Source organism: Bubalus kerabau, chromosome 2 (assembly GCF_029407905.1).
Source record: "Bubalus kerabau isolate K-KA32 ecotype Philippines breed swamp buffalo chromosome 2, PCC_UOA_SB_1v2, whole genome shotgun sequence".
Taxonomy (NCBI): domain Eukaryota; kingdom Metazoa; phylum Chordata; class Mammalia; order Artiodactyla; family Bovidae; genus Bubalus; species Bubalus kerabau.
Window position 1 is genome coordinate 127,018,934 of NC_073625.1, and position 143,414 is coordinate 127,162,347.

The following is a 143,414-nucleotide window of genomic DNA, read 5'->3' on the forward strand; positions in this document are numbered from 1 at the left end:
AGAGGGGGATGAAAAGTTAGAGAACAGAGGATTTTTAAGGCCGTGAAAATATTAATATTCTGTATGATACTATAATAGTGTGTGTGCTGGGTGTGCTCTGTCGCTCAGCTGTGTCTGATTCTTTGCGACTCCTTGAACTGTAGCCCACCTGTCTCCTCTGTCCATGGAATTTTTCAGGCAGGAATACTGGAGGGGGTTGCCATTTCCTACTCCAGAGGATCTTCCTGACCCGGGGATCAAACTCATGTCTTTTGCATTTCCTGCATTGGCAGGTGGATATTTTTTTTTACCACTGCACCACCTGGGAAGCCCCACTATAATGGTAGACATATGTTATTGAATATTTGTCCAAGCCCACAGAATGAACAACTTCACTCAAAGGGTTAACGGTTAGGTAAGCCTCAGTCAGGAGGCCATGGGTCCCCAAGCGACAGGAGGAAATAAACTGCAAGTGGCAGGCATCTTTTTCCCCTTTTCTACACAAGATTAAATTCCCTGGTGGCTCAGATAGTAAAGAATCTGCCTGCAATGCGGAAGACTGGGATTCAACCCCTGGGTCAGGAAGATCCCCTGGAGAAGGGAATGCAACCCACTCCAGTATTCTTGCCGGGAGAACCCCATGGACAGAGGAGCCTGGTGGGCTACAGTCCATGGGGTCATAAAAAGTCAGACACGATTGAATGACTACACTTTCACTTTCACACAAGATTAATGGAGGCTCCTTTTAATCCTGTGTGGCCATGATGGAACTTGGTTCCGCCTGAACCTAACTTTTTCTCAAACCTTGAGCTGCTAATGGCTCAGCAAACCAAGACGTTTTTCTCATGGAAGTGTTTTTCTTAAGCTATGTTAATGAAACTATGTCTTTTCTTGGAAACCTGCCTTTCTTCAAGATTCATGTCAATTGTTTTATGTCCAGAGATGACTTCTCTTGCACCATTCTATCTCAAAATGCATGTTGTGGGAGCCTGGTGCAGCTCTCTCAGTCTTGAGGTATTTCTTTTATCTATGATTATCAGCTTGCTAACAGGTGTATACTGCCTTGCTAAAAACTAGCAAGCGGGCACTTTTCTGTCCCCTTCTGATGTCTATGTCAGAAGCTTTCTCTACCCCTTTTATACTGTAATAAAACTTTGTTATACAAAAGATCTGAGTGATCCAGCCTCGTCTCTGGCCCTGGATTGAAATCTTCTCTTCCAGAAGCCAAGAATACCAGATCTGGTCACAGCTCACAGGCATAACCTTTCACCACAAATGAACTCTAATATGTGAACTCTAATATGGACTTTGGAGGATAATAATGCGTCAATGTAGGTTCATCGATATAGTTACCACCTTTTCCTTGTAACTAACTTTTAAACCAGGCACCCCCATCATCTCTGGACCAAGCAAATCACACAATACCTTGCCTAACTTGCCAGTTCTTTCCATAGGTCAAATAAGCAGAAATGAAGAGTAAGGAATTAACAGATGACCAGATCTCTTCTCTAGCTTCTTCTTCCATAATCTCTCAAATTTTGTGAACAAGATAACGCCTAAGAAAAGATGACAAGAAGCCTGTGAGCCTGCACACAGTGAGGGATGGCAACAACTCTGGCCCACCATCTGAATGATTAGCTGGGTTTACTTCCCTCCTTCCCTTTAAAGCTTTCATGGCTGAGCAGAATCTTTGGAGGTGGTTTTTTTGGGGGCACTGAATCCACTATCTCCCCAGGTTACCAGCACTCTGATTAAAGACAACTTTCCTTTCTATCAACATTTGTGAATTTGATTTTGCAACTGGTGAGCCCTAACTCAATACATAATTTTGAGTCTTGCAAATTTTAAATAGTGAGATATTAAAATAGCAATGAAGTCTCACCCTATATACAAAATTTGAGACAACTTGAATCTCCTAAACTTTTAAAAATTAGCCGAAGATTGAGTATTTTTAAAGCAAGGACATTTTTAAAAATTCAAGTGTTAAATATTTATTGAACAACTATTACATATTGTGAACATATAAGAAGTGCTAGGGCCACATGAACTGATAAATTAGGCGTGATTGACTACGTATTATTTTTAAAATGTTACACCTCAAACTGACCAAATACATCAGGTGATTTTGCACCAGTGCAATGTTCAATGGGATATTGATCTGACTGTACACTTAGAGAGACAGACAAATAAAGCAATAGATTTGGGAGTTGGGGAGCTATTTATTCAATGTTGGGTCATTTATTTCCATAGGGAAAATTCTTTTTGCAACATTTTTAGAGAGATCTTTGTTCAGTTTTCACAGAGTTACTCTGAAGCAGTATGAATTTAAGAAACCACTATAAGCCTCTTGAAGGAAGTATACTTTGCAAAGACTAAAGAAGTTTACTACTAACAAAAGACATTTTAATGAACTTATTTATAAAATCACCCTTATCCGAATATATTGCATAGTGTCCTATTTAAGAACAGACTTAATTTTTAGTACTTTATCAGGTCAAATATCTTCCTCCATCTTTAAAAACAGATTAGCAATGATTAGTGCAAGAAATGAACATTAAATGACATTTTTATAAGCACCTTTTGACCTTAATTTCAACAGGCAACTGACTCATAGTTGATTACAGTTTCAAGATTTCAAGTATATAGTAAATTAAAATATAATCTTATGTCATTTGTGTTGAATCTAAAATATGACACAAATAAACTTATCTACAAACCAGAAACAGACTCACAAACATAGAGAACAGACTTGTAGTTGCCAAGAGAGAGTGAATTGAGATTAGCAGATGCAAACTATTATATATAGAATTGATAGCAACACACTCCAGTATTCTTGCCTGGGAAATCCCATTGACAGAGGAGCCTGGCGGACCACAGTTCATGGGGTCACAAAGAGTCGGGCACAACCGAACTGAACAACAACAACAAACACGCAATCAGGCAGATTGTGATTTTGGGAAATACCTCTTGATGGAAATGTGGCATAAAATGGAGAGTGTAGTGACTTAGCAATATGGAATGTAGAGTTTTGTAAGAAATTAAAACTTGTGTATAGAGTCATATTTGCAAATATTCAAACAATAAAGTCTTTGGCTAAAAGAAAAAAAGCTAAAGGATATGACAGCTGGACCATAAAGAAGACTGAGCACCAAAGAATTGATGCTTTTGAACTGTGGTGTTGGAGAAGACTCTTGAGAGTCCCTTGGACTGCAAGGAGATCCAACCAGTCCATCCTAAAGGAAATCAGTCCTGAATATTCATTGGAAGGACTGATGCTGAAGCTGAAGTTCCAGTACTTTGGCCACCTGATGTGAAGAACTGACTCATTGGAAAAGACCCTGGTGCTGGGAAAGATTGAAGGCAGGAGAAGGGGATGACAGAGGATGAGACGGTTGGATGGCATCACCAAATGGACATGAGTTTGAGCAAGCTCCAGGAGTTGGTAATGGAGAGGGAAGCCTAGCATGCTGCAGTCCATAGGTCGCAAAGAGTCGGACACCAAAGGAAAAAAGAATTGATAAATACCAAGGTCCTTCTGTGTGTGTATATATATATACACATATATATATAGTACAGGGAATTATATTCAATATCCTGTCATAAGCCATAATGAAAAAGAATATGGAAAAGAATGTTTACATATGTATAACTGAATCACTTTGCCATATAGCAGAAATTAACACAGCATTGCAAATCAACTATACTTCAATAAAATACATTTAAAAAATAAAATATAATCTTATATTTGACCCTAGCTTTAATATTCACACTTAGAATTCCCCAAACAGATGTTAGTTTGGAGGGCTGTCTAACCCAGTCACTTTATTATTGTTTTTACAACCAATTCCTATAAGCCTCCAAAAAAGATAACAGTTATACTGTAAGTCTAGTTTCCTGCTGCCATAGCTAATGACTCTAGGATGCAAAACCCTTGAGTCAGGTTGCAATTACAGACAGAAGAAAACCACTACAAATAAAGAATAGACAGAACTTTTCAACAACTCCAATGAAATCTGACAATGATTTGATTTTAAAAAGAACATTGAGAAAATACTTGCTTTTCATGTCACACATACACACACCCATCTGTCTTTAGCTTGAAGCAGAAAAGCAAAATGTTAATTACAAGCTACTCTTGGTGCTATGCAGTAGATATAAACCAGAAAGCAGCGAACAATTATAGAGACATCTACTGTAATCGTCATTTGGAGATTAATGCACAGTAAAAACTGTTACATGAGCAGCTTTTACCATACCAAGTACTTGAACTTCTAAACAACTCCTTAAGGTACACAAAATTATTAACTTCAGAATAATTCTATGACCTCTGAAAACAAGTATGACAAACAAACATAAATTTAGGAAGCAAATGCCTTTCATGTAAACGCCTATGTTTTTTCTAGCCTTTTGAAACATTTTCATTATTCTCTGATTAAAATTTTGTCTCAACCATTCTGAAACACACTGAAAATTTTGTCTCATCCACTCTGAAACACTCTGATGAGTAGGCAGTTAAAAAGTGCTAGAAGAGCAAAAGAATTCTTCTAAGGTTCTGATATTCTTCAAATTTCAGAAGTCTTAATAAAACTACATTGCTGCTGGGGAAATGGCACTCATCGCACTGAAAAGAATTGTTTGAGGCGGAGATGCCACAAACCTTCAATTCGTAGAAAACACAGTATTTGTGAAGGGCAATACAGCAAGGCACAACAAAACAATGTGTGCCTATAAGCCTGGACACGTCTGCCACAATCAGCTCCTCAGGGACAAGCCAGAGAGCTTCTTTCGCCAACCAACTCAAAGCTGGCATTGTACAGGCTCTGGGTTCAGGTTGGCTGCTGTATCCCAAAAGGACTAGTACATGTTTTAAGGAACACAAAGCGAGTCATTTTCTCTTTCGCAGTTATGCCACTGGCACCTCAGTAAGAGATTTCCTATGTCTCTCAAATCTCTATTTCTTTGGTGGTTGTGTTGTAGTGAAGAGGAAAAAAGAGGAATGAGTTTTTCTCTTTCCCTTTCCTGAGAACAAAGAAGATAAAGATAACAGTGAGCAGGCCTGAACATTCCTAGTTTTTTTACTTTGTGCTGTGTTTCGTTGCTCAGTCATGTCTGACTCTTTGAGACTCCGTGGACTATAGCCCTCCAGGCTCCTCTGTCCATGGGGATTCTTCAGGCAAGAATACTGGAGTGGGTTGCTATGCCCTCCTCCAGAGGATCTTCTCAACCCAGGGATTGAACCCAGGTCTCCCACATTGCAGGCAGATTCTTTACCATCTGAGCCACCAGGGAAGCCCAAGAATACTGGAGTGGGTAGCCTATCTGTTCTCCAGGGGAACTTCCCAACCCAGGGATCAAACCAGGGTCTCGTGCATTGCAGGTGGATTCTTTACCATCTGCGCTACCCAGGAAGCCTTTTTTTTTTTTTTTTTTTTTTTAACTTTAACTGCTCCTAACTCTTGCATGTCTGTAATTAAGTTTGCTTCTGCCCCCTAACTCTGCAGGAGCTAAAATTCACATTTTCTCCTTTGACTCTATGCTAAATACATCCCCTGTCTGGTGTTTACCCTTAAAACACCCTTCTCCTTGTAGACTCATATCAGAAAAGGCCACAGAGCCACTGAACCACCACCAGTCTCAATCCCTGGGTTACTGACGGCAGTTTATGACTGCCTTTGAAGCAATGCGAGAGGAAGAAATCAACCTCGTCACTGACTCCCGACTGCGAGCCTTGCCTTATACAAGCCCCTAGACTCCTCATGGAGGGGGAGCACAATTCTTCAGGCATAAACCTACTGGGATCCTCTCTCCACCACTTGAGAATAAAAGCCACCTTTCTATTTCCTCCAAACTCTGTCTCTGTGTATTTTTCGTTCGGCTTCAGTGGGCAGAGAAGGGTAGACTTTGGCTGGCCACAGTTGTTGGGCTGTATCCTAGAGGTCTGCAAGTCCTGTGCTTGCCCAGCTTCGAGACTGAAGAAAGCCCAGAGTTAGTGACAGAGACATCAATGGTGTAATGGATGGGGGAACTTACTATACATCTGGAGCAAGGTCCTGGAGTGACACCCCACAATGTGCAGTGGATGGTGGGCAGAATGTGCCAGCAGGCTTCACTCTGGGTGGGGGGAATAGGAAGGCTATCAGTTATGGGGGAACTGGCTTCAGCTTGGCTCATCAGTTACCAGGGAAACCAGCAGAGTAGCTGAGCCCTCTAAAACCCCCTTAGCCCCTAGGGGAGTAAGTACCTTCCTGCAGCAGAGGTTTTCACTTTGTTAAACTATTAAGGAGAAGCCACTCTGAGCTAAAGATTAGAACAGTACCTCAGATGGGATGAGGAGGAGAGTGTATAGTTATTTTCTAATTAGACTCTATGATTTAAGAGGATGATTTAGGGAGAGTCAGGTAAGTAAGGTGTAGGTGAAGCAGGAACTGGTCAAGCAGGGGATGTACAGAGAGCTTTTTAGCAAGTACTTTGTAAACCTTGTTTACAACATTGCCATATGATTGTTACATGGAAGAGAAATACCCATCACCCTTTGTCAGTATCATTGGAACCACTTTTTTTATTTTCTTGTGCAGCAAATTTCCATGAGTGGTTTTGATGAATACTATTCTATTATTCTTGGGCTTCCCTGATGGCTCAGCAGTAAAGAATCTGTCTGCCAATGCAGGAAATGCAGGTTCAGTCTCTGGGTGGTCGGGAAGATGCCCTGGGTAGTGGTGGGAGAAGGCAATGGCAACCCATTGCCATTGCCACTCCAGTATTCTTGCCTGGGAAATCCCATGGACAGAGGAGCCTTGTGGGCTACAGTCCATGGCATCACAAAAGAGTCAGGGACACGACTTAGTGACTCAAAAACAGCATTCTCTAATTCTAATATTCACTGTTATTATCACTGTTGTAAGTACTTCTATTATCCTGACTCCCACCAAATATTGTTGATTGGTGTGGTGATACAATATTGAAAAATATACCTGAAATTCAGTAACTTTGGAAGATGAAGCAGATATGATTTTAAAAAACCATTAAGAAGGCAAGTAAATGAGACCCACACAATGCTATTAATTTAGGACAGCGCACTCTGCAAAATATTAAAGATGATGTTGAGAAAATATAGGGCTGCATTAGATGCAAAAATGTGCTGGAAGCATAGTAGATTTAACAGCTCCGTAACTCATTCTCTCTAATTTATGTTTATTCTTAAGAAGAAATTTTTCTAGAATATGTACATTTCAAATATTACTAAGTCTTTATGTATGCATTCTTTTCTTATATCAAATAAATCACATAGGAAACTGTTCTAGGTAAATTCAAGTGAGGAAATCTTAGAGACATTTAGCATGCAATGTTAGAATCTGAAAAAAAAAATGCCCAAGCTAGAGTTATAAAGTTGGAAGTTATCTGTATAAGATCGAGAGTTTCAATCATAAGAAAGAACAGACTTCCCAAGCTTAGAGTACACATTTAGGAGAAGGTCAAGGACATAATCTTCAGAAGCCACCAAATTCAGAGTACAGGAAGAGGAAGCAGCTAGGGAGGACCCTGACTGAGTACCTAGAATGTGTCATGAAGGTTCCAAGCATGTACTTCTAGCACGGAATTTAATCCTCCCTACAGTCCTGGCAGGCTGTTGCATACACCTGGTTGTATAATGGAGGCCAGAATAAATCAAAAGGTGAGTTGTCTTAGCCCAGACAGCACAAGTCTGTCAGATCAAGGCATGGGTTGGGCTGACAGAAAAATCAACGGCACAATTATAAGACAGAGAGGAGAGAAACTGGGGTAACTCAGATGAAATGAACCAACTCCCTCTGCCTCAGTAAAAGACACCAGCCTCTACCCAGTTTGCAAAGCCACAAATCAGGAGTTATCCTTCACCTCTCTTTTTCTTACATTAAATCCATTGGTAGGTCCTCTCTTTTTCTTACATTAAATCCATTGGTAGGTCCTAGGGGTTCTACCTGAAGTTACGTTCCCATTTTTAAACCATATCTTCTGCTCACAACCTTAGACTAAGGTACACATCTCTCCCCTAGAAAGCTCCAGTCACTTCCTATCCCATGGCTACTCTTTCCCAGATACAACCCATTTTTCCTATAGCAAATAACAATGTAACATGAATGCTATTGGCTTCGGGGAGCATTAATTAATCATTGCTCATTGTTAGGACTTCATTGTTGGGAATGTCCTGTCCATTTCAAAATGTTTAGCATCCCTAGTCTCTGTCCAGTACCATCCCAAGTAAGTGTCTCCAGTTACTTCCAAATGTCCCCAGGTGGGGGGCATGGGAGGGAATAATACTGCTTCACCCTGCCTTTCCTCATTCCAGGTCTAGAACCATGATGCCTGGTTGATCTCTTAAGGTAAATCAGATTATGCCACTTTCCTGCTTAAAACCTTTAGTGGTTTCCCATTGCACTGATTTTTCTCAATGCACTCCTAATTCCTTCCGGGGGACTTCAAGGCTGTTCACGACCTGCCCTCACCTACTTCTTCATTCTCATCTTCTATAGCCGTCCTCTTTCTCCTCTTAGCTGCTTCAGTCCAGCTTCCTTTCTCACTCTTAGCTACATCAACATATTTTCTGCCTTTAGGCCTTCATGCCTGCTCTTCCCCTGGAAGCTTCTCCATTTTCTCCTCTAGATTAGCCCTTCTCTTTCTCTGCAGGGTTAGACAATAATACTTATGAAGGTGTGAGGCTGCCAGTGGCTATCCTGGCTAAGACTGAAGACCAGCACTGATGACAGAAAGAGAGAAGGAAGGAGGGAGGGAGGGGAGGAGTAAAGGAGAGGGGGAGAGGGAAAGGATTCCTGCATTCTATGGTGCCCTAGGTAAGACTCACCCATTTCAATTCCCAGCACATCAGGGAGTGACATTTTTCTTTTTACTTAAGCTGCTTTGGATTGGGTATCTACCATCTGCCAAGGAAAACACTCTAATACTCTGTGTTCCCTCACAGCCACACCTGAGTATAGCAAGGGTAGAAAGTGAATAAGTCTCTTTTAATACTGGGTGAAAGGTGAAATTTTCAGAATTCCCTTGCAAACTCCCTCAAAGAAGGACTAGTCTCTTTGGCAGAGTTGCCCAAACCATTTCCAGTTCTTCACTAAATATTGCCTCTGCCCCGTTATATCCTTTCTCTCTTTTTTCTTCCATCTCTTCCTATCTTTTGCCCTAAGGACACTCAAAGCTCTTCTCTCCTGGAAAAGAAATCTTCCCTCTACCCTCTAATCTATCCTGAAGCGGGAGAACAGATGAGTTCCAGGCTAGACATTTTTGCAACCAGCCTCCTGTTTATACTTCCAGATAGAAATAACAAGTTCAGTTCAGTTCAGTCACTCAGTCATGTCTGACTCTTTGCAGCCCCATGGACTGCAGCATGACAGGCCTCCCTGTCCATCACCAACTCCCGGAGCTTGCTCAAACTCACATCCATTGAGTTGGTGATGCCATCCAACCAACTCATCCTCTGTTGTCCCCTTCTCCTCCCACCTTCAATCTTTCCCAGCATCAGGGTCTTTCCAAATGAGTCAGTTCTTTGCATCAGGTGGCCAAAGTATTGGAGTTTCAGCTTCAGCATCAGTCCTTTCAACGAATATTCAGGACTGATTTCCTTTGGGATGGACTGGTTGGATCTCCTTGCAGTCCAAGGGACTCTCAAGAGTCTTTTCAAACCCATAGTTCAAAAGCATCAATTCTTTGGTGCTCAGCTTTCTTTATAGTTCAACTCTCACATCCATACATGAACTGCTGGAAAAACCATAGCTTTGACTAGAAGGACCTTTGTTGGCAAACTAATGTCCCTGCTTTTTAATATGCTATCTAGGTTGGTCATAACTTTTCTTCCAAGGAGCAAGCGTATTTTAATTTCATGGCTGCAATCACCATCTGCCGTGATTTTGGAGCCCCAAAAAAATAAAGTCTGACACTGTTTCCACTGTTCGCCCATCTATTGGCTATGAAGTGATGGGACCAGATGCCATGATCTTCGTTTTCTGAATGTTGAGCTTTAAGCCAACTTTTTGACTCTCCTCTTTCACTTTCATCAAGAGGCTCTTTAGTTCTTCTTTGCTTTCTGCCATAAGAGTGGTGTCATCTATATATCTGGGGTTATTGATATTTCTCCCAGCAATCTTGATTCCAGCTTGTGCTTCTTACAGCCCAGCGTTTCTCATGATGTACTCTGCATATAAGTTAAATAAACAGGGTGACAATATATAGCCTTGACGTACTCCTTTTCCTATTTGGAACCAGTCTGTTGTTCCATGTTCAGTTCTAACTGTTGCTTCCTGACCTGCACACAGATTTCTCAAGAGGCAGGTCAGGCGGTCTGGTATCCCCATCTCTCTAAGAATTTTCCACAGTTTGTGGTGATCCACACAGTCAAAGACTTTGGCAAAGTCAATAAAGCAGAAATAGATGTTTTTCTAGAACTCTCTTGCTTTTATGATGATCCAGCAGACGCTGGCAATTTGATCTCTGGTTCCTCTGACTTTTCTAAAACAGCTTGAACATCTGGAAGTTCACGGTTCATGTACTGTTGAAGCCTGGCTTGGAGAATTTTTAGCATTACTTTACTAGTATGTGAGATGAGTGCAATTGTGTGGTAGTTTGAGCATACTTTGGCATTGCCTTTCTTTGGGATTGGAATGAAAACTCACCTTTTCCAATCCTGTGGCCACTGCTGAGTTTTCCAAATTTGCTGGCATATTGAGTGCAGTACTTTCACAGCATCATCTTTCAGGATTTGAAATAGCTCAACTGGAATTCCATCACCTCCACTAGCTTTGTTCATAGTGATGCTTCCTAAGGCCCACTTGACTTCGAATCCCAGGATGTCCAGAAATAACAAGAGGAACAGGGTAAATAGTCGGACTTTGTCTCCTATGGACACTTTAAGATAATAGTCCAGCAATGGCAGGGGCAGAGAGGGACTAAGCCCTGCTTGGGTAAGAGATCAGGAGCTCACATATTTCCCATCCTTGGAATCAGAAGGACCTCAATTGAACATGCACAGAAAGGCTCCTTGGGGGTCAAAAAGGGAGAGGATGCCAGATTGTATGTTTTGCTAACTTCCCAGGGACTCTCGTGCTGAATTCCATCTTGGCTAAAGGATGCACGTGCACATAGGGAGGACCCTGAGATAAATCGGCTGTAGGGTCAGAGCAAGACAACTGGCCAGAGGAAAACAAAGACCAGGAGACTGCCCCCTGGTAAATGATCTAAACTTCCCAAGGTGCGACTCTCTGAACTCACCTGTGAGTCTCTCTGCGTGTGTTCTGCTTTTCTAGTACATGCCTTACTTTCCTTTCTACCTTCTGTCTCCTTGGCAATTTTTTTTTCTAGGCAGACAAGAACTGGGGCCCAGAGTCTTAGCCCCAGTCCCTCCTGGTCTAGTGCTGAGGACTTTGTGCTCTCACTGCTGAAACCAAGTTTTCATCCCTGGTCAGGGAATGAAGGTCTCGCTGCAAGATGCTGCTCTCCACTGTGCCTGTGCAAAATCAGTCCTTTAAGACTACTTCCTCTGCTCCCACCCTTCACCATCAAACTGCTTGAAAGATATTACACATTCCTCTCCATTTTCTCATCATCTTCCACCAGGCATCTTCAACCCTGCCACCAGGCTTTCATACTCACCCTTCTTGAAACTGTATCTGCCAGTGGTCACCGCCACCTCCAAGTCAGTCAACTAACCCATGGCCTTTTCTTAGTCCTCATGTTTATTGCTCTTTCTACAGCATTTAGCTCAGCTGGTCATGCCCGCCTCATCTTCCCTGGCTTCTGAGGCACCTAATAGTTTTCCTACCTTCCTGGCCATTCTTTCTGGTTACTGGAATGTTGGCAAAACCTCTAGGCAAGACTGATAAGGTGAGTGTCAATGGCTTGATTCAGTCTTCCTGGGTCAAGTGAAACCACTCAATTGGTTATTAGTTCCAATCCTTTAAAATTTCATAAGAAAGGGCCCACCACTTAGGCTGCTCAGAACAACCTAATGCTAGTGGATAAACATTGAAATTGTCTAGGCGCCACTCTATAATGGGAACTATTTATTTCTTTATGCTCTCTGAGCACTTGGATAGTATCTACAAATGTCCACTGGATTTACCACTAGAGGTATCCCTCTTCTATTCATACTATAAACCAGAGCTTAAACTTGAGGTCTTAAAATGGATTGGCTAGAATCCATTTTAGTATATAACTCTGGGAGTTGGTGATGGACAGGGAGGCCTGGTGTGCTGCAATTCATGGGGTCGCAAAGAGTCGGACATGACTGAGCGACTAAACGGAACTGAACTGGTGGCTCAGAGGGTAAAGCGTCTCCCTGCAATGTGGGAGACCTGGGTTCGATCTCTGGGTCGGAGAAGGAAATGGCAATCCACTCCAGTATTCTTGCCTGGAGAATCCCATGGACAGAGGAGCCTAGTAGGCTATAGTCCACGGGGTTGCAAAGAATCAGACACGACTGAGCAACTTCACTTTGTTCCTTTCTTACTATATACACATATAGTACAATCAACAGGTATAATTAAAGTGAGGCTCCTGTGTTGATTACTAATGTTCCCTTACCTGGGAATTGGGGAAAACCTATTTTTGGGGGCTCCAAAATCACTGCAGATGGTGACTGCAGCCATGAAATTAAAAGACGCTTACTCCTTGGAAGAAAAGTTATGACCAACCTAGATAGCATATTCAAAAGCAGAGACATTACTTTGCCAACTAAGGTCCGTCTAGTCAAGGCTATGGTTTTTCCAGTGGTCATGTATGGATGTGAGAGTTGGACTGTGAAGAAGGCTGAGCACTGAAGAATTGATGCTTTTGAACTGTGGTGTTGGAGAAGACTCTTGAGAGTCCCTTGGACTGCAAGGAGATCCAACCAGTCCATTCTGAAGGAGATCAGCCCTGGGATTTCTTTGGAAGGAATGATGCTAAAGCTGAAACTTCCAGTACTTTGGCCACCTCATGCGAAGAGTTGACTCATTGGAAAAGACTCTGATGCTGGGAGGGATTGGGGGCAGGAGGAAAAGGGGACGACAGAGGATGAGATGGCTGGATGGCATCACCAACTTGATGGATGTGAGTCTCAGTGAACTCTGGGAGTTGGTGATGGACAGAGAGACCTGGCATGCTGCAATTCATGGGGTTGCAAAGAGTTGGACACGACTGAGCGACTGAACTGAACTGAACTGAATGGTTGGTTTGTCTGTAGAAAGTTTAAGCACTTGGTCCTAATTTATTAATATTTTCTGACCATTATGAAATGAAAGAGTTATTTTCTTATAAGGAAATTATCAGATCATATAGGTTGTGAGCAGATCCTGGTCTCACTTTTTCCTATGTATATAGGAGGTTTTGTTCTATTTTATTCCTATTTTCAATTTGATTTTGATTAGGGACACTTATATCGTTGCTGGAAAGCCACACACGTGAGATTGGACAAAGTAGGCAACAACCATGATGACATTTCAGCTTAGAACCTTCTTTATTAGAGCATTTTTAATGACAAGTAGATAAACTTGGCAAGAGCACCTTTCAAAGTCACAGTTCCAATTATTTTTGTGAGGTCAAGAGAAGGTAGAGAACACAGTGGTGGTGGCTTACACAAAGCCATGACAATCAAGCTGCTGACTTTATGTTCCATCAAACATCACTAGCACCTCCTCTGCTCCTGTCCTTGGAAGAATGAGAAGTTGGGACTCAAGACCTGACATTAATCTAGACCATAGGCAGCACTTGCTTCCAGAGCAGACAAAGCCCCTACCCATACCCATGACTTGGACAAAATGATAGCTGTATTCTCTGTGCCAAACCATCTCATCTCCGACCATCTTCTAGATCTTGAAGTATCTGATTCTCCCTGGGCAAAGGCGGACTGGACCTCCAGGAACGCTAGGCTGCCCCACTATGGGTGTTTTGCCCACGTGGAACGCTTCTCCCGAGGCTGACTCCACTGAGGCCACACCGGAGAAAGTGTGGCGCAAGTCGTAGTGTGCTCGGTGCAGCGGCAGGGGAACTGCTACCACGCTTGGCCCCACCACCACGGAGGCCACGGGCGGGCCGGCTGCAGAAGGCGCAGGCCCAGCTGCGTCTGGCACAGCGCTTGGGGCTCCAGCTTCGGCGCCGTCGGGCTGGGGCTGCAGAATCACAGGCTGGAGGAGAGAGGACCGTTTCTTTGGGTTAGCTGCCTTTCTCCTCTTTCCAGGGGAAATCCCCACCCAATTCTCTCACAGTAATAATTTTTATTTGTAAGGAATCTGGCAAAGAAGCACTACCTAAGTACAAAGGATAGTCATCAGGGTTCCAGGGGAGGGGTAACTGGCTTGTGCCATTCCCTTTCTCACCAGCTGTTTTGGGGTTGGTAGACTTATACTCACATTTCACGAGCAAAAGAACCCCACCTTATGGCTAACTTTCACCAGCAGCATCACCCTCTTTTTCATCTACACCTGCAGTTACAGGGAGCTAGCAGGCACATCTACCCACCTAGTCTCTGCAACTCAGAAAACCACTCCCACACACCCCCTCACTCCCTGGGTCGGCAACTAGAAACATGACCTTGCCAACTGCACCTGGGGGTGGTTCTGCCCTATAAGTACCAGTTCCTGGAAGGGGAGGGCATGACTGAAACCTTTCATTTACTGATGATTTCACATTCCTGGCACTATCTATGTTGTGGGGCTCAGAAGAAAGGCAGCTAATGCCCTAAGTACTACTGCATGGCAGAAATCCAAAGGGGTCACTGGATTCTGAAAAGCAGGGCGAGTACATCTGTGGGGCCCTTACCTGCGTTTGGAACAACGTGCAAGTCACTGCGACGTCTTCCCCACCAAGAGCTTTCTGAATGACTGACCCCTTACAGAAGCCATATTGCTGCGCACAGAAAGAGAGGAGTTATTTGAACAGGTTCAAAAAGTGGACTTCTCACCCAGTTTCACTTACACTCAATACATCCAGGGTAAAACGCTTTAATTCTTAATTCCTGTCTTTTTTTTTAAAAAAAAAACTTTTTTCCTGAAGTTTATGCTTTCTGCTTATATTTTATATAGAATGTAGAAAATACAGAAATGTTTTGGGAGTGAGAGAGCTCACCCATAATCTCAGAAATTGTGGTGACCCAGAAGAACTTCTGTTAACATCTATGGATTTCTTTATTTTTAAATACTATTAGATATCATTTGAAAGTTGACATGATTGTGACTATACCATTTGGAGACTGTGTTTTTCACATTCTAGAATGACAGCATTCTCTTATATCATTCATTATTCTTTGAAAACATAATTTATCTGTCTATAATTTTCTATTTACTAACATGTCATATTTTATTCAACGAGTCCCTCCTGTTGGACATTCAGATGTTTGGGGTCATTTTGAATCTGTCATAAATCATCTTTATAGATATATTTTGTCAAACATGCTGATCTCTTTAGGCTAAATTCCTAGAAGTAGACATTACTGGCTTAAGGACTTAGGTTGCATACCTGAGGTATATCTAGAAAATCTACACTTTATACTGCCAGCAGCCTGACATGACTCATATTAGTTAGGAAATGGCCTCTCTAACTCCAGAGGCCTCCAGCAGATGAGAAGATCTGGTGATAGCTCTTAAGCAGGGGAGATGACACCCCAAGGGGTGACCTGGCATGACCCAGCCTCACAGGGCATGGGTATTTTGCATTATCTCTTTCCACAGCCCCAAGATATAAACTTGCTCTAAGAATGCTCTGTTCCATGACCAGCTTTGCCTGGCCTGCTCACCTTTTCTGCCAGTAGGTTGCATTTGGTTGGATCTACGACGTCTTTAGCAATACAGTCAGTAGCAGCCACTGCAAACTCCACAGAGACAGAAGCTGGAAGAGGCTGATGAAGATATATGAAAATCTTCATGAAGCAACATGACAGTATGAGAAATGCAGGGAAGGGGAGCCCAGAGGGAGGTAGTGAGGGCCATGGTACTACGTAGTCCAGGGAGCACCATTCACGTAGACTGCACCGTGTGGCCAGGAAACATGCCCCTGGTGGCTTACACAGGGCTCACATGGGGGCATTGGGTTTTAAGGGCTTGCACACAGAAGCTGGGGTTTGGGTGTTCCCTGAAGTAGGTGCAGGTATCCACTGCCCATCCTTCCAGAGTAGAGGCGAGTTTTCAGGTAGAAAGCAGGAACCCAGGGGGCTGACCTGACACTGATCTGGGGAGGAACCCTGCCTCCTGCCAGTTTCCGTATTGGGGTTGCACTTTCAGACCCAAGGTTCAGGTTATTCCAAGATGGGATGGAAAAGTAATTAATTTCTCTCCCACATATTTTAGATAGCAGGAGCAAATGAAAAAGATAACTGAAGTGCAGAAGATATTTATGCTTTTCTATCTCATTGTTCTTGGAGCATAAGGACACTTAAAATAATAAAATATTTCTTATTTGTTATAGTCTGGGGTGGCGGTTCTAGAATCACATATTCTGGTTAACAGAATTACTACCTACAGTGTGTTTCCAAGTATGCCATGGCTGGCACCCAGAATATCAGTTTTTTTTTTTTTAATATTAGAATTATATTGTGTTCAAATGTGCTAACCTAACCACAGGACAATTAGTTGTTGTTTTTCAGTGATTCCATGGCATTTTAAGATTCTGCCATTATATATAAGTATGCCTATGTCTTTGTAAGTATCAATTACAAGAGTTGATACTTACAAGAGCAGATGTTAGCGGTGATAGGTGATGGTGATGTGGAGACCCATGAATTTACGGTGTGTGCTTCTGGATAAAACGGGAACTCCCACCCTTGTGTTAACTAACCGAGGAACACAGCCTGAACACACACGCAGACTCTGACTATTTTATGTTGAAGTGGCTTAGATGGGGGGTGCGGTGAGGGTCCTCTGGGTCCAGGACACTCAGGACCCTTTCTTTCCCTTTTCTCCCACCACCCTCCTTGACTTCCGGGGGCTGCCCCTGCTCCCTCTCTCACACTCACTTCACCACGTTCACACCCCAAAGTGCCACCAACCTGCCCAACCTGTCAGCAGGGTCTCAGTCTTACCACAAATTGAGCCCGAGAAATTTCCACCAGCTGTAAGTAGGAGCCGTTGCTCTGGGCATTGAAGGTAGCCAGCGCGACCTCCACTGCGTGCACCACCCGGCTGTCGTTGAGCGGCGCCAGCAGGGGGCAGTCTGGGCACAACTTGCGCACGTCCTCGGCGGAATCTGCGCACAGACGTAACCTGGTTCGGGCCTGGAATTCTCAGCGGCATTTGTCCCCGCTCTGCTTATTTGAGAGGGCTAAGACAGGCTCCAAACAGTTACAGGCTGATTCTCAGCATCTTACTTAAACCCTCGGGTGGCCCCTGGCGTGCTGGCATTTTTGCAGGAGCTCCTCTCACCAAGGGGCGATTTTCAACCTCCGAGCTGAACAATTCGTTAAAAAACAGTTTTAAAATCCCCAAACTCAGAGAAATTTGGCTTCCCCTTTTCATCACCAATAAAGTGGCTAGATCTGCTTCTGTTGAAACCAATTCAGATCCCTTCCTCACTCTCTCTACCGGGTAACCGTAATAAGAATAGTCAACTCTACCTGGACTGGAATCACATTTTGTAAACAGCACGGAAAACTGGCCATCTTGTTTCAGCACGTGGATATCGCAGTCTCCTTCCACCGCCTGGAGAAATAAACCCACGGTGAGGGCTCCAGAGGGCTGACCTTCACTTCTCAAGGTGGAAGATGGGAGGAGGGGGGAAGAGGGCGTGGTCTCTCAGGCGTGGATGTCAAAGGTGAGCCTCACAAAATCTCCTTCACTTGGTGATATTGAAACAGGACACTGGTTTTACAGAGGTTGCGGGGGAGGCGTGGGGGGCGGGGTACAACAAAAAGGGGAATTGTAAAAATTCGGCGCTAGGGAGGGCGCCATTGACTGGCAGTTTTAGTTGGGGCACCACCCCACCCCACCCCCGCAGTTGCCCTGAGAGGGCCACTCACGTGCTCCGTCTGCTGCCTCACGCTGCAGTTCGCCAGGGGCGTGGGGTCCAGTACGTGGCAGGTGGTTTCCAGGGTATCTATTTCAATGTCATACACCTCTCCTGTGGGCCTCTGTGGAGACAGAGGATGAAGAGGTGAGCCTAAGCCTGCTAAAGGGGTCCATGGGTGAGCCCCCACTGGGTGCCAACACACCCATTGTTGGAAGGGTAAGAAAGAAGTGGGCATGGGCTTGGACAGGTTGATGGAACCACAGTCATCACTCTCAAAGGTATTTGGAAGGCAAAAATGAGTGTTGGTACTACCCTTCAAGCGGTACTTTGAAAAAGTCAGTTTGGGATTTTTCTCAGTCAAGCAGCAAAGTAAGGTGGTGTAGGATAATAATTTACTGTCTCTCCTTTATCTTCTCCATCCCTCCCTCTACTTCTTCCTTCCTTCCTTCTCAACATCTACTTTCCTTCCTTCCCCATTTTCTTTTCCTTCCTCAAGGAAAAGTTGTCGTCTGTGGCTTTTTGTCTTGTAGATGCCTGGATGCAAAGTTGCTGTTCCCTACTGTCCCCAGCTGGTAGTAAGGGGGAAGCGTGATCCTTCCTCTGCTGGAGGACGCAGTGTGTCTGTTCTTCACTTGCACAGAGGAAAGGAGTAGTGGGTAAGGCAGTGACAGGGAAGCTTGGATGATTCCTTGGAGTTTTCCCTGCCAGTTCACCTGTTTCTGCATCCTTCCTTCAAAGACTGAAAAAATCCAGAAGGTATGCATATGCCTATTTTTTTCTTTCAGCCCAACTCTGCTTGCCTCTCATTTCTGTTATGCCTGTTTCACTAGTACCTGAAACCTCAGAATCTCCTTTCCTGTTTTATATTGTGCAGATGTGCCCAAATTAACTTCCTGAAAACACTCAGAGCTAGTGAATAGGAGCCGGGCACTGGGTTCTGAAACCCTGCTGTAAGTGAAAATCGCAACATTGTTCTTTCTCTCCTTCAAATATGCAGGTTGTGTGTTATCTCCCCTGAACTGATCATTGCTTCCTCTGAACCACCACTGTACTTCACTATTGCAGAACTCCTAAACTCCATCCGGGACAATCCTGATTTCAATTATTTTGTCCCATTGTAAGATCAGAGGTCTGTGAGTCAGTCCAGATGTCCTGAGGTTTGCCTTATTTTCCTTCCTAGATTGTGAATCTTCTGTGGCACTAATTATGTCTTTCTCATCTTTGTGTTAGGTTGAATCATTAAAATGCCAATATCTGACTGCTTTTAATATCCAAAGCTGGCTATTTCATATGATTCAACTTAGCATGTCCCATAGCACCTGACACTGGTTCTTGTCCTGAAAGACTTGTAATTAGCATTGGCTGAAAATATTATCCTTCATCAGCTATAAAATCTAATTTCAAAATAGGCAATAGATGGGTCTTTTCCCCACCTCTCCAAATCACTTGGCTGACCTCCGAGGCACATTTCCCAGTTTGATCATTGTCACCAGCTTCAGACTGCATTGCTTTCTCCTCCAGCATATGAGGAGGTGAATCCTTTCATGCCAAGATTTCTCACTGGGACGTGGGTACCTTTCTTGGGAAAGAAGCTTGTGTAGAGGAAGGAATACAGTACTGAAATAGAATCCTTGCCTGATGCTTACTATTTTATGACCTTGGGTAAAAAAAAATGCCCTAAATATGTCAGAGCCTTGGTTATCTCTTACGTAAGACAAGGACAGTACCCCCCCCCCCCCCCACACACACACACACACACACACAGAACTGGGGACACAGCGGGGAAGGGATTACAGAGATGAACTATATGAAAGGGCCTGGCACATAGTAGACACTTAAAAAATGTGCACTTCATTCACACTCAGTCTTTATGCAGAGAAACAGAAACAAAGAAAAAGAAATGTTTTCCGGCCAGTGGTAGTTTGGCAGCCAGAATCCTTTCTCTGGTGCTAGTTTTTCTAGAAGGTCACACTTTCTACTTGTGACCTTCAAAATACCACTTGAAGCCTTGTCCTCTCCTCACACTTCCTGCTCCCATCCAGCACCCTCCTGGAGATCCTATCCACAGTACAGAATGTCTCCTCTCTTCCTTCAGCCTGCCCTCTCCCTCCCTCCTTGGAGGAATCGGGGCATTTTCGCTATGCAATTTCCTTTGTTCTGGGAGGCAGGCTCTCAGAGACACCCAGCTGAGCCTCCCAGACGCCAGCCTGTCCCACCAGGCAGGGCAGGTTCACTTACCCTCGGCCACACCTTCACACTGTCAATCTGGTTCAAGGTGTGCTTGTAGCCCCGAGGAAGGTGCTTGTTGATGTAGTCCACGGCAGCCAAGGCTGCTTGCTCTGTGTCTGGGTCATCACAGGCCGGTTCTTTATAACCTGCAACCGGGTCAAGCGGGATCGAGTGGCAGCCCCAGAACTGAGCCAGGCAAAAGAGCAGAACGAAGGATTTCATGGTGGCTTCAGAGAGGCCCCGGTGTGTCAGCAGGCAGGCAGCTGGAGGCTTCTGGACCAACCCAGGTGCTCTGCCTGGTGGAGTGTCGAAAGGCTTTATTTATATGTTGGAGCCTGCGGAAGGATTGCGTAAGGATATGGGATGATTTCTGTTCTGTTCCAAAAAAAAGCCCCTCGCAAACATCAGTCCTGGAAAAGCAAACAGGTTATGACATCGCTGGCCCCCAAGAAATCTGCCAAAGTCAATGCTTCTTGGGGGCCAGTGTGGGCAGGTTGGGGGGTGGGCTGGGGAGATGCTCCAGAGTTGGCCTGGAACATGGTAACAGCAGCAAAGAGGGGAGGCGGCTGAGAGGACGAGGTGAGCACCAAGGTGACGAGGGGCTGGCATAGTCGGCCCTGGAGCGCTGATTCTGGCAGCAGAGAGAGAGCCCTCCATTGGGAGCTGAGGGCAACATGGGGTCCATGTTGGGGAAAGTAGGGATGCTCAGCAATTTACTAAAATCTTCACATGTCAGGGACAATTGCCTTCTTCTAGAGGGAAAACAAGGCCCACAGATGTAGCAAAGGTACCAATGATTTGGAGTGAAGAGGGAGAGTTACGGGATCTTGGATAAGAGCTTGGATAAGATCCTTAGAGAAAAGAAGAAAGGAAGGGAGAGATTTCTGCCTGGAGTGGGGAATGGGGAGAGAGCCCTTCCTCCCTTCCTGTAGCAGGGCCTGGAGGGCTATGGCCCACAGGGCTTCCCCACTGCCACTTCCCCTTCTCTCCAGACCGGACTGCCAACACACTGCAAAGATGCACCCTGACCTGGGTTTCCTGGGTGGCTGAGTGTGATTGGCACCAGTGACCAAGTGTCCCCAGTGACCCTGTGCTCCCGTGGCCTGTGCCCTCAGCCAGTAGACGAGTGCAGCAGAGAGGAGCCCTGGTCCAACAGCCACTCACTTGGCAGAGCTCTGGCTTTGAATCCTGCACTGCAGGCTGAGACTCTGTGAGGACATTAAGAACACAGATGCCTCCTTAGGGCCCTTTGGAGCATTAGCAGAACTAGAGTGAGTCTTGGTGGCCAGAGCACGCGGTCACAATATTGGCTCAGACACTGCCTCTCAGTTGTGGCCCATGATGATCTCATGTGTGACCTCCAAGGAGAGGTGGTCAGGATAGCGAGAGCCTTGGAAAATATCATCCGAGGTTTAGTTTGGTTTAGCTTGGAGTAAAGAAGCCCAAAACGTGGAAACCAACACGTTTTCCAAATATTTAGACGTTATCATTGTGTGGGGGTGGACTTGCTCTGTTGTTTGCTATTGCTTCAGAGAACAAAACTTGGTTTAAAAGTGGGGGTGTGTGTTCTATAGAGAAGCTTAATAATATTGACTTCCTGTAAGGAGGGAGATAAGCAGGGGGGGAGCCTGTGATGGGTAGAGAAGGTAGTAGGCAGTGTAAGCTTGGTTTTCACATTTGCTCCCAGCTGTTCACAAACAGACCCTTAATTCCAGAGGCTCAGAAGGTGTGGTCAGGACCCCATCCTCTGGTCATCCATCAGGATAAGCCTCGGAACTGGGGGGACTTTCCATCAGCCTTGTGCCCCATTGCCTCCAGGGCCTTGACTCATGAAAAACTTTTTGCAGATGCTCTGCTTTTCTTTTAAAATACAAAATATGGTCATTACTAAAAATTTGAAAATCACAAAAAATATATGCAGTGAGTACATGTTTCATATATCATAAGCTCAAGTGTCTACAATGTAATTTTATTTTCCATAACACAATTGGATTTCTGACTCTGAGCTTTCTTTCATGAAAATGGAATCTACTCACTTCCAGGCAACCCAGCTTTCCAGGTACTTGGATTGACACCCGGTCCAATTTAGGTTTGCCATTATGCTTCTTCTCCTAATGAGGTTAGAAGAAAGCCTGAAGTGCAGAGGGGGAGATTTATGCAAATACTGATTTTGTCAAGGTCAAGAGGTATCTACTTTTGCCTTGGCATCTTCTGCCAGGTAGCCTGTCTCATGTGGTCCTCAGACAAATGCACTCTTGAGCTAATGGCCTGCTTTCCTCCATCTAATCCATAGAAAGACAGTCCTCCCACATCCTATGATCAGGGGTCATATTATCAAAGCTGTGGCACCCTTTCTAGCCCACAGGCCTTTTCTTAGCTGGGGGCTACCCCCCTCTTTTTATTTTTTTGGCCACACCTCACAACATGCGGAACTTCCCAGATCAGGGATAGAATCCACGCCCCAAGCAATGGAACCACAGAAGTCCCAGAGCTACCTGCCTCTTTAAGCTTGGGAGAATTTGTCTGCTTGCCCTCCCAGGCTGTGGGGGCTTCCTGAGGCTGCCTTCAAACTTGTCTGTTTAGACTTTGCTGTCATGGCCCGCCGGCCCCCACCCCCAGCTGCTCTAGGGCGGCCCTGCTACTCAGGGGGCTTCTCCTTACCATGTTATATCTCACTGTGCTACCCGTGTGTCCCCTCCCCTCCCTATCCCTGCAGTGAGGTTCCAGGCTCTTCTGGAGGCTCTTCTCCAGGACTCCCACACTGTTCTGGGGGTGGTTCTATTGCCATCCCAACCTGAGGGTCAGTTCAGTTGAGTTCAGTTCAGTCGCTCAGTTGTGTCCGACTCTTTGCGACCCCATGAATCGCAGCACGCCAGGCCTCCCCGTCCATCACCAACTCCCAGAGTTCACTCACACTCGTGTCCATCGAGTCAGTGATGTCATCCAGCCATCTCATCCTCTGTCGTCCCCTTCTCCTCCTGCCCCCCCAGAGGGAGAAAAAAAAAAGTTCTCTCTGATCATCCTGTCTGACCATTTCTGTCTTACACTTGGCACATTTCTTTTGATATCTTTGTTCTTGGATCTTTCATGGGTGACAATTTCTAAAGCCCCAGGTATTGTCCTGTTTTGCTGATGCTAGAAAAACAAAGCATGTAGTAAAGAGCGATTAATATCTCAGCTGTCATCCTAACACAGATAAACACCGAAACAAAACTCACCCACAGTCTCATCACCCAGAGATCAACAGTGTTAATGTTTTGGTGCATTTCATCTTATTTTAATATAATTCGCTGTAATATAATCATACTTATGTACAGCTTAGTATTCTTTTTTCATTTAACATTATAACTTGAATATTTCTTCATGTTATTAAATACTTTAAATCTGCTTATAATGACTGCCTATGATTCTGTTGTATCATAATCTATTTTACCATTCTCTTATTGTTGTGTATTTAGTTTGTTTTTCATTGAGCACTCTCATATACAAAGACGTAATGAACTTTTAATTCAGGAATCTTTGACTTTCTAGTTATTTTTATTCAGGATAGAGATTTATTAGTGAATCATTGATTTTAAAACATCTTAATTTATGTGGCCAAATTGCCTGTCAGAAATTTCTACATTAATTTCTACCCCTGCCATTTAACTGGTATATTATGGCAGGTCAACTGTTGTCTCTTTTCCTCTGCTACTGCTTCCGTGCTGACTTTTGGGGGAACTTAGATATGGGAAAATCATCAGAACTCTTTTTTAATGTATTTTATGAATATCTTTGGGTTTAGCTCAACTATTCCATATGTCTAATGCTTATAAACTAAAATAGCTTTGATGTCAAGCTGAATAAAATGGTCTCAATTTTTTTCAGTTGGAAAACAGAAGATTACCATTTACTTACTGAAAATGAAGGAGACACTAGAGGATCTTTTGATATGTTTTCCAAGAAAACTGTGACAAAGGATGCCCAAGGAAGGCTCTAAGTATTTCACCATGCCTGATGACATCACTTTCAAACTTTGAAAGATTTTCACACACCAAATGCATATATCCTTGAGTGATCTTGGGTAAGTTTCATCCACCTAGCTCTAGCATATCAAGAGGAGATAAGCATTTACTCCATTTTCTGGTCATTCGTCTCATTACTTTAATGACTTCTCTTTGCATTTTTCTTTGAGGCCCAGGTCTGCAATAAAACAATGTCTAGTAGCACATTGAGGATATCAGGAACTTGTTAGAGCTGGTTGGGAAGAGCAGTCCCAAAGATCCAAGGAGCAGAAGAGGACCAACAACCACCAGGAGATGGCAGCAGGGTGCTAAGCAGTGCTTGGTGTGTGGAGCTCACGCGGCTGATGGCGGAATTCCAAGATGGCAGCTAGGGTTGGCATCAGCAGCTCTGCGTTTGTGAGTAGGGCTGTCCACTAGGGCGGTGATGCATTCAAATTTCTCCAAAGCAGAATTCAGCCTTGAGAGTTGTTAGCTGGGAGTCAGATAAGGATGGTGGCAAGTGCAGAATCAGAGTTGCTGGGGGTTGGTTCTGTTTGGGCCCTGCCAGCAGACAGGAACTCGGAGGGTAAAGACAGAGCTAGAAGGGGGTGAAATATCAAGTCAGGCAGTGAGGGCTCAGGTGAGAGCTAGAAACCCAGCCTCTCGCAAAATAGGATATGAACAAGTGCACGTCAGCAAAAGCCAGAGGAACCATTGGTTTTCACAGGGAGGAAGTGGCAGTGGTTGGTGTTTAAATTGTTGGACCAGATTCTTGGCTCTGCCCTTTCTGGTACTTAAAGGGCCTAGGCCCTAAGAAGCCCAGTAGTGATTTCTGATAAGCCGGGTGTTTCTTCATCCTTATGGGTATTTATTGAACACCTATCTGTGATGTCAAGTGCCTGTATGCAGAGTGATGAGAAAACAGTCTGCACTAAAGGAGCTTACCTTGACTCCCTTGGTCCAGCAACATCTGATCAGCCAAGAGCTGTAAGTTATATGAGATGATTGTGTTGTATGTTCTAGGGAGATGGTTGGGGTTTATATCTCCAGTATAAAACCCTTGATCAATGGAATGCAAATTGCCCTTCTCCAAGGACCCACCAGGCTTCTTTTCTTTTAAAAAAATTTTTATTTATTTATTTTTTTGCCACAGCGCATGGCATGTGGGATCTTAATTCCCCAACCAAGGATCTAACCTGTACCCCTTGGCGCTGGAAGTATGGAGCCTCAACCTCAGGACCACCAGGGAAGTCCCCCAAGAGGTTTCTTGTGAAGGTAACGGAGCCCTAGTTGCCCTGAAAGTTATTTAGAAGAGCCTTTTGCTTTCAGGGCCAATGCACCAAAGTTGGGAGACACTGGCTTGAGCACAATGTGGCAAAATAGATTAAACCCCAATGACCACAGGTGATTACTTCCTTCTTTAGGTGGAGAAAGGGCTCAGCAAGTCCCCTCCCCCTGCCCCCCCTCCCCCCGACACCAATCCTGCTCATAACCCTGATCTGGCTCAAAAATCTAATCCATGGAAAGAAATGCTTGCTTTGAGGGTCACACCTCCTTAAATTAAGTGCCTTCATCCTGTACTTTGCTGGATCCTAGTCCTGGCCCTGGGGAAGAGGCAGAATCTAAACCCAGGATAGAAAAAATGTTTGTATTTCATCAAGTCTTTCTATTCTTTCAAGTATAGTGTTTTCCTTTCTATTTAGCTATTGATATTCTGTGTGAAACCAGCCTCAAGAACTCAGTGACACTTGTCCTCAGCTTTCATTATCGTATAGGAAGCTATGGGGAGCCTTCTAGTCTCTTCTGTTTGGAAGAAGACTTAATATCATACACTGCTTAGTGTGGCCTTGATACCCAATCCAATGTTCTGTCTCACGAAAGAGAATCATTTAGGGTTAAAGAAAGGATGGGGAGATTTGGACTTTCTGAAGCTGTTACAGCTTCTCCTCAGAAAAACAACATCATCATCAGAGCAAATGATATTGATTCCTTATTCTGTAAAAGGCTTTGTGCTTTTTTTTTTTTCATAACTGTCTGAGAGTTGTACTGTTCTCATCTTCCTTTATAGAGTAACAGAGGTTTGGAGATGTTCTGGAACCTGCCCATATCACACAGTAGTGGACCCTGGCTTTACTCCAATTGCTTTGTTTCTATTAACCTCAAACCAAAAGAATATAGGGCCCCCAAAAAACTGAGGAGGTTGGCCCCTAAACATTGCCTAAAAGTGAATAAATCATTATTCTTAGCAATAGGAAACATGGCTGTATGCCATATTTGAAGAAATGCAAAAGATATAGAAAAATGTATTGTGTGGTTAACAATTAAAAGAAGGGAAAAAAATTCATTTATCCACCTCATTTCAGTCAGTGGAAAATAGCTAAAAATCGATTTTGCAGAAGAGACTTTCACCTCTTGACTTCAGTTGTTTTTGAAACTATCTCTAACTCCAGTTTAGGAGGTAAATAAAAGGTAAATGATTACATTATTTCTGGTTAAATGTTTTCCAGAGGAAGGCTAGTCAAGGCAGAGAATTACATCCCTCCTTCCTGCTGGGTTTGTCATCAACATTTGATATCTTCCAAATAAGTGAGTGAGTGGCTCTCTTCAGACCGGAAGGAAGATGAGAGTTGAAACCATTGTCTTCTAATGAGCACCTTGGGGAGCCATCTTCGGCCATTGGACATGGAGGTGTTCAGAGGAGCTGTGGCCTTGGGTCGTATGGTTATACTGAGGCCACTGAAATCAGCCAACTCATTGCTCCTTAGTAAATCTGGGCCCTTCTTTATCCAGCATGTAGATGACTAGGGTTGGAATGCGTCCTTTTGGACAGTGACTCAGTATTGGAAGTTTGATGGGATCCATTTATTGACTTGTATTGAGTTATTCTCTGGACACACATTAACTCCAAACTGTTTCTTGGACACTTACATTGTGCCCAGTGCTAAGGATGCACAGGTGGAAGGCGACATTCCTGTCCTCGATGCTCACTGTTGAGTCTAGCTCCACAGCACTCTGCTAGTTCTTGTGCACAAACTAGAGGAGTATAGGCTGTGGGTCCTGCCCTCAGCCTGCATTAAATCCAGAGGAACACAAGCCTGAGTTGGAAGGTTCTTGGAGCACAGCAGGGTCTATGTCATTTTCAATTTTATGTGCTCAGCACCTGCCTCCTGCCCAACCCTGTAAGCCTAAGCCCCATACATGATCACTGAGGGGCTCTTGGCCAGTCTCCTACTCAATTCAGAGCCTCCTTCCAATGTCTGGAGTCTTCCTGAGGACATCCAGATACAGACTTCTCTCTACCACTGTGGCAGCCCATCTGTTATTGAATCCCTCTAGTAACCAGGAAGTTACTAGTTTCCTACACGCTGAGTCAACACCAGCCTAACTTGCTGTCTCACCAATGGATGCAGATTCTCCCTTCAGGAATTACATAAACTAAGTCGATTTCTGGATGCAGTGTTGGGCTTCAGGAATTTACAGACATCCTAAGGCAGTGGGAGGATAAATGCTAGCAGGAAGGCAGGGCGAGTAAGATGGAGAGGGCCAGATGGGTGGCAGGGAAGGGCTCGGGAGCAGCTTAGCTTGATCAGGAGCCCTGCATTTAGAGTTAGGGGCCGCCCTTTACTAGCTGTTTGATCTAACTAGAGATTTAATCAAGGTAAGCCATAGTTTCTTCATCTGTTAGGTAGTGGTAGTGGTTTAATCGCTGTGTCTGATTCTTGCAATCCAATGGACTATAGCCCACCAAGCTTCTCTGTCCATGGAATTTTCCAGGCAAGAATACTGAAGTGGGTAGCCATTCCCTTCTCCAGGGGATCTTCCTGACCCAAGGATTGAACTCACGTTCCCTACATTGCAGGCGGTCTCCTGTATTTCAGGCAGATTCTTTAGTACTGAGCCAGCTGGGAAGCCCTCTTCATCCATTCACTAGGGCAGTAAAACCTGACTAGTAAAAATGTTCTGAGAATTTAATGAGATAACATTTGCAAATACTCAGCCTAGGGCATGGCACACTTTGAGCTATCAATAAATGGGAGCTCTGAATAGCCCCAACAGCACTCTAGTATAGAAAGCAAAGAAAGGTATCACAGGGCAAGGGGAATACAATGTGACTAAGATATGGTCTTTGCCTTCAGTTAACAGTGACTAACGATGACAACATCCTATTCAGATGCAATATAGGCCAATGGCTAAGAATGAGGGATCCTCAACTTTATCACTTTTGACAAGTTCCTTAACCCATCTGAGTTGGTTTACTCATCTATGAAAAGGCATACCAATAGCAGTGCGTACGTCAGAGGATTGCAGAGAACATTACGTGAGATAGTACACTTAATATTCCTAGCATCAAGTAAGTATCTGCACTGCCACATAGAGAGAAGAACTTGAACATGTGTAAGAATGTGACTGCATTTTTTGCACCAACAAGCTGGCAAAGAGTCATGTGTGTGTAACTTTTAGCAACAGGAAGGAGCAGAAGGAGAAAGGGGGTAGTGGGATTGTGGAACGCTGTGTATAGGTTCTTCCCTGTTCCTTGTGCTAGTGGCATCAATAAGGCAGGACTCAGGGATAAGGGATGGTAGGCATAGATCAGTGGCTGGCAGGGCTGGGGAAGGCGAGCCCTCAGCTAAGTGCCTGTGAGGTGGGGAGCCAGGCAGGCAGGTGCTGGAGTGCTCAGGTAGGTGGGCAACTCAGGAGATTCCCTGGGAGGTGATTTGAAGGAGCATTTAAACAGCTATGTCTGCCCAGTGGGCCTCTCAGTTTCCCCCGGAGGGTTCCAGTGTAGTCTCCTGGCTTCTGACTGTGTTCCAGACAGTGATCCAGGTACTTCCAGACAGTGCAAGCATTTAGCAGTGCTCTGCACTTGGTGTTACACTCTGCTGTCACCAAACTGAAATTCCTAATAACTTTTGAACAAGGAGCCCTGTGTTTTCATTTTGCATTGAGCCATGAAATCATATAGCCAGCTCTGTTAATCATGAAAGGAACCAAGCCTTCAGGCATTCATGGGAGGAGGGGAGAATCATTCCCCACTGAGGGTGGGCAGCAGAAAGGAAAGAAGACATCACAGATGGGGGTGCATTTTGAATGTGACCCTGAAAATGGGCAGGGTTTGGATAGGTAGAAATCAGAGTATGGCTGTCTGGTTGCAAGAAATACACTGACAAAGTCAAGAGGTGGAGGAGAAAGGGCTGTGTTTGGGCAATGGTAAGAAACCCTGTGAATTCAGAGTCCCCACTCCTGAGCTGCTCACACGGGCTCTCCCGGGACAGCACTGTGCTCAGCTGGACTTTGTCAGGGCAGCCTTTTCCCCAAGACTTCTCTTAGACCTCCTTTCCTCCAGATCCATTCTGCTAGATGCCTGTCAAACTCATGCATTAAATTTAGCCATGTTATTCATAGAAACCACAAAGCAAGGCAGCAGGCAGGAGAGATAGATATAACAAAGAATCAAGTAGAAAATTTTCATTGAAAAGTGTGGTTATTGAAATAAAAATGAAAAATACTTCAATAGGTCAAGTAATAGATCAAATGCAGACCAATAAAAAATTCAATCAGGAATCCCCATCATCTAACTTGCTCTCTCTTGGTTTTTGGAATTCAAGGTCTGTGTGGGGGTTTGCACAGCAGGCACGTGGTGTAAAGGTGGAATTCTGACAAGAGTCCACATCCTATCCTCTGTCCACTACCCCACACTGCCATGGCCCTCATTTCACTCCATAATGGTGGGTTTCCCCAAACGGACTCCTGGAGTGATCTAGAAAGCATTGCCAGCATTGGTACTTATAAATTTAGCTATAGTCATACCCTGGCCATTCAGAGGAGAGACAACATGAAAGATATTTTCTTCTAAAACATCTCACAATCTCTATCCCCAACCTTACTACCTTAAAATTTATGTTTAGAGTTTTATTTCAAACTTCCCTAGCGGTCCAGTGATTAAGGCTTTGCACTTCCAGTGCACAGGTATGGGTTCAATCCCTGGTCTGGGAACGAAGATCCCACATGACCTAAGATCTCACATGCCCCACGGCATGGCCAAGAAATTAAAATAAATAAATTATTTGAAAGAAATAAAGTTTAGTTCAATGAACAAAGTGGATCATGAATGGCACTCCAACATACATTTGATGATATTTCCATTTGATTTGCATAAACATTGAACTTTGTCATTCAATCAACATGCCTTGATTTTCCCTTTCCAATATAAGCATGCCATGGCTTCTGAAAGTTGGAGCTCCCATTTCTAAATTAAGTGAGACAGAGTTATAGAGATAGCTAGTTGGTTTTTTGTGGTCCCAGAGCCTCAGCCCCCTTCTAGGCCATGTTGCTGTGTGTCTCGGGATTGGTGAAACAGACCACCAAGACACCATCTGCTGGAGGGGCGGGGCGCCTTCTGGGGCAGCACCCACCTCCTTGGATAGAGTCAGGGCCGACAGGCCTGCCTGGTACGGAGGCCTCCTCCACAGTCAAAGCGAACAACACAGCAGTGTCTGTCACTCAGATTTGTCTCCTGGCCTGACACTGCTTTGAACTCATTATCTGAATTCTATTATAAGAAAGAACTGAAGAGGGCTGTCCCCAGAGGACCTCAGGAAAATTTCAGCATTTATGTTTTGTTGCCTGTTGACAGCCTATAATGCAGAACAGCAAAGAGACCTTCTCCCACAGACTCTACAGAACTCAATATGGCCCTGGGTGCTCCAGGGCCTCCGCTGGGGTGGGAGAAGCCAGGGTCCAGCAGCAGGAGTGGTGCCCAGGACAAGGGCCAGTGGAGCCTGGAGGCAGGCAGCAGTGTCCAGGGGCAGGCAGTGTGCCCTGCAGAAGACAGTGGTGCTCTCAAAGTCCCCGTGGCATTTGATTGCTGTTAGACAACAATGTCCACTCGTTGTAAATAGCTATTATACAATGTATCTCTAGCGATAAGCATTTAACCTAAAGAAATTTGGAAGCCTTGTGTTTAAGAGGGAATAGTAAATGGTTATCCAGGGAAGTTTAAACCAAGGGAGACCAGATTATGGAGGGAGAGAGGATGGCAGCATTATCTCATTGTGAAAATTCCAAAACTAACAGTTCAAGGTTGATTTACTTTCTGATGTAATAGAAGTCAAATTCCGTTTGTTATTCCTGTGTCCTTTGTCCAGGAGCTTAAAGATAAGTCCATGGAAAAGTATTGACCAGAGAGCCTGAGGCAGGGGGCGGGAGGGCCTTTAGTGGAGTGGATGGGGGTGAGGTTTGTGCCCTAGTTTCCATCAGCACTGCCTTGCCTTTGATGTGAATGATTGATGTTTCATCCAGTCTAACATGAAATGTTATAGGAGTGCCACTTCATGGTATGTCAGCTGCTCTCCCTCCAACCCCAGCTAGGTTACCCTGAGCCCCACTGCTGAATAGGAATCTAACCCCCAGTGCCTACAGGCTTCAGTTCCACCTCTGCTCTGCCACTCTGATGATGTTACAAACACACTGAGGCCAATTTTCCTACCAAGGTCAGGAAAACAGCCATGACTCTTAGGAGATCACTGAACAAGCCTGCCTCCCCACTCACACTGGCTGGCTCCCCCATGCATAAGCTGGCCTTTGGGCATTGTTGGTTCCCCAGGGTCTACAAAGTTCTTGTACATTGAGGCTGCTTGATAAATGTATAATGAATCAACAGAATATATTGTTTTCTTCTTGTTTCCCTTTGAAAAAGTCTGCAATTGTTTCTAATTGTTTTTTATACCAAATTAAGCCTGGAAGGAGCTTCCCAGGTGGCACCAGTGATAAAGAACTCACCTGTCAATGCAGGAGACATAAGAAATGTGGGTTCCATCCCTGAGTCAGGAAGATCCCCTGGAGGAGGGCATGGCAACCCACCCCAGTATTCTTGCTGGGATAATCCCATGGACAGAGGAGCCTGGCAGGCTGTCCACAGGGTCGCTAAGAGTCAGACACAACCGAAGCGGCTTAGCACACACACTGGCAAGCCCGAAAAGTCTTCCACAGTCAAGTTCTCTCTTCTTCCTTGGTATAACTCTGCCCACTCCCTCTCTGCCCCACAGACACTGGACTTTTCCCTAGCTGAAGGGAGGACATGGAGCCCCTGCCTGAGTCATAGGGAGAGGGACTGGCATTCATGGCCAATCAGTAGGAGGAACTAAAATGACTCTAGAACAAACTGGAAATCTGGCAACTGTCAGTCAAAGTCTCCATGTGAGTGTATGTGCTCAGTTGCTCAGTCGTGTCTGACTCTTTGCGACGCCATAGACTGTAGCCTGACAGGCTCCTCTGTCCATGGGATTCTCTAGGCAAGAATACTGGAGTGGTTGCCATTTACTTCACAAAGTTTCCATACCAGACTCCTTAGTCAGTAGGATGTATATTATATCAGCCTATCCCCTCCATAGTCAAAGCTATACCATAGTCAAAGTTTTACCAGTAGTCATGTATGGAAGTGAGAGTTGGACCATAAAGAAGGCTGAGCATCGAAAAATTGATGCTTTTGAACTGTGGTGCATAAGAAGACTCTTGAGTCCCTTGGACAGTATGGAGATCAAACCCGTCAATCCTAAAGGAAATCAACCCTGAATATTCATTGGAAGGACTGATGCTGAAACTGAAGCTCCAATACTTGGGCCACCTGATGTAAAGAGCCGATTCATTGGAAAAGACCCTGATCCTGGGAAAGATAGAAGGCAGGAGGAGAAGGGGCAATGGAGAATGAGATGGTTGGATGGCATCACCAACTCAATGGATATGAGTTTGAGCAGACTCCAGGAGATAGTGAAAGATAGGGAAGCCTGGCATGCTGCAGTCCATGGGGTCACAAAGAGTTGGACTGGACTGAGGGACTAAACAACAACCCCCTCCATGGTAGACAGCAACCTCTCGTGGAAATAAAGAAACCGTCTCAAAAATGTTTCCTGTGAGCCTGGGCTTTCCCTCTGGAGGGTTTTTGCAATCTGTGCCTGCAGGCTTAGGCTGTGACAGGGACTCTGAGGTCAGCCAGCTGGCCATTGCCTACTGTCTGTCGTCAGGGAAGGCTGGAATTCTGAAATGGAATAATACCATTGTTCACAGAAACTAATGTGTTTTATTAATATTATATAAAATGAAAGCCCTTAATATGGGTTTTAAGAAAATGCTTGGCACAAAACAAATAATCACACGACAAAAAAATAAAGAGACAAAACAAATAAAAAGTGAGAAAATTTTGCCAACATATAGTCAGAAAAATAATTTTAAAGATATTTTTAGGGAATTTAAGCCCAGAACCACATAAGTAGCTTGTACTCTTAGGAAGTATGAGTGAATAAAGTTATTCATTAAAATAAATGGAAATGTGTGAAAGACAATCAAGTTTACATTTTAACCATATTGTCAGTACATGTAATAGTTTCTACAGCTGCAATATAAAGGATGAGGTGCATGTATAAAGAAAATCCTTGCCTCTCTGTTCCCCTGCATAAATGTCCAAAGTGGCGTGCTGTTTTCGATGCATGCCAATCCATGAACCAGTCCAGGAAGGCCTCACCAGGGTCTGGCCTGTGACTGCACACACTCATCCATCAACAGTCATGTCTTGGCCCTGCTCTTCTAGGTTTCCATGCACATTTCTCACAGATTCCTCCTTCATGGAACATTCTCAGGACTCAGCCTGGCTCTGCCCATCCAGTCCCTTCAGCCATTGCTCTTGCCCGTGGCAATTACGAACAACAAGCATCTTCCATGAAAACTGCCCCTTTAATGCTGGACCTTAGGCGTGACCAATCATCCTGGCTTGACTAAGGGGTCCATGGGGTCGCAAAGAGTTGGACATGACCAACAAACCCCTCCAGAGTGGACAGCACCTTCTCATGGAAATAAAGAAACCGTCTCAAAAATGTTTCTTATGGGCCTGGGCTTTCCCTCTGGAGGTTTTTTTGCAATCTGTGGCTGCAGGCTCAGGCACACAACCCATGGACCCCAAGTTTCATTCTGGAGTTTGAAACTTCTAATGCTAAAACCAGAAATTAACAAGGATGAGTTGGTCACCCTAGCGTTGGTACAGGTCACACCAAGTACCGTGAATCTTGACTTTCAGAATTCCAGCAGCACAGGCCCAAGAAATTTAAGGCTTCCTGCTATAGTAACACCGTGACAGATGGTACACCACAGGTCAATTCTGGAGACACCTGTGTTTATTTCTTAGAAGACTCTGTGGTTGGTTTGCTTTTCCCCCTTTTAACCGTCAGTACTGTTGACCTGAAACAAATGAACTACCAGATATTTCTCCAGCAAAGATGGATTGCTGGATTAGCAAAGAATTGGAGTTTGGAGCTTGAAACCAAGGTGAGGTACATACAAGTCCCAGCATGGCTAGGGAAGGAGAACACTTTTATAGAGAGGAAAAGGAATTTGGGAGGGCTGTGGTAAACAAGTAGTCCATGACTTTTCATCGGCTGAGTCCTTGCTAGGAAAGAAGAGGAGTCTTTCTTCTTCCAGTTGCTCTGTGCTGTCATCTCAGGGCATGAGAACTTCAAACAGTCTGATTTTAAGATCACACCAAAGTTCCAAACAGTAACTCACATAGAGAATAAAGCTTTAACCAGCAGGATGAAACCTTTAAATAGATCCTAAATAAAGGAGAGCTTTAAGCACAAGGGAGTGTGAGGTTAGATCCAGGAGAAAGATGTACCTTTAGACTCCAGGTTCGTGAGAAAAGCAGTAAGCCACTCTGGGCTCAATTGTGGATAACATACCTATTTGTTTAGCAGTCCTGGAACCACTGAAAGTCTTTTTTGGTCCCTGTTTAGGCCACCAAAATATTGACCTGAAACAAATAGACTGCTAGATATTTCTCCAGCAAAGATGGGTTTATTCTGACCAACAGAGTATTACATTTCAGTGTCTGCAACCATGGTGAGCCGTAGGCTAGTCCCAAACAGCAAGGGAAGGAGAACGCTTTCATAAAGAGTGAAAGGAAGTTGGAAGGGCTGTAGTAGACAATAAGTCCATGGTTTCCCACTGACTGAGTCCTTGATAGGAAAGAGAAGTCTTGCTTACTCAGGGGTTCTGCTGTCCTCCCAGAGCGTGAGAGTGCCCCCTTCTGGTCTCCTAACTCTATTTGCAGTTTCTCTATTAATGTTTTATAGTACACCCCCTGGGAGAAGGCAATGGTACCCCACTCCAGTACTCTTGCCTGGAAAATCCCATGGACGGAGGAGCCTGGTAGGCTGCAGTCCATGGGGTCGCTAAGAGTCGGACATGACTGAACGACTTCACTTTGACTTTTCACTCATGCATTGGAGGAGGAAATGGCAACCCACTCCAGTGTTCTTGCCTGGAGAATCCCAGGGACGGCGGGGCCTGGTGGGCTGCCGTCTATGGGGTCTCACAGAGTCCGACATGACTGAAGCACTTAGCAGCAGCAGTACACCCCCTCCTAGCAGTTCCTGTCTTTCTGGGCCTGGAGCCTACTGAGAACGTAGGGTCAGTTTCCATCTGCTCTTCGCAGAAATCCTTCAGCAGGGACATTTCTGTTTTTTTTCAGAGTGGGGAGTACTACAGGGTCAGAAATCCACACATAAGCAAGTCAATGAATGTTTTACACTGGTTGACACTGGGGGAAGATAACCTGTTAAGGTTTCAACAATGTGATGCTTTACCAGAAGTGCAAATTTCTTCAAAAACAGTTTAATTGCATTTATTTCATAATAGTAAATAATAACTGTCTTCACTCAGGCTGCTATAACAAATTACCATAAATTGGGTGGCTTAAACAGCAGACGTTTATTTCTCACAGTTCCAGAGGTTGAGAAGTCCAAGATCAAGGTGTTGGCAGATCCAGTGTCCGGTGAGGGCAAGCTTCCTGGTTTGCAGATGGCTGTCTTCTTATTGTGTCCTCACATGGTGGAAAGAGAGATCTTCTCTCACATCTCTATAAGGCACTAATCCCATTTATAAGGGCTCCATCCTCATGACCTTGTTACCTTCTGAAAACTCTACTTCGGAATACCATCACTAGGCATTGGGGCTGAAATCTGTGAATTCGGTGGTTGGAGGAGAATTAAGGACCACAAACATCCAGTCCACACTGATAACTAACATTTAAAGAGTATTTGCTGCACACCAGGTACTTTACCAAGTACTTTTAAGTACACCATGTTGTGTATCTTCAGAATATGATGTAGGTGAGGAGACTGAGGCTCAGAGAGGTTCAGATACTTCTCCGAGGTCACATTGCTGATAATGGGAAGATCTGGGCTTTGAATTCAGACAGTCTTGCTGCAGAGTCAGCACTTGGATTCAGAACCACAGACCTGGAGCTAAGCATGATCACACTCAAGCAAATTGAGAACATTGCAATTTCATAGACTGTTCTGGGCAATTGTGGAGCGAGCATATCAGTCAGGGTGTAGCTCCTTCCTGAACCTATGTCTTCCTGAACCTGCATCTGTATCACTGATGGGGCTCTCAGTTTCTACAGCAAGAGTTAAGTAAAAAATAAACATATCTGTACGTTGAATGAATCCAAGAATTGCCCAGAGTTTAGCCAGTCTGAGATTCCACGGTCATTCTGGATTTATATGCTGTCACCAAAATTCCAGGAACCACACACCCATAGTTCAGCCAGTTTCTCTAGAAAGTGAGCCACGCTGACTAGATCTAGGCTTGAAACTTTAAAGAAATGTAAAACAAAGACCATCAGAGAAATGTAAAGACAACTCATAGTGTGGTACTTCATAACAGTTTGAGTTTGCATCTCCTTTTTGATCAAATTCTCGGCATGCACACACATCTTGGAGTAACTGTGTTTTGAGTTCTTCCCTAGAGTTTTAGGTCCAAATGTGACATTTTGCATGTGTTTTCCAAGTTTTCTGCATTGAACATGAATTATATGGGGCCGGGGTCAGTGTGGGAACCCACTGCACTAGATTGTGAGGCCCCCAGTGCTGAGAAGCATATTTGAGCACCTTACACACACCTATCCTCGGCACCTTGCACAGCACCTGGCAGCCGGTGGGGATGAATTCAGTGATCACACTATGGCAAGTCCTGAGGGCTACCAGAAGATGCAATTGACTTTAAGGACTTTCCTTGTGCTATTTGGTTTAAAACACAACTGTGCTATGCTTAGTTGCTCAGTTGTGTCCAATTCTCTGTGACCCCATGGACTGTAGCCAGCCAGGCTCCTCCCTGTTCATGGGGATTCTCCAGGCAAGAACACTGGAGTGGGTTGCCATGTCCTCCTCCAGGGAAACACAACTGGTAGTCCTCTTTTCCCAGAACCAGGTTCTGAGAGGTTTCAGCTATGGTAATGAAAGGAACCAGACGTGTCCTCTTGACAATGGTCTCAGGTTTGAGTGTCCATGGCTCTAATCAGCATTCTTCATGTTCTCGTGGAAGGTCACTGATGTGTAGCCCACATTTTTCAGGCTCCCCCAGCAGAGAAGGGGATAACCCCATGGACTAGAATGGTGCTACCTTTGGCTCAGGTCCCATTTCCAAGACTCCTGCTCCCAGAATCCTTCCCTTCCTGGGTGGCAGGGACAGGGAGGTGCTCATGATGTGCAGATAGTCCCTTCATTCTTCTTGAGTTTCACTGCCCTCTTTCATGCTGCAAGAGCACCATGAGGCTTCTCCATTGCTGCTCTAACATCCCTGGATCATGGTTACTGCTCTTATGTTTACCTCATGTGATCTCCTGGGACAAATTGTATTTTCCTAAACAAAAAAAATTAAAAAAAAAGGGATGAGGCGCAGCAATATATGCAGGTCTGTGTACTCTTTCAGAACCTGAAGAGTCTTTCATCAAAAGGTTGAGTCTAATTTCTCTCCCCTGGAATACGGGTGAGCCTTTGTGGATGCCATGAATAGAAAGAATATGGAGAAAAGATGCTGCGTGACTTAGGAGGCTAGGTCATACAAAGAAATAAAGCTTTTCCTTTCTTCTATCTTTTGAAACATGTGTTTTGGAAGCCCTGAACTAACATAGAGAAAGGTCAGCTATGCTAAAGCTGCCATGCAGTGGAGGTTACATGGGGATAAAAATTCCCAAGAAGCCTCACTGTTCCAGCCACTAGCTGCTTGAATCCTCCCAGGGTCAACTGTTAGAAATGTGAATAGAGCTTTCAGAGAACTCCAGTCCCTAGGTTTTGAGCTGTCCCTGTAGACACCACATGCACAAAGGAGCTGTCTTCATCAAGTCCATCGCATACTGCAGGCTTGCAATAAAAATAATTGTTGCTGTTTTAAGCTGCTCAGTTTGGGGTAATTTGATACCCGGCAATAGTAAATGGGGTATCACCATTAACAGCATCATCAGGCTGCTCACCTGGCTTCCTTCTTGTTGCAGTTGGTGAACTGAATTAGGGGAAGTTTCTTGCTCCCACCAGTGTCAAAATTCCTTTATCAAACCTCAAAATATGGAGACATTTAACTCATACCATTTGGAGACTTACAGCTTCATATAGTGGTCCTGATGGTATAAAACTTTGAATCAACTGATTCTTTAGATGGTTACAGTTTTGTGTGCTCAATAGTTTCAGTTGTGTTCGACACTTTGCAACCCCATGGACTGTAGCCCACCAGGATTCTCTGTCCATGGGTATTCTCCAGGCAAGAATACTGGAGTGTGTTGCCATGCCCTCCTCTAGGGGATCTTCCCGACAGGGATCAAACCCACATCTCCTGTGTTGCACACGGGTTCTTTATCACTGAGCCACCAGGGAAGCCATTGTTAGTTACTTGCCCTCAAAATTTAGTGCAAGTCCCCTTGTAATTGTGTTGTGCTGTGCTTCCCCCATCCAGAGCATTGTGCAGGAGTCAAAGCGTGTCTGGTCAGCTTTAATGTGTCCTCCTTCTCTCCTAGGACTTTTGGACCTACAAGCACATAAGGGCTATGAAACTGTCACACACATACTAGGCACTTGGCATTTTAAACTCTTTCTGAACGCTCACCACTAATAAAAGTACTGAATAGATGAAGACTGAGAGGACATAGCTCTGTTTTGTGCCAGCAGAGACCAGCTCCCTTCCAGGTTGACACTGATTCATTAATCAACAGCACGTTCAGCCACAGTTAGCGAGTTATGAATCCAATTATATGTCTCTAATTCTGCCCCCCAAAGATATAAAGATATGGATCATAAAATGCCTTGCTGAAAACCTTGTCTATCAGTTTTCTGTTGTCCTAGGTTAGTGACCTGTTATAAGAGGCTGTGATGGACAGGGAGGCCTGGCGTGCTGCAATTCATGGGGTTGCAAAGAGTCGGACACAAATGAGCAACTGAACTGAACTGAACTGATAAGAGACAGAGGCTTTAATTACCTGACTTGTTTTTAATCATCTAGTCTGGCTCCTCACTATGTTTTCCACAACTGATACTAGTTCTCAGAAGCCATCTTTTATTTATTTTTGTTTTTTGGCAGAATTGATCTCTAAATCAAAATCCAGCCCCTGTGGAATCTACATTAGGATTAAGTGAGGCTAAGAGAGGAGGGCAGAGACAGTCAAGGTACATTATTTATTTGAATTTGCATTGAAAGTTATCATTCTTGTCATTTTAATGAATAACTCATTTTTTTTTTTTAAGTGATAATAGCCAGAAAATGGCTTTTTAAAAAAGTCTGGAGTTTCAGGGCTGATTTTAACACTAGCATGGCACTATTTTAGTGCCACCTGGAGGCAAACCTCATGCATTGCAGAGGGGGGGAAATTTAAAAAAAAAAAAAATCATAAACCTTAACAAACCTTAGTTAAGCAACATAAAAATACTAACTTGCTCCTTTTTGCCTATCTGCCCCAAACCAGGGATTCCAGTTGGAATTGTCCAATGACCCTGTGAAATAGGTGCTATTATTATTACCATTTTGCAGATGGAAAAACTGAGGCATAGCTTGTAAGTGGTGGCACTGGAGTTTGATTCTGAGCAGTTTGATTCTAGACCATATACATTTTAATCACTATGGTGTATAAAACCTCCAATTTTGCATCTGTACTCTGTCAGGAAGAACGTTTGAAATGTAAAGGGCAGAATGAACATCAGTAAGAGGAAATGGAAGCCCAAGAGGGAAGAGCTGATGACAAGAAACACTTTTACCACTTGAAAGGAAATCATGTCTTCTGGGCTAGACAAAATCTAAGTACTTAAAGGAATATAGAGGAGGTTGTTAAACATGGCTGTGATGTGGAGGGACTGTGGAGGAGTGAGAGGCTGACAGACTGAAGATGAGTGATTTTTCCAAAAGCTAAGAACATGATAGTCAACTTAGGCATCATTTGTAAGCATGTAAGTTAGAAAGTATTGATCCCTAGGGCGCAAATATGGGCTTGACCCAAATATCTGTCAAGTCAGACCCACCTCATTTCCTAATAAGCTGTTGTATAAATGGATTTCAACAAGGCCTCTCAGCACATCCTTGTGGACATGATAAGAAATATGGCTACATGCAAAACAGCTATTTTCATGGAGGCTGATATGACTATATGCTGATGTTTTGATGACAACCTGGAGCAAGGCTTTCAATGGCAAAATTCAAGAGCTGGCCTTCAATTCTTTTCTTCACTATTTGGTTAAAAAATCTTGATGTCTCAGCCAATACAGAGGACAGATAACATCAAGTGGAGAAGCACAGAATATCGGATGACTGAGTTGAAATCCCAAAACATCTTAACCATCTGGACCACTGGACTGAATTGAATGAGATGTAATTGAATAACAGTGAACATGAGGCCCTTCATCCCAAAGTATTAAGTCAATTTGCCTCATATTGAGAAGTAACCTGGCAGCCTCGCTATCAGTAAAGTGAGCTACACACGTAATTTAAAATTTTCTAGAATCCACATTTTGAAAAGTAAAAAACCAAAACTAAGGTAAGGTGAATTTTATAATGTATTTTATTTATAATTTTAATAATATATTTTACCAAATATACCCAGAATACTATCATTTCAACATGTAACCAATATATAAAATTATTGCATTACTTTACATTCTTTTTTGGTACCAAGTCTTCAAAATCTACTGTGTACTTTACATGTATAGCATCTCTCAGTTTGCACCAGCCACATTTCAGGTGCTCAGAAGTGGACACATAGGACATATGTCCCATTTGGACTGAGCAGCTCTAGCGCGTTCTCACTGACACTTAGCTCTGTGATGACGCTGCACTCATCATGGCATTCTCAGGCTGGCTGCATCAGTAGAGATACCATACTTAAAAGCTGTACCACTGATAAGTATTGATTTCATTTAGTGGAAAGAGAAAGGGTCTGGGCTCTTTGACATAAATCATGGTGGAAGCTGTACCGGTGCCCACTATCTGTGACCTCTAGTCAACCCTTCATCATGAGTTCTGGTACCATGCCAGTGACTGGAAGTCTAGAATTTCAAAAAAGTCAACACTCCTCAAACTTTTTTCCTCTCTGCTTATCTCCCGGAGTCTTTGTTCAGGATAGATGTTTTTACTGAAACTAATTGCAGCTTAACTTTTTTCAAAGACTACAGTAAAATCTTCCTTCCATTTTTAAGACCAACCAATGCAACTTTTACAATTGGTTTTAAGTTTACATATCCTGTTCCCTTTTCCAACAACAGTGATTTCTGAGCACTAACACCCATCTAGGATTCAGGAATCTGGCAATATAACCAATAGTGAATGTAGCTGAAGAGCAGAAACTAAACTTACATAAATGTATAGCCAAAATATGTTAGAAATGTGCAAAAACTCTCCTTAAAATATATCACCCATCATCATTTCCAACTGGCTTGCCCAGTGTCACAGAACTGAGTCTGATCCCAGGCCAACCACCCTTTCTGCTGCAGGGACATTTTTCCCTGCAGGGCTGAAGACACTATTATTTATCCTCCCACCATCACTACCTAGAATATTTCTCCACACCACCTGTTTTGAGTGGAAATCATGAGTTCCTGGTAGTTGAAGATACATTCTCTGGAGAAGACTGCTTGGCTTCAAATGTTGGATCCATTGCTTGTAAGCTGTGAGATGTAATTCAATTTCCTCATCTGTAGATTGAGGATAACAGTCTCTCTTCCATATAAACAACCTCATCCATAAAAACACTTGAACAGAAACTGGCCCATAGTAAGGACTCAATAAATATTTTCTACTCAATGAATAAGAGGACAAGTTTTCAGTTCTTCGCATGGTAACTTTGTAACTCATAGAAACTTTTTTTTTTTTTTGGTACACAGAAACTTTTGGCTTGAGGGGAGCTTACATATTGACCACTATGACCTCCCAAGCTCATTCCGTAGGAAGCTTGCTGCCTTGGGGATTTCTGCTCCACTTCGGGGCAGCATTAACTTCTGGGAAGGCAGCTGTACCCTAGTGCAAAAAGCCTGGACTTTAAAGCCTGGTTTTACAATCTTCATGTCATCTCCACCACATCATCCAGTTACTATGCTTTATTACAAGAAAACCTATGGGGCTCTGATACAAGTCTTTCCATATTACAGTGTGTTTCAGAGAAAGCACTTAAATAGTGACAAAGCCCCATGAACATTCTTATTTGCAGCAAAAAAATTATATCTGGGGTCTTCCTAGCTAAGAACAGTTCTAGTTTAGTATGTGACTGATTCTTGCAAAAATCTTGGAAAAAATCAATAGGTGCAAATCATGATCGAGAGCTCTCCTGGGCTAAGATATAGAAGATAAATGTTTATAATTATTCTTCAGATATTAACTACAGAATCTTAGTTCATAATGAATATTAAATTTACAAAAAGTCCATGAAACATACATATCTATGTGGTGCATTTACTTTCTAAGATTTTTAGCATTTTAAATATTCCTCAGTTTTCTTTCTCTTTACAAGTAAATGCAAAGTTGGATCACTCAAATCCAAATAGTGTCTGATCAAGGTTAAATGATGTGCTTGTTAACTGTTCTAAATGGATGAAATTTCTTCCCCTCTTCCCTTAACAGGGCAAAATAAAAAAAAAGGCAACAGCAGCATTGGCTGTTATATAGACAAAGACGGGAATGTTGCTGGAACCGTACTGATGGCTAGATGGCAGCTCCATAAACCCTCTGCAACAGTTATTGAACATTGAAACATTCACTAGCTAAAGTAAAGAAGAGTAGAGTGTGATCTGACCATGTAATGAAGAAAAAGGAAAGAGGTTCCAAATTCACATATATTGAAGTCACATACCACCTGAATTAGGTGCTACTGACAGAAGAAAATGTAAATTTGTTACTCTAGTACTTGAAATTTCATTTTCTAGGGACAACAACAATCCTAGTTCCCAACACAAGCCAAAGACTTGTTAAACATGTCAACTGAGATTGGACACATGACAAGTGCTTTCTAAACAATAAAGTTCCCATGTCAGATTTTACTATTCCCTAATTAAAATGAGAAGGAATATACTTTCTCAAGGATAATTAAGTCCTTGTTTCATCCACTCCCATCTCTAATTTCTTCAGGCTCCTCTCTAGAAAGTGCCATGTGTGTTTAACTGGGTATGGGGGCTTGATCTTCACCACTCTCTCACAGGTTTGTGCGTTCATCTTGCTTCATGGGAGGAAAATCCAACTAGCACACAGGTCCCAGGGAGGGAAATGAAGCTGATTAAGGAAAAATGACAAGGAAAAAAGATGGAGATGGGAGAGACAACAGGGGAGCTAAACCAACAAGAAACAGGAGTCAAGAAAAAAATTAACAACAGAATGTATTTAAAAACAGACTTCTCCAGTTGGCATTTCAAATGAAACAGCTAACAGTTAACTCCAACCCTTTGTACGGTGTCTTCTGGAGTCCTCTTGCAGCTTTAATTCTTGAAACTCGGGCGGCAGCACCAGACATAAATCCCAAAGGGAGAGGTATTGTTAAACCTTTTGCTGGTCATTCTTTTCTCAACACAAATGGACAAATTCTTAAGCCTGCTTACACATTTCATGACGGTCATTAGAAGAAAAAAAATTAAACCGAACTTGCATATTGAAAATGAAAACAAAAATACACACACAAAAAAAACCCCTGCAGATAATAAATATCGCTGATTCGCTTATTTTAAAACAAAGTCCAATTTTATTCATTCTTAATATCCTTGCAGTCCATTGTAAACCTTCTGCACTGATCCTTGTTTCAGTAGCTGTTTGATACCTGGGGAAAGAAGGAACAAATGACTCCATTAACAAAAATGCAGCTTAAAGAGCATGTTTCAAAAAAAAAAATCAACAAAAACAAACAAACAAACAAACAAAAAAGAGCATGTTTCACAGGGAGGCTCCTCAAAAGGCCCTAGGACAAGCATGGATCTGAATTAAACAAGTAACTACCCATGTCCAACTTCATCACGTGTGGATACCCATACACGCACGTCCAAGGTGATCCCTTGTCTTTGTGTCTCAGGCAGACACACAACACACACATCCCACAAAATCCCATGAGAAAAGGCAATTGGAATGGACAGAAAGTTCTTCAGCTGTCTTCCATCCCTTCTTCTTTGTCCTCTTTCCACTTTTGACCTCTTTCCTTTTTCCTTTACCTTTTCCTTTTTACTTACAACCCACCACCTAGGCCCTCTTCTCAAGCAACCATTGCAGCCTTCACCCTCCAAGCCTCTGATCCTTCTAAAGCAGACCTCATCTTTCCCTGAACAGTAAACATTATACCCTCACCTTCTCTTGCTTCCTCTGACAACTGTTCTTTTGGAAAATCCACATCGAAAGTGATTATCAAAGAGCCCTTGATGTTGTTGTTGTCAAAGTTGGGGAGCCCTTCCCCTTTCTTCCATAGCTTGGCTCCAGGTCTGGTGATCTTATCGCGGGAAATATGTACCTGGAAAGCAAAAGGGGATGCTAGAGAAGGACTGTACTCTCGGAGCACAACACAGCTTCTGGTGAGCACTGATTGATACCCAGAGCTCATGTCACAGCTCAGCAGAGCATCAGGATGAAGGGGCAAGCAAAACATGTCTCCGTGGCTGCAAAGGACTGAAGTAACCTCAACATCAGCCACAAGAAGGCTTTAAAAGGACAGAGTTTTAAAAGAACTAGTTTGCTTACCTTGTGACCATCCAAGTGAGTAATGTCCATATCAAAGCCCACCAGGGACTCTACGAGGGAGATTGTCACATTTGTGTATAAGTCATCTCCTCGCCTTTCAAATATTGAGTGCCTGGAAGAGAACAAGGTAAACATCAGTAACTTTCAAAGTCTTTTTTTGGGAGAGTTCAAAAAGTTTTTAGAAAAGTCACGGAAAAGGATGGATACCACTCTTTCAAACAATAAGCATCTCTTAAGACAGTCCTTTGTGTACAGTATTAATAGAGACTATAAAGTTAGTAGGATTTATTAAACCCTCATCTTCAGGAGCTTATGATCAGCAACAGCAAAAGCATATAATTAAAATACAAGTAATCAGATTATGGAAAAAAGAGGACAACTTCTGGCCGTGGAATTGGGGGAGAAGGGCATCAGAGATCGGTGGGGATCCCAGAGCTGGGTTTATAAGGCCCAATCAGCTCTGAAGCTATAGATAAGGAGGGTGCATGGGAGGCTGGGGACAGGACAAGAGGGAATTCTGGCAGATATGGACTTGAGAAGGGACTAGGTTTATTCAGGGAACAGAACATATCCCAGTTTCCCGGGAAGTGATCAGAAAGACAAGGCAGATGAAGAACACTAGGGAAAGATCACTGAGATTAAGGAGTGCTATGAGAGAGATAAAAGTCTTTGGCACTGGGGGCCCATTTCCCCATATTTGGGTGGGAATCCTGTTTCAATGAATCCTTAGAAGTAGAGGTATCACTGGTCTCCAAAGTGGTAAACAAGAAAGCCTGAGTTCTAGGCAAAATTCTTATGTAAGGGGCACTGCATGTTGAAGAGAGGCAACCAGGGAAGCTGCCCAGCAGCTGCAGATGACGTCACAGTAGGTCGTTTCTATGGAAAAGTCTCCCATTATTGCATAGGGCGCATTTCCTCAGTTAATATCTCTGACCTCCTTGTCTGCTTCTCTTTCACAGCTCCTTACTTGTCTTATCAATGCTCTCCTCCCAACATCTTTCAGAATCTTAAGTCCTGAGTAAATAAATATTTAGACTCAATAAGAGGCTCCAACCCAAAGCAAGCTTCCAAACTGAGATGACTTACTTGACAACTTTGATTCGGAACCGCAGGTCTCCTGGCTCTCCATCCACATGAGGCTCACCTACACAGAAAAGATTACCACACATTGTAAGTGGAACACTGCAAATCTGTTTGGTAGCTGAAAAAAGTTTTTAAAGCCACTAACTTGGGCTTTGATTGTTAAGCCTATCTGTGAGCACAGTCTCTCTACCTGGTTATATCAAATTTCAGATTAGTGAGGCTCACCTGTGCCTCAGGCACAGAAGTAAATAAGTTGACCTATTTCCTAAACAAAGGATGATTCACTGATTTCTGAACCTTATATTTTAAAGCTATTTTTTCTTCTAGAGTTTTAAATTTAACCCCAAAATGAGGTCTGAGAGCATCTTATTAATGCCAATTAGAGTTACATCTCTTCTTTTATTGCAGAGTTCAAATTAATCCATTAAGTTCTGAACATCTTAAACCTGGATATAATTTAGGCTGTGTGTGCATTCTAAGTCGCTCAGTCGTGTCTGATTCTTTGCAACCCCATGGACCATAGTCCTCCAGGCTCCTCTGTCCATGGGATTCTCTCGGCAAGAATACCGAAGTGGGTTGCTATGCCTTCCTCCATGGGATCTTCCTGATCTAGGGATCAAACCTACATTTCTTATGCCTCCTGCACTGGCAAGCAGGTTCTTTATCACTAGTGCCACCTGGGAAGCCCAGTTTAGGCTACTGGACAGTAACTTTTGGCCACTGTATTCAGAGGATAAACAGTAATGCTAGAGCTTAAAGATGGTCACAAAAGGCTTCCTGTGTCCTAAAAAACGATGGAAGTGTGTTGGAAATGATGCATGCATTTACTATGTGGCCATGAAGTATGGGGTGAGGTGGGAGATATTCATAAGCAATCAGAGAGCAGAAAGTTACGGTAATAAAACATCAATGTCAATATTTCACCTTCTCCAATAAAGGGGTACTCCATGCCGTCTCTCACCCCAGGTTCAATTTCTACCTCCAGTGTTCGTTCTTCATTCACTAGTCTGAGACAAAGAGAATTTAAAAGGAAAAACAAATGAAAATATAAACCAAATCCCAGACAGATAATTCAATTTTATCTACTCAATCTACTTTTTCTTGGAAGACTAGCCTGTATCTCTAGATGACAAAGCCACTTGATATCCATTTACACCTTACACCTGCCAAATGCCAGGGCAAAGCTTCTATATATCAAGTAATCACACAACCACTGATTCCAAAAGGGCCTACAGTTGGCTGGCTGCTTTAACACGAGGATCAATAACAGAGAAAACCACTTTCACTTACATAAATGTCCACCTGAAAGGACAGTGTCATGTTTATCAGAAAATCTAACAGGTGAGTTTACCCTATTTGATTTTTTCCCCTGATCCCACAAATAAATGAGCTGGATTTAATATATACAATTGAAGGTTCAATTAAATAGTTGTGTTCATAATATAATCAGCAAACAGTATGTCTCTAATCTGAAATTTAGCTGGACATGTAAGATTGCTCTAAATATTCCAAGTAGAAAAAAATGGAATACCAACAGCTTTAAGAATATTCAGAAATAAAGCTGATTAGTTTATAGACATAAAAGAAGATATTCAGAAGAGATACTTTAAGAAGAAACAAAAATGTTAATTTCTTTCCTCTGTCCTCTGGCACGGCAGGAGGAAGAGAGGGAAGGAAAAAAAATCTAGGTATGGACCATTGGCATTTTATTAGACCAATGAGATGATTAAAGTGTCCCTTGGCAGATGGAACAAGGTGCTTCTACTCACTTGACATTCGGGCACTCGTCGCAGACCACCTCCTGGGTCATCTGGAAGCGCCCGGGGCCCAGCTGGGTGGTCCGCATCTCCTGCCTGCAGTTGCACTTCCGTTTGCCAGGGGCCTGCCTCGCCACGGGTTTGTTTCTAACCACCTAGGAAGTGCACACACAGCATAAGCTTCTCTTTTGCATCCCCCAGATTTCAGTTTCCTCACTGGATCTGGGCTGGAACCTTCCCTTCTCTCCCAAGCCATCCTTCAGAGAGACCTACAGCTGAGAGAAGTCCTGGAGGAGTTACAAGTCAGCCCCCACACAGGACCGTACTAAATGGATCTTTAATGGACTCAAATTCTAAAGCTGGAGGAGAGAGAGGAGGGTAAGAAAGAAGAGAACTAGAAGATAGTATGTATAGGATCACCTTCTCTAAGCCACAAAGAAATACTACTGAGTTAACATAGTCCACAGAATTACTATTTCTTGAGAAATCTGAGCTGTGTAAAGCAGGAGCCCTGAAGAACAACCACAGCCTTCAAAAGCTGGCATGTGGCTCCCACTCCAAGATTAGCCATGATTAACCTCATGAAAACACTTCCTTGTTTCAGGCAACTCAATCTGGCCGTGTTTTCCAATGCTGCCTCAGTCTAGATACTCAGCCTGTAAGAAGAGACACAATGAGCATCTCCTTGTAGCTGACTGCAATCGAACATTCTGATCCCTCCAAATCAAAGGAAACTAAAATATATGAAGAAACGCATGTCTATGCCGCTGAATGAGGCAAATGCTTGGAGAACAATCCCTCAAAGCCTACGAATGTATGAAGCCCAGTTGAACAGAATAAACAATAAAAGTAATTAGAGCTAACAGTTATGGCACTTACTGTGTGCCAAGCAAGGCCCTAATCACATATATTTACAAACTCTTTATGACATAGATGCCGCTATCGTCTCCATTTTACAGAGAATGGAATGAGAGTACAGCAAGGCTCGGTAACATGACCAGGGTCACACAACCAATGTACGGCAGAGCCAGGACTCTCAATCTGGCAGGCTAGCTCCAAAGTCTGTACTTCTAACCACTATGCTCTTTTAGAGTAATTATTTTTCTTAAAAAGAATCGACCGTGGGGGCATTTAAATAGCAAGGTCACATACATACATTCTTTACAATAATTAGATTAACAAGGAATTTGTTTAGGAGCATGCTAACTACAAGAAAGTGATGTGTACTTTATGTATAGCCAATGACTACAGACAACAGGCCTGCAAGGGAACATGGGAAATTAATCTCTGTACCTGAACATAGGTATAAGGCTTCCTAAAAGTGCTGTTTGGAATTGGAAAAAAACTGGAAACAACCTACATGCTTATTGATCCAATGTGGTTGCAGTGAGATTCTATTCAGTAGAATTATAGCTGTAAGCAACAACATGGGTGAATCCTGACAATATTAAGAGTAAGTAAAAAAAGGGCAGTCTCAGAAGATAATGTACAGTCTGATGATGTTTTCAAAAAGTCAGAAACAATGTGAGTGAACGAAATACTATCCAGGTATACATACACATATAATAGAACAAATAAACAAAGAGTGGCAACAGAGACGAAACTCAGGATACGACGTAGTCACCTTGGAAGGGAGGTGGGGGGATGGAATAGGGAAGTAGCATGTAGGTAGCTATAAGTCATGGTTTATTGTTTTATTAAGTTCTGGGGCTGAGAGATGAGTTCATGAAACAATTACAGTGTATCATGAACCAAGGATTATGATTAATTCAATTCTATGCACTGCTCCCCTTCCTAAAAGACAGAGAAGGTACCCAAAAACCTCTTAGTTTTAGTCATAAGAACACATTATAGAGAATATGAAGAGCTGAATAATTTGGACTTACTTCTACAAAATTTCCTGCATACACTTCTTCCAAAGTGACTTCTAGATCTACAATAATATCACTTCCTCTTGGAATATTTCTGTCTTGCTGACGAGGGGTTCCTCCGAACATGAAACCAAAATCTCCAAAGAAGCTGTTGGTAAGTGTAAAATCATCAGGAAAAGAAATCAGAATTCACCTCTTACAATTTTAGTTTTCTTCACACTGATAAAATATTGTGACCTACCAATGAGCAAACTGAAAGACATTTTTAATACACTGAAGTAATAACATCATCTATAACTTATATAGTATTTATAGTATAAATATACAGCACATATATATTGCCCCAACACAAAAAAACTTTTTAATATTGTCTAGACTGCAGCCATGAAATTAAAAGACGCTTACTCCTTGGAAAGAAAGTTATGACCAACCTAGATAGCATATTGAAAAGCAGAGACATTACTTTGCCAACAAAGGTCCATCTAGTCAAGGCTATGATTTTTCCAGTGGTCATGTATGGATGTGAGAGTTGGACTGTGAAGAAAGCTGAGCCCCGAAGAATTGATGCTTTTGAACTGTGGTGTTGGAGAAGACTCTTGAGAGTCCCTTGGACTGCAAGGAGATCCAACCAGTCCATTCTGAAGGAGATCAGCCCTGGGATTTCTTTGGAAGGAATGATGCTAAAGCTGAAACTCCAGTACTTTGGCCACCTCATGCGAAGAGTTGACTCATTGGAAAAGACTCTGATGCTGGGAGGGATTGGGGGCAGGAGGAGAAGGGGACGACAGAGGATGAGATGGTTGGATGGCATCACTGACTCGATGGATGTGAGTCTGAGTGAACTTCGGGAGTTGGTGATGGACAGGGAGGCCTGGCGTGCTGTGATTCATGGGGTCGCAAAGAGTCGGACACGACTGAGCGACTGAACTGAACTGAAGACATACAGTACAGTGTATAAAGTATGCCAATGAATTCTTAATCAATGAAAAAAATCTCTTTAATACTGACAAATATCAGAATATAATGGAGATATTGAGAAAGGGTATAGTATATATAAGCCCATGTATTGCTGAACCCAGTGGTAATTTTGGACTCTTGTAGTGCTCACCTTTATATGCTTTTTAGATACTAACTTTGGTGAAAGAAGCTACTGCTTTGTACAAAAATCTTGGATACGTAATTAAACTAAAAAAGCATCAGCCTCAGTAAAACTCTGGATCTGACAGAAAAGGAAGTTCTGGTCTCATATGATCAAAATTAACTTGTGTTAAATAACAGAAGCATCACTTTAAATATTTAAAGCATCACTTTAAGGTTAATATAAACAGTGACCTTTAACTTCATAGGAGTTCTAATCATAATCTTAAATTTTGGTTAAGAAGTCTCAGGTGTCGGCATAGTGATGACAACCATACAACCCCTCAACCCCTCCCTCCAGGAAAAAAAAAAAAGACAAAAAGACCCCCAGTCTCGGTGAATAGACTCCCTGAATCTTGAATAAAAGCAGAGGGGGAGGATTTTGGTGCAGGAGGGGCATGGGCAGAGCCTTTTCTCTTTCTGGCATCTCTGGCTATCACTTCTAACTGCCAAGAGGTTCGAACAGAACACTTCCCTGGTAGGCTAAAGCAGCCAAATCAATCCTGCACAAGAGGAGATTTCCTAACCGTATTACTCACACATCTTCACAGGTCCTGAAAATCTACCGTCACCCCCAAACACTAAACATAGCAACTGTGATTCTTCCTTTTTTTGAGTTCACAAAACTCTTTAAGAATCTGAAGAAAGCACTGCATCCTCCCCACAGAAATGCATATTCAAATATCTGTTTATTTATAATTTGACTCAAAACCCCCAATCGGGACCTCCTGTTTATGCATCATCAGAGCACATGAAAATTCAAATGTTCAATAAAGTGGGCCTCAAAGAGTGGGAAGGTAAGGTGTTTATCATCCAGCCACTCAGCCTTCTCAGAAAGCTGGGAGCAGCAAGAGACGGAGAGTCTCTGCCCTGACTCCTTCCACCAATGCTGATGATCACAATCATCCCTTTCTTGCTGCCAGGATGAAGAGGCAGCTCTGGGTATAGGAGCAGGAATTTCTCTCTCTTACAAGAATCACCTTGCTCAGTTAAGTGGTTTGCAGATTTGAAGAGAGCGAGGAGACAAATGGAACTGGTTCCCAACATATATCACCCACAACAGAGTCGGGATTGATTCAACTGATATGGTTGGCTAGGAGGACATCCCTGTAAGTACTACCTGTCTTTGCTGGAGCTTTGTGAAAATAGAGAAGTATATTCCCATACAAAGGATGATGAATGACCTTCTGGTCAAGGATCAGTTGAGTTGTACTCTTCATCAAAAGATTCTGAACAAGGGAGCAAGGATAAATCTTTAATAATCACTAAGTGATCCACTCTCAGACACTAATACCTTGCAGATGGATAAATTACTTACTGTGAGAAAATGTCTCCATGGGAGCTCTGATGCCCATCTTTCAAGCCCTCTTCACCATATGTATCATACTGTTTCCGTTTCTCACTATCCGATAAAACCTGGGGGCAAAAGCCAGTGGAGGAAACGATTATGAATTGGTAATGGTTTGGTAAGGTGCATTCACATTTATGTTTTAAAATTTTTAAACTCTGATACTGTGTGTAAAATTTTAGTGGATTGTGGCTTTTATTATGTATGGTATTAAGGCATGTTTAAGAGTTAATAAATTCTTTGATCAGCATTCATTTTGTAACTTTTCACAATGCTCAACTCATGTTTTTAATTTAAATTGATCAGAACTCACCTAGCTGCATAAACATCATGCAGATTAGCACTAACAAGATTAGCGACATGGCTATGAATGTGAGGGCAGTAACAGGAAAGAGTGAGATGAATTCCTCAGGTTCACTTCCCATGTAGTTTGACTCCCATACTTAGGCTGCTAACCACTATGCTGTATTATCTCTCTAAACTATAAACCCGGGACATGACAGACAAGACTGTCATTAGTCACAGAAGCAGTAAATAAGGCCAGCCTTCAACTTTGCTCAGCCTCATGTATCTATACCATAAGCTCTACCCGACACTACCCCATACAAATTAAGAGATTGGCAAGTCGAGGGAATCAAATGACAGGTCTCCAGAAAGGTCTACAATGCGATATTTTCATATTCCCCTTTCATTCTTTTGATATATGTAGAAATCCATTTGTGGAAGAGTGCTGTCTGGCACAAACAGCTCATAACGCCCTGAGTCTGAATTGCAAAGAGTGAAAAGGGACACTGCTCTACGAAAGATGCTCAAGCTCAATTTCACAACTTGAAAAAAGACTTTCTAAAGTTTTAATAAAAGATCTTCACGACCAAGATAATCACGATGGTGTGATCACTGACCTAGAGCCAGACATCCTGGAACGTGAAGTCAAGTGGGCCTTAGAAAGCATCACTATGAACAAAGCTAGTGGAGGTGATGGAATTCCAGTTGAGCTCTTTCAAATCCTGAAAGATGATGCTGTGAAAGTGCTGCACTCAATATGCCAGCAAATCTGCAAAACTCAGCAGTGGCCACAGAACTGGAAAAGGTCAGTTTTCATTCCAATCCCAAAGAAAGGCAATGCCAAAGAATGCTCAAACTACCACATAATTGCACTCATCTCACATGCTAGTAAAGTAATGCTCAAAATTCTCCAAGCCAGGCTTCAGCAATACCTGAACCGTGAACTTCCAGATGTTCAAGCTGGTTTTAGAAAACGCAGAGGAACCAGAGACCAAATTGCCAACATCCACTGGATCATCGAAAAAGCAAGAGAGTTCCAGAAAAACACCTATTTCTGCTTTATTGACTATGCCAAAGCCTTTGACTGTGTGGATCACAATAAACTGTGGAAAATTCTTTAAGAGATGGGAATACCAGACCACCTGACCTGCCTCTTGAGAAACTTATATGCAAGTCAGGAAACAACAGTTAGAAATGGACATGGAACAACAGACTGGTTACAAATAGGAAAAGGAGTATGTCAAGGCTGTGTATCGTCACCCCGCTTATTTAACTTATATGCAGAATACATCATGAGAAACGCTGGGCTGGAGGAAGCACAAGCTGGAATAAAGATTGCCGGGAGAAATATCAATAACCTCAGATATGCAGATGACACCACCCTTATGGCAGAAAGTGAAGAGGAACTAAAAAGCCTCTTGATGAAAGTGAAAGAGGAAAGTGAAAAAGTTGGCTTAAAGCTCAACATTCAGAAAATGAAGATCATGGCATCTGGTCCCATCACTTCATGGGAAATAGATGGGGAAACAGTGGAAACAGTGTCCGACTTTCTTTTTTTGGGCTCCAAAATCACTGCAGATGGTGACTGTAGCCATGAAATTAAAAGACGCTTACTCCTTGGAAAGAAAGTTATGACCAACCTAGATAGCATATTGAAAAGCAGAGACATTACTTTGCCAACAAAGGTCCATCTAGTCAAGGCTATGATTTTTCCAGTGGTCATGTATGGATGTGAGAGTTGGACTGTGAAGAAAGCTGAGCCCCGAAGAATTGATGCTTTTGAACTGTGGTGTTGGAGAAGACTCTTGAGAGTCCCTTGGACTGCAAGGAGATCCAACCAGTCCATTCTGAAGGAGATCAGCCCTGGGATTTCTTTGGAAGGAATGATGCTAAAGCTGAAACTCCAGGACTTTGGCCACCTCATGCGAAGAGTTGACTCATTGGAAAAGACTCTGATGCTGGGAGGGATTGGGGGCAGGAGGAGAAGGGGACGACAGAGGATGAGATGGCTGGATGGCATCATTGACTCGACAGATGTGAGTCTGGGTGAACTCTGTGAGTTGGTGATGGACAGGGAGGCCTGGCGTGCTGTGATTCATGGGGTCGCAAAGAGTCAGACACGACTGAGCGACTGAACTGAACTGAACTGACTGAAAGTTTTAATGGTTTTAGAAAACTAGATGCTCAGTCATAAGTATATGCTTTCTCATGGGACCATTTCATATCTAGAATAAAGAATGTAAAACAAAATAAACTTCAGTGTTATTCAAAATTTGCCTTCCAAAAGAAGCCTCCCATTTATTGACAGCATTCTGAAATATATGCACTTTGAAGGGGCTTCCCAGGTAGCTCAGTGGTAAAGAATCCGCCTGCTAAGCAGGAGATGCGGGTTTGATCCCTGGATTGGGAAGACTCCCTGGAGAAGGAAATGGCAACCCTCTCCAGAATTCCTGTCTGGAGAATTCCATGGACAGAGGAGCCTGGAGGGCTACAGTCCCATGGCATCACAAAGAGACTGACAGAACTTAGCAACTAAACAACAACATAACTTTGAAAATTAAACTACTTTATGTTCTTTGGTATTCTTACATTTCTATTTAGACAGCAGACTGAAGGAAAAAGTTCTTTGAAACTCATGCTTGTGTTGGCTCAGGAAAAAAAAGGTTGGAAGTATATGGGCCTTGTTGACTCAGCAAAAGAAAGGGAAGATCTGATTGGCATATGTAAATAAGACACATTTTTGGCTCAGGGCCTGAATGATGTGTAAGGAACCACAGTAAAAAAATCTATTAACATTTAAGATACATTCAGAAGGATAAGAAGAAAGTCAGTGTATAAGAAAGTGAGCATTCTTAAAATCAAAGAGAAATGAGTTAGACTAGAAGTGACTAGAGTACTCAACTAAAGCCACTATGATAGAGCAGGTGAAAAATAAAGGGTTTGATAAATATCCTTAAAAAAAAAAAAAAAAAAAAAAAGCTACTTTGGGGAAATAGAAATGGGCAGAGTTAACTTAAAAAACAAACGAACAAAAAATCCTCATTATTATGTGATCATGATTTTCAATATTTTCACTTTCAAGTCCACTTCTCTGTTCTTGTCTTGGCAAAGAAATGAATTCCAGATTGGATCCATAAGAAATTCCATTTCAAACCCCTCAAAACAAAGACTATTTTTAAGTCAGCTTCTTTTTGGACATAGGAGGCTTCTGTAATAACTCATCCAAATCTACCCTCAAAGTTATCTATTATCATTCACTTACTCCTCACTTCTCTTCTATCTAAAGAATGCAGTTTTATTCCAGTCTTGGAAACTTTTATTTTTAAGAGAAAGAAAGGAATTTCTTAGTTGACTGGCCAATCAACCAGTCTCAACTAATTAAAATGCCTGCAGTAATCTCAGCTCAGTAGAGAAGACAGATGTATTCACAATAGACCCTTCAACTTTAGTGAGATTTTGATTTATGGACACTAATTTATCCAAGGGCCAAAGGCAGGCAATCAAGTGAAACACGCAAAGAAGAAAGAAAATTTGAACTGGGGACTAGAAAGGTTCTGAGTTAAATTGCAATCTCATTGAATGATGCATGTATAGCCTGCCTAGGTCATGGTGAAACAACATGCAGAATCTATAAAGAGCATGGAAAATTCTTAGCAACAGTTCTCCCAGAAAATATTTTTGATTATTGGGTTTCTAGCAAACAATGGGAGTATTCATGGTAAATAAAGTGCAAAACATGGAATCCATATTAACAAGAAACAAAATGTTACATACAGTAATTTAAGAGGGTCCACCAACCCTCTCAAGTTTATTTGTGAGCCTAAGGTTAGGAATTTTGGTCCTATAGGTGTTGAGAGAAGAAAGGGAAACCCCATTAATTTTAAGTTTCATGAGCATATAAATCACTTTTACTTCATTCACTTCTTTAACCCAGAAGGCCTTGGAATCCCCTCTTTGTGGTTTTTTCCCACTAAAATATTTTTCAGACTTGTTTCCAATCTTCTCACTATACAGGGATTTAATCTGAATTCAGAAGCTGTAGCTCCCTGACTACTGGAGTCAAATTATTTTTTTCTGTGCCCTTTTAGAAAATGGGAATAAATGGTGACTAGAATTGATAACACTGTATTGTATAGCTGCAAGTTGTAAAGAAAGCAGAACTTAAATGTCCTCACTATAAAAAGAAATACATGATGTGATGGATTGAGCAAAATCCTTTCACAATGTATACACATATCAAATCACCACAAGGTATACTTTAAATATCTTACAGTTTCATTTATCAATTATATCTCAACAAAGCTGAAAAAAAATATAACCACAGATCTCTTATCCTATTTCTAGGAGAAAGGTGAATTGCAACACGTGCAAAGCAGCTAACTCTTAAATTAATACACATGAAAGATTATCAGTTGCTTATTTGTAAAAATTTTTTCACCATGGTGTTCTGTAAAATGGTTCTGTGTGAAATGGTTTTTCAAATAGCCAAAAAGGTGATTAAGGATTCAGTAAATATTCCTCTGTGTTGTTAAAAATGAAAAAGAAAGAAAGAAAATGGGAATAAGAATATGCCCAGCTCTACTATATTTCATGTTGTCCTAATGAAGATTAAATGAAATGATACACATCAAAGTGTTTTAACCTCTAGATTAGAGGTTGCAAATTCAAACTATAGCTATGTTTTCTTTGATCTGCACATAAAAGAAAATTTTAAATTGAATTACTTCCCAACATGTTATAACCAGGAAAATTTACCAAAAAAATCAGGAATTCCACTCCTCTAGAAAAATTAAATGATCTGGCAACACAGTGCTTACTTCTATATATGGCAAAAGCTGGTTGGGGTTGAACACCAGCTGCTCCCTTGAAATGAGTCAAGTCTTCAGTTTGTCACAGGCCTCTTCATTCCCTGTTGATTGCTAAAATGGAGGCAGAATATCCACCCTCCTGTTTTACCTTATACCTGCCATGCATATTATCTACCTGGTCCATATAGGCAGGTGGATTTGCAATCCTCATTTAGATTTTGTTTCTGCTTCTGGCTCCAACTCCCAAACACACAGACCGAAGATCAATCTACTAATTAATCTACCAATTCTATCTGCTTTCATTCATCTTTGTTAACACTACTCTCCTTAATAAAACAAATGCGGATATGAAAAGGGCAGGAAGTGTAGTACCTTCTAAAATACATGTACAATATAGCATTGAGTACTACTTTTATCTATTGTCTATTTCTTTTAAAAAATGACCTGAAAAACGGGAGTGTTACTCTGCGTTACACAGTCTTTTCTGTATCTGCAGGTTTTATTTATACTTTACCTTCTTCCTGACTCACCTCATAAGCAGCACCCAGATCCTGGAATTTCTCCTGTGCTCGTGGATCATCAGGATTCCGGTCAGGATGAAGCTGCAGGGCTAGTTTCCTGTAGGCCTTTTTAATATCCTTTATAGAGGCACTGCGAGGCACCCCCAAGATCTTATAGAAGTCTCGCCTGGGGATGCAGGAGAGGGAGAAGATACTTCATTAAAGGGTTATACATTACATTTTTAAAAGTGAAATTTTTTCCTTTACATTTAGGTTTGTGTCTGAGCAAAGAGGTAGGAAAATGAAGATACATGTGTGACACACAAAAAGAATAACTAAAAAAAAACACACCAGAATTTGTAATGAGTTTCATACACTGAAGCAATCATAATGAGAGGCTATGTACTTTTTGAACAATGCTAGGATTATTCAAAGTATCTGTGACATTCTTCTCCTACTAGTTTTAGTCAAGAAAATCATTTTCTTATTTTATGGTCACACATTATTTCCAAGCAAGAACTCTATAATCAAATTGAGTCTCTTTGTCATCCTCTATTACTGACTTCAAATGACTGCTTCCAAAGATCAAATAATCTCAAAGGATGATTTTCTTTATCCAAAAAGATTGTATCACATAAACGTTCTGACCAACAGTAGCACTCTTGGAATGTTAAAGATGAAGTGACTGAAATTAACTTCAGAGGTTAACACAGAAGTTAAGTCAAAGCCCAAACAAGAGAAGTCTGAAAAGAGAATAACATTCATTTGAATGTATGAGTTGTGGAGTTTTGCGCCGAAAAAGAGAAAATATCAATTTTGCAGTCATTCAGTCAGTTCAGTCACTCAGTCGTGTCCGACTCTTTGCGACTCCATGGACTGCAGCACGCCAGGCCTCCCTGTCCATCACCAACTCCCGGAGCTTGCTCAAACTCATGTCCATCAAGTTAGTGATGCCATCCATCTATCTCATTCTCTGTCATCTACTTCTCCTGCCTTCAATCTTTCCCAGCATCAGGGTCTTTTCCAATCAGTCAGTTCTTCACATCAGGTGGCCAAAGTATTGGAATTTCAGCTTCAGCATCAGTCCTGCCAATGAATATTCAGGACGATTTCCTTTAGGATGGACTGCTTGGATCTCCTTGCTGTCTAAGGGACTCTCAAGCATCTTCTCCAACACCACAGTTCAAAAGCATCAATTCTTTGGCACTCAGTCCAACTCTCACATCCATACATGACTACTGGAAAAACCATAGCCTTGGCTAAATGGACCTTTGTTGGCAAAGTAATGTTTCTGCTTTTTAATATGCTGTCTAGGTTGCTCATAGCTTTTCTTCCAAGGAGCAAGCATCTTTTAATTTCATGGCTGCAGTCACCATCTGCAGTGATTTTGGAGCCCCAAAATATAAAGTCTCTCACTGTTTCCATTACTAGGAGTTATTCCAGTTTGTCTAGGTCAAGTCTTAATCACAGCCAGCTGCTGGAACCCATATGCTGGTGCCTATAAGTCTCAGCAGCTGCAAATATGCACATGGCATAAGTCAGGAGACAAAGTGCAGAGCCACTAACCTCCTTGCCAGGAACTATGCTAGAACTAAATTAACTGGAGAGCGAATCTTTGCAGGAAAGGCCAATGGGAAGACAGAATCAGACTAATAAACTTTGAGGGCAGGGACCATATCCAGTCCATAGAAGACACCAATAAATATTCATTGAATGAAATGACTAAATAAGTATGCTCTCAAAAGTCTATCCCTTTAGCCAGCAGAAATTATTCTGAAAATACACTCTCTCAACCAAGGGATGGGAAAGTTATTCACAGTGGAGATAATGTAGGAGTGATGATAATTTTAAAATGTAGTCAGGGAAAAATGCATTGGGGTACCAAGATCCATGCAATATACCAGAGAACTTAAAAAAAAAATGATTTAATAAGCTCTAAGTCACACTTTAGGGAAATCATATAAACATTTTATGTGTAAGTTTTTAAAATTATCACTGACAAGGGGATGAAGATTATTCCATGAGGATTATTTAGGTGCTTTATCCCCCTCCCCCCAAATATACAAAAGCTGGCATCTCTTGAGACAAAACTAGATAAAGGTTCACTAATGTTAACAACAAAAGAGCTAACTATATAAAAAATGAGGCTTACTTAGGATATACTTAATATAAAAATGGTTAGGAAATAGCCGAGAAAAACACAGGGAGATGGTTGGCACAGCTCAGTATCAACATTACAGTTCCCAAGAGACTCCTTTATGAAAGACTTAAGTTTATAGTTGGGCTTCCCTGGTGGCTCAGATGGTAAAGAATCTGCTTGCAATGCAAGGGACCTAAGTTTGATTGCTGGGTCGGGAAGATCTCCTGGAGAAGGAAATGGCAACCCACTTCAATATTCTTGCCTGGAGAATTCCAAGGACACAGAAGCCTGGTGGGTTTCTAGGAACCATGGGGTTCCAAAGAGTTGGACAGAACTGAGTGATTAGCACTTTCACTTTTCCACTAACTTTATAGTTAAGAGTATTAACAGGATTTATACTGACATCTTGTTCCAACAATTTAAGGTACACATTGCTTTAAGTGCAAAAAGTGCTAACAAAAACATGTTAAAAATACAATAAAGTTTTACCCAGGAGAAGAAGATTTTTAATTTAGAAATATAAGATGTTTCACAAGAAGAAAAAAAAAAAGTTTAAGCATATATGCACACGGGGGTAAAAAAAAACTTTTAAGAGAATAACAAGCACTTAAAGTGTCAAGTTCTTCTAGGTAGTGCTTTCTCCTTTCAGAGTAACCTACAAATTTGTCAGAAGCTAACTGCAAAGAGATCCAACCAGTCCATTCTGAAGGAGATCAGCCCTGGGATTTCTTTGGAAGGAATGATGCTAAAGCTGAAACTCCAGGACTTTGGCCACCTCATGCGAAGAGTTGACTCATTGGAAAAGACCCTGATGCTGGGAGGGATTGGGGGCAGGAGGAGAAGGGGACGACAGAGGATGAGATGGCTGGATGGCATTACCAACTCGATGGACGTGAGTCTGAGTGAACTCCGGGAGTTGGGGATGGACAGGGAGGCCTGGCGTGCTGCGATTCATGGCGTCGCAAAGAGTCGGACACGACTGAGCGACTGAACTGAACTGAACTGAAGGATTTACTATTTTCCACATTCTAAATATGAGCCTGGCATATCAAATTCAGTGGGCACTGGGCCTACATGATAGTGGATCTTAAAGGCTGGAGAATGTCTAGAGTCCAGGAGATCCTGCTTCCGTCAAACAGGTGGCACATTATCATCCTCATGTCAAAGATGGGAATTTAGGTTTTCTTTCAAAGTCACATAATTCATAAGTTGGGTGGGGCTAGAATTCCAGTCTACTGTCTATTGGTAAAATGTTTCTCCCTTCTGCTTGTAATACTACTCAGCTCCCTAAGAATGCTCCCTGGAGAGACAGTGAGGCATGATGACAGCTTAGGCTCAGTATCTCACGAAGCTGAAAGGTACAAGGGCTATTCAAAGGGTCTACCTTGCTCCCTCAATCCAATTTCTTTCAGTCCCGGCATGGCTACCCTACCTATTCTCCCCACTTCCTCACTTTGCCTGGCATCACAACCCACCCACTTTAATGTCAGCCCAACGGCTCGTTGTAGACTTAACACTGTATCGTCCCCTTCTCCAACTCAGCAGACCCCCATCCCACGTTGCGTTTGGCACTGCATCCAACCCTCGCTTCTCTGGGCAAATCTAGCTCTAGGGCTTCTGGGTCTAAGCTCCTATCACCCGGGTCACCCACCCACTGTCCTCCTCTCCATCCCACTAGCCTGGCCCACACTACCCACTCCTCTCCACCGCCTCACCACAGCAACGCCCCTTTCCACTCCCCCCGTCGGACAATGTCCCCTTCTCTACCCAGCCTCCTTCCCAGCCAAGACTGACTTAATGGCCCCGTGCCCGCAGATTCCAATTCCTCACCCGGCGATCACGGTCCCGATGAGGTACAGCAGCAACAGGCAGAAGGTGCCCAGGTTCTGCGGGGCCATAGTCCCTCTGCGCCGGCCCCGGCCCCCCACACTCCTCACAGCCCCCGCCGCCGCGTCGGCTCGCCAGCCCACCCAGCCCAGAGAGACCGCCTTACGCCCGGGTCTCCGACTTAGGAGCGACAGCTAGCTTGCCCCCTCCTCTACCAGTCACTTCCCGGGAGTCCCGAGTCCCGGCGAGAGAAGCCCCTAGCGGGCCAGAGCCAATCGCTGCTCCGGACATCACACGCGGCCGGCGCCTCATAGCCAATCAGTGCAGTACACTTCACCTCCGAAGCGGCGCGGGCGGCCAGTTAGGCTTCGGAACTTCAGCCGCAGCTCCCGGCCAATTAGAAGAGGAAACGTCAGACAATCGCGCCGCCGCAGGAATCCGTCCGGCCCAGGCACCTGCCAGTCGGAGAAAATTACGTCAAGATTGGTGATGTAGGATGTGTTCCTAGAGCCGGCGTCCACGGTACCAGAAGTTTCCCTCCGCCCGCCTCCTTGGACTCTCTACCAATCACAAGGCTCTTCCTCCAGCACTGGCCAATTGCAGGAGGGAGGTTTTATCTTGGTTTCAAGTCTAGGAATTTCATTCATATAGAGCTAGGCGCTGGACGCCTGGGAGGAGGTACGCGAGCGAGATGGGCGGGGACAATGACTGAAAGTCAACGGTACAACGGACGCGACGCTTAGGTCATGTTTTGCCTTCTCCTAACAAAACTCACGAGAAAACTGTCTTGGTTTCGCAAAGAAGAGGCCTGATGTCCGTGGAAGCAGTCAGACTTAGGTTCGAATTCAGCTTCCACCACTTCTAGCGGTGAGAACATGCGCCTTGTCCCTAGTCTGAGCCTAAGCTTCTTTTCTACAAAACTGAGGCACAGCATTTACTGATAGTATTGTGAAATTTTAATCTGTAAGCCGTCTAGCGCAGCGTCTGGCACATAGTAAGCACGCAAAGAATAATAAATATTATTACACTTAAGAGAACCAAAAAAAAAAAAAAACCCAGAAACGACCCTCTGACCCCTTCCACCCCCCCCCCCACCCTTTGCTCATTTCAGTAAATCACCACCTAGTTGTTCACTGCAAAGCTTCAGGTATCTTCCTTGATTTCTCTCCTGTGTCCCCTATCCGAATCTTTACCTTTAAACCATTTCTTGAATCTGTCCACTATTATATATCTCCACCACCTCTTGGCCAAGTCACATCATCTCCCACCAGGCAAGGGCTTCCTAACTGGTCTCCCTGCCTCCACTCCTAATATCTTAGCATCTCTTTCTCACCCCGACCCTTTTCCCTGCCATGATTTTTTACACACATGTCAGATCATATAATTTCTCTGCTTAAAAGCCTCGAATGACTTTCCATTGCACTTACAATAAGATCCCCAGCCTTTATACTAGCTATTAGATAATATAATAATGTTTCCTTGTTCAGCCACTAAGTCGTGTCCAACTCTTTGTCACCCCATGGACTGTAGCCTGCCAGGCTCCTCTGTCCATGGGATTCTCCAGGCAAGAATACTGGAGTGGGTTGCTATTTCCTTCTCCAGGGGATCTTCCTGACCCAGGGATTAAAACCCACGTCTCCTGCATTGGCAGGTGGATTCTTTACCACTGAGTCACCAGGGAAGCCCCATAAGAAATGTCTAAAGAGATTTAAAATATATCAATTATATATATGCATATCACTTGGGTATCATACACATTAAAAATATTAATAGGCAGCAAAAGACAAATATACAACTTTAAATAAACCATCTGTCTAATTATTCTCTAAATGGGTAACTAGTGCCTAAAAAGTTTAAAGAGGAATACTGGCCTAGCTGAGTCAAGGTTAAAACATTGATAATATAAAGAAATAGATTTGTTCAGTTGCTCAGTCATGTCTGTATCTGACTCTTTGCAACCCCATGGACAGCAGCAGACCAGGCTTTCCTGTCCTTCACTATCTCCAGTAGTTTGCTCAAACTCATGTCCATTCAGTCGATGACACCATCCAACTATCTCATCCTCAGGAAGAGAATGGGTGACAGAGGATGAGATGAAAGAAATTGAAGCAGTCACCCAAATTTTCAGAATAATGTTAATCCTAGAAAATATCTTAGTTCTAACATCTAATAACATCCCAAAGGCTAGAGTCTCTTCCTTTACAATCCTAAAAGTTTGTACTGTTACATCTCAAAAAATAAGGAATGTGTATAAAGTCAGATTAAGATGATAATCAAAAATAAAATCTCTCAGTCTAGAATATAAAGAGCTGGGGAAGTAGAATGATACTGTTCAAACATGCCAATGATCATCTGCAGAATAAATATAATGAAATAAAAATTTATGGGAACTTAAATACAAAAAGCAAACCTCACAGATAAATATTTGAACTATGATTGGCAATGCAGCTTTGGTGATCAAGTGATCACGGCAGGCAGAAGTCAGAATTAGGAAGCAGGACATGGGGAGGCACGTATTAATGAATGCGCCCTGATTCTCAGCATCATTCCAGTGTGCCACTAGCCAAGTTTCAAGTGCTCTATAGCCACATGTGGCCAGTAAGAAACATTATTTTTCAATAAAGCTGGGAAAAAAAGAACAAAAAACATATATGATCTGTATCTTCACCTAGTATATTCCTTACCACGTTTTCCAGCAAAATAGTTTCCTTTATCTTTTTTGAATACATCAAGCTCATTCCTGGTTAGGGCCTTTATTCTAGTTGGTTTCTGCCTGAAACACTCTTCCCTCAGATCCTAACAGAGGTGACTCCTTTTTAAACTCAGATAACAGCTTAAACTCACCACTTTATAGAAGACTTCCTTGACCAAGCAACCAAAATTAGCAACTATTGAATCTCTGTTCTTACACTGCCCTGTTTTATTTTATTATTTTCATCCCTGCCCTAACAGTCACACATACTGGAATGCCAGTTTCATGAGAGCATGAATCTGGACTGTTCTCTTAACAGCTGTTTAAGGCAGCAGCTTAGCACAGAGTCTGCCATGGCGTAAAAGTCGCTTCCACTGTGATCTTCGTGTGCTGGCTTCTTATTCTTCGGGCCTCAGCTCAGATTTGGCATACACCCCTTTCCCCAAATTTCGTAGCACTTACATATGAAATTATTCTATTTTTTCCTAATGCATTATTTGTTCTCCCTATCAAAATATACACTCCAAGAAAGCAAGGGCTTTATGTTTTGTTCACTACTGTAATTCAAGTGGCAACATTGTGCCAGACACAGTGCAGAGCTAAGAGGGAGACCAGGTTACTGCTTTCAGGAAGATGCCTACTAAGGGAGAGAGGCCACATGCAAGAGGAGCTAAATTGCATTTTATGGTCTTATTTACCTTTGTATCTCCCACACCTAGAGGCCATAAACGAACTAAGAAAGCAGGAAATGGCCAAAAATCATAAAATGAAAGTTTAGAGAAAGGAGTGATGTTCTTATACTAGGTGAAATCCAAAAAAACTTCTTAAAGGCAGTAACAGGGAGGAAAAGCTAACAGTTAAGGAGCTCACCCTGGTCGCTCTTGCTTCAGATAGCCTGGGTTTGTATCTTTGCTCGGTCGCTGTGTTACTTTCACCTCTCTAAGCCCTAGTTTCTACATCTGTAAAACAAGTGTACTTAGAGTGCTCTTAGGAAGACTGAGATAAGTTAAGGTGCTTTAATCAGTGCCCAGTTCATAGTATTCTATAAAAGTAAACTGTCACTTTATTATTACTGATGAAAGCGTGCTGACCTTACCAGCAGCTAGTTGCTGACCACAGCTCTGTGGAGCAATAGAAAACTTCCTACTACCCTGAGTAGAAAAGCGCGACTCCAGAAAGCAGCCAGGTCTGGTTCCAGGTTCCAGCATCAAGGACTCTTGGCGCCAGCCAAGTGTTTCGCAGATCGAGAAAGAAGTACTGGACCGCTCTAGCAATGTCGTGCGCCAGGTCTCGGTGGTGCGAGGCCTCGCGCTTGCGCAGAGGGTGGGCGACGAGCGCTGGGCCGGTCTGGCGCGCAAGGCACGGCCGCACCCAGAGAGGTCCGGTGGAACGGCTCGTTGCCTTTGCAGGTAACCGCTCGCGGGCCCGCGCCAGGGAGGGAGGAGAGAGACCATCTTGCTTCGGGCTCCGGCTGGGAAGGCAGCCTTTGCGCTCGCCAGGTCTTGGGTCCTCTACAGACCCTGTTAGCTGGGGCTTCTCTGTTCCCGAAGTCTGATCTGGGCGCTCTCGGGCTGCACATCCCGCCTCCTAACCTGGACCGCGTCCTACCCCGGACTGCGGATGAGGTGGCGGCGAAGCCTCGGGAGGACGGCCTTGGGCCTCACGCTGGTCTCCCCTCCTAAAAAACCAGGATCCCAGGGAAGCTTTGGAAGCGGAAAGGAGCTTCCGTTTATGTTTATGAATTTAGCCTTCCCGAATTTCGTGGTTAGAATAGAGGGTTCGTCTCCAGTGGGCTTTTGATTGCTCGCTTTAGAGACAGGTGGACTATACTGGAGCGGACCAAGATCTTCCTCACAGAACCTGCCTCGTCTGATTTTACTCAGAAAATTCGCAGATAGCTGTCATCCACCCTCTCACACCCTTTCTGGGGTTCATGCTTCCATGATTCTTCACCTGGCCCTTACGTGGCCCTCCATTTAAGACCACTCATTCTGGTAATTCTCTTCTAGATTCACTCCCACTTTCCAGATTCTCCTAAAACTGGGTTCCTAAAGTATTAATATATATGTGTGTAAGTAGCTCAGTTCTGAAGTCAGATTGACTTGAATTCTAATCCAGGTTTCTCTGCCAACTCAAGTATGTGACTCTAGGTAAGTAACTCACTTAACTTTTCTAAGCCCCAGTTCTCTCATCTGAAAATGGGGATAATATATGTATCTCTAAGGTGATTGTAAGGATGAAAGAAGGTGAAAAGCATGAAATACTTAGAATGCTGCCTGGCACATAATAAGCACGTAATTTATGTCCGTTATTTTTTGAACAGAGAATTCCCCAAAGAAGCACAGCTTTCTTACAATCAAGTGCCAAACAAAAATAGCAGTAAAACTTTTTTTCATCCAGTCATAAAATGAAGGTTTTTAAAGTGAAGTTAATGCTGAGGCGTGCTCAGTGAAAACCATTGGTTGGTCAACTGATGGAAAATTTTATATAATCATTTTGGAAAGCAGTGGACGTATGGCAGGAACTTGTGAAATGTCAATTACTTCATTTCACAAATGCACATTTGAAAATTTTCTCTGGAAATTAACCACAAGCCGGAATATATGCAGAAAGGTGGTAATTACAGCATTATTTATAAAAGTGAAAACATTAAACTTTTTATCGTGGAAAAATTTCACATATATAAAAGTAGAATAGGTAAGTGAACCCCCACGTGCTCATCATCCAGCTTCAACAATGATCACTATTTTGTTTGTCTTGTTTTTGTGAAAAAATTTAAATTTACAAGGTGTCTGAAAATAGAACAGTTGAATAAACTGGAGTATATTTTTTCAGCTTTTAAAATAATACAGAATTGTACTATACAATGCAGAATATACAGTATTATCACAACTATGAACATTCAAAAACCTGTGTAGAAAAAAGGAAGGAAGTACAGTAAAATATTAACCAGTTTCCCTTTGGCCTATGGATACTTTCCTCCCCTTCCATTTTTAGATATTTAATAAATATTCCATTAAAATGGTATATTGTTGTTACAACAAGCAATGAACAAACAAAATCTAAAAATATTGCTCCTGAACTAAGGACAATAGAATATGCCAGAGCAGGTTCACTGTTACAGAAAATAAAGATGCTTTAATTTCCTTGATCAGTTTTTTCGGTTTATGTTTACATGAGCGTTCTTGTCTGCCACCTCTGCTAGTGCTTGATGTTGCACTCATATGGGCAACTAACACATCCAAATCTTTAATCAATCTCATCCTCTATATGTAAGTGATTGGACTTTGAAATTTTATTCCCCTTATTTTGATTAGTGTTTGCCCTCAGGGTAGAGCAAGATTTCTGGTGATAGGATGGCTCTTTTTTTCCGTTTCTTCTTTTCTTTATCCTGAGCAGGCATCTATCTCATACCTCACGCATTTATACTCTTCCTAGAACAACCACTTTGAACAAGTCAGATGGTTTTATCACATTTTTTTCTTGCTCAAATAGATTATGATGAGAACTGACCAAAAAATCTATTCTGCTTTTGTTTGATGAACTGGATTCACTTTTTAAACTGACCTAGTACATGTAAACGGAGAAGGCAATGGCACCCCACTCCAGCACTCTTGCTTGGAAAATCCCATGAATGGAGGAGCCTGGTGGGCCGCAGTCCATGGGGTCGCTAAGAGTTGGACACTACTGAGCAACTTCACTTTCACTTTTCACTTTCATGCATTGGAGAAGGAAATGGCAACCCACTCAGGGTTCCTGTCTGGAGAATCCCAGGGACAGGGGAGCCTGGTGGGCTGCCGTCATGGGGTCGCACAGAGTCGGACACGACTGAAGTGACTTAGCAGCAGCAGCAGTACATTTAAAAACAGTTAAGGGAAAGGTCACCTTACAAGAAAATGTGTAAATGAGTTTTGTTTCAAATTAGTTTGTAAAGAAACTTTGTTTCCTAGGTATGCAAAGAAGCCTTTTCACGCAGACGTCCTTAGAGATAATATGGATCAGTCCGGAGTTCTCCTCTGGGTGAAAGCAGAACCCTTCATAGTGGGTGCCTTGCAGATTCCCCCTCCGTCCAAGTTCAGTCTTCACTATCTCAGGAAGATATCCACCTATGTGCGAACACGGACCATAGAGGGAGGTTACCCACGCCTGTCTTGGTCTACATGGAGGCACATTGCATGTGGGAAGCTGCAGTTGGCTAAGGATCTGGCTTGGCTTTACTTTGAAATGTTTGATAGTCTTGCAATGAAGACACCAGAGGAGCGCCTGGAATGGTCTGAGATTCTGTCCAACTGCATGTCTGAGGATGAAGTCGAAAAGCAAAGAAATCAGGTATGAATTTATATGTGTGTGTGTTTAGTTACTTTGGGAAATAAACTATTTAAAATTTTTGTACTAGCTGTAGAGTGTGCAAGTTTTAGATTTATTTTTTTAATATTTTAATGATGCTCAACTTTATTTTTTTGTATTTTTTTTAATATAAGTTTATTTGTTTTAATTGGAGGTTAATTACTTTACAATATTGTATAGGTTTTGCCATACATCAACATGAATCCGCCACAGGTATATACGTGTTCCCTATCCTGAACCCCCCCTCCCTTCTCCCTCCCCGTACCATCCCTCTGGGTCGTCCCAGTGCACCAGCCCCAAGCATCCAGTATCATGCATCGAATCTGGACTGGCGATTCGTTTCATATATGATATTATACATGTTTAGATTTTAATGACCATGTGATCCCAAAGCACCATTTAAGTTTTAGCATTTCCAGTTTGGCAGTATTTAGTGAATTAGTCCTTACTTAGCAATCCATACTCATCTACTTTCAAAGTGATAATGATATAGAAACCCTGTAATTGGAAGAGGGAAATATTTTCATTGACATTAAAACTAATATTGAGGTATGTGAGTGCTTACGAACTGTTGACTGTTACGGTAAGAGCACCTGCCTACTTTTAAGTGTGCATCTGTTGTGTGCTGGGAGTCAAAGATAATTAGACTAGCAGCTCTGCCCTCATGGAGCTCATAGACTAGTAGGGGAAGCTGGTGTGTGTAAAAAGGTGCTATTTAATAAACATTTCTTCAAAAAAGACATGCAGATGACCAACAATGCTAATTATTAGAGAAGTGCAAATCAAAAACCACATTGAATTCTACTCAGTACTCTGAAATGACCAATATGGGAAAAGAATCTAAAAAAGAGTGGATGTATGTGTAACTGATTCACTTTGCTATGCACCTCAAACTAACAGACCTTGTAAATCAACTGTTATTGTATTAGTCATTCAGTCGTGTCCAACTCTTTGTGACCCCATCGGCTGTAGCCCACCAGGCTCCTCTGTGCATGGGATTCTCCAGGCAAGAATACTGGAGTGGGTTGCCATTCCCTTCTCCAGGGGATCTTCCCAACATAAGCATCGAATCTGGGTCTCCAGCATTGCAGGCAGGTTCTTTTCCATCTGAGCCACTAGGGAAGCCCAAATCAACTATACTCTAATAAAAATTGTTTAATAAAAACCACTTTGAGGTATTACCTCCCACCATTCAGAATGGCTATCATCAAAAAATCTACAAATTACAAATGCTGGGGAGGGTGTGGAGAAAAGACTACCTTGCAAACTGTTGACAGGAATGTAAATTGGTACAGCCACTATGGAAAACAGTTTGGAGGTTCCTTAAAATAAAAATAAAGCTACCATATGATCCAGCAATCCCACTCTTGGACCTATATCCAAAGAAAAGTGTAATTTGAAAAGAGGCAAGTACCCCAGTGTTCATGGCAGGATGTTTATATTTGCTAACACTTGGAGGCAACCTAAGTGTCTGTCAACAGATGAATGGATAAGGAAGACACATATATTAATTACTCATCATAGAAAAGAATGAAATCATGCCATTTGCAACAACATGGATGATCCTAGAGATTATCATACTAAATGAAGTAAGACAGAGAAAAACAAATACGATACCACTTCTATGTGGATATAGAAAATAGTACAAATGAACTTATTTGCAAAACTGAAACAGACTCATAGCCATAGAAAACAAACTTGTGAAGTGGGGAGATAAATTAGGAGTATGGGGTTAACAGATGCACACTACCATATATAAAATAGATAAACAACAAGGATCTGCTATATGGCATAGGGAACTATATTCAATATCTCATAATACACTCTAATGGAAAAGAATCAAATGTATATATATAATGAAAAATGATCAAATTGTGTGTGTGTGTTTGTAACCGAATCACTTTGCTGTACACATGAAATTTAACACAATATTGTAAATCAACTATACTTCAGCTTAAAAAGTACTATTTAATAGTATGGAATGTACAGTAAAAGTATGCATAGAGTACAGAAACAGAATAGAGAAGAGAATAGTTAATTCTGGTGATGAGGAAAGACTTCACAGGGAAAGTATATTAATCAGAGTAAGCTTATTACAGTAACAAGTGAGTCCAGCATTTCAGTGGCTTAGCGCAATAACATTTGATTTCTTATTCATGCGGCAGTCCAACATGAGGCATCTGGTTGGATGAGTCTCTGGGCTGCTGTTGTCTAAGCAATGACTCAGGCATCTTCTGTCTTTTGGAGCCACTATTGTACTAGTCTGCTGTGCTGCAGTTAAAAACAAACAAAAATGAAATTCCAGTGGCTTACAGTAACTGGAGTTTATTTCTTGCTTATTTGACTTTTAGTTTGCACCTTAGTGAAAGCTCTTTTCCAGGCTCTGGCTCTGTTTCTGCCCATCTGGGGACTCAGGCTGAAGGAACAGCTTCTGTGAAGGTCATGCCTGTCTTATGATAGAAGGGAAGAGCAAAAGAATAGGAGAAAGGTTTTGACATCTCTTAAAATTTTTGCTCAAATGTGACATAAACGGCAGCTACTTTTGTTCCACTGGCTAAAGCCTTGTCATGTGTCCATGCCTGATATTATTAAGATGGGAGGGAATCTGCCTCATAGGAAGTAGGGAAATCCTGTGGCCATAGGTAGAGCCATGTAAGCCCCTTGGAAGATGAGGAAGTGAAAATTGCAAATAAAACACAGTTTGCTACGGCCATGCCCACTAGGGCCTGAGTCCTTCACGTGTATTCTTTGGGAGGCTTGAAAGTGGTATGTGTAAATCCACCCATATTCCATTGATTGTAACCCAGGTATGCCATATCCAGTTTCAAAGGAGGCTGGGAAATGCCATCTGATTGTGTGCTCAAGGAGGGAAAGGTATTTAGTTAGCACCTAGTGAGACTCTACCACATGAAATAATATCTAAACAAGGTTTTGGAAATTGAAAAAAAGTTTGGCAAGCAACCAGGAGGAGAAGGGCATTATAATTAGTTGTTGTTCAGTCGCTAAATCATGTTCAACTCTTTGTGACCCCATGAACTTCAGCACTCCAGGCTTCCCTCTCCTTTGCTCTCTCTCAGAGTTTGCCCAGGTTCACATCCATTGCATCAGTGATGCCATCCAGCCATCTCATCCTCTGTTGTCCCCTTCTCCTCCTGCCCTCAATCTTTCCCAGCATCAGGGTCTTTTCCAGGAGTCCGCTCTTGGCATCAATTGGCCAAGGTGTCAGAGCTTCAGCATCAGCCCTTAAACATTTATTGAGTGCCTACTATGTGCAGTAGTGAGTGCTGTGGATACAGAGATGAATAAAACCTTCAAGAAGCCCCAGTGTTTTTTGAGTGCTTACTATGTGTGCTAGTTATTAGGAACATAAAAATGAAAAAGAGATCTCATAGTCTCATGGAGAGGCGGGTATATGGAGGAGTAATGACAGTATAACACATAATTATTAAACGGAAGTACTAATATGTATAAAATCAGGAAATTATGTTGAGTGAAAAAAGTCAGTCCCAAAAGATGACATACTGTGATTCCGTTTATGTAACATTCTTGAAATGACAAAATTATGGAAATAGAGAACAGAAAAGTGGCCAGGGGCTGAAGAAGGGATGAGGGAAGGTGGGAAGTTGGTGTGGCTATAAAAGGGCAACATGAAGGATCCGTGTGTGGATGGAAGTGTTCTCTACCCTGACTGCATCCATGTCAATACCCTGTCAATACTATTGCACAATAGTTTTGCAAGATGGGAAATTGAGTAAAGAATACATCAGATCTTTGTTCTTGCAGCTGCATGTGAAACTACAGTTACCTCAAAAGGTTTAGTTAAGAAAGTAACTTTAGTTAAGGAAAAAACCTAAAAAAAAATACATAGATTCATGAGGTTCCATGTTGACTGCTGATCTGAATAGCTAGGTTTAGGTCGTTCTGAGAACCCGTATTTTTAAGTTCCTTAGGCTTCATGATTTTGAGCCGTGTTGGCAATCAGGGTGAATATAGCTGTAATCCTAGAGGTATTACTTCACTTTTTTGCCTCCATTGTATGTGTATGGGAATGGGTATATGAGGATAATCATGAGCTTCAAACCATACCTTCTTCAAATAAGAAATGATTTAGAAACATTTGTCAGGCCAGTATTTTTTTTTTAATCAAGCACTTTTTAAAGATTTTGATGAAAACCTGAGGCCTACTCCTCCACAGAATACCATACACCAAAAAATTACATACAATTTCAGATGTTGCCCTGATATCCTAAACTTTCTTGATTAGTTTATGATTATGTTTAACTTCTGTGTCTTGATTAAATTTCCTTCCTTTCTTTCTACTTTTTAATTCAAATTACTAAGGTTTTTTAAATATAATTTTAAACTTCTGAAATAATATACTTCTAAAAAGAATGGGCTTCATGACTTTTGGGAGAGACTATCAGTGGCCATAGATGCTACATAGCTTTCTGAGAAGATAAGTGACTCCAGTTTAATTAGTTTTAGACACTCCTACATCTGGGTGCCAGAGACACCTGCATCCAATGCTAGAAACATTTTTGCATTTGTCCTTTTAGGATCAGAACACTGTTGTGACTTTCTTTTACTATACCTACTTAGTTGTAGACTAGTGGTTGATGTCATTTTAGGACATGGATTCATCATTTACTTTCTTCTTGGACAGCTTTCCGTGGACACCCTGCAGTTTCTGCTCTTCTTACATATACAGCAGTTAAACAAGGTCTCCCTGAGGACATCTTTGATTGGGGAAGAGTGGCCTAGTCCCAGACACAGAGCTCAGTCTCCTGACCTGACTGAAAAATCCAGTTGTCATAATAAGGTACTGTTTAAATTATGGTCTCTTTCTCTGACAGGGACAATTTTCGAGGGAGATATATTGCCTTCATTAAAAATTACTTTGAATAACTTATATAAGCCAGAGATTTGCTGGCTTGTTTTGTTTTGCCTTTTTTCCTATTTATAAAACAAAATCAACATGTGCAGTCTTAATCAACATAGAGAAGTGATTTCAGTTCCTTCAGTGACACAAAAATCACTTAGATAATTTTCTGGCAAATCATTTACTTGACTCTTAATTAGTGTTCACATTTTTGCAAATGTTGATGAATTCGATTTCACATGATTGTAGGCAAGTCAGTTAACTTCTCTTGCTTGGCTTCTTTTCTCTGCGTGGTGATGATAATGCCTATTTCTGAGTGGCTGTGAGAATTCAGTAATATACAGCACATGACTTGTTGCACAGTAAGCACCAGGATATGGTGACTTTGGTTTGTGTATGGCATCTCCCAGCAACTGACTGGATCAGGGATGGACACTTAACTAGAGTAACCCATTCCTTGGCATGAATTTGAAAGTGGTCTGATTTGAAATGGTGACCATGGCCCAGACAATACCCCAAGGGGTTGAAGAGATTACCAGTTGGTGATGGGTATTTGAGCTGGTAGCTCATGTGGCATTGAGACCAGAACAGCTAGCACATTTGCGAGTGACCTGAGTTATGATGGATTAAACTCTGAGGGAATCAGAGAAAAAGAAGAGAATGGAACAGATATGCAGAGCGTCCTGGGAGAGGAAGAGGTTCAAACTGGCTTTCCGGTTCCGGTTCTGATGAGGCCTCCCTGTACTTCCATTTGGGAGATGACTATGTGTCCCTGCAGTAAATCTCCCTTCACTTAAATTAACTTGTATTCCCTGTGCCAGTGAAAGTTACTACCAGCCAGCTGTCCATGCTCTCTTTATCACCACCCTTGCCTACTTATTTGTCAAGCCTTATTGATTCTGATTCCAAAATAACTTTAAAAATTTGTCTTTCTTCTTCTTCTTATATAGGTCCTAGTGTCTTTTTTTTTTTTTTTTTTTGCTTTTATTTCTGGTATTCGATCCTACTTGATCGTCCTGCTTTTAATCTGTAGCCCACCTACTACACTGGAGTTTCCTAAATACAGATCAGTTGTATCCATCTCCTGTCAGAACTCCACCAGTGAATTCTCACTGTCATTGTTGTCTTCACCCTTGTACTCTTGGAGTCCTCTCCAGCCTGCTTACTACGGGGGAGGGAGATGCAGCAAGAAGGGGGAAGAGCAGGTGAGGTTGTGGGCAGCTCTGCTTTGAAGTGTTCCCTGGCATCCAAAAGAGAGTTTATTCAAAAGAGAAAATGGTATAGCTGTTTACAAAATAGTTTGAAAATCTCTGGCACACACAATGAAGCCCAGAGACCTTAGTATTTCATGCAAGGCTTTTGCTGAATGGACGCTACCTACCATTTTACCTTTCCCTGCCACTTCCCAGCATGCTCCCTACACCCCACCCAGAATTTTCATGTCTCTCAACATGGCATGTAATTTTACTCCTATGGGCCTTTGGATGCAGTTTCCTAGGGCTAGAATGCCTTTTTTCCTGATCTGTTTGCAAAACTACCAATGTCAATCAAGAATCTATGCAAACAGCACTACACTAAGATTTGTTTTCCCCAAATGACGTTCTTGTTCCTCTCCTGCCCATAGAACATCTTTCAGATCTCTGCTGTAGGTCTTATCTCATTGTGTTTTAGTTTATATTGTCATTTCACTACACAGATGCTGAATTCCTTGAGGACAGGAACCATGTCTTACTCAGTTTGTATAATTCATCACGTAACACTGGTCATATCACATAAGAGGTATTCAAAAAAATATGTCAAATGAATGAGCCGAGTTCTTAGAATGTCTGCCAACTCAAAGCTTATTCCCAAAGTAATAACTTCTTTTAAATCTGACTACTGTAAGATCAGTTGCCTTTTTTCATCAGATTTTGAAATTAGTTCTGTGATTTGAGAAGGTAAATTTAAAAAACCTAGTGCTTCATGAAATGTTTGATGTAAACTTTTAGAATATTTACTAGCTGTGTGACCTTGGGCAAATTTCTTTTTGTATCTCCATTTCTTCATCTGTGAAATGGGCATGGTAATGGCATCTAATTTAAGACTGTTGCTAGGACTAAATAATGATCAAGTTTCTTTAACAGTGCTTGGCACACACTGAAGCTTAGCTACTAGTGTTACTTTTGGATTATCTTAGGTAGGATAGAATCTCTTTATACCTATCACATGCACAGAAAATCTTTATAAGTTTTGTATAGTCACCCTAAATGCTTTTGGGGGGATGAGGCAAAGTATAAACATAAAACAATTAAAATATGAAAGTTTCAGATCTCACTGAATCTCTTTGTTCTGTTAAGAGTGCTTTCTTTTGATATTTTTTAGAACTGGAATGATTACAGTCATCAGGCTTTTGTCTGTGATCATCTGTCAGATCTCCTTGAGCTGCTTTTAGACCCAGAGCAACTTACTGCATCATTTCATTCAACCCACAGTAGTCTAGTCTCTCGGGAAGCTGTTGTGGCGCTCAGCTTTCTTATCGAAGGTACAGTGAGTGGAGCTAGGAAGATATACCCGCTCTATGAACTTGCACTGTGGCAACCACTGCATGCGGAAACTGGCTTCTCAAAGACCTCTAAGACTTTTTCTTTCTACAAGCTGGAAGCCTGGTTAAGAACCTGCTTGACTGGGAATCCATTTGGTACATCTGCTTGCCTCAAGTCTGGAAAGAAATTGGCTTGGGCTCACCAAGGTATTTATTAATATCTTAATCTATATTAAATTGAATGACAGGTTATGGAACCTAGTATTTTCTGATGTATTAGTGATCACACATCTTTTGTGGAAGACCTCAAGAATATTGCTACTATAAAAGGGAAAAAAGGGAACATCTCTTTTGTAAATGAGATTTTTTCTCAAGGCAGCAACAATCTCAGTTGACTCATTAGTCCAACTTGCTTTGGTTGCAGCTAACAGAAACTCCAACTTCAGTTAGTTCTTTCTTTGCTTTACTTTTGTCTTTTCTGGCTCATTTTCCCTCTCACTCTCATGCTGATTTGCTTGAAGCTTTCCCATTTTCTGTGCCACTTAGCAGAAATTGGCTATTCCACAGTTATACCCTCATAGAGTTGTTGCAAAAATGAAGTTCTTTTAGCTATACAGACACAGGCAGACTAGCTATTTCTGAATTAGAAATGTAAATTCATAGTAGAGAGAATTTGGCTTTGGTTGCAAAGGTATCTACTTCTGATCGTCCAGTGATGGCTAATGGGATAGGTTCAGGTACTGTATGACTTCTTGGAGCCCAGGTATAAGTTTTAAGAGAAGAGGGCCTCAGAAATAGGTGCTGCACTAAGGCAAATGCCAGGCAAAATTAATGGGAAAAGACTAGAATATACTTCCAAAATCTTTGAGTTTCAGAGATAAAGAGAAAATAGTTTCCATGCAAATGTAAAAAAAAAAAAAAAAAAAATCACTTTTGTATCAAATTTTTGTAATGCTAAAATTCAGAAAACAGTTGAGCAACATCTACAATGATCCAAGTATTTTATATGCAACCAAGTTATTGCTGTAGCATGAGGTCAGACTCTCAGGTATGTATGGCTCCTATAAACAGGAGATACTATATAATTGTTGATGTTGATAAAAGAAATAAAAGTGCAAGTAAGTTTTTAAACATTGCTAGGGTAAGTACTAGGAGGAAAAAGGACATCTGAGCTCTTAGGATTATAAAATGTGTTAGATAGTAGGATTACAAATAATTTTTATCTTGTTTTACTTATAGTATTTAAAAGTTTTCTGCAGTAGCCGTATATTAGTTTTCTAATAAAAGAAAACAAGAATTGTTTTAAAAGAAGAAGAGCGTACTACGTGACCTCTCCACATTTGGCAGTTTTCTTTACAAGAGTGGTCCTGGTGGCTTGCAGGGAAGTACAGTCTGAGAAAGCAATGACGTCATGGGGAGACTGTGTTAGGAGGGCAGCCTGCACAGAGTTTTTGAGTGTGAGTTTGTGCAAGGCACCATGTCTGAGAGGAAGATGTACTCTCAGTAATGATCCCGGGAGTAAAGACATGAACCTAAATAGAATGCATGGAATGATGTGGTAAGTAACTTGGGAGGAGTTCAGAATTTGTATTATGGCAATTTAAAAAGAATATTTCAGAGTTGGGATGATAAATTAAGGTGAGTTGGGGAAGATACTTGAATTGCGTCAACTCTACCACTTACTAGCCATATGGCCTTAGGCACATTACTTAACTTGAAGAGTAGACATGAAAAAAATCTTAGATCTATAGGCAATCTTGAATGGATTGTAGATTTAACCTTTTTTTAAAAAGACAATTTAAAATTTGGCAACATACAGAAAAGCACAGAGAGTAGTATAGCATACAGCTCTTTACCTGACACTCAGATCTAACACTTTTTAAACCTGTTATGTATCTAATTTTAGACATATGGACATGTAGATATTTATGAGCTCATTTGGATGATGGGTTTCCTTTGAAACTATCTCGTTTGTATTTTTCTTAAATAGTTGAAGGGACAACCAAGAGAGCGAAGATTGCCTGTAATACTCATGTGGCCCCAAGGATGCACCGCATGGTGGTGATGAGCCAGGTTTACAAGCAGACATTGGCCAAGAGCTCAGATACTCTGGTGGGGGCACATGTAAAGATCCATCGTTGCAACGAGTCTTTTATATATCTGCTCTCTCCCTTACGGTAAGCAGTCTTCATAGTGTTCTGACGTTGTTACATCTTCTTTAGAATGGGGTCCTTTTATTTGTCATCACAGAGTAATATTGTAGTCAAACGTTTTTTAATCTTATTCAAAGGAATTTACCTCATTTTTCAGATCCGTGGCAATTGAGAAGTGCAGAAATAGCACCTTTGTCCTGGGCCCTGTACAGACTGCTCTTCACCTCCACAGCTGTGACAACGTTAAAGTCATTGCTGTTTGCCATCGTCTGTCCATCTCGTCGACGACAGGTTGCATCTTTCACATTCTGACACCTACACGCCCCCTTATTCTCTCTGGGAACCAGAGAGTAACTTTTGCCCCTTTTCATACCCATTACCCAATGCTGGAGGACCACATGGCTAGGACCGGCCTTGCTACAGTGCCTAACTATTGGGATAATCCCATGATTGTGTGCAGAGAGAACAGCAGCCCAAGTGTCTTCCGACTCCTATCACCATGTGAATTCTATGTGTTTATTATTCCATTTGAAATGGAAGGGGACACAACAGAGATACCTGGGGGTCTTCCATCTGCATATCAGAAAGCACTGAGCCAAAGGGAAAAAAAGATACAGGTCTGGCAGAAAACTGTGAAGGAAGCTCGTTTAACAAAGTGAGTATTTTCTAGAAGTAAGTAGTAACTTGTCTTATGTAAAACTCCACGGGAAAGCAAATTAATCTGCATGCATGCTCAGTCTCTCAGTCGTGTTTGGCTCTTTTGTGACCCCATAGACTGAAGCCCACCAGGCTCCTCTGTCCATGGAATTCTCCAGGCAAGACTACTGGAGTTGGTTGCCTTCTCCTACTCCAGGGGATCTTCCCAATCCCCAAACCTGTGTCTCCTGCATTGGCAAGTAGATTCTTTATGACCGCGCCATCTGGGAAGCCCCCCAAATTAATCTGCACATGTTTAGAATTGTGCTAAACAAACAAAATAGACAAAGTGTGTCTTTTGTTAAGGTCAGTATTCCAGGTACTGTTTGGTTGGGGGATGGGAGCAAGTGGATACTCAAGTATTAGACTCCCTCCTTTTTTTTTTGGTATAGTAAATTTTATTTTTTTTATACACAAAAAACCACTTTGTATTGGGGTATAGCCAGTTAACAATATTGTGATAGTTCCAGGGGAACAGTGAAGGGACTCAGCCATACATAATCCATGTATCCATTTTCCCCTAAAATTCCCTCCTACCCAGGCTGCCACATAACACTGAGCAGAGTTCCATGTGCTATACAATAGGTTTTTGTTAGTTATCCATTTTAAATATAGCAGTATGTACATGACCTTCCCAAATAGACTCTCTCCTTTTAAGAAGCTTCAGTTTAACTGGCAGATATAAGACTTAAATGAAGGACCATATATAAGGTCAATCATAAATGGATTACTTTTAGTTTTTAATTTTCTCCTCTGCACTATATTGGTGGTTCTCAAATGGTTGTGTGTCAGGATCATCTAAAGAGCTTGTTAAAAATACAGGTCCTGGCTCCTCTACTCTACAGATAGACTTCCGAGAAGTCGATTCCTAATGCTGGTCCATGGACTAGTGCCAGTTTTTGTCAAAGTTCCTAATTCATAGTAAAATGTGAAAAACAAGTACAGTGTTTTTAAGTAGTGCTAAATTTAGTCAACTTAGAATACTGTCTTTTATTCTGAAATTGTTTTTTTCTTACTTTGTAGGTACTGAAGTATCTTGTTTTTAATAACATGCTTGATATAATAGATGTTTATGGTTTATTATGTCCACCACAAAATTTTATTTCAAGGGTACTTGTCTTTAAACTCTAAGAGCCAGGGACACGCTATATATAAAGCATATATAAAGATTCAGAAAACATGAGTGTGGGTAGTTGGAGAAGATTGAGGGAGGAAAAAGAATTTGTGTTGGACATTTAAAACTGAGCAGAGTTTGGATAGGAATTGAGGGTTAGGCAGAATACTTGAAACAGCACTAGAGGAACAGATGTGGAAACAGAAGCAGACTTAAGGTGTCCTGGAAATCAGTTGCTTAAACAAGATTCAGGGTGTGGATAATGATATTTAAACTTGTATGAGTAGATCAAGCCAGATTATGTAGAATCTTGCATATCAGTCAATAAGAGTTAGATTTATGTGGAATTAAATAATAGAAGGCATAAAAAGGTTTTAACAATGGAATGAAGTTCAGAAATCCATTTCATTTATCCAGGAACATTTATAAAATGCCTACAATGTGCAAACCACATTAGATGGTATGGCAGATAAAGAAATGTGATTGGCACATATGAAGATCCTTTGATTAGATCTGAAAGAGAGAAGTCAGGGTGATATTACAGTATTCTAGACTAAAAAACTGGACTAGAGTGGAGATAAAGGGTGTGGAAACCAGAAATACTTTGACAGGAGGCTGAACTTGGTACAAGATTTTCTAAAAAAGACAAAGATGACTTCAAAAATTGGACTCCAGTTTAGACACCTTTGATCACTTTTCTTCTGGACAGAATAGCATGTACAACTTAAAAAGTAGTGGGTGCTCAGAATAATTATTAAGTAATTATTTAATAATTAAGTAATTATTTTCTGTACAATATTTTGGTATTTAATTTTGTTAGAGATGTTAGGAAAGATAACTAAGAAACATTATAGTACCACAGGATGGAGGGGTGCTTCTCCCACAGCACTGTCCATTTGGGAGCTGGAGCTAGTTTGAGAAGAGGGTATCAAGTTCTTTTGGAGGCTGTTTACATGAAATGTCCTATATCCTAATAATGTCTTGATCCTTAAGACTTAGAAAAACTCTTACTTTAATAATTGGATTCCATTTGCTTGGTAATAGTTTTTTGTTTGTTATTATTTTTCCTGATTATCATTATCTTAGAAAATAGCAGCCATTCTAAAAATGTTTCTATTTCTCATGATCCAGAGCTGTGATTTGATGTGTAAGTAGGAGTGCCTATTTTAATTAGCTCTCTTGATTTTATTGGATGTTAAAATTAGTGTTGTTCTTTGGACAGCTGTGTCTGTATTGTAGTGGAAAGTACTCTGACTTAGGAATTAGTACAGACCATGCCACTTGCTGTGTGACACTGAAGGTGTCATCTGATCTATCTCTGGGCTATATCACATATATATGGTGTATTTTCTACCTGATAAGATATAAAGGTTCATTAATAAAGATAACTTACAGTAATGATGCAGGTATAAGACACGGTAGTGGTGTGTCCTGTACCATGTGTAGTACTGTGAGTGTAAGACACCCTGCTTAGTGATGAGTTCAAAAGACATATCTTCTAGGCGAGATTGTTTACTCAATATCTGAGACGTGACCTGTTAGAATTAACTTCATTCTAAGAGAAACTGTTGAAAAAAGACTCCATCCAGCCGTCTAATTTTCTGGATGCATTTTTGTGGCATATGGATTAAGGAAGGAAGTATATAAGATATACTTACACACTTGCATTTAGATTCTTTTCTTAAAACCCTTTTTGTTTTGTATTGAGGTATAGCAAATTAACAATGTTGTGATAGTTTCAGATGGACAGCAAAGGGACTTAGTCATACATATACATGTATCTATTCTCCTCCAAACTACTTGGTTTGTATCTCATGGATTGAGCCACCAGGATACTAATAATACGGATCAGTCATGTTCAGCTTAGCAAACAATGCTGATGACCATAAAAGTAAGTAAGACGTACTGAGCACTTACTATGTGCCCTGTACTGTTCTAAGCACCTTCTATGTATTAACTCATTTTTTCTTCCTAACGTCAAGGCTGTATATTGCCACCCTACTTATTTAACTTATATGCAGAGTACATCGTGAGAAACGCTGGGCTGGATGAAGCACAGACTGGAATCAAGACTGCCAGGAGAAATATCAATAACCTCAGATATGCAGATGACACCACCCTTATGGCAGAAAGAGAAGAAGAATTAAAGAGCCTCTTGATGAAAGTGAGAGAGGAGAGTGAAAAAGTTGGCTTAAAGCTCAACATTCAGAAAACTAAGATCATGGTATCTGGTCCCATCACTTCATGGCAAATAGATGGGGAAACAGTGGCTGACTTTTTTTGGGGCTCCAAAATCACTGAAGATGGTGATTGCAGCCATGAAATTAAAAGACGCTTACTCCTTGGAAGGAAAGTTATGACCAACCTAGACAGCATATTAAAAAGCAGAGATATTACTTTGTCTACAAAGGTCCGTCTAGTCAAGGCTATGGTTTTTCCAGTAGTCATGTGTGGATGTGAGAGTTGGACTATAAAGAAAGCTGAGCGTAGAAGAATTGATGCTTTTGAACTGTGGTGTTGGAGAAGACTCTTTGAGAGTCCCTTGGACTGCAAGGAGATCCAACCAGTCCGTCCTAAAGGACATCAGTCCTGGGTGTTCATTGGAAGGACAGATGCTGAAGCTGAAACTCCAATATTTTGGCCACCTGATGTGAAGAGCTGAGTCGTTTGAAAAGACCCTGATATTGGGAAAGATTGAAGGCAGGAGAAGGGGACGACAGAAGATGAGATGGTTAGATGGCATCACCAACTCAATGGACATGAGTTTGGGTAAACTCTGGGAGTTGGTGATGGACAGGGAGGCCTGGTTCATGGGGTCACAGAGAGTCAGACACGACTGAGTGAGCTGAACTGAACAATTCCTGATCATGGATGATGAAATTAAGGAACAGAGAAATTTAAGTAATTTACCCAAAGTCACACGGGAGTCAGGATTTGCATCTAGTCAGCCTGGTTCCAGAACCTAGGTTCTTAGTGTCTCTACTGTTTTCTGTGAACTATTATCATATGTAATATAATCATTATAATGATGTGATATAAAAGTGGATCATTGGAAAAACATTCTTTTAAAGCAATGCTGTTGTTTGGATGCTGCTGGTATTTAGATGCCTAGATTTTCCCACACATACAGAAAGCTTATACACATGTGCAGAATCTGGAATGTAGTAAGGCACTTAATACATGTTAACTGTGAGTTATGGTGTCTTCAAGTGGTAAGATCCTTGATAACACTAGAAACAAGGAAAAGCACACAATTTCACCTTGGGAACATGGAAAGACAGGAATTGTTTGCTAATTTGAAAGGAAACTCCCAACATCATCCTTTTAAAGTGATTAGGTTATATAATTTCCTTACTGTGGCCCCTCTCATGAGTCCCTGTCATACTTGAAATAAAATGCAATATAAAACCTTCGTGGTACCTACCAGGTCCTTTCTGCCTCATTTTTCTGCCATTCTTTTCCTTATTCACTGTCCTCCCACCATACTATGATCTTACTTACTCATTGCCATCCAGCCATACACCACCAGGAATGTATCTGTAGAATAAAGTTGGATATCATTACTTATTGCAAGGAGGGAGATAATTAGTTACATCTCCATAAAAGCATGTTTAAAAGAACTGATCATTGCATTTTGGCTGATAGATGATTTGGGGAAGGGTCTTGTGAGTTGGATGCAATCTGGAAGTGAGGGTGATTCCGTGATGTGGTATTATAACAATTTTTATATTAAAGGAATAAAGGGGATAAAAATGTAATTGTAAAGAAACAGCAGTCACTCATTAGCCAGGAAAGGGTAATGCTCAGTCATTTTTGTGGTGTGGATCACAAAATGTTTTTGTTTTTCACCCAGACCTGAGATATGATTATGGAGTGGTTTTGTTTTTGTGTTGATCTAGCATCATCCCACAATGATCTTGTCTGCTATTGGTGTGCTGTGGGATTATTTATGTTTAACAGAAGAGCACCACAGCCAGGCCAGATCCAGACTACACCTAGGCCTAGCTAAGCCTAGGTGCTAAGCCAACTCCTGGCTGTCAGGAGCTTCTCTTCTCTTGCTTATCCTGAACGTGTTAAATATTCTTTCACTTTTGAGCCTTTGCAGTTTTTGTTCCCTCTGCCTGGAATGTTCTTCTCCGGATATTTATGTTGCTTAATCCACGACTTCATTCAGATTTCTGCTTGAGTGTGATCTTAGGTGTCTCCTATCCGTCCTTTCTAAATTAGCATTCCCAATACTCTCAATTTCCCTACTCTGCTCTGTTTTTCTAACTACTTAAGTTCGTACACACACACACACACACACACACACACACACACGTTATTTATTACCTGTATTCCCTGCTAGAATATGCAGTTCACAGGGAGCACAGACTACATAGATCACAATGGGAACCACTCCCTCTGGAGTCTTGTGGTGCAGAGCTGCCTGGACAGAGGCCATTTCTCTTTTCTTTACACGTCTTATCAGTCAGAACACTACCCACCATCACTGGTCCTCAGTATCTGTTGAGTGAATAATCACAGTAGAACAAAATATATAATTACTGACAAGTTTTTACAAAGAATTGTATTTGACCAATCTTTTTCTTTTTTTTTGGTGGTGGTGGTGGTGGTGATGTAGTATGTAGCACTGAACAAAGCAGTCATTCAGAGAGAACAAATGAATAACTAGAAATAATTTAAAATTTATCCTATTAAAGCATTTTATAACCACTTGGTATAAAATTAATGTGAGTGCATTGTTTTTGCCATTTTAGGGATCAAAGGAAGCAGTTTCAGGTACTTGTAGAAAACAAGTTTTATGAGTGGTTGATTAATACAGGACACCGTCAGCAGCTGGACAGCCTTGTGCCTCCTGCAGCAGGCTCCAAACAAGCAGCAGGATAAGGCTTCCTCATCGAAACACTGGTAGGTATTTACAATGGCAACCACGTAAATTATTTGGAGGAAATCTTATGTGTGCCCCTCCCCCCCCCAAAAAACCACACAGACTATTATGTTACCAACCATTGCTATTTTTTTCCACTGCTCCCACCAGCATATACAGAATTTTAAATGCCCATATTTACGACATTTTATACTGAGAAGACGAACCAGAATATTCAAACAGAACCTATAGCGTTATCAGCAAATAGAAGAGCCAAATTTGTCTTTTTTGTCACTTGCCTGGCACAGTCCAAAGCTGTTCGGTACTTCCCTGTATATGACTTTAAGGTTTACTCTTTCTAACACATTTCACCTCTGTCCTGTAAACCCACATACTAGTCATTTAATTTAGCTAGTCTTTGTTAATTGTGCATTAATAAATAACCAGAATTAATCCAAATGAAGATTTGAATACTAAACTCTAGGAAACCTGTAGATTCAATAGAAGAGGACATAGATACAGACACATTTACTGGAAGTTGTTTAATCCAAATACATAGTATTTTTTTCTAATAGAAATTAGCTTATTTTGCTATTTGAAAGTATCTTTAAAGACTCACAATAGAAAAACACAAAGGACATAAGTAGGTAGTTCACAGAAAAATACTTATAAAGATGCTCACTTTCACCTAAAATTAGAAATGTAAGATATTATTTTTCATCTATCACCTTGGCAGAGGTCAAAAATGTAATTTACAACACTAAGACATTTCACTTACCACTGAGCAAAGTAAATTTGTGCAACCTTTTTGGAGGATAGTTTGACAAAATCAGAATGAAAAATGCACACATTCTTTGACTTTGTAATTTCACATCTTAGATTTAGCTTACAGATATGTAAAGATCTGTTTAAAAGAAATGTTCATTGTAGCATTATTTGAAATAGCTGTGGGCTGGAAAGAAGCCAAATGTTTCTCAGTAGAGGGCTGGTGCCTATGAACCAGTTCATTCATGCTTGGAGTGCATCTTTAAAAAGCGTGGAGTATGTCTACAGGTGTTCACCTTGACCGATCTGTGGTGGAGTGCAAGTAAAAGGGGAGAAGGGGAGTAAAATGTTGCCTCGTGTGTTTGAGAAAAAAAGCAGGGATAATCCCACATATTTATATACTAATTATATGCTTTTAAAATTTCTGAAAAGTTATAAAGAAATTGTTAAGAGTGTTTGTCTAAGGAATGAGACTGGATGTCTAGGGTAGGAGAAAACTTATTCTTAATTTTTATTGAGATATAATTCACATACCATAAAACTCACTTTTTAAAGTGAAGAATTCACCAGCTTTGATTATATTCACAAGTTTGTACAACCATCACCATGAACAAATCCAGAACATTTTCATCACCCTAGAAATAAAGCCCATATACATTGATAGCCAGGCCCAAATCTTCCAACTCTGATATCTCCTCTGCCCCCTGTTCCCGGGCAATCTCTAACCTGCTGTTTGTCACTTGCCTTGTCAGTTTTGGACATTTCAGATATTGATAAGTGGAATCATGCAACATGTGGCGTTTGTGTCTGGCTTCTTTCACTTAGCATAATGTTTTTAAGGTTTATCTGTGTTAACAGCATGTGTCAGTATTCCTTTTTATGGTTGGATACTGTTCTGTTCAGAGAAGGCAATGGCACCCCACTCCAGTACTCTTGCCTGGAAAATCCCATGGATGGAGGAGCCTGGTGGGCTGCAGTCCATGGGGTCACGAAGAGTCGGACATGACTGACCCACTTCACTTTCACTTTTCACATTCATGTATTGGAGAAGGAAATGGCAATCCACTCCAGTGTTCTTGCCTGGAGTATCCTAGGGACGGGGGAGCCTGGTGGGCTGCTGTCCATGGGGTCGCACAGAGTCGGACACGACTGAAGCGACTTAGCAGCAGCAGCAGCACTGTTCCATTGGGGCTTCCCTGGTGGCTCAGTGGCAAAGAAACCACCTGCTATGCAGGAGACATGGGAGACATGGGTGTGATCCCTGGGTCAGAAAGATCCCCTAGAGAAGGAAATGGCAACCCACTCCAGTATTCTTGCCTGGGAAATCCCATGGACAGAGGAGCCTGGTGGGCCAAAGTCCATGGGGTTGCAAAAGAGTCAGACACGACTTAGCAACTAAACAACAACTATTAATATTCCACTATATGGATATACCACACTTTATCTGTTCATCAGTTGATAGACATTTGAGTTGCTTCCACTTGTTAGCTGTTGTGAATAATGCTGTTATATATACTTTCATTTATAAATTTTTGTGTAGAGATATGTTTTTATTTATCTTCAGTATATAATACAGAGGATTATATACTTTCAATTCTATTGAAAGGCCATATGTTTAATTTTTTGAGGAACTGCTGAACTGTTTTCCAAAGCTGGGTAGCATATTCTTTACTGTTTATACATTGTTTATATTTTCAGTATGTATTACTTTTTATGAAAAAAGAATTTTACAATACTTCAGTCGCTCAGACTGCAGCACGCCAGGCTTCCCTGTCCATCACCAACTCCCAGAGCTCGCTCAAACTCATCCATTGACTCAGTGATGCCATCCAACCATCTCATCCTCTGTTGTCCCCTTCTCCTCCTGCCTTCAATCTTTACCAGCATCAGGGTCTTTTCCAGTGAGTCAGTTCTTTGCATCAGGTGGCCAAAGTATTGGAGCTTCAGCTTCACCATCAGTCTTTCCAATGAATATTCAGGACTGATTTCCTTTAGGATTGACTGGTTAGATCTCCTTGCAGTCCAAGAGACTCTCAAGAGTCTTTATGCTCAGCTTTCTTTATAGTCCAACTCTCACATCCATACATGAACATTGGAAAAACCATACCTTTGACAAAGTAATGTCTCTGCTTTTTAATATTCTGTCTAGGTTTGTCATAGTTTTTCTTCCAAGGACCAAACGTCTTTTAATTTCATGGCTGCAGTCACCATCTGCAGTGATTTTGGAGCCCAAGAAAATAAAGTCTGTCACTTACAATAGTCAATAAATAGTGAAGTTAAGAATTGAAAATCTGATGAAGATTATACAAAGGAAACGGGAACTATAAGAGGATAAAATTTTACTTTAGACTAATCCCCACTGCCTACTACTTTGTCTATATGTGAGTTTCTTTTCTTTATGTCTATATGTGAACCTAAGAAAACAGGAATGTAATTAACTTTTAACTCACATGTTTTATCACTCTAAATTATTATCTGATTGATTTATATGATGTTGTGAAAAGGGTTTTTTCCTATTTTTCCTTGAAGGCGACAGAAAATTGTGATTATAGTTTTGTTTTCTTTTTTTTTTTTCCAGTCATTTTCAGGGTCCTGGCAACATGTGAATGAACAGAAGATGGTGCACACGTCAAAACTAAACTGGGAAGGTGCTCTTGCTGCTTGAGACTTTGGAGATTTTTCTTCCTATTTAAGACCTTTATGTTTCCTTCCAATTTCATTTGTTATTGTTTACATTGAATTTTAGTCTAAACTTCTATTATATAAACATATTGTTTATAGAATATCAGAAGGCTCACTTTATGATACTAAAATGAAAAAGTTGATGAAGACATTATGTTAATATTCAAATGACTTGAGTATTGATTTAGTAAACCTTACATTTTAAGTTGTGTAATGAAAGGGTTTCATCCTTTCTAGAGTTAAATAAGAGTTTTATAGTTCTTTGTAAGTATTTAAATTGAAATTGCTATGCCTTTTAAAAAAGAATTGAAATGAAAGTATGACTTGTTGGAGTATAAATATAAATATAGCAGAAATGCTTTTATACAAAGATATTTTAGTCCTTAAAGTATACAACAATGAAATTGTGTAGACTTTTTATTTTTCATTTTCTGCTTCAAATTTTCAATAAAACTCTAAAAGGTAATTTTCTCCTTTTGATTAAAAAATAAAGTTTTAACCTTAGGAAAGGTTTCCAAAGTCATTCTGTGATGTTATATCAAAATAAAGTTTACATTTGATAGGAGAGTTGTGTTCTTTAAGATAAAGGAAAAGTTTAATAAATAATCTGATTGCTGATACATGTTGTTTCATATGCTCTTTGGTCAGTTAATTAGTAATTATATCAAAATTAAATCTCTTGTGAAGAGATAAGAAATATCTCTTATTTCTAAAGTGAAAATTAACTCTCAGAATGTTTTAATTGGAGTTATTACAGTTTTTAAGATGAAATTTAACCAAGCAGAGCATTATCAAATAAAGAAACACTGGAGTAGTAGGAGTGTGTTTTGGAAATTGCTATTGGTTAATAAAATTAATGGTATTAATTAGATACTTTCTTTAAAGTTTATAAAATTCAGAATACTAAGCACATAACTTAATACTTTATAACCCAACAAGCTTCATATCAAGGCACATTTGTCATTTTCTGAACTAACCATAATATATCTGGGCGCATCCCATTTATAAAAATATTTGCTGGAGTCTTTATTAGTGGAAAGATGAGGAAGTAGAACTTTTAAGAAGAGTATATTTGACCAGGAAAATTAAAATGGAGAAGACTTGATTTGTTGTTTGAGTTTACCTGAGATGTAATCTTATTCATAAAATCGGAGGTATATTAAATGCCAAAAACTGTTCTCTACAAGGGCTCTAAGATGATAGAATGGCAGAGAAATGCCACCTAGCAGGCGGCAGGTCAGGCTTAGCTAAACCTTTGTGATGCAGGATTTCCACAGTAACTTTCTACTTCTTGGGCTACATTCTATAGCACCCTTTCTTGTGGACTAGAACTTTTGTATGTATGTGTGTGTGTTGAAAAAAATTTCAGACTTAAAGGACAGTTGCAGGAGTGTGAATTCCCACATGCCCTTTGTCTAGGTTGACCAATTGTTAACGTTTTGCTACATTCACTTTTGGAGAAGGAAATAGCAATCCACTCCAGTATTCTTGCCTTATGGACAGAGGAGTCCATGGGGTCACAAAGAATCGGACACGACCGAGTGACTAACACACACATATTCACTTTACCACCCTCTACGTAGTGTTACTATTCTATTTTTGCTCAACAGTTTAAGGATAGGTTCCCCACATCTGGGACCTTAACTCCTAAATACGTTAGTATGTATTTCCTAAAACCAGACATTCTTTTACATAATCATAGTACATATAATTAAATTCAGGAAGTTTTAACAATGGCACAATAGTAGTACCTAATATACAGTGTATATTACAATTTTTCTAGTCATGCCTAAAATGTCACTTGTGTTGACTTTTCCCCCCAAACACAATATATCATGCACTGCCATTAGTTGACATGTCAGTTTTATTGCTTTGGAACATGTCTTACTTCTGTTCAGAATTAGAGTGTGGTTTTTCAACTCATCTCCTACAAGCTCTGTTGAAGTAAAAAAAAAAAAAAGATATTGGGGGTTTCAAGGTGGCTGCTTGCTAAAAAACCAAATTGCCCAGGTAAGAGGATCTTCTTTGTTTTTAATTTTGAAAAATTTGGCTGGGTTTTGGTGTCTTGACTCAGCAGTCTATAATGCAGCAAGGCTTGGTAAGCATTAAGAGGGTACTGAAGCTTTCCTTTATTTCATAATCCCGATTGTTTTTCTAGAAACCATCAATAGCCTCTAAATGACTGACTCAATTTTTGGATCCTATTCTCATGACTAAGCAAATGTTTGATTTGAAACCAGCCCAGTATAAATGTCTCTGTGCCTGTAACTCTCTAGCCATTCCTGGATTTTCAGCACTGGGGAAACCAATCTATGCACCAAACATGTCTAAAGCTGGAACCAAAGTAAGTAAATGGTCACGCTGATTTCTAGCCTACCCAGTTTCTTTTCACATAATGATACATTGAAAGAAACATTTTTGCTTCTTTACCTGGAGGTGAGTGTGATAGTTAGAAGGCTGGGATGATTGAAGAAAAAATGAAGGAATTCTTATTATATTTTCAATTCCAGCAATTACCAAATAATTTATTAAGGGTTTTATCTTCATGTGTAGTGCTATGTTGAATACTGTACAGGTAGGTAATGTGTAAGTATCATCATGGTTTCTGCCTTCTAGCAACTGATCTTTGAATTTCCACAGGAATAAGATGCGCAGATAAGAGGATTATGTGGAGTAGAAAACTTTCAGTATTCAATTAAAATTTTGTCTTGTGAAATTTAGCCTCAACCATTAATATTCTAAGTAGCCAAAGTGGGTGGACCAATCAGGTGAATTAAATCCTACATCTCCCCTTCATTCAGCAGCTACTCTTATCCTGTTCCCTAAGTAAATTGCTGACTTAGATCAGGAAAATTGCCTCTAAAATATTTGATTCATAATTGTTGGACTGGAAATTGATTCTCTTTGTGAATGAGGGAATATATCTTCCTTCTCTTTTTAATTCTTCACTGACTATAGGTCTAAAGAAAGCCTCTGGTGCCTGGTTTTCCCCCCAGTGTTTTACTTTGAAAATGTTCAAACCCACTGAATCTTAATAAGAAATGGTGAAAGAATACTTGTCTGTCCTTTACTTAAATTTCCAATTGTTTACACTTTGCCATATCTAGTTTCTCTCTCTGTCTCTCTTTTTACTAAACGATTTGAAAAGAAATAGCAGACTTCATTATACTTTGCCTTAAGTGTTTAGGCATATCCTAAAAACAAGGGCATTCCCTGTATAAACATGATATCCTTAGCAAAACATAATACCTAATATTCAGACTATATTCACATTTTCTCCAAGTGCTCCCCGCAAAAATGCTTCATGGCTGGCTGATGTGGGATCCAGTCAAGGACCATGCATTTCATTTGGTTGTCAAGTTTCTTTAACATTTTTTAGCCTCTTTAATATAGAACAGTCCTCCCTATTTTTATTGTTGTTCTTTGATATATTGACATTTTTCAAACTCCAAACCAAGATGTCCTATAAAAAGTACTGAAATCTGAATCTTTCTAATTGTTTTCTCATGTTTAGATTTAGACTAGCGCCTTGGCATGAAAGCTACATCGGCAATGTCAGGCACTTCCCATTGTATTTTTTCAGGAGACACCTGTTAACTTGTTCCATAATTGGTTAGTGCCTGATTTTTTTTTTTTTCCCCCAATTTGGAAAATAGAACGAATAGTCATAGTTGCATCCAGAAGTTTTGGGGAGGAAAAATGAGACAATGTCTTTAGTGCTCTGAGATTTTTGAAAAATATGCCATGAAAATCCACTAAAGAGAATCTGAAGTCTTTAGAGGGCTATCCACATGCGTGGAAGGAAGGCTGTTATAGAGTAATATCCCACTTTCAGTGATTTCCAGCGTGGGAGTACTCTTATTCCTCGTAGCTGGTTTATTCACTTAGTCAAAACTTACTTGCTAGGTCAAAGGGGATAGTAATTTGTCTCTTACTCTTATTGCTTCTTCCTTTCTCACTATCTTGCTAGCAGTTTAATCAGAGGAGTTATGGACTGGGCAAAAGCAATTTTTCTGTTTGTTTTTGTTATCTGTAGAATACTCAAGACATTTTCCCCTCTTATGTATTGTATTAGCAGGCTGTTTGTTTGTGTTTTTTTTTTTTAATTGACAATTGGAGGGATTTTGTAATAATAGGAAAATCTGCACATTTCTTAGCCTTCTCAACATCTTTTTTTGTCCAACCTCTCAGCTGACTATAAAGTGGATTTCATGCTCCTTCTACAAACTGATACTGAGTAGAGGTGCACCATTCTCTGGGTCCTAAGATTCAGAAGGTCAACTAAAAGAACAGCTTGGCCCTGGAGCTCAGTAATGGTACTATGGCAATACTAGTGCTTTGTTTCAACCTTGGGGTGGTTGGCTGGTCTGCTGGGAAGGTGAACAGCAAGCAAGAAATTATACAGATTTCTACTGTTCATATACTGAAGTCAGCCAGGTAAGTGTGCAGAAGGTAGTAAGTATGAGAAACAAGGAAGAAAGATTAATTTCCCATGGCATATCCTTTGTAGAACATCTTACTTGGTGAATAGTTGGCCAAAAACCAAAGGTCAGTTGAATTAAGGAGTTTAGAATCTATCCATTCTTAGGTTACCTTGATTTTCCTAAAGATCTCACCACAGGTTTTGGGAAAATCCTGTCAGATTCAGGATCAGTCTTGCTCCATTTCTAAGAGTAAGTGGCATATGTTGAACAGAGCCAGCTGGGCAGGTAGAAAGACAACAGAGGGAGAAGAAGTAACCACTGACTAAAGGCCAGAAGTTTGCACTGCTGTCCACAACCAACTAGCTAGTGACCTTAGGCAAGTCATTTAACTTCTTTATCTGTCACCAATGTAGAAAAAGTTTATTGGCAGTCACGAGGCAGCTGTTAAAACTGCTTTACTGGCACTGTGCCATCAGACCCTCAGAACAACTCTGCAGTGGACAGTGTTTCCTAGATTTAACGAGTGGTGTTGCAATTTTGTTTTCTCATCTGTAAACTGGGATACCACGCATCTCTAAACCTGTCTTATGCTAAAATGGAAAAGGGAGCAGGAAGAGATGAATGTGGGAAGGGGCAAAAGGGGGTGGAGTATATGATTTAGGGGTGGGAAGGGTAAGGAAGCTTTTAGGAAACAAGAAAGAGAGAAACGGAAGGGGCGGGAGGGTACAGTTCACAGTGGAAGAAAAAACTATTAGTAGGTTCCCATCCAGAAAGACTCACCTGGGGTAGAAAAGAATGCGGTGTTAGGCCTAGCTGCAAGTCATTCTTGGTTTCTTCCTCTCCTTCACCCCCTGCATCTGACTAGTCACCAGATCCTCGTTTCTGTGACTGTCTCCTCAGTGTCATTCATGTCGCTATTGCCTTTGGTTGGTCCTCAGCAGCTCTCAACTCCACCATAGCAGTCAGCTATTTCTAGGCACAAGCTGCTACATTATTCTAGCATGGCTTCTGGGCCACTTCTGGCTTTATTTCCTAAGTCTTCACCACATGCTCAGTCTGCACCAGGCTTAGTGAAGTACTTGTCCCTACTCTATGGTGGGCCATGTTCTTTCACTGCTTTATTCCTTTAAACTAGCTGTCCTTTTCCCTCTGCCTCTAGAAAACCCCTCCTTATCCTTCAACCCTCACCCCAGAGATCCTCTCTTCAAAAGTCCTCTCCAGACTTAACTGGCTCTGCTGCGGTCGTCTAAAATGGCTGACCTGGTTTTTCCTCCTTCTAAACTGATAAAGCACGTTCGCCACCAGGTGGCAGCACAGCATCAGGGAATGACACCTGTGATTTCAGTTGGAATATAACCTGGCAATGATCATGGGTGTGGAATCATAGAATCAGAAGGGACAAACTCTGTGGTCCATTTGGTCTAGTGGTTTTCAGAAACTGCGTCATGAAGCCCTGGGACTTCCTGGGAACTCGACTGCCTAATTCAAAGAGAGAAGTTTTATTTTACAGCCAGGGCTTCAACACCAGTCCAATCCTTTTATTTGACCAATGAGAAGCTGCAGCCTGGAGCGATGGCTTGATTAAAATAGCAGGGCTGATTGTAGAGCTGCAGCTCTCCACCCAGGCATAGTATTTCCCTGTTTCCCAGGGCTGCATATTTCCCAGTGCCGTCACAGGCCTTGGAGGATTACCCTGAGGATTGTGGTGCAACTTGATAAGAGCTTGAAGCAAAGAACATTCTTGCCTTGTCGTTTTGTTACTTTGCAATGACTCTATTGGCAACAACATAATAGTACAGAACTTATATCTTCATATCTGTATATTCTATATTATCTAAAGTTCTTAAGCTAAAGTTTATGTTTTGTTTTTATATTTCTTATCATCTAAAATGAATTTCTGTATTTGGAACTCACTCATCTTCTTCCAGCCTTTGTTGAGGGTTTTGTCCAGTTCTGGGCATAGGAATCCATAGCTTAAATAAGGCTTGATCCTTGGCCTTGAAAGAAGTCTCGGTGGGAAAGACAGATAAAAAAGTGAAAAACGTATTACATAATGTGGTAAGTAGAGTGAGGAAGCAGAGAAGGCAATGGCACCCCACTCCAGTACTCTTGCCTGGAAAATCCTGTGGACGGAGGAGCCTGGTAGGCTGCAGTCCATGGGGTCGCTAAGAGTTGGCTACGACTGAGCGACTTCACTTTCACTTTTCACTTTCATGCATTGGAGAAGGAAATGGCAACCCACTCCAGTGTTCTTGCCTGGAGAATCCCAGGGACGGGGGAGCCTGGTGGGCTGCCGTCTATGGGGTGGCACAGAGTCGGACATGACTGAAGCAACTTAGCAGCAGCAGCAGAGTGAGGAAGAAGCCATGAACCTGAGTCTGAAAATGATGGCTTATAGTAGAGCACTCTTGTTTGGCTTCATCTTAAGCCCTCATAAAGTCCTCATTCCTATTGCTGACAACCAAAGTTGTCTGCCAGAAGGCAGATGTGAGGTACAGTAGAACTATATATTTCCTCAAAATGGAGAGAAAAGGAATTCTTAAAGTGGGAAATATGCCCTTAATTTTCATTTTTCTGTAAGCGCAGTCACCTCACCCCTCAGTCCTTTCTTTGTTTGCCCTGTACTCCAGATTACTTTCTTTGAAGACAAAAACTTTCAAGGCCGCCACTATGACAGCGATTGCGACTGTGCAGATTTCCACATGTACCTGAGCCGCTGCAACTCCATCAGAGTGGAAGGAGGCACCTGGGCTGTGTATGAAAGGCCCAATTTCGCTGGGTACATGTACATCCTACCCCGGGGCGAGTATCCCGAGTACCAGCACTGGATGGGCCTCAACGACCGCCTCAGCTCCTGCAGGGCTGTTCACCTGGTCAGTCTGGAGGTGGTGGACTCTCTCTCTCTCCTTCCCCTTGCACCCCTTTAGGCTTTTATGTAAAGGAGTTTTCTTAAGATGTTCCTACCTCTTAATGGGTGGTTGTCTCTTGTTGGCTGCTGAGACTTCAGTCAAGTGTTAGATCAGTTCATCATAAGACCACACGATTTATTTCCACTTTCTTTACCCCTTATATATTTTAAGGAATAAAGTTTTCCTTATTGAACGTCAGCTGTTTTAGTCAGTACACAGTTGGGATGGGAGTTCGGATCATCTCGCTTTCAAGATGGTGGGTCCTGAACTGCTCTCTTCTCTGAGTTCCTAGCCTGCTGTTCATTTCCGTAACAGTTGCTGTTCTTTTCCCCTTGTTTTCTGTTTTTTTGTTTTTGGTTTTTGTTTTTTTTTTCAGTCTAGTGGAGGCCAGTATAAGCTTCAGATCTTTGAGAAAGGGGATTTTAATGGTCAGATGTATGAGACCACGGAAGACTGCCCTTCCATCATGGAGCAGTTCCACATGCGGGAGGTCCACTCCTGTAAGGTGCTGGAGGGCGCCTGGATCTTCTATGAGCTGCCCAACTACCGTGGCAGGCAGTACCTGCTGGACAAGAAGGAGTACCGGAAGCCCGTCGACTGGGGTGCAGCTTCCCCAGCTGTCCAGTCTTTCCGCCGCATTGTGGAGTGATGATACAGATGCGGCCAAACGCTGGCTGGCCTTGTCATCCAAATAAGCATTATAAATAAAACAATTGGCATGCATTCCGCTGTTTACTGTGACGCCTCTCCTTAAACACCTTAAACAGGGACCAGTCAAGTAGTGCCCACCACAGCACGCAGTTACATAAAGCAGCTCCCCCTTCAGGTTACCCTTCTGTGTCTTTGTGCCAACCAAAATAGGATTGCATTGAAAGGATAGACAATCTTACTGCCACATGGTGGCCCTTGTTGCTTAAGGTCTATGTTAACTCACCAGGTACAGTCATCATAGCTGCCGTTTATTGCGTGCCTTCATTTTCCCATTTCTCTTCACAACAGCCCTATAAGTGAGGGGGTAGGGGGCAGTGTCCATTTGCATTCCACAAATAAATAAATTGAGGCCTAGAGAAGTTCAAAAGTTGCCCAAATTTACCATCTGGTGAATGGAGGAACCTGGATTTGGTATAGGACATTTATATTTCCAAAGCCCTTGTGCTTTTTATTTCTAACTTTCATTCAACACATTGGCTGGGGATCTCTGTGCATAATGTAAGACCACAAGAAACTGAAAAGCTAGGAAGGACAGGGCCTCCCAAAGTTCTGCTTGAGCCAAACAGGGCTGTTACTTGAAAATAATAGAACTCTGTGTGTGTGTGTGTGTGTGTGTGTGTGTGTGTGTGTGTGTGTGTGCACGCGTGTGTCTGTGTGTATGTGTGTGTGTGTGTGTGTCAGTCACTCAGTCGTGTCCAACTCTTTGCGACCCTATGGACAATAGCCCACCAGACTCCTCTTGTCCATGGCAAGAATACTGGAGTGGGTTGCTATTTCCTCCTCCAGGGGATATTCCTGACCCAGGAATCAAACCTGCATCTCTTATGTCTCCTGCATTAGCCGGCAGGTTCTTTACCACTGAGCCACTTGGGAAGCCCGGTGTGGTACTTTTCTCAAAAAGTATTCATTTTATTAACTTACCCTGCCTTTTGTAATTTTGTCTGTTTTGAGTGATGGGTTTTGATAAACCAGGGTAGAGGAATGGGAGGATGAGCACTGAGCTGCAGAGAGCTCTGGGCCTCCCGACCTGAAGCTAACTTTTCTGATCTCCAAAACCAGCTAGCTGAACCAAATGCTCGCCCAGGTTTGTCAAACGTCAACATTCTCTGGAGGCTGAGGACTAGCTGATGACTAAGGACCACTGACACTCATTTTTAGAGGTATACTTTCAGGAAGTGGTTCAGAGATACCGTTCCTCCTTTTCTGCCCAGGAAACTGGAGTGGTGGTAACAGTGAGTTAGGGCCAGTCTCTCCTCTCATATCAGCTGCTGCCACGTTCCATTCCATGGCAAGTCGGCCGCAGTCTGTTCAAAACAGCCAGAGAAGCAGCTCTGGCAGCAGGATAGGAAAACAAGTGTCAGGATGACTAACCATAGCCTCAGAGAAGAAGAAGATGGCTTTTGACAGATGAAACTGAATTATCATTTCTAGATGTTAGATGCCTTTTGGCTCATGCCCTAATCCAGAAAGCAATTGCAACCATTCTTCCCAGCTGTAGAGACATCAATCAACTTGCACTTAAAAGGAATTTTACTAGCAATTGATATTAGAGGTCAAGAACACTTTACGTTCTTATCAATCAATCTCAGTTCTGGTACAATATTTTGGCATTAGAGTGAGAAGTTAGTGTCTCCCTTCCCCCCCAACCCCCCACCCCCACCCACCCCGGTTCAAGCACACCCAGAAGAGCACTGATATTATTTAGAATTATTATCTCCCTCTACCTTTTATTATTTTGTTGCTCTGAAATGGGGGATTTCAAGAAAACTGGACAAAAGCACTCAGACTATTTCAGCTCTGCTTCCATCCTGAACATTCCTCAGTGACAATTCTTTTCCTCATGGAAGAGTCAGAAACGGATTCCAGTCCTTCCACTTGCACGTGTTAACTGTAAGTCACACAGTCTAATATGCATAACCTCAATTTCCTTATTTATAAGATATAACAGTTTGTGGGCATTAAAATGAGATAATATATGAAAAATACGTAGCATCCATTATTTATAGTAGCTGTATTCTATAGAGTGTGAACACTGAATAGCAAACACTGAACTACTTTTTCCTAAAGGAAATACAGGGTTGGGTTCCTGTGAGCCTCTGGTCACAACATTCTTGTCAATTAATCAATATATAACCTTTTAAAATATGTGTTTCTTGTAATATATATTATTGATTCATTATTTTCTCTGTAAGGCACATCACAGCTTTCTTATGCTTGGGAACACTGGACAGGACCTTAGCACTGCCTTTGGGGTGGTTCTGTACAGCAAAATCATGAACCGAGAAGGAAATAATGCAAAAACATAGAAACACTGCAAAAAGAACTCCTGTTTACAGTACGAGAACTGAAACAAGAAGGCAGAGCATTTATTCCACCTCAACTGGGAATGCACACACTGGGTGACAAATTTTTCGCTGCTGTGTTCATGTCTGAGAATGACCTCAAAAGCACCATGAGCCGTGATTTGGGAATTACACATGCACTGAAGTGAGTGGGCAAATTCACGAGTACAGAATCTGTGAATGACGAAGATTGAGTACCCTTCCCACCTTGGTGCTTGACCTGGTACCTTTCCCCAAGACATTAAGTGTTAGACCTCTGTTGTCAAGTTTCTCTGTTTTCTGGGTTTTGTTATTTTACTTGTTTAGCTTTTTCATAACTCTAATACCCCAGTTGTTTTCAGAAAAGCATCTCGGCATTTTGGCAGATGCTTCCTAGTTGGGAAGAAACATATCAGAATCATCCAACCCATCCTGTTGCCTTGAAAAAGAGCCACCTTCCACAGGAGTCTGGCTGTCCCTTCGTTCTCACGCCACCTCCCTCCTGGTTCTGAGTCCCACCAGTCCCCAGGGCCAGCAGGGTCGTCCAGAGAGCTCACACACACACACACACACATTCTGTTTTCTCACTTTCTCCTCAGTCTGTCTTGTTTGGGGTCTCTTAGGCAACAGAGAACAGTGAATCACCAAGATTTCTTTCCAGCCCTTTGCCTGACTAGCCCTTAGTATCCGGAGAGAAGGATCCCTCTATGCAGGGGAAGCCACTGTGTCCACGGGCACCTCCTCCCTCTGCCTCTTCACTCAAGCCTCAAACTTCAAAATCAGAGAACTGTGTGCCCGGAGGGGCTGGGGGCCTTGCATACATTATAACAAGGGAGAGGTAGGCTTTTTAACCCCAGTTTACAGACAAGGAACTCGGGCTCAGAGAGGATGAACAACTTGTCCAAGGTTACTGGTTCCCAAGTTCTGGTTCTTTACGCTGCACCATGCAACTTCTGCCTCTCAACCTTCACAACATAGAACCAGGGTACCTTTCCAGTCACAACATGAGCTATTTCTTTTTAAATAGCTTTATAGAGATATAATCCACACACCATACAATTCACCTGTTGAAAATGTACAACTCAGTGGTTTTCAGTGTATTTACAGTCATAAGCAACCATCTCCACAGTCAATTTTAGGGCATTTTTGTCACCTCAGAAAGAAACCTGCACTCTTTAGGGATCACTGCCCTTGCCCACCCCCACCCCCACCCCTCAGCCCTGGCAATCACCAATCTGCTGTCTCTATTTATGTATTTGCCTATTCTGGACATTTTACAAAAACGAACTCATATAATAAATGGTCTTTTGTGACTGACTTCTCTCCCTTAACCAAATGTTTTCAGAAGTCATTCATGTTGTATCATGCTTCATTCTTTTTATGACCAAATAATATTCCATTGTGTGGATATCCCACACTTTGTTGATCCATTCACCAGCTGATGAACATTTGAATCCTGTTACTATAAACGTTCCTGCACAAATTCATATGTGGACACATAGTTTCATTTTGCCTGAGTATACACCCAGAAGGGCAAATAGCTCAGGGAGCCTAAGCTATTTCTTCTTAAATGCTGGAAGCCTGTGGGGACTTGAAGCCATACAGACCTCAGTTCAAAACTCGCCTACTTTCTAGCTATAGGATTTCAGGCAAAAACAAATCTCTTAGTCTCTGTTTTCTTGTATGTAAAAGAGAGATAATTACACCACTTCCCAGGGCTTTTGCTGGCACTAGAAGTGATCATAAAAGGAAATTCTTAATTCAGTGAATGATCCAAAAGAGCAGGTACTCAGTAAGGGCAGTTATTCTAAACTCCTCCCAAATACGGAATCCCTGCAGGAGCAGACGTAAGAGGAGTGCTTGGTGCTGAAAAGCTTGGAGCCCGTGGGCTGGTGGTCTCTTCAGTCCCTCCCCACTTTAATGATCAGTGAGTCTCTAAGAGATGGTGTCTGGTGAACAGGTACAGAGGATGGAGGAAGAGGGGGGGGAGTGGTTTATGGCGGTGGGGGAGGATTACAGGAGAGCAGAGAACTCCTGCCCTTGAGGGGAGCAGCTACTTGCACAGCAAGGGGAAGGTGATCTCTCTCACTTCATTTCTTCCCGGCCTTGTGATGCCCCCTTGGTTTTCTCTTACCTCTGTAAACTATCTCATTTCCTTTCTCTTTGGTGAAATGGCTTCCTGTTTCCCCAGCACGCCAGTGGCCCTTTGTGAGTCAGCAGCCTCCGGGGCTCAGCAACCTGGTTGAATGGTTCTGGAATTGATGAGCTCCAAGGGAAAGCCTGCCAGCACTTTGTCCCCTCGGAGGGCACTGGGCAGAGATTTGTTCCCATTGTTCATGCCCCACCTCCCTGAACAGGCCACATTAGCCCGTGCGCTGACCCGTGGGCCTGGACAATGGGGGTCTGTCTGGGGTGCTGACCTCCGTGCTTCTCAGCACACACCGCGTGCTGCGCGGAGCTCATGGGGAACTTGATGACCCTGACTAGGCTAGTTCTGCAGGGTCCAGCACTCAGGACAGCAAGAGAAATCTTCAGACCATGTGTTCCGGTAACGGGCAGGGGGCTTCCTGCAGGTTGGTTATAAACTAGAAACAAAAGCATCTTAACCACTAACAAGCTTTGGAGGCCTCCTCTAAAAGCCAGGGGTCTTTGCCATGGAGAGGGAGCTGGCTGTGTCTCAGGCTCAGAGTCATATAGGTGCTATATAGGTGCTGTTCCAGAGTTGATAGGGCCCTTTCATATGCAACTCCACATGTACCCCTCATCACAGTTATGAGAAAAAAGACAGTATTTTATTTCCACTTTACATGTGAATACACGGAGTCACTGAAGGACTATGTGACTGGAGGGGTCGTTATAGACCTCTTGGGTCCCCATGGTCAGCAGCAGCCCTTTGGTATAACAGGTGCTCACGCCAAAAGTCTCTCCCATGATATGACAACTTTGTAAAGATCATCTTAAGAAGGACGCCTACTTTAAGAGTAGGTGGCTTCTGTGATTGAGTGAAATCGGGGTGAGCGCAGGGCTGCTGGGCTGGGGAGGGATGTGCGAGTGTCAGTGCGCATGCGTCAGAAAGACACATAGAGATGCTTTCTGTTCAGGCCTTGTTTTGTGTTATCTCCTTCCTGTCTGCCTTTCATTTTGCTGGTTTCTGATTGGGCCCTGCCACAACAGGACAGTCTGACAGATCTGTCAAGCAAAGTGGATTTGATGGGTTATCCTTCAGGCCTATTTATTCTTTTAAGCAAAGCCAGTTCATGAAAAGTTTCAAATGTACAAAACAAGTAAATTAGAGGGAGAATATTAACTTTAAAGTGGCTACTTACAGGGGTCTTTTAAAAGTTTACATTTAAAATTTCAGCAAAATGCAATGCTCATGGAAGGCTTACTATCAGAGAGTTGTGTGTTGAGTGAGAATCTATCACGTGGTACATGAAGCTGAGGTACCCAGACTTACCAAAGGAGATGCTCTGAGTCTGTGACGGTCTCTTCCTGTTCTCAGACCCTGAAAAGAGGACCCTTTCTCTGCCTTAGGGCCCACACTTTAGAGTATCCTGTGCTGTGTGTGCTAAGTCGCTTCAGCTGTGTCCGATCCTGTGTGACCCCATGGACTGTAGCCCACCAGGTTACTCTGTCCATGGAATTCTCCAGGCAAAAATTGTGGAGTGGGTTGCTATGCCCTTCTCCAAGGAATCTTCCTGACCCAGGGATCGAACTTGCGTCTCTTAGGTCTCCTGCATTAGCAGGAGGGTTCTTTACCACTAGCACCACCTGGGAAGCCCCAGAAGGATCCTACATATCACAAACTCCAAAATACAAACTGTTTTCTGCATTTCTGTCTAAATCTCTGTCTCTGTGTGTCTTTCTCTGGTTTGGTAACCAACTGGATAATGGTAATTACAGGAGAGGGTCACTTAGGCTGAAATTGATCCACTAGACCAGGGAAGAGGGAGAAAATCACAGTCTCTGTCCTGGGAAACCAGAGAAACGGGATCTGATTCATGTTTTTATTTACTTGTTTGGGAAGGGTAGCTTCATTAAGGTCTTCCCTGATGGCTCAGATGGTAAAGAATCTGCCTGCAATGTGGGAGATGCAGATTTGATCCCTGAGTCAGGAATACCCCCCTGGAGAAAGGAATGGTTACCCACTCCAGTGTTCTTGCCTGGAGAGATGGTTAGATAGCATCACTGATGCAAAGGACATGAATTTGAGCAAACTCTGGGAGATGGTGACAGACAGGGTAGCCTGGCACGCTGCAGTCCATGGAGTCACAGAAAGCACAGAGTCAGGCACGACTTAGAAACAACATGCTTCATTAAATTCACCCTTTTAAAGTATTTGCCTTGATGAGTTTTGATAAGTGTCTACAGTTGTGTAACCACCTGCACGATCAAGGTCTAGACCACTTTCATCACCCAGTTAAATTCCCTCCTGCCCCCTTGCAGCCAATCCTCTCCACCCTTCTTGCTCTGGAACCACTGGTCTGTCTTGTCTCCCCATAGCCCCCTTCTAGAATGTCACGAAGGTGGATCATGCAGCCTGGAGCCTTCTGTGCCTGGATTCTTCTCTTAACATGATGCTTTTGTGATATATCTGACATGTTGCATGTTAGTAGTCTATCTTTTTAAGTTACTGAGTGGTGTTCTACTGTATGGATATACCACATTTTGCTTTATCACTTACCAGCTGAAGGAAATTGGGTTGCTTCCAGAAGGCCTGCTTTGTTGACAGTCACTTCCTATCACACAAAGAAGGCATTTAGCCAAAGCAGTTTCTATAAGATAACTCTTTCTCTTCTCTGTACTCGGGTGATGTGGTTTAGGGAGGTACTTAGAATTGCCTGGAATTCCTGGTTTGGCAAAATGACAGTCAGACTCAGAGAGAGGAACCTGCTTACCTCAGGTCCCTGGGGACCTTGATTAGGTCTGTCCCTATTGGTTCTGAGGGTCTAGTCACCAACTGATAGTCCTGGGCCCAGGTCCAGCTAATGCCCTATCCTGGCTCACAGGTTCACAGGTGGCGAGGCTGACCCAGGGGAGAGCTTACCACTTTTAGTCTCTGGGAGGCAAGGGTGGTGCTGGGGAATAGGCTGCGAGGCCCCAGGCCCATTGAGGGAGTAGCTTTGTTCACTGTCTCCATGTTTAGCCATCTGGGTGTACGGGCCTCTGTTTTCACTCTTGCTCTAGGCCTGCTCCTGCTGGTAGCTGGGGAGGCCAGCCTGGGGCCTCCTCATCAGCGAATGTTGCCTCTGCACTGGTGGCCCTCTAGTGGCACAGAGGACACAATTCTGTGTCTAAAAGCACCTGCTCTGCCTCCAGAGAATAGCTCCTGTGCCGGGAGGATCTTACCTCATTGTTCCATCTGGTCCCCCGACTGACGGCAGCTGTCCAGCCAGGAGAAAACAACCCGTGCTTGGCAGTCCTCCCCGGCGTCCTAATCAGCTGCCTCGCTCACCCCCCACAGCAGCTGTTTCCTCCTCACCACCCTCCAGGCTCCCCACACACCCGGTCTCTCCAGATACCTCCACCTCCTACTCAGTGGGAACAAGAAAGACCACAGGGCCAGGCTTACTCAGCCCCCTCCCCGCTTCCCACAGGATTCTTCCTGTCTCCACGACATCAGGGGTCCCTGACATTTTGTTCTGGTCAGGGGTGGATTCACCTTCCTCTCTCTCCATATAAAGACTCCCGTATCTATGTCTCCTGAGCCACAGGCTCCAGCTCTCATCTTGTCCTTGTCTCCTCCCATTTCTGCTCAATCACAAAATCCTAACTTCCGTGGATTCCTCCAAGGCTCCCCTTCTGACCCTCCGCCCCGCCCCCCGCACCGCCCCCCCAACACACACTTGTGCCTCTGCTCATCCTCCCCTCTCCCCACCCCAGGCCTCCAGGCTTCTCTCACTCCTCGCCCATCCATCAGCCTTCCTGTGTTCAGAGTGTTCTTTCAAAACCACAGTTGTGATTGTGTCACTTCCTCGATTTAAACCCTTCTAGTGAATTTCTCAGGTTTGGAGTGTTCTGAACAAAATCAATGCAAAGAAATAGAGGAAAACAACAGAATGGGAAAGCCTAGAGATCTCTTCAAGAAAATTAGAGATACCAAGGGAACATTTCATGCAAAGATGGGCTCGATAAAGGACAGAAATGGTATGGACCTAACAGAAGCAGAAGATATTAAGAAGAGGTGGCAAGAATACACAGAAAAACTGTACAAAAAAAATCTTCACAACCAAGATAATCACAATGGTGTGATCACTCACCTAGAGCCAGACATTCTGGAATGTGAAGTCAAGTGGGCCTTAGAAAGCATCACTACGAACAAAGCTAGTGGAGGTGATGGAATTCCAGTTGAGCTCTTTCAAATCCTGAAAGATGATGCTGAAATATAATGCTGATAATCCTGAAAGATAATGTGAAAGAGCTGCACGCAATATGCCAGCAAATCTGGAAAACTCAGCAGTGGCCACAGGACTCAAAAAGGTCAGATTTCATTCCAATCCCAAAGAAAGGCAATGCTAAAGAATGCTCAAACTAACACACAATTGCACACTCATCTCACACACTAGTAAAGTAATACTCAAAATTCTCCAACCCAAGCTTCAGCAGTATGTGAACCGTGAACTTCCTGATGTTCAAGCTGGTTTTTGAAAAGGCAGAGGAACAAGAGATCAAATTGCCAACATCTGCTGGATCATCGAAAAAGCAAGAGAGTTCCAGAAAAACATCTATTTCTGCTTTATTGACTATGCCAAAGCCTTTGACTGTGTGGATCACAATAAACTGTGGAAAAATTTGAAAGAGATGGGAATACCAGACCACCTGATCTGCCTCTTGAGAAATCTGTATGCAGGTCAGGAAGCAACAGTTAGAACTGGACATGGAACAACAGACTGGTTCCAAATAGGAAAAGGAGTACGTCAAGGCTGTGTATTGTCACCCTGCTTATTTAACTTATACTCAGAGTACATCATGAGAAATGCTGAGCTGGAAGAAGCACAAGCTGGAATCAAGATTGCCGGGAGAAATATCAATAACCTCAGATATGCAGATGACACCACCCTTATGGCAGAAAGTGAAGAGGAACTCAAAAGCCTCTTGATGAAAGTGAAAGAGGAGAGTGAAAAAGTTGGCTTAAAGCTCAACATTCAGAAAACTATAATCATGGCATGGATGGAAATAGGTGGGGAAATGGAAATAGATGGGGAAACAGTGTCAGACTTTGTTTTTTTGGGCTCCAAAATCACTGCAGGTGGTGACTGCAGCCATGAAATTAAAAGACGCTTACTCCTTGGAAGGAAAGTTATGACCAACCTTAGATAGCTTATTCAAAAGCAGAGACATTACTTTGCCAACAAAGGTCCATCTAGTCAAGGCTATGGTTTTTCCAGTGGTCGTGTATGGATGTGAGAGTTGGACTGTGAAGAAAGCTGAGTGCCGAAGAATTGATGCTTTTGAACTGTGGTGTTGGAGAAGACTCTTGAGAGTCCCTTGGACTGCAAGGAGATCCAACCAGTCCATTCTGAAGGAGATCGGTCCTGGATGTTCTTTGGAAGGAATGATGCTAAAACTGAAACTCCAGTACTTTGGCCACCTCATGTGAAGAGTTGACTCATTGGAAAAGACTCTGATGCTGGGAGGGATTGGGGGCAGGAGGAGAAGGGGACGACAGAGGATGAGATGGCTGGATGGCATCACTGACTCGATGGACGTGAGTCTGAGTGAACTCCGGGAGTTGGTGATGGACAGGGAGGCCTGGCGTGCTGCGATTCATGGGGTCGCAAAGAGTCAGACACGACTGAGCAACTGAACTGAACTGAACTGAACCAAATCCAGACTTCCCAGGCCATGCCCCACATCCCCCATGAGGCAGCACCCTGTGCCACTGGCCTGGGGTGCTGTTGTGCAGTGACTGTGCAGGGCCATCCAGCCATGTGGAGAAAGGGGCTTGGGGAAACCGCAGGCCCACAGAGGGGCTCACAGGCCTCATCTCTTTCTACTGTCCCAGGCTCCCTCACCCCCACCTCCAACCCACAGCACTCACGGTGAATCGATGAATCACTGATAATCCTTCAAAGGCAGCCTGCTGTTTCCTGCCAGGAATCACCCTCCCTACCTTACCTGGGAAAGTTATCCTTGCTATCAGCACAGATGTTTCCTGGGGTAGGGGTAGGGGTATGGGAATGAGCTGGGGGAGGGCGGGGAGGGTCTCCTCTGCTGACATCACCTCTTTCCATTTGGTTACATGCTCTCATCTGAGCTCCTGCCACTCTCCACCCTCACCACTACCCCAGTCCTCGGTATCCTCAGTCACAGTTGTCTCTCCACATTTCTCTCCTCCTTAGACCATGAACTCCTTGAGGTCGGAGCCTGTACTCGTCCATATATCACCAGGGTAGATGTCTGTTGTTACATGGACATTTACTGTGCACCTACTATGTGTCAGGTGTTTTGTGTACATTGCCTGTACTGCTGGGCTAGGAAGAAAGATTTCTCCTGAAGACCTAAACTTAGGCATAATTTACCAAGCATAACAGCAGAGATGTTCAAAGCCATCTTTGGACAACAGAAAGACTCCTCACCCTCTGAGTTTTATTGTATCCTAATGGAAATAATTGCAGGTGTGTATGCTAAGTTGCTTTACTTAGCATGTCCTACTCTTTGCAACCCTAAGGGCTGTAGCCCATCAGGCTCCTCTGTCCATGGGATTCTCCAGGCAAGGATACTGGAGTGGGTTGCCATGCTCTCCTCCAGGGTGTTTTCCCAACCCAGGGATCCAACCCGCATTTCTTACGTCTCCTGCATTGGCAGGCGGGCTCTTTACCACAAGAGTCACCTGGGAAGCCCCTTCATGAGCAGGGATGAGTTAATAAACAGGAGGGGTTTGGTGAGTCATGGAATCCAAGAAAAGTCGAGTCTCAGGGACAATGTTGGGCGAGTAGGTGAGAATGTCCTAGTGCTGAGTTTGGAAGAGGAAGCCTGGGGGTACCTTCCCAAGGACAGGAGGTGGAGGCGGGCTTTCGATGGCTGGATTCTCTAGCTGACAGCTGTTAGACAAGAGGCCTGCAGCTATCCTCGTCTGAGTCCATGTTTTTCAAACTCGACTCTGATTCTGACCTGGCTTCTGACTAATGTGACTGTTGGTTGGGAATAAGGGCTAAGAGTTCTGTGTCCTCCAGTTGTTATTACTCATAAATTACTGTCCCATCTTTATTGCACTGATACAAGTTGATTTCCAGACTTAACAATGCTGAAGGCCAAATCTTGCACCAGGACAACCTTACCAAAGTGATGAAAGGTATTCTGTGAAAAAAACCTTAGGACACAGCAGCATTCCCAGGAGGTGACATGTCAGTGGAGCTATGTAGCTATGAATGAGAACATTTTGAATTTAGACATATGGCCAAGTATAATGGCTAACTGTAGGCTCTAGGGATAGATGACACAGATTCAAATTCTGGTAAATTATTTACTCTTTCTGTGCCTCAATTTCCTCATCTAGTAAATGAGAATAGTAAAACTGCCTACCTAGCTGTCATCGTTTTCTCTACATCTTAGGCCTGTTCCACCATTGCTTTTCTCTACATTTTAAGCCTGTTCCATCACTGCAGTGATTCTCAGCCAGAAATGCTAAATGAGAAGTTACGGATGAGCAAGCTAAACCTCAGAGGGTTGAAGTAACTGCTCCAGACTCACAGAGCCACAAGCGATGGAACCCAGATTCAAACCCAGGCTGCCCGTTCCCTTTCTGTCCTACCCACTTCCTTACCAGGCAAGACAGCATCGCTTCCAGTTTTGAGCCACAGATAGGGGCCCCGGGCCGCTACTTGCACTGGTTCCACCTGCTGCTTTAACTGAGCACTGACCTGCCACTGCTGCTGGCAATACCCTCCAGCAAAGGGAAGCCTCAGGCAGACAGGCAGAGGTGCGTTTTCCAGAAGTTTTTATCCGCTCAGTGGAGCTGTGGGCTGGCTTCTTTCAGGTGGACAGGATTTTTTTTCCTGCCCTTATATAAACACTGGCATAGACTTCCCTGTTTCTAACTGGGGGGAAAAAAAAGGTTGATATTTTAATAAACTTAAATATGATAAAAAATTATCTAAAGCGATGATAGCATGTGATTCAAAGCCCCCAGGGTGCTGTTAGCAATTTGGCATTTCCAATTCTGATGGGAATACTAATGGCAGTCTAGAAGCAGTGTCGTTATGATTAAGACATTGCAACTGTAGAAACTTAGAAGTGTGAACTGCAGCGTAGGAACAAATGCCAACATCCCACCAGAGCCAGCTGTGTATGTCAGTTTTGGTTGGCTCCCTCTTCGCAACTCAAGTTCTGGTTTCTTCACAAGGAACACCAAGAGGTTTCCTGGGATCAAAGACTATCTGAGCTGCTGAGGATGCTAGAGCATCTAGTCCATCGCCCTGCCTGGCAGAGGAGGAAACTGTGGGCCAGAGATGATGCATGCCTTGCCCAAGGTCACCAAGTTCAACAGGGCACAGCTGGGAGTAGGATCCAGGTCTTTTTCCCCAGACCAGCACTCTCTGTCTTATACCACACCACCTCTGTATTCCCCTCTGTAAGCTTTGTTTTTTCGCTCTGTAACATGGTGTTCTAGTCAGTTGGGGCTGCTGTAACAAATAACCATAGACTGGATGGCCTAAGTAGCAGACATTTATTTCTCACAGTTCTGGAAGCTGGGAAGTTCAAGGTTGAGGCATGGGCAGATTTGGTGTCTGGTGAGAGCTTACTTCCTGGGATGCAGATGGCCGTCTTGTGTCCTCATAGGCAGAGAGCAGAGAGGAAGTCTGCAATTCTGTTCCTGAGGGCTCTACCCTCACAACCTAATTTTGTGTTTTATAGTTTGTCCTGACAGATCATTTTAATAATATCTTAAGCCTTGACTCAATTGAAATCTAAGTAATTTGTATAAGCCACAGGTAATTAAACATTTCTAGGTTGGGATTCCCAGGTGGTGCTAGTGGTAAAGAACTCACCTGCCAGTGCAGGAGACATAAGAGATACAGATTGAATCCATGGGTCGGGAAGATTCCCTGGAGGAGGGCATGGCAACCTACTCCAGTATTCTTGCTGGGATAATCCCATGCACAGAGGAGCCTGGCAGGCTATGGTCCAAGGGTCACAAACTGAGACGCAAATGAAGTGACTTAGCTTGCAGATTTTAACAAGACTTTGTGTAATTCTTGGAAAAAGAACCTGGTGTCTTTGGAGACACAGGGAAGAGAAACTTTCTTTTTTTCAGTTATATATATAATGGTTATATATATATATATATATGATGGTCATTCTGACCAATGTGAAATGATAACTGATTGTGGTTTTGATTTGCATTTCTCTAATGATTAGTGACTTGGAGCTTCTGTATGTCTTCTTTGGAGAAATGTCTACTTAGGTCTTCTGTCCATTTTTTGATTGGGTTTTTTTTTTATATTGAACCCTCACAACCTAAATATACCCCGAAGGCCGTACCTTCAAACACCACCGCACTGGGACTAGGCTTCAGTATATGAATTTACAGGGGACACACAGACGTTCAGTCCAAAGCAAGTGGAAATTTAAAATAATTCTTGGGTTGTTGTGAGAATTAAATGGGATAGTTTCTGAGAGTTGCTCTGTAAATTGCAGGTACTATACAGGTGTGGGGAGGCAGTGGCGAGGAGCACACATGTGTTTTAGAGACTGGCCTGATTAGAACCCTTGCTTCCCACTTGCTTCTCCAAACCCCAATTTCTATAAAATGGGGTGATCCCATCTTCTGCATAAAGCTGTTATTTAATTTTTATAATTGACTTTTTTTTTTTACCTTCAAAGATGCATGTTTGTTCCCCTTTTTAATATGTTTTCATTGAATTTTTTTTTCAGGTTAAAACTTGTGAAGTATCTGAGAGACATTTTCTGTAGGCCAATGTTTTTCTTATTATTATTATTGTGTCAAAAGTCAATTGATATGAAACATATTATTTTAACCATGTTTAATTGCACAGTTCAGTGGCACTAAGGATATTCACATTGTTGTACAACTCTCACCTTCATCCATCTCTTGAATTTTTCACCTTTCTAAGCTGAAATAAGATTTAAATGAGATGGTTTATGTAAATGTATACTTCTCTGTCAAAATATTAACTACTAAATTCTCCATCAAAGATAAAGGATATTAATTCTGTCTTTCATATGCTGTCCACCTTTCTGAGGGAGCCCTGAAATCAAACTTTTGGGAATATTCTTCTAGAAATAGAAGAAATGTTGATGTAATAGGAACTGGCCCAAATTAAACACAGAAAGCTTTTCCTTATCCAAGAGTGCCTACTGTTTCCAAAGGTGTCAGTAAGACCAGCTTAGCGGAGAACAGGCAGCCATGACTTCCCATGAGGTTGACAAGATGTCAAGGGCTGGCTGTCAAAACGAAGGGCTGTTGCTTCAGTGTTCAAAGGACTTGGTTGTGCTATTTATGGGAGCCTAATTTGCTTATGTAAGAGAACACTCAAGGCTGCCATCTTTATAGCCAGTGCAGATCAGCCCCACAGGGCTGCTGTGGGGAGAGAGCGGACTGCTAATCCCCCAGATAGGTTTTTTCCTCTGCTGTCATAGAGGATGGTAAGAGATGTTCATCCAGATTTCACATTTTTTCCAGTCTGCTTTTAGCTCCACAGTGTCCTGCCTTCCTGGTCTTACCCCTTTAAGTTTACTGTTTAAGGTAGTCCACATGGGTAAAAGCTGTACACAGTACAGAGCAGTGTTCTGTCTCCTTCACAGCCCTCCTCTATCCTGACACCCCTGCTCTCCCCACCAACGGGCAACCACCCCCTCCATGCTCTCATCTCTCCCCTCAGGGATATTCCTTTCATTTTGTCCTAGTTGCTCAATTAAGATATACTCATCAAGAGCCTGTTCTAGGTATTGGGGATAGAGCAGTGACTAAGAAGAAGTCAAAAATTCCTGTCCTTACAGAGCTTACGTACAGATGGTACTTCTGACCTTTGTATGTGTAGCGGGGCTTATGCATGCTCAGATGTGTCCAATTCTTTGCAACTCCATGGACTGCAGCCGAACAAGCTCCTCTGTCCATGGAATTTTCCAGGCAAGAATACTGGAGTGGGTTGCCATTTCCTACTCGAGGGGATCTTCCTGACCCAGGGATCAAACCCATGTCTCTGACATCTCCTGCATTGGCAGGCAGATTCTTTACCATTAGCTCCACCTGGGAAGCCCCTTGTATGTGCATTCTTTGCTTCTGTAACCACGTCTACCCCAGCTTCAGTACATCAATCATTATTTTACACACTTTCCTGTACATTGCTTTTTCCTCTTAATCCTGATGCTGCTGCTGCTGCAGCTAAGTCGCTTCAGTCGTGTCCGACTCTGTGCGACCCCATAGACGGCAGCCCACCAGGCCCTGCCGTCCCTGGGATTCTCCAGGCAAGAATACTGGAGTGGGTTGCCATTTCCTCCTCCAATGCATAAAAGTGAAAAGTGAAAGTAAAGTCACTCAGTCGTGTCCGACTCTTAGCGACCCCATGGACTGCAGCCTACCAGGCTCCTCCATCCATGGGATTTTCCAGGCAAGAGTAATAAAGGATATGTTTAAACCTAACCCAGAGGTCTTTTTGTTTTGGTCACCTGCACCCCAGACATCAGTCTCAGCCACAAGGAAGGTAAAGTCCACAAATGACTCCTGGCCAGACAGGTAGGAAGGAAGGGGGGTACAGTCTTCTGGGGGAAAACCTTGGTAACCAGGTCCAGACTACTGCAGGAGGATTACTATTGAGTTTTTTATGTTCTCAGGATCAGAAATCCAACTTAGATTGGCCTGAACAAGGTGGTAAGGCCGCAGGGGCAGCTCCCAGGGTAGGAAGAGGACAGAATTACCAGCTCCAGGGTCCAAGGTTACGTCCAGCTCTCCATCAGTCCCTCTTCTCTGCATTTGTCTGGTTCAGTGGGCATGTTGGCCTTCATCTGTCCTCAGGAAGCAGACCCTTTGCATTTTAGGGGGGAACAAGAGTACAAGGTCAGGCAAGGACACATATTGGCCAGAACAGGGGCATGTGCTCACCTTTTTGTCCAGGGATATGGTATCTATTTCCAGGAGAAGGGGCATGGGAATGTGCTCAAAACAGAACAGTTACTAAGCCCTGTTTAATGGGCTTCTGGCAGTCACCCTTCTGGGCAGCATCTTTGCCAGTCCAATGTTTCTTGGACCAAATGGCATGCCTAAGACTTAAGTTAGAATGGAAATTTCCAGAGCTATTTTAGAGAGTTTTATACAACATGCATTTTGGTGCACTGACAAATTATTCCCTCACTGATTCACTCTTTCACCCAACATTAATAAGCATGTGCCTTATGCCAGGCAGTGTTCCGGGCATCTGAAGATACCTGGATGAATGCAAGATACCTGGTCCCTGGTCTGATAAGAGACTCAGTCCCTGCCCTGAGACCCTGGGGAAAAGAAATGGGCAGAGGGCTGCTGAGATGTTTAACCCACACAAGTTGTGTACAGCAGGTTGTATACAGATGCCTTGGGAAGGGGGTGGGGTCAACTTACCCTGCCCGTGGGGAGCCTTCAGAGAAGAGAGGCACAGACATGCAGAACATTCGTGACGTGGGGTGGGGGGCTTGAGATATATATTAGAACTCTTTGGGGGGCAATAAATAGAAAGCAAATTAAGCTAACTCCAGTTTGAAAAAAAAAAAAGGCATCATACGATTATAGCAACATTCTGGAAAACCTGGAATGAAGACCTGGAGGACCAAAGGCAAGCCAGGCAGGAGCATGTGTTCTGTGTCTTTTGTCTTTAGTTCTCTCTGTCTCTCTCTGACTCTAGCTCTTGCCAACCACCTCTCCCCCACAGATCAGCTTTCCCGATTCACATGTGGGAGCATGGCAGGTGGAAGGGTTTGAAGGCTGAGTGGGAGAATGGAACAGGGAGATGGACAGCCTAGCATTCCACACAGGGCCTGGAACCTCATGGCAGCCGGGCTGGACTCACAAGCCTTCCCAGGAAGTGAGTGAGGTCAGCCACTGCCAAGCGAGGGCCAGTTATTCCAAAGGAGCAAGAAGGGAAAACTGCCCGACCTCTGAGAGGGGGGATTCTCGCCTGAGGGGCCGTCTGGTGGAAGAAATGTCCAGAGAGCTGAGAAGAAAAGGATGACCTTCCACCAGAGGGATAAAAAGGAGCAGAAGTCCTGTATCCCTCTCTAGGGCACCTACTAGTCACAAACCAGTGAGTCTTGCTCAGAGTGAAGTGTGACAGAAAAGAAAAAGGAAGTCCTTTCAGTATGAGTTTTATACCCATACAGCCTTGTTCTTCCAGAAGCCCCAGGCTGTGGGCACGGAAGTCAAAGGTTAATGGGAAGGGTTTCCTAAGTGGTCCCCCAGAGCTGCCGTGTGGGAGCTCACTCACCACCAGCTCCCAAGTGGCTGCAAACTGTGTGCACAACAGTGCTTCAGTTCAGTTCAGTTCAGTTCAGTTGCTCAGTCGTGTCCGACTCTTTGCGACCCCATGAACCACAGCACACCAGGCCTCCCTGTCCATCACCATCTCCTGGAGTTCACTCAAACTCATGTCCATCGAGTCGGTGATGCCATCCAGCCATCTCATCCTCTGTCGTCCCCTTCTCCTCCTGCCCCCAATCCCTCCCAGCATCAGAGTCTTTTCCAATGAGTCAACTCTTCTCATGAGGTGGCCGAAGTACTGTAGTTTCAGCTTTAGCATCATTCCTTCCAAAGAAATCCCAGAGCTGATCTTCAGAATGGACTGGTTGGATCTCCTTGCAGTCCAAGGGACTCTCAAGAGTCTTCTCCAACACCACAGTTCAAAAGCATCAATTCTTCAGCGCTCACCTTTCTTCACAGTCCAACTCTCGTATCCATACATGACCACTGGAAAAACCATAGCCTTGACTAGACAGACCTTTGTTGGCTAAGTAATGTCTCTGCTTTTCAATATGCTATCTAGGTTGGTCATAACTTTTCTTCCAAGGAGTAAGCGTCTGTTAATTTCATGGCTGCAATCACCATCTGCAGTGATTTTGGAGCCCCAAAAATAAAGTCTGACACTGTTAGTGACAAAGAAATAAACTTGCCTAGATTCAATAAGCCAGTGGCCTGCAGAAGGACATGATGGGAGGGTGTACCTTTGAGGTTCCTTCCACAGGGATGTCACCAATATTTCAATTTGTTTATCTGTGGCCTGGATGCTGAAGTCACAGAAAACACACACACCCTTCAGTCCTTCTGGGTGGTTTTCTATAATTGGACAGAGCAAATTTACAAGTTCAAAAAGTCAGGAATACTCCCTGTGGCCACTGCTGCTATCCATTCCTACCCAAATGTTGGGGCAGGAGAAATGCAACCAAAATCCACCCTTTAGATTATTCCAGTCTCAGAGGCAGAGGGGTCAACTGGGTGTTCACACACTATATATATTATAGATTAAGTGGTCTTGTATTTGCTTTGTAAGCATTCTTCCTGTCTCTATTTGATTGGGTAGCAGGGGGCAGAAGGGGTGGGATGTAAGACTGCCTATTTCAAGAGGCTCTGAAACTATTCCACCCTCTCACTGAGGTGTGCTTGGATGGGTGGTCTCATTATATTTCTTCTAAATGTTCCATTTACTTTCCCCATCCCACCTCATCCCTTTGACCCAGGGCAACTGATCTCTGATAACAGAAGAGAGTTGGTGCATCTAGAAGTATAAGGCTGTGGAGCTGGTGGCCTTTAAAATAAGATTTTCTCAGTAATGCCCGTTCAGTTATTCATTTTCTCAAGGCTGGGCTTTGAAGGGCAATGGCGGCACGTGGAGTCCAGGTCTCCAGAGCCTGTATGCAGGGGCAAATCGGACAAACTCAACACCTACAGGAAGGTCAGTTTTGAGCACCTGGAAGAGGAATCAGGGTTCAGATCCAGCTAAAAATGATATAATTTGCATCTCTTGAGCCCAGACTATGAACTAAGCTCTTTTCATTAGACCTGATAAATGGGGGCTAACTATGCCATTTAATAGAAGCACAAGCTGATGTTCAGAGCAATTCACCCAAAGTTACATACTTTATAAGTGACAGAGCCAGAATTCAAATCCATACAGTTTGAGTTCAGAGCCAATACTTCACACAGTCTTATCACTTAACTACGTGTTTGGAGGAAGTTACTGACTTTGACTAAGCTTCAATTTCCTATCTAAAAACATGGTTATAATAACAGTTCCTACATTCAGGGTTATTGAGACATTCCATGGGATAAGGAGTTTGAAGCAGGGACCGACGAGTGGCAGCAGTTACCATGTGACGCTATGTAAGGGACAATAAACCCAGATCCATGCTGGATGACTCTTCCTTGAACCCTGGGCTGGCATCCAGGGCCATGTGGTCCTCAGCCCTCAGATCTCTCCAGGGGAGGGTGGCTCGGGGTGGACCTAGACCCAAAAAACCTCCAACAGTGAGAAGGAGGTCCTCATCAGGTGCAGTGTTAGGCCATTAAGCCCAGCCAGGTGAAGGGATGTGCTTGCCTCTCATTCTTCCCAGCCAAGCCTCGCTGGGCTCAGAGGAGGGCCCCCTGCCCAGCACTCATAGAAACCCTCTTGGGCTGGCCTATGAGCTGCTGGCGGTGGGTGGTGGGTGGTCCCTCTAGCTAGAAGGCTCCAGAGAACAGATGGGGCTCTCCAAGCTGTTTGGAGGTGGCAGATTGATGTATATTAACTGGCAAACCACTCATCGTGTAGAGGCGGCCCGGAAGGAGGCCTGAAGTTGTGAGTGGGTGAAGGGGACCACAGGGAGGAAGTTGGCAAGTGCAAGGCACCCTGTAGGCGGAGGCAAGGGCAGAACCGTGGGTGACCGCGTTCTGGAGGTGAGGAGGTGAAACAGCTCGGCTCAGAGCCCGCTTGGCCCTGACTCATCGCTGAGGGAAGCATATTGGATAACATTTGTTAAACTGGTCTCATAGAAACAGTGTTGTGGGAGCCTGGAATCAGCACGTGGTGCTGCCAGAGGCCTTGCCACTCTCCTGGTGCAATTTGCAGACAGAAGACCGAGGTCCAGGTGGGGGAGACTTGTCTGAGTTGCATAGTGACCTGTCTTTTTGTTGACGGCCAAAGGCAGTCTCTTTGAAAGTAAATTCAAGTTTTAAACATATATCTTGCTTCTATTTTTTAAGTTTTCCAAGTGTGATGGTTAACACTAAGTTTGAAAGAAAAGAAATCATCCAATGCTATAATTATGATCATTTTGTTCTTTCATTTCCAGGCCTTTAAAGACACAATTTTTTATGCAGTTGCACTCATACATGAGAGAAAATTCTTACTCAATAGCATATTTCCTCATGCTACCGGTTTCAGGGTTGTCACCAAAAAAAAAAAAAAAAAAGCAAAACCCACAAATCCACGTTCAATGACAGAGTTGGACTCAGGAAACGTGCCTGGTCTGAATTATGAATTTGACAACTATGTGTTTTTCCGGTGTCCCTCCTGTCCTAGATAATATTTTACAAAAAGATCATTTGTAACCAAAATGAGAAATAGGACAGGGCAAGAAACTGGCTGTTTTTGCTTGAAATCCCAGGCATTATCGATGTCTATGTTCTGTTGGAACAATAGTTCTCAGCTCATCTGCACATTAGAATCACTTGGGGAAATTTTTTTAAAATATTTATGCCTAGACCTTGTGCCCAGAGATTCTAATTTCGTTGTTTGGGGATGGAACCCTGGCAGAAGTACTAATACAGTTTTCAAAGCTTTCCTAGGATCCTTCTTCAAAGGATCCTAAAGTGCAGCCAAGATGGAGAACCACAAGTGTAACAGACTGAATCCTTAGAAAGAGCCTCACCCTGTGGCCCCTAGAGGATAAGGGCAGATCAATCAGAGTTCTGTCCTATGAAAGGGGCTTTCTTGGTGGTCCAGTGGATAAAACTCTGCACTTCCAATGAAGGGGGCAAGGGGATTCAATCCCTGCATCAGGAAACTAAAGTTCCCCATGCTGCACAGCACAGTAAAAAAAAAATTTTTTTTTAATTAGAATTCTGTCCTATAATAAAGACTTTTGCCATCTGCAGAGTATGACAGCTGCAATTTAAAAACACACTTAAAATTGTTTGGCAGGATATGGCTAAGAATACTGGGTGCTAAGTCATGTCTGACTCTTTGCAGCTCTATGGACTGTAGTCTGCCAGGCTCCCCTGTCCCTGGGATTCTCCAGGCAAGAACACTGGAGTCGGTTGCCATTTCCCTCTCCAGGGGATCTTCCCAACCCAAGGATTGAACCCGCATCTTTTAGTTATCCTGTATTGGCAGGTGGGTTCTAGTATCACATGGGGAGCCCAAGAAGCCCAAGAATATTGGGAGGATTGTTTAATGGACGGGGAATTAAGGTGATCCGAGGGAGATCTGGGAGCATGTTTTTAATGGGAGGCAGGGGGAGTATGATATAGAAGATTTATTCCTGTCCACATGAGGGCTTCAGTGGATTTCTGACTCTGATTCTCAGCAATAGTTAAGAGGCCTCAGTGGCATTGTCCAGGAAACTTGTGTGCAGCGTTCATCCCAGCTGGCCTGTGGCGGCTGCCTCTGGCTGTCCCTCACAGCCCAGAACCTGTGGGAAGCTTCCAGGTTGCTGGGGAGGTGTGCTCTTGGCACAGGATGCTCGAGCCCACAGGTGCTTGTCTGTTGTCAGCCAGGGAGGAATGGTAGTCAGCTCTGTCTCTTCCATCTCTCTCTTCAGCTCAGCTTTTTTAAATGGCCTCAAAAGTTCTTCTTCCCTTTGGTTGGAAAGTTTGGCCGAGACTGTTTTGGCACATTCAAGCTCGCTGGTTGACACCGTACCCTAGGATTTCCTTGATGCCCTGTGCTTGTATCTTCCTGAGGCTGCCTGACTCCCTCAAGGGACCAGACAAAGGGAGAGGAAGTCAATTTCATTCAGTAAACGCCCTCTGAGCATCTGCTGTGCCATGAACAGTGACAGGCAGAGTCATGTAAATGGTGAGGTCAGATCCTCACCCTTCCCCCCTAAATTGTGTGTCAGGCTATCCTGAGCCTCTGCTGGACACAGAGCTACAGGAGCACACGAGAAAGGATAGTTCATTTTGTCCAAGCACTCAGGGCTCTCCGCACTCAAGAGGGAGTGTTTGAGCTGTACTTAGAATGAAGATGTTCTAGAATCTATCATTGTGGGGATTTCCCTTGTGGCTCAGTGGTAATCTTGCAATGCAGGGTTCGATCCCTGGTTGGGAAACTAAGACCCCACATGCCTCAGAGCAACTGAGTCAGTAAGCCACAACTAGAGGGTCCAAGTGGTACATCAAAAAGTTTCCTCATGACACAGTGAAGATCCTGAGTGCTGCAACTAAGACCCAATGCAGCCAAATAAACTCATTTTAAAAAAAGAATCCATCACTGCGTAACAAATGTAGTGACTTCCAACAACAATTGACTGCACTCTCTCACTGCTCTGTGGGTTGATTGGGCTCCCTGGGAGAGTCTCCTGTAGGGTTGCAGTCAGGTTGCAGCTGGAGTCATCCAAAGGCTTGATTGGGCTTGACATCCAAAATGTCGTCACTCACTAACAGATGGAGAAATATACCACGTTCATGGATTGGAAGAATCAATATAGTGAAAATGAGTATACTACCCAAAGCAATCTATAGATGCAATGCAATCCCTATCAAGCTACCAACAGCATTCTTCACAGGGCTAGAACAAATAATTTCACAATTTGTATGGAAATACAAAAAACCTCAAATAGCCAAAGCGATCTTGAGAAAGAAGAATGGAACTGGAGGAATCAACCTGCCTGACTTCAGGCTCTACTACAAAGCCACAGTCATCAAGACAGTATGGTACTGGCACAAAGACAGAAATATAGATCAATGGAACAAAATAGAAAGCCCAGAGATAAATCCACGCACCTATGGACACCTTATCTTTGACAAAGGAGGCAAGAATATACAATGGAGAAAAGACAATCTCTTTAACAAGTGGTGCTGGGAAATCTGGTCAACCACTTGTAAAAGAATGAAACTAGAACACTTTCTAACACCATACACAAAAATAAACCCAAAATGGATTAAAGATCTAAACGTAAGACCAGAAACTATAAAACTCCTAGAGGAGAACATAGGCAAAACACTCTCCGACATACATCACAGCAGGATCCTCTATGACCCACCTCCCAGAATATTGGAAATAAAAGCAAAAATAAACAAATGGGACCTAATTAACCTTAAAAGCTTCTGCACATCAAGGGAAACTATTAGCAAGGTGAAAAGACAGCCTTCAGAATGGGAGAAGATAATAGCAAATGAAGCAACTGACAAACAACTAATCTCGAGAATATACAAGCAACTCCTACAGCTCAACTCCAGAAAAATAAATGACCCAATCAAAAAATGGGCCAAAGAACTAAATAGACATTTCTCCAAAGAAGACATACAGATGGCTCACAAACACATGAAAAGATGCTCAACATCACTCATTATCAGAGAAATGCAAATCAAAACCACTATGAGGTACCATTTCACACCAGTCAGAATGGCTGCGATCCAAAAGTCTACAAGCAATAAATGCTGGAGAGGGTGTGGAGAAAAGGGAACCCTCTTACACTGTTGGTGGGAATGCAAACTAGTACAGCCACTATGGAGAACAGTGTGGAGATTCCTTCAAAAACTGGAAATAGACCTGCCTTAGGATCCAGCAATCCCACTGCTGGGCATACACACTGAGGAAACCAGAAGGGAAAGAGACACGAGTACCCCAATGTTCATCGCAGCACTGTTTATAATAGCCAGGACATGGAACCAACCTGGATGTCCATCAGCAGATGAATGGATAAGAAAGCAGTGGTACATATACACAATGGAGTATTACTCAGCCATTAAAAAGAATACATTTGAATCAGTTCTAATGAGGTAGATGAAACTGGAGCCTATTATACAGAGTGAAGTAAGCCAGAAAGAAAAACACCAATACAGTATACTAATGCATATATATGGAATTTAGAAAGATGGTAACAATAACCCTGTGTACGAGACAGCAAAAGAGACACTGATGTATAGAACAGTCTTATGGACTCTGTGAGAGAGGGAGAGGGTGGGAAGATTTGGGAGAATGGCATTGAAACATGTAAAATATCATGTATGAAATGAGTTGCCAGTCCAAGTTCAATGCACGATACTGGATACTTGGGGCTGGTGCACTGGGACGACCCAGAGGGATGGAATGGGGAGGGAGGAGGGAGGAGGGTTCAGGATGGGGAACACATGTATACCTGTGGCAGATTCATTTTGATATTTGGCAAAACTAATACAATTATGCAAAGTTTAAAAATAAAATAAAATTTAAAAAAAAATGTCGTCACTCACATCTGGTACCTAGTTTGGGTATGGCTGGAGTGGCCTGGGCTGTATGTGGTTTCTCCGGCGTGATTAGCTGTGCTTTCCCACAGCATGTAAAACTCAGGGCAGTCGAACTTCTTATATGGCAGTTGACTTCCCTCAGAGCATGATTCCACAAGATCAAGAGGGTGGAAGCTGCAAGGCTTTTCATGGTCTAACCTTGGGAGTTAGGCAACGTCACTTCAACTGCATTTTACTGGGCAGGCCAGATCTGAGCGGGAGGGAATTACACAAGGGCATGATGACTAGCAAATATGGTTCACTGGGGAGGCTCTTTGGGGTCCAGATGTCACAAAGGATAGGATTTCTTTCTTTCTTCTTTCCTTCCCTGCACATCTTGTGGGATCTTAGTTCCCTGACCAGGAATCAAACCTGGGCCCCGTGAGTCAAAGTACCGAGTCCTAACTACTGGACTGCCAGAGAATTTCTGAGAGTAGGATTTCAACATCCAAATCCAAGATGGGAGGAGGGACGTGTGCTTGGCAGAAGAGAGCTCATGAGCAGGGCACAGGTATGTGTGGAGAACAGAAGTTTTAGTTTTGATCATTTAAAGATCTAAACAGAAGTTAAGACTGGAAAAATAGGTGGAGGTCAGACTGTATAAGAAGGTGGATTTTATTCTGTAGGCAATAGGGAAGCACTGTGTGTTGCAGAGTTGGAAAATCCACATAATTAGATAAGAGCTTCTCTTTTTATTTGTGTTTTAAGGACCCTGGAGCTCATCTGCAAAGATTCCTATGCACTATGACCAGGTTGAGGGGGATGCGTTTCCATCCTTGAATGTTTCCTATCTTTCCAGCGACTTCCTGTCTGTGTTTCCATCCTTGAATGTTTCCTATCTTTCCAGTGACTTCCCAACTGTGATTGACAAGTAGTTTTATTTATTTGGTCATGCCTCACAGTATGTGGGATCCCCATTCCCTGATCAGGGATTAAACCTGCACTCCTGCAGTGGAAGTGCAGAGTCTTAACCACTGGACCCCCAGGGAAGTCCCCAGAGCTCTGTTTTGAACTCCCTTGCAGCAAGGTAGAGGACAATTTGAAAGACAACTGATCCTGGAGGCTAAGGGACCCCTTAAACAATGAATGCAGCAGGCCAAGTGAGAGAGGCTGAGAGTTTCACCAAAGGCAGGGTTGTGGGGCTCAGGGGGGCAAGGAGAAAGGATGAACCCAGGGAAAGATTCAGAAACAAAATGAACAATGTGGAGCAATTGATCACATGTGGGAAATGAGGAAGAAGATGAAGTAGAAGATGAAAAATGGATTTCGAGATTAGGTGATGGGTAGGAAAGAAGACTGAAAGCTGTAATAAATCTGCAGGATTCAGAATCGTCATCCTGCAGGTCGCAGGTGGAGGCCTTGGAAGGGATGTGACACTGGAAAAGCATTGTTACACTAGGGACAGAAGAGTTCTTCGAGAACTGATTAAAATGAAGACACACGACTTTGAGAGTCTGATTCAGCAGGTCTGGGTTGGGCCCTGTGAACTGCATCTTTAACATATACCCCAAATGATTGTGATGTTGGTCCTAGAACCCTATTTTGAGAAATGTATAGATAACAAACATCATAGTGCTTAGAACATTGGGAAAGGTGGGCATTGAGTTTGTAAATGGAGGGCGGGGAGCCAGAGGAGTGAGGGCAGTTATCAAGAGAATCTGTCTTGCCTTTGCCAGGTCAGCAGGAGTGTGGGCTTCAGGGAGGAAGGAGCAGGCAAGTCACTCAGATGCTGCAGGGTAGTCAACGGAGAACAGCCACCAGGTTTCATTCTGGAGGGCTTCTGTGGCCTCGAGGGAGTAGAAATCAGAGTATAAGGAACTAAGGAGGGAACCGGGGTGAGAATAGAGGCAGGTAAGTGTCAATTACTCTTCCCAGCAGTGTGGAAAAGGGAAGAAAAGGAGAAAGAAATGACTGAGTTACAGCAGGGCTGAGGGAAGCATCCTTCCAGGATGAAGGGGAGGGACAGAGAGAAGGCGAGAGGGAGGGAGAGCTTAGTGATAGAGACCAGGGGCTTTTGTATCTGGCTTGTAGTTCTAATTGCTTCTTACCATTTATGTGACCTTGAGCAAGTAATTCCATCTCTCTGAACTTCAGTTTTTCATCTGTTACAACAAGGATAACAGCATCCACCCTACTGGTTTGTGGTGAGAATTACAGTGCTCAGCAGAATCCCTGGTCGCACTCAAGTGGGGCTGGTACTGCCTCTGCAGCTGGTTGGGAGGATGAAAGGAGGGAACAGATGTAACGACACAAATAATAATGATATCTGGTACTGCAAAAGCCAAAGGGTTCACATTTTTTAAAACATATTATACAAATTTCAAACATAAACAAAATTAAGCTAACATAATGAGCATCCAAATACTCTCACCAAGATTTAATCACTCTTAAATTTTGTCACACTCGCTTCAATTTTTGTTGTTGCTAAAACATATTAAAACAAACTCCAGACCTATCATTTCACTCTTTTACCCCTAAAAACCTATTTTTTTTCCCCAGCATTGCTCTTTCATCATGACAATTACATACCGAATCAATAGTTGCACACTCTTTGGAAGTATCTAACGTCCCAAGCCATGATCAAATCTCCCCAGTTGTGTAAAAAATGGTTGTTCAAGGTGCTTCATTTGGTTCATATGTCTTTAATATTTCTTAATCTGAAATAGCCCTCCCCCTCTTTTATGCCACTGAATTCTTGAAAAATGACGTGAGTCGCTTGCTTGGCAGAATAAGTCACTGTGGCTTTTGTGTTGTCAGCTCCTCACAGTGTCACTGGTTCCTTTATGCCTTTGTGTGTGTGTGGCAGTCGCTCAGTTGTGTCCAACTCTGCGACCCCATGGGCTGTAGCCCACCAGGCTCCTCTCTCCAAGGGATTCTCCAGGCAAGAATCCTGGAGTGGGCTGCCATTTCCTTCTCCAGGGGATCTGCCCGACCCAGGGATCAAACCCACGTTTCCTGCATTGCAGGTGGCTTCTTTACTGTCTGAGCCACCAGGGAAGTCCCCTCCGTTTTCAGATATTATAGAAATTCCATTGTCATTGGGGAGGAAACTGAGGTACACTGACCTCCCACTCCAGGCCTCTATTTGCCAGTCCAAGGTCTAGCGTACACCCTCCTGCTCCTGCTGCTCTAGAAATTTCTTTACATAGAGATTTAAAAGGCTTGAAGGGATCAAGTTTTGTGAGGGCAAGCACTGTCCATGGCTGTATTTTGTGGTTCATGTGCCAGGTGTGAATCTTAACCTTGGCTACGCATTACAATCTATGGAGCACTTCAAAAAATCTCTTTTTTTTGGTACCCGAGACCTTTTAAATCATAATTGGTGGGGATGGGTCTCAGGCATCAGTACTTTTTAAAGCTCCCCAGGTGATTTCAATGTGCACTATCCACTACTGTTTCATCTCATCCAAAGGCCCATTTATTTGTCAGTTATCCCATGCTTAGTGATCTCGCTAAGAGGAAATAGTGGGTTCAGGTGGTGGTATGCATACCACTCCAGGCACAGTTCCCGTTAACAGACCATCTGATTGGATCATCCACTGAACCAAATAGGCTTGCAAAAGGATGATTTCTGCAGTTCTGCATTCCGTTCACATTTTTAAGCTGGAATTCTATTTAAAAAGAACTTTCTCTTATTTATCTGGGCTAGTTGGTTACCCTGAACTACAATCCACCCAGGCAAGGCAAGATAAATCGTTAATCAAGAAAAATGATGATATCTTTTTCTGAGACTGTTTGAGGGAGATGAGGGTTGAAAATGCAAACCTTCTAGGTCAGAAGAGACGAAGGGGAGGTCACATTATAGCCTGAGGTCAGGTCACCCTCAGCAAGAGGAGACAGAAAAAGAACGTCTGGAGTATGCGCTGTGAGGAATGTGGCAAGCAGCTAATTATCAAGGAAAGAAGTGCTGAGTGACCGAGGGTCCAGCTGGGATTAGAGTGTAATTTGTGTTGGAACCGCTGCTGGCGAACTTCTCCAGCAACGTTCAGCAGCAGACTAGCCCTGACCCGGGTCTGGCCAGCGCCGAGCAGGCAGGGTAGAAATAGGAGAGGCGGGTGAAAGGATGCAGGCAAACCCATCAATACGGCAGCACCTCCGCTCCCATGTGTGGCTTTCTTGCCTGCAACCCCTGATTTCCTGGCCACGTCCTGCTTGTTCTCTGGGTCACAAACACATGCTGCTTCCTCCAAAAGCCATCTGATCTTCCCGCTGAGAAAGCCATGTCTGAGACATCCCACGGACAGAGGGACCTGGTGGGCTATAGCCCACGGGGTTGCAAAGAGTCAGACAAGACTGAGCGACTAACACACTTCAGTTGGATGGTATTAAGAGGTGGAACCCTCATGGTGGAATTAGTGTTCCTATAAAAGAGACCTCCCAGGACCCCCTGGTCCCTTCCACCACGTGAGGAGACAATAAGAAGTCTAAGACCTGCAATGCAGGAGATGTGGGTTCAATCCCTGGGTCGAGAAGAGGGGCTCGAGAAGGTCCCCTGTAAGAGGAAATGGCCCATTTCAGTATTCTTGCTTGGAAAATCCCATGGACAGAGGAGCCTGGCAGGCTACAGTCCATGGGATTGCAAAAGATTTCAACATGACTTAGTGACTAAAGTATATGTATACACACACACATATGTAACATGTGTGTGTGTGTGTGTGTGTATATATATATATATATATATATATATATTTCCTAGAACTATGTGATTGGTGCATTGAAAATACTATGCAAGTAGTGGCTGTGTACATGGAGATAGTGAGACCACAAAGCGAGGAGGGGCAATGCCACCCGGGGTGGGGGGTATGGGAGGAGGCAGAGAAAGCTCACAGAGCAGGGCCTAGAGCTGAAACATTAGAGGTGAGTACCGTGGCCACCCAGGGGAAAGGGGCTGTGTAAGGGCAGTGGTCATGGAACTTCCAGAGCACTGGCCCGTATGTAGAACATCACTTCAGAGGAGACTGGGCTGTGACATTGCTGGCATGGAGCAGAAGGTCTGGCCCAAAGCAAGCGCAGGACTCGGAGACAGGCTCGGGGAGGCCTCCCACTCCTGGGGTCCTGACTGCAGCTTCCAGCATGTCCAGGGAAGTGGCCACAGGATGGCTCCATGTCCCCAGAATAAGCCAGGGCCATTTACAGGCTGATTGTGATTTGTTTAAAGAAAGCAGTGCAGTTTGCCGGAGCTGGAGGAGACATTAATTTTGTTATGTGGGCCGCATGAGTCATCCAGGAACAAAGCTAGAGATGTAAATACACTTCACACAGCCCCAGGGTGTCACTCTGTGGCTGCCCAGGGCTGGTTGTTACTTCAGGCAGCTCAGATCTCCTTCTGTGGGAAGGTCCAGTGCTGGAGAAACTGAGGCATGTACCTCCTGGGTCCATGCCAAACCTTAGCTTGTTTGGTAAGCCCCAAAAGGGGTGGGGGAAAACACCTGTCTCCTTCCATTCTGTGCTGGGATTTTGAAGACAGCCAATGTTCCCCACCTCGGCTGTGCTTCTTCTCATATGACCATGGGCATGGCCCATGGCCCCTCAACTCATCCAATTTCTCACCTGAAAATGAGGTGCAAGGCCCTCTAATCAGGGCTGTGGTGAGGATGGACTGTAAGAACTCCTGGGACAAATATCTGCAGAAGATGTGCTCAAGACATCTTGGTTCTGCCCCTCAGTGGATGTGGAGCGTGGAAAAGCAGTGTCTCTTCTTGTGATCCTTTGTTGGAGCCCTTGGTTCAGCTGCTTCCCCTCTCTGAACTCCAGTATGGGATCTGTCAGAAGAGGCAAGTAAACTCAGTCATCCTCTTGCAGCTCTGATAGTGCACAATTCTATGACTAAGGCAAGAACAAACTTGCCTTGAGGTAGCCTTAAGGAAAATCCCATGGACGGAGGAGCCTGGTAGGCTGCAGTCCATGGGGTCGCGAAGAGTCGGAGAGGACTGAGCGACTTCACTTTGACTTTTCACTTTCATGCATTGGAGAAGGAAATGGCAACCCACTTGTGTTCTTGCCTGGAGAATCCCAGGGACGGGGGAGCCTGGTGGGCTGCCATTTATGGAGTTGCACAGAGTCGGACACGACTGAATCGACTTCACAGCAACAGCATTAAAGATGTGCTGAGTGCTCAGCTAGTTAAAGTTGAATGAGGCATTAACGGTGCATAACCAAGTAATAACTCCCAGCAAGTGCTAAATCAATCTGGGTTATTGGTTCTAGTGGGCAGGCAGTGCTATTAATATTTGGACAGTGTGGTTATTTATTTAGGGCTGAATCACAGGGGCTGGAGGAGGGCCTTTCCCCAAGCCTGCCATGAGGTTCATCAGCCACCTGTGGGAAGAAAAGGGAAGACCATTAGATTTGTCTCAGAGCAGGCAGTTGGTGCCCATCTAGAAGCTGGGGAGCAGAAGGAATGCCTTACCCACTACCTCCAGAGCTGCCTAAAGTATCAACCCACTTTCAGGCTCAGGTCAAATTCAGCCTTCTCTAAGAGGTCAGCAGCCTGGCCTTCTGGAAGAACACATGCTTTAGACTCGGAAACTTTGTCCTGGTTCTGCCTTTTACTGGCTGCATAATTTGAGGAATGTTATTTCACCTTTTGGAACTTCAGTTTCTTCATTTATAAAATGGGAGTGATAGTAATCTCATTCCTCACAGATTGTGTAGGTTAAATGAGATAAAGGAAGTACCTACAAGGTGTAGGTGCTCAACAAATGGCAACTGTAGTAAGCTTTTCTTGGGCCCCTCTGACTGCAAAGTCTCTTTCTCCTCTACACTTTATAGCACTTTCTCTGTGCTGTCATGAGACTCCCCAGTGGTTCAGTGGTAAAGAACCCACTTGCAATGCAGGAGATCCTTGGGTTGGAAAGATCCCCTGGGGTAGGAAAGGGCAACCCACTCCAGTATTCTTGCCTGGAGAATGCCATGGACACAGGAGCCTGGGGTCTGCACCCATGGGTTACACAGAGTGGGACACAGGACACAAGTGGGCAGCTGAGCGCACGCACTGTGCTGTCAGAAAGACCTGGAGGGGTTCATGATCTGCCTTCCCCTCCTGACAAAGTCTAAGTTTCTAGAGAGTGAGGAATCCCGTGTGCCTGAACGGAGTAGGTGTTCAGTTAAAGCATCCCACATTAAGTGCAAGACGAGCTCCGAGAAGAAGTATCATTCCTCTCCTTGCCAGCGTAGCTTCCTGGCTCCTGCCAGCCAGCCAGGTGCAGGTGAGCATGTGTGAGTGAGTAGGCCTGGTCCTTGGGACTGAATATACTGTGGACACAGGTCAGGGGACAAAGGTGGGCAGGGGAGAGAGTCAGGCCAGCCGTCACACATCCAGGGGCCTATCTTCTGTCTCTTTGGTAGTAAAGCTGAATGTGAAACATCCTGCCCATCAAACCCTGTTTAGACCAATGTGTTTGTTCTGCTCATTCTCTGTAATGGGGGCCTCCAGCACAACATTCACTGCAAAGGAGTGTGAGTCACACAAAGCTGCCTGAAAGGAGAGAGCATTTTTTGTAGAAGGACAAAAGACCTGCCAGAAGGTGGCTGAAGACCAGATCTGGTGCCGGGGAGCCACAGGGCACTGGGAAGCGGGGAAGGGAAGGGATCACACCAGCTTTGCGTCCATTGTCTGCCAGGGCCCATCCATAGTGGGGCATTCTTTAAATACTTTTCATTATCACCAATTTCAAAAACACACACTCACACAAGCAGTAAGACGGAATCTGTCCATGTGGCTACTTAATCCTAGTGACCATGCTGTGAAGTGAGAGCTAGTCTCACTGACAGCCGTGAAAACTGAGACCTGGAGGTTTTGTGGTTTGCCCAAAGTCTCAGCGCTCACTTCGTGCCATTTGTCACCCAAGCCCACACTCCACTCTTTGTACCAAAGTCTGGTCCAGTCTCCCGCCGAAGGCAGGGGGGATCTCCTGCCTGCCCAGGTTCCACTGCTTCCAGCAATGAGGTCTCACAGCCTTGACACAAGTGTGTGTCAGACACTGTTCAACACTGTTACCAACATTGCCTCCTATCACTCACAATAGCCCTGGGAGATAGCTACCATTATTTCCTTCACTTTACAGATGAGAACAGAGAGGTTAAGAAATTTGCCATGGTCACATAACAGCTCTGTGCTAGAGCTGAACCTGAGGTGGCTGTCCCTGAGACTCTGTTCTTTTTTATTTTTTGGCCACACTATGAGGTATGCCGGAGAAGGCAATGGCAACCCACTCCAGTACTCTTGCCTGGAAAATCCCAGGGACGGAGGAGCCTGGCAGGCTGCAGTCCATGGGGTCGCTAAGAGTCGGACATGATTGGGCGACTTGACTTTTACTTTTCATTTTCCTGCATTGGAGAAGGAAATGGCAACCCACTCCAGTATTCTTGCTTGGAGAATCCCAGGGACAGAGGAGCCTGGTGGGCTGCCGTCTACGGGGTTGCACAGAATTGGACACTACTGAAGCAACTTAGCAGCAGCAGCAGTGAGGTATGCAGGATCTTCGTTCCCCAGCCAGGGATGGAACTGCAGTCTGAACCACGGGACCATCAGGGAAGTCCCTGAGACCGCATTCTTGTCCACTTTCCTGAGAGCTTCCTTCCGGCAGCCCACTTGGCTGCAGTGCTCCTCTGTTTGAAAGATTTTCCCTATTCTAGTCTGAGTCTGCTGCCCTGGAACTCTGACCCACCAGGTTTTAATCTAGAAACACTCCAACCCTTCTTCAATGTGAAGAAGCTAGCTGCCCACACCCATCTTCCATCCACCTTCTCCAGCTCAGGTTCTCATGTCCCCCTTCTTCTGGTGTGGATGTGTTTCAGTGGAGGACACAGGGCTGCCCCAACATCCCAGGCATCATTGAATGAATCTCTAGATTGGATGATCTCATTGGGGTCACATCACTCCATTGTCTCCTAAGTCATTTAAAACCTCCAGGTGATTCTCTGTGGATCACAGTGAGACACGTGGTCCCCAGCCTGTGCTTGTACAGCTGATTGTGAGTCGGGGCTCCACTCACTGGTCCAGCAGTTGCTTCTTCAGAGGGCTCGGTTCAGCTCCTGAGCCTGTGTGTAAGAGCTTCTAGACCACCCTTGGAGTTCTTGCCCTTTCTGAGCTTTCAAGTTGACCTGGGGGCCCAATACAGGACATCCTCATTGCGGGGGTGGGGGGCAAATGAGGGCAGCGGAGAAGGCAATGGCACCCCACTCCAGTACTCTTGCCTGGAAAATCCCATGGATGGAGGAGCCTGGTGGGCTGTAGTCCATGGGGTCCCTAAGAGTCAGACAGGACTGAGCGACTTCAATTTCACTTTTCACTTTCCACTTTCATGCACTGGAAAAGGAAATGGCAACCCACTCCAGTGTTCTTGCCTGGAGAATCCCAGGGACGGGGGAGCCTGGTGGGCTGCCGTCTATGGGGTCGCACAGAGTCGGACACGACTGAAGCAACTTAGCAGCAGTAGCAGCAGCAGGGAATGGATAGGCATAGCCATTTGGAGGGTCCCTCTGTGGGATTCCCTTTGTTTATAGACCATAAGGCCTCCTAGCGAGGGTGCTGTAAACAATGGGCATTCAGACAGGCTGTAGTTTGGGTTGGACGGGCAACTGGACCCACTGGACTGGGGCCTGATGCAAACAGAATGTGCCCTCAGGGAAGTTTTCCATGGTGAATGACACACCATCCCTTCTTTCTGGCAGAGTCTGCTTGTGCCCCTGTTGACAGGGATGTGCACTCCTAGGATCCAGTAGCATGATCCCCAGGCTCCTGAAGGGCACAGGCAGAGCTTCAGATTAGCAGGCATTGGCTGCAGACACCTTGGAGCTGAGGGCTGGACTCCTTCAGGAGCAGCTCTGAGAATCCGGAGTTGATGATGTTCAAGGTGAGGGTTGGGAGTACTCCCAGAGATGCTGGTTTGTCTATCTGGCCGGGAAGCTCACATGCCTGTGTTCAGTCATCCTTGTGCACCACTAGCCTGCTCAAAGTATCACAGAGGGCTCTCTGAGCCTGTTGTTGGATTTGTAACTGGTATGCCCATTGACATCTCTCACTTGGGGCATGTCTCTTCCAACTTAAAAACAGACCCTTCCTCTAAAGGCTGCAATGCTCCCTTGTTAATAGCTCTGAGTGGTGGCAAGTTCTCTCTGCACCTTCTACCCTTGGGTTTTGCCTTGAGGTGTCCCTGTTAGTGTGCTTCAATTGTTTCTGACCCTTTGCAACTCCATGGACAATAGCCCACAAGGCTCCTCCATCCATGGGATTTTCCAGGCAAGAATACTGCAGTGGGTTGCCATCCCCTCCTCCAGGGGATCTTCCCCACCCAGAGATGGTACCCGCGTCTCTATGTCTCCTGCGTTGGCAGGCGTGTTCTATGCCACCAGCGCCACCTGCGAAGCCTTGAGGTGTCCCTAAATATGGCAAATTCCTCTTCCACAGGTGGACCCTCACTAATGTCAACCCAGGTGCCCAGGCTTCTTTCTCCCTGCTAAGCACCCTCCGCTCCCTAAATCTCTCGTTGTCCAGTTTTCTGGATTCCTGATGAGATCCCAGCCTCACCTTCAGGCCCGGGCCCTGGAAGCCTCACTTAACTCTCACAGCAAAGGCAGCTTGTGTGGTGGTGGTTACTCCTGCCGCTCCCCCCAGGAGCACTGGCGCTGAGGGTCTCCTCCTTCAGTCTTAGTGAGCTGGGGGTGGGGCTCCTCTCAGTTGTCCCAACTCCTCAGAGCCTTGGTTCTACCAGCTGTGCTCTTGAGGTGCCTGTCGCACAAGGCCAGCCCTCTAAGCGGCCCCCACCCTGACCCTCCAGGCTGAGTTCAGGTGGTGAGACATGCATTCCAGGACTGCATCCCTGCCGCTGTTGTTCTCAGTCTTTCCCTGTGCCCAACAGCCAGCCGCAACGCAGGCCTGGTCCAGATGCAGTAAAGGCAGGGCTGTCAGCCTCCTGCCGTTTGTCCTACGCCCACCACTTAGGAGCCGTCCCCCCCGAGCCCAGAGTCGTGACAGGCTTCGTGCAGCTCTGTGGGGGCGGGCTGTAGTTCTTGTCCTTTTAGGGGCCACCAGGGGGATGGGGATGTGGGAAAACGTTGTGTGGGTTGGGCCGGGAGCCACAGAGGAGTGTGCATTCTATGCCTCCAGTTTAGGCACCTCCCACCCTCCTGGGCTGAGAAAACAGCCTGGAGGCAGAGGAGGCCCCACGAGAGGGACAGGGCTTCAATTTTCAGCTGGGGAGGAGCTGCAGTTTCCAACCGGCCCCATTGTCCCTGGGAGCTGGGGCGGTGGGGGGTGGGTAGTGCAGTTATCAAGGCTTTTGTGGGAGCTGTAATCTGCATTTCATTTTATGGATTTATATTTGCTTTGTTCATTTCCCTTTGTTTCCCCAGAGTTTGCTTTAGGGGTAGATGTTTCTTTTTCAATAACACTAAAGCGAGAAGGCGTCCTGCCCCCACTCCTGTTCTATTCCGATGACTCCAAAGCTGGAGAGACAAGGCAACAACAGCCTCCCCAGCAGAGTGTGGGGGCCAGAGAGAGCGCTGCAGGAGGCGGGGAAGGCTGGATGTCTGAGCCCCTGTTAAGCTTCAGGTACTCCGTGTGGGTAATCAGATTTCATTCTCACCACAACCCTGCAGATCAAGTTGATTAGTCCCGCTTGTTTTTCCTCAGACGAGGCACAAAGAAGTTGAGTCACTTGGATTACCCCCAGCTGGTAAGTGGCAGAGTCGGGATTGGAAATCGGGTCTGACCCTGTCTTACCTTCATGGTGCCTCCAGGCTCTCTGGCTCATAGTTGACTGTCCCCAGGACCCCACTTTTCCTCTCCCTTTGGAGGATCATGTGTTTTGTGTCTGTGAACTCATCCCCTCCTACATGTATGAGCACTTCAGAAGTAAACACATCAGTGGAAGAAAAAAAAAACAAGATGTCCGAGTCAGGAGGACCTGTCCCATCTAGAGAGGCCCCTCGGCCAGGCTCTGTTCTCAGGGCCCCTGGGAAGGACACACACCTTGGGAAATGGTCAATAGGCCTAAGATCTTCCAATGGGACCAGGGACTCATCTCCAGGTTCATCTGCAGGAGAGAGCTTTGTCCAAGGAACCCCGTGCAGGTGGATTTCAGTGTGGCTGATGTCCTCAGTCACTCTGTGCGTGTCCACTGGGCCAAGCCAAGGGGCCTGAGCATCAGGGATGCAGCCCTTGACCCAACCTGGAATGACAGAGCTACAGGGTCTACTGGGTTATCCCACCCGAGCTCCTCATTTAACAACACTCTTGGGAGTGAAGTCATGCAGCTGGCTTGCCAGCCAGCTCCAGATACCCAGCCTCCCCAGCCTCTTCCCTCTACCTCATAGCTTGCTCCAGCCCATGTCACTGATGCAGGTTCCGTTTGCCCACCCACAGCAAGCCAAATGCTGAGATGATGAGGTTTGCAGCAAAAAAAAAAAAAAAAAAAATTTTTTTTCTCGAGGAAGTCAAGCAAGGAGACAGGAGGACAAATCTCAACTCCGTCTCCCCAAAGGCAAAGGGACAGGGCTATTTATAGGCTTAGGAATAAGGCGTCAGGGCAGAGTAAGGCATGGGGCGCATGGGGAAAGGTGATTGGAAAAAGGTGCAAGAATTGAAATTCTATGCATATGTAACTAGTCTACAGGCCTCTGAGGGTGGAGTTTTCAGCCTTCTGATGTCAAAAATCACCAAGCCAGACACGCACATGTGCCAATTGGAGGGTCAATGATCCTATCCAGCTGGTAGTCTTTACCAGCTCAGCTAGAACTAGACACGTGTAACTGACTTTCAGCTCAGCTGAACCAGACAACTGACTCCAAGTTCCTGGGAAATAACTTGGGTAGACATCTTATTGTTAGACAACATGCCACTTGGAGGACATGCAATTTTTAAAACGACCTTGATTACTGAAGGCAGGTGAAATGGATTGCACTAATCATCCCTACGTTTCACTGAGGGAATCAGCCACATCAGAATCACTGATTCCAGCTCAGCATCACAAGGGAGGGCCCAGAATCCACATTTAAAACACTGCTGAGGCGATTGTTTTGCACATTAAATTGAGCCCTTTGTCTGGTTCACACAAGTAAAGTGAAACAAACATTAATGATTAGTGTTTTAAACCAGCAGAGCTAAGGGATGGACCTAACTTGACTTTATCCACACTCCTGTGGCCCCACCTGCTGTTAGTATCTTGGAGGGAGAGTCCTGTCTGGGGAATAAGCAGGCTGGATGAGGTAGGAGAGGTTGAGAAGAGGTTGCCTTTAGAGAGGTCTGTGTTCAGTCCCCTTCTCTCCTTTATTTCACCTGCCTGGAAAGCTCACGTTTGCCCCTTCATGGTGAAATAGCAATGACCTGGCCCAGGAGTTCAAAGACCTGGCCTCTAGGCCTGGCTCTGACAATAACCACGGGACACTGGAGAAATAAGACTTGTCCGCACGCTGGGCCTTATTTTCCTCCCCAGCATAATGGGAGGTTGCTTCCCTTGGTTGTGGGCCCTTTCCTTTCTCATTTACATTTTGGAGTCTCGTGACTCATTGATGGTGAACACGTCTTAACTGGCTGATGTCCACTGCACCCAGAGGATCTTGAATATGATAGGTGCTTAGTAGAGGTTTATTGTCAAAGGAAATTAATTTGGAGGTTTAAGCAGGATTTGTGGGAGTATGTTTTGGTTAGAGATTGACTCGGGGCTGTTGACATGTAGGAAAGAAAAGATGTTCTCCTGGGAGATTTATTACATGAGCAACTTATTTAAAGTGGTGTCTCAGAACTCAGAACTTGTTTTTAATCATGTGTCACATGGCTCTGGAGGAACATGTGCTGAACTGGCCAACGGAAAACAAGCTGTTGGAGCCAGACCAGGGAGTTCAGGGACATGCGCCAGGCAAAGGTGTGAGCTGGGAGGAAGGCAGAGGCCTTCTAGACAGAGACCTGAGTGTGGTGGGCTGGCTTGGAGACACACACTGGGGTCATTCTGCATTAAAAAGAGCCATTGGTTTTGGGGGGTATATTGTGCATGGCTATATGGAAATAATTACAGCTGCTTTGGGGTAGGTAGAGAAGGCTTCTTGGAAGGTTATACTTGACTTAAGGTAATGTTGAAAGGAATTTAGGGATTTATCTGGCTACTGAGCCAGTTCTGGAGCTTTCTAAGAGAAGATAATGATTGCCTTCAGGAATGGGAGCTATTGTTCCAGAGCTTAGAGCAGCCCCTGGCACATGATGGCTGCTGCTGGGTGTTCCAGAGTCTGGGCTGGCTCCACAGGGGAAAAACTCATGGTGGGTTTCAACTCAGACCAGACCACATCCCCAGTGCTACTTCCTCAGCTCTGAGGCTGCCCTGAGAGCAATCAGTAAATATGCTTGACACTATGCAACATTAGGCTTCCCTGGTGGCTCAGAGGTTAAAGCATCTGCCTGCAATGCAGGAGACCTGGGTTTGAAACCTGGGTCGGGAAGATCCCCTGGAGGAGAAAATGGCAACCCACTCCAGTATTCTTGCCTGGAGAATTCCATGGATGGAAGAGCCTGGTGGGCTACAGTCCACGGGGTTGCAAAGAGTCAGACAGGACTGAGTGACTTCACTTCACTTCATGCAACATTAGTATTTACATTCTTTTTTATTCTGTTCTGTCTTCTCCAAATTCACTACCTTGAATGTTGTTATTTTAGATTCAGGAAATAATCTAATTTTAAAAGCCTGTTTCAAATGAGAGAGAACCAAGTCGAGTTCAGAGAGTGGTTTACCATTCATCCAGTCATGGACAATGTCAAGAAAACTACTCTGCTTTTCTCCTTTCTCAGGTAACCATGCTAGTTACTCCCACTATTGACTGAAAGTCTGACATGGAGGAGCTTCCTACTTTCAAAAGGCATTAAGGTCTCAGAATAGGGATCCTGTGCTCACCCCGGGGCCCAGGCTGCAGGTCAGATCCCCATGAGTCTCAGCTGAAGCCTCTGACTCTAGAAGGCAGAAAAAACCCTTACTGTGCACTGAGGTTGGTGGCTCATGTCCAGGTACCTGGGAGTCAGCGAGAGCCAAGTGCAATCCCCTGGAGCCTGCATGTCTCTGACTCGAAATCCTTGCCAAAGCAGAGCTGCTGGAGGTGGCTGTGCAGAGATGGGAAGACTCTCAGGGCTAAGCCAGCAATGCCCCACAAAGGCATCAATGCTGTGCCCCTTCCACAGTCTAGCTGGGCTCTCCACTTCCCAGCTCCTGTGCTAGGGCTAAAGTTCCTTCTCCTCCCTGGCCTGGGTCAGCTTCCCCAAGGTCCCACTGGACCCCACCTTTGGCTTCCCCTGGTGTCCAGAGGACCAATCTGTGCCTTGCTTACACCTGGCCCCAGGTAACCTCCAGGGAACCTTGTGGGAGTTCCTTTGGTAGTCACCAAACTATTGGCCCATGAGCCAGCCTGCGGCAACTCTTAGCACCTTTATCTCTTCTGGCAAAAATAAGCCCAACCCCAGTTACTGGTGCCCAGTTGAGCCCCAAGGCTACAGGTCCCCATCACCAGCCAGTGTTCTCTGGAGTCCTCCTAAGAGAGCAGCCCATTGTGCAAACTGTAGCCTCTGAGAGGCCTGGGCAGAGAAAGGGGGCGTTTTCATTGTCACCTTTGTGTGCACAGGACTTTTGCCAGTGTAGGGAATGGAGACCCATTCACCCTAGTCTGAGTAATGAAGATTTATTATAAGGCTCCATGCTGAAGATTGAGGGGCATTTCAAGGAAATCTGGGCACAGGAAACACATTAGGGTTTTGCTTCCAGAATTCTGAAGGCTCTGTGTTCAAAACAACTCTAGTTCCTGAGAAGGAATTCTAAGAACCTATCCTCCAATTCAGGGGTTGCAAGCAGCAGTACTCACACGTGCCAGGCAGGTAACATAAATGTGAGGCTGGCCAGATAGAGCCAAGTGGAGCATGGTGAGGGCTGGATGGGAAAACACAAGGCCCGTGTAAAGAGGCAGCACCCCAGCTCCAGCAGACTGCAGCCACGCAGACCGTGTGTTACTTCTAGCTTGATTTTAATGTGAAATCTCCCAAATTTTAAAGATTGGTAACAGACTCACAAAAATGCAGACCGTCACGAGGTCACATCCCATGACAGTCTTCTTCTCTGACTCCCAGTTATTCTGTCTTTCAATTGCTTGTCCTCTACCAGCTGGTGAATTCTTTCTTTAGTTCCTATTTAGGCTCCTAAAACAAGAAAACTAATTGGCTTGGCTCTTTCTTTTGGATCAGATCAGGCCAGGCCGTGACTGGTTGCTTGCCTTCGGGTCAGGTGCCCGTTCCTCCCGTCTAGTGCAATCAGCTTTGGTCAGCAGGCACAAGGCATGGGGGCAAGATGTGCTCTAAAACAGCACAGTTACAGTTGGGTAGGCCCTGCAAACATGTCTAGTCCACAGCTGCTATCTCAGTCTCCAAACAGCCTGTATCTGTCAGCATTCTCCAGAAAAACAGAACAATAAGCAGAATACACACACACACACACACACACACACACAGATATACACGCATACACACACAGGCATATCTTGGAGATAGTGGAAGTTTAGTTGCAATCCACCACAATAAAGCAAATATCACAGTAGACTCAGTCATGTGAGCTTTTTCAGTTTCCCTAAACATATAAAAGTACACTCACCTAGAGCCAGACATCCTGGAATGTGAAGTCAAGTGGGCCTTACGAAGCATCACTACGAACAAAGCTAGTGGAGGTGATGGAATTCCAGTTGAGCTATTTCAAATCCTGAAAGAAATCATGTTGTGAAAGTGCTGCACTCAATATGCCAGCAAATTTGGAAAACTCAGCAGTGGCCACAGGACTGGAAAAGGTCAGTTTTCATTCTAATCCCAAAGAAAGGCAATGACAAAGAATGCTCAAACTACTGCACAATTTCACTCATCTCACATGCTAGTAAAGTAATGCTCAAAATTCTCCAAGCCAGGCTTCAGCAATATGTGAACCATGAACTGCCAGATGTTCAAGCTGGTTTTAGAAAAGGCAGAGGAACCAGAGATCAAATTGCCAACATCTGCTGGATCATCAAAAAAGCAAGAGAGTTCCAGAAAAATATCAATTTCTGCTTTATTGACTATGCCAAAGACTTTGACTGTGTGGATCACAATAAACTGTGGAAAATTCTGAAAGAGATGGGAATACCAGACCACTTGACCTGCCTCTTGAGAAATCTGTATGCAGGTCAGGAAGCAACAGTTAGAACTGGACATGGAACAACAGACTGGTTCCAAATAGGAAAAGGAGTACGTCAAGGCTGTATATTGTCACCCTACTTATTTAACTTATATGCAGAGTACCTCATGAGAAACGCTGGGCTGGATGAAGCACACGTTGGAATTAAGATTGCCGGGAGAAATGTCAATAGCCTCAGATATGCAGATGATACCACTCTTATGGCAGAAAGTGAAGAAGAACTAAAGAAACCTCTTGATGAAAGTGAAAGAGAAGAGTGAAAAAGTTGGCTTAAAGCTCAACATTCAGAAAACTAAGATCATGGCATCCAGTCCCATCACTTCATGGCAAATAGATGGGGAAACAGTGGAAACAGTGGCTGACTTTATTTTGAGGGGCTCCAAAATCACTGCAGATGGTGATTTCAGCCATGAAATTAAAAGACACTTACTCCTTGACAGGAAAGTTATGATCAACCTAGACAGCATATTAAAAAGCAGACACATGACTTTGTCAACGAAGGTCCATCTAGTCAAGGCTGTGGTTTTTCCAGTGGTCATGTATGGATGTGGTCAAGTGTGGATGGGCTATAAAGAAAGCTGAGCGCTGAAGAATTGATGCTTTTGAACTGTGGTGTTGGAGAAGACTCTTTAGAATCCTTTGGACTGCAAGGAGATCCACCCAGTCCATCCTAAAGGAGATCAGTCCTTGGTATTCATTGGAAGGACTGATGTTGCAGCTGAAACTCCAACACTTTGGCCACCTGATGTAGAGAGCTGACTCACTGGAAAAGACCCTGATGCTGGGAAAGATTGAGGGCAGGAGGAGAAGAGGACGAAAGAGGATGAGATGGTTGGATGGCATCACTGACTCAATGGACATGGGTTTGGGTGGACTCTGGGAGTTAGTGATGGACAGGGAAGCCTGGCGTGCTTGGTTCATGGGGTCACAAAGAGTTGGACATGACTGAGTGACTGAACTGAACTGAACTGTAGTCTATCAAGTGTGTAATAGCATTATGTCTAAAACAATGTGCCTATTTTAATTTTATTATACTTTATTGCTAAGAAATGCTAACCATCATCTAGCTTCCAGCAAGTTGTAATCTTTTTGCAGTAGTAACTTGAAAGATCACAGATACAGAGTACATCATGAGAAACACTGGGCTGGATGAAGCACACGCTGGAATTAAGATTGCCAGGAGAAATGTCAATAACCTCAGATATGCAGATGACACCACCCTTATGGCAGAAAGTGAAGAAGAACTAAAGAACCTCTTGATAAAAGTGAAAGAGGAGAGTGAAAAAGCTGGCTTAAAGCTCAACATTCAGAAAACTAAGATCATGGCATCCAGTCCCATCATTTCATGGCAAATAGATGGGGAAACAGGGGAAACAGTGGAAACAGTGGCTGACTTTATTTTGGGGGGCTCCAAAATCACTGCAGATGGTGATTGCAGGTCATCATCACAAATAAAATAATAATGAAAAAGTTTGAAATATCACCAGCATTACCAGAATGTGACACAGAGATATGAAGTGAGTAAATGTTGTTGGAAAAACGGCATCAGTAGACTTGCTTGACACAGGTTGCCACAAACCTTCAATTTGTAAAAAACACACTATCTGTGAGGCCCAATAAAGCAAAGTGCTATAAAACAAGGTATGTCAGTGTATTTATATTCTATAAGTGTATATGTATTCATATTATATATAATGTATATTCACATTATGTAAGTATATATATATGTGTGAATACACACACACACACACAGATAGATTTATTTTAAAGAATTGGCTCATACAATTGTGGGGACTGGAAATTCCCAGATACTTGGGTAGGCCAGCAGACTGGAAGCTGAAGCAGGAGCTAATGTTGCCATCTTGAGTCTGAAATCCACAGGGCAGACTGGGAACTCAGGCAGGAGTTAATGTTGCAGTTTTGAGGCAGAATTTCTTCTCCAGGAAACCTCAGGTTTTGTTGTTAAGGCCTTCAATTGATTGGATGAAGCCTACACACATTATTGAGAGTAAAACCTCTTTGACTTTTGTTGTTCAATCTCTCAGTTGTGTCTACTCTTTGCGACCCCATGGATTGCAGCTCGCCAGGCTTCCCTGTCCTTTACCATCTCCCAGAGTTTGCTCAAACTCATGTCCATTGAGTTGGTGATGCCATCCGATTATCTCATCCTGTGTCGTCCCTTTCTCCTAATGTCAAATGATTACAGATGTTAACCACATCTATGCATAGCCTTCATAGAGACACCTGAATGCTTGATTAGATAAATGGGCCCTAGAATCGAGCCAGATAGATACAAAAAACTAACCATCATATAGACCCATGAGGTAGATATTCTTTCATTTTAGAGATGAAAAAACCAAGACTTAGAAAGGTTAAGGTCTGAAGGGTGGTTTACTGCACCTGGCTCTGAATGACTCCCCCTAAAGCCCACCCTCTAACTCCTGCACCTCTTGCCTCTCAGTTAAGCCTGAAGCCAGAATAAGTCTGAGTGGGTTTTGTGGACTTTCTGCTCTCCAAGAGAGGCTTTGTGGAAGAGGTATTTCAGTTTCCTTTATGATGGCATTTGGGCTTCCCTAGTGGCTCAGTGGGGAGAAGGCAATGACACCCCACTCCAGTACTGTTGCCTGGAAAATCCCATGGATGGAGGAGCCTGGTAGGCTGCAGTCCATGGAGTCGCTAAGAGTCGGACACGACTGAGCGACTTCACTTTCACTTTCCACTTTCATTGGAGAAGGAAATGGCAGCCCACTCCAGTGTTCTTGCCTGGAGAATCCCATGGATGGAGAAGCCTGGTGGGCTGCAGTCCATGGGGTCGCACAGAGTCGGACACGACTGAAGCGACTTGGCAGCAGCAGCAGTGGCTCAGTGATACGGAGTCCACTTGCAATGCAGGACCCATGGGTTTGATCCCTGGGTTGAGAAGATCCCCTGAAGAAGGAAATGCAACCCACTCCAGTATTCTTGCCTGGAAAATCCCATGGACAGCGGAGCCTTGTGGGCTACAGGCCATGGGGTTGCAAAACAGTCAGACATGACTGAGCAACTGAACAACAACAACCATATGGTGGCATTTACTTCTCCTTTTTCTCTTTTCTTTTCCCTTGCATTTCTCCTAGCCTCCATACCAAACTGGGAGAGTGGCGTTCTTGCCTACTAGTGGAATGATAAATATGATTTCAACTGCTTTCTTCCTCTCTTGAAAAAGCTTTCTTCCCATCAGTTGGGAGCAGCAGGAAGAATGAAAGAAAAGAAGTCAGCATTTCTAGCTTCTCAAGCTGCTTTTCAATAAGCAAAGAGGCAAAGAAAGCCCTGGAGATAGGCATGAATTGTGCTGAAGAGATTGCCTCCAGCAGAGGGCTCATTTAACTATTTACTTGGCTTGATGACGCACCTGCTCTAGGAAAAAGATATTGAGTTACAGTGGCCCTGAGAATAGGGGTGTAGAGTTTAGTGCTTTCTGGGCTTCCCAGGTGGCTCAGTGGTAAAGAATCTGCCTGCCACTGCTGGAGACACAGAAGACGTGGCTTTGATCCCTGAGTCGGGAAGATCCCCTGAAGAAGGAAATGGCAACCCACTCCAGTATTCTTGCCTGGGAAATCCCACAGACAGAGGAGCCTGGTGGGCTACAGTCCGTGGGGTTGCAGAATCAGACATGACTGAGCAACTGAGCGTGCATGCAGGTGCTAATTAATAATGAGGTTGATAATGATGATGATGCTTCCATATGTGTGCACACTGCATTTTCTGGTTTAAATGGCACTGACATGTGCAATGTGGGCATGCTGCTTCCCCTGCAGCACTTTCTCTGTCCCAGCCTCCTGTCTGAGTTCCCAGAAGGCTCGCCAAGAGGGATCTCTGGTGCCTTTGGGAGCTGGAGGATGGTACATTCTTGAGTCATAAAAATTCCTAGAATGTAGGAGCCAGAAGATGCTCCATGCAACTCCTTTATTTCACAGACAAGACCCAGAGGGCTGACTTGCCAACGTGTGATAACCGGAAGTGGGGCCTCAGGGATGCCTGGTCTGTTTTCCCTGTAAAACTCTCCCATCAGAGCTGCTTTGGGCTGACAGAGAAGAACGTGCCCCCAGTCCTCAGGGGGCAGGCAGCAAACTCTATAAAAAGGACAATCTGTGTGTTGATTCTGCCTCCTATTATGTTTGGCGTGGCTATGCATGCCAGTCCTTAACCCTTTGTGGAGCTCTGGGAAGGGTCTCCACAGTGGATCAGGAAAAGGACAAGGCAGCCCTGGAAGAGCAAGAAGTAGGGAAAGTTCCCTCTAGAGTGTACAGAAGGAAGTGAGCTAGAGACCAAGGAGAAAGCATCAGAAGAAAAACTTGAGGGGAGAGAAAGCCATCTTTCAGGCCCAGCCCCCTACCAGCCAAACAACTCTTTTGACAGACTTTCCTTATTTGTCTTTGAAGGGGATTTCAGATCATTCAAGAAGGACTCATGTGGTTGCTAGGGCAACAGTGTTCCCATCGTCACTACCATGGAAACTCTCTCTGTGGCATAATATAAATATTTTCCTTTAAGAATGAGACGGGGAGTCAAGTGGGTGACAAGCTATTTTCTAATGCTCAGGGGCTGTGGCCAAAGCCTGCGATGGAGGGGACCAAATTAGCTCCCATTCTATATCATTCGCAGAACAGGCTGTTTTTGCTTGTTTGTTTTTAGATATAAGAGCCAAAAAAGGTGGGGAAGGGCAAAATTGTCAACGAAAATAGTCCATAGTTCTGAAGTGGAGAGATGTAAGAATTTCCCATTTTCTCTTCTTTTTCTCAGGGATGGTCTGAAAGACTAGCTTCTTGGACAAAGGCATATTAAAGAGTTTCCAAATCCTCCTCTTCCT

At 43.4% G+C, this 143,414-nt stretch overlaps 4 protein-coding genes and 2 long non-coding RNA genes across 10 annotated transcripts; 2 read left to right on the forward strand and 4 right to left on the reverse strand.

The window, feature by feature from the left end:
* Positions 1-13,458: 13,458 nt before the first annotated feature.
* On the reverse strand, positions 13,459-20,455 carry AHSG (alpha 2-HS glycoprotein). Its single transcript, XM_055568806.1, has 7 exons — positions 20,173-20,455; positions 17,945-18,055; positions 17,543-17,627; positions 17,012-17,175; positions 15,731-15,832; positions 14,758-14,844; positions 13,459-14,123 (listed from the first exon to the last, which is right to left on the reverse strand). The coding sequence occupies exons 1-7, from the start codon at positions 20,383-20,385 to the stop codon at positions 13,806-13,808; spliced, it is 1,080 nt and encodes a 359-aa protein (XP_055424781.1). The 5' UTR covers positions 20,386-20,455; the 3' UTR covers positions 13,459-13,805.
* A 23,338-nt stretch (positions 20,456-43,793) lies between these two features.
* Positions 43,794-62,173, reverse strand: DNAJB11 (DnaJ heat shock protein family (Hsp40) member B11). The gene is made up of 10 exons (XM_055568804.1): positions 61,909-62,173; positions 57,969-58,125; positions 52,316-52,413; positions 49,876-50,008; positions 48,002-48,144; positions 47,157-47,239; positions 46,236-46,293; positions 45,150-45,261; positions 44,763-44,922; positions 43,794-44,244 (listed from the first exon to the last, which is right to left on the reverse strand). The coding sequence occupies exons 1-10, from the start codon at positions 61,974-61,976 to the stop codon at positions 44,180-44,182; spliced, it is 1,077 nt and encodes a 358-aa protein (XP_055424779.1). The 5' UTR covers positions 61,977-62,173; the 3' UTR covers positions 43,794-44,179.
* Positions 62,174-65,921: 3,748 nt separating this feature from the next.
* TBCCD1 (TBCC domain containing 1) lies at positions 65,922-89,090 on the forward strand. Of its 4 annotated transcripts, none has more exons than XM_055568797.1 (8): positions 65,922-66,006; positions 68,548-68,926; positions 73,608-73,763; positions 76,185-76,551; positions 78,335-78,521; positions 78,655-79,152; positions 85,068-85,218; positions 88,521-89,090. In XM_055568797.1, exons 2-7 carry the CDS (start codon positions 68,591-68,593, stop codon positions 85,195-85,197), a joined length of 1,674 nt encoding a protein of 557 aa, XP_055424772.1. In that variant the 5' UTR covers positions 65,922-66,006; positions 68,548-68,590; the 3' UTR covers positions 85,198-85,218; positions 88,521-89,090. The 4 variants fall into 4 exon arrangements, with proteins under 4 accessions (XP_055424772.1, XP_055424775.1, XP_055424774.1 ...); XM_055568798.1 differs by lacking the exon at positions 65,922-66,006 and adding an exon at positions 66,018-66,747; XM_055568800.1 differs by lacking the exon at positions 85,068-85,218.
* Positions 70,910-104,445, reverse strand: LOC129643752 (uncharacterized). The gene is made up of 5 exons (XR_008710483.1): positions 104,339-104,445; positions 84,640-84,813; positions 83,809-83,844; positions 71,303-71,394; positions 70,910-71,215 (listed from the first exon to the last, which is right to left on the reverse strand). It is a non-coding gene; the product is annotated as an uncharacterized LOC129643752 (long non-coding RNA).
* Positions 95,072-96,933, forward strand: CRYGS (crystallin gamma S). The gene is made up of 3 exons (XM_055568805.1): positions 95,072-95,540; positions 95,679-95,921; positions 96,334-96,933. The coding sequence occupies exons 1-3, from the start codon at positions 95,415-95,417 to the stop codon at positions 96,604-96,606; spliced, it is 642 nt and encodes a 213-aa protein (XP_055424780.1). The 5' UTR covers positions 95,072-95,414; the 3' UTR covers positions 96,607-96,933.
* Positions 104,446-132,705: 28,260 nt separating the features above from the next.
* On the reverse strand, positions 132,706-133,845 carry LOC129643753 (uncharacterized). 2 transcript variants are annotated; one of them, XR_008710485.1, is made up of 4 exons: positions 133,691-133,845; positions 133,354-133,552; positions 133,105-133,228; positions 132,706-132,974 (listed from the first exon to the last, which is right to left on the reverse strand). It is a non-coding gene; the product is annotated as an uncharacterized LOC129643753 (long non-coding RNA). The 2 variants fall into 2 exon arrangements; XR_008710484.1 differs by having other exon boundaries at positions 133,354-133,845.
* Between the last annotated feature and the right edge of the window lie 9,569 nt (positions 133,846-143,414).

What these genes read in the sequence shown, in the direction of transcription:
- TBCCD1 (XM_055568797.1), top strand. Translation starts at nt 68,591, where the DNA reads ATGGATCAGTCCGGAGTTCTCCTCTGGGTGAAAGCAGAACCCTTCATA. An exon ending in ATTGGCTTGGGCTCACCAAG is followed by an intron (nt 76,552 to 78,334) that starts GTATTTATTAAT and finishes TTTCTTAAATAG; the next exon opens with TTGAAGGGACAACCAAGAGA. An exon ending in TATCTGCTCTCTCCCTTACG is followed by an intron (nt 78,522 to 78,654) that starts GTAAGCAGTCTT and finishes CTCATTTTTCAG; the next exon opens with ATCCGTGGCAATTGAGAAGT.
- AHSG (XM_055568806.1), bottom strand. Translation starts at nt 20,385, where the DNA reads ATGAAATCCTTCGTTCTGCTCTTTTGCCTGGCTCAGTTCTGGGGCTGC. An exon ending in AAAATGTGATTCCAGTCCAG is followed by an intron (nt 17,176 to 17,542) that starts GTAGAGTTGACT and finishes GTCTGTGCGCAG; the next exon opens with ATTCCGCCGAGGACGTGCGC. An exon ending in TTTCTCGGGCTCAATTTGTG is followed by an intron (nt 15,833 to 17,011) that starts GTAAGACTGAGA and finishes TATCTTCATCAG; the next exon opens with CCTCTTCCAGCTTCTGTCTC.
- CRYGS (XM_055568805.1), top strand. Translation starts at nt 95,415, where the DNA reads ATGAACCTGAGTCTGAAAATGATGGCTTATAGTAGAGCACTCTTGTTT. An exon ending in TGCCAGAAGGCAGATGTGAG is followed by an intron (nt 95,541 to 95,678) that starts GTACAGTAGAAC and finishes CCTGTACTCCAG; the next exon opens with ATTACTTTCTTTGAAGACAA. An exon ending in CCTGCAGGGCTGTTCACCTG is followed by an intron (nt 95,922 to 96,333) that starts GTCAGTCTGGAG and finishes TTTTTTTTTCAG; the next exon opens with TCTAGTGGAGGCCAGTATAA.
- DNAJB11 (XM_055568804.1), bottom strand. Translation starts at nt 61,976, where the DNA reads ATGGCCCCGCAGAACCTGGGCACCTTCTGCCTGTTGCTGCTGTACCTC. An exon ending in ATCTGGGTGCTGCTTATGAG is followed by an intron (nt 52,414 to 57,968) that starts GTGAGTCAGGAA and finishes TTTTGCCCCCAG; the next exon opens with GTTTTATCGGATAGTGAGAA. An exon ending in ATGCAGGAAATTTTGTAGAA is followed by an intron (nt 48,145 to 49,875) that starts GTAAGTCCAAAT and finishes TGCACTTCCTAG; the next exon opens with GTGGTTAGAAACAAACCCGT.